The 144,179-nt window shown below is 47.4% G+C and overlaps 3 protein-coding genes across 3 annotated transcripts; 1 reads left to right on the top strand and 2 right to left on the bottom strand.

The window, feature by feature from the left end:
• Positions 1-5,700: 5,700 nt before the first annotated feature.
• On the bottom strand, positions 5,701-6,831 carry LOC119454486 (leukocyte elastase inhibitor B). The gene has a single exon (XM_037716402.1). It carries the CDS (start codon positions 6,829-6,831, stop codon positions 5,701-5,703), a length of 1,131 nt encoding a protein of 376 aa, XP_037572330.1.
• Positions 6,832-68,905: 62,074 nt separating this feature from the next.
• On the top strand, positions 68,906-70,432 carry LOC119454485 (tigger transposable element-derived protein 4). Its single transcript, XM_037716401.1, has one exon. It carries the CDS (start codon positions 68,906-68,908, stop codon positions 70,430-70,432), a length of 1,527 nt encoding a protein of 508 aa, XP_037572329.1.
• LOC119453798 (N-fatty-acyl-amino acid synthase/hydrolase PM20D1) lies at positions 70,244-132,744 on the bottom strand. Its single transcript, XM_037715847.2, has 11 exons — positions 132,358-132,744; positions 126,502-126,637; positions 123,966-124,198; positions 122,563-122,786; positions 117,459-117,578; positions 110,249-110,324; positions 98,481-98,542; positions 95,851-95,929; positions 93,590-93,661; positions 85,581-85,749; positions 70,244-76,084 (listed from the first exon to the last, which is right to left on the bottom strand). The coding sequence occupies exons 1-11, from the start codon at positions 132,544-132,546 to the stop codon at positions 75,858-75,860; spliced, it is 1,587 nt and encodes a 528-aa protein (XP_037571775.1). The 5' UTR covers positions 132,547-132,744; the 3' UTR covers positions 70,244-75,857.
• Between the last annotated feature and the right edge of the window lie 11,435 nt (positions 132,745-144,179).

The following is a 144,179-nucleotide window of genomic DNA, read 5'->3' as shown; positions in this document are numbered from 1 at the left end:
CAATATTGCAAGGGCTATCGGGTGTGCAGGCATACCTGGATGACGTTCCCGTATCAGAAAAGCAGGGGGAGCACAAAAACTTGAAAGCGGTTTTGCAACGCTTCCGCGAAAATGGTATAAAGCTTCGTTCAGACAAGTGCCGTTTTCAGGAGCCACCAGTAACTTATCTTGGACATCGCATCGATGGCAAGGGTTTACATCCGATCGAGAAAAACGTCGAGGCTATAAGATTAGCCCCGGAGCCGCGGAACGTCACTGAACTGCGTTCATTCCTCGGCATGATTACATTTTATAATAAGTTCCTGCCTAACTTATCAACGATGCTGGCACCGCTGTACAAACTGTTGGAAAAAGAAGCCAGATGGGCGTGGGGCACGAAAGAACAAACTGCTTTTAACTGTGCTAAAGACTCACTTTGTTCAGCACCTGTGCTAGCCCATTTCAATCCGGACCGTGAACTGTTGTTGGAATGCGACGCGTCGCCTTACGGCATTGGTGCCGTTCTTTTCCATCGCATTGACGGTGAGCAGCGACCTATCGGATTCAGATCTAGAACGTTGACAGTTGCCGAAAGAAACTATTCTCAAATTGAGCGAGAGGCACTCGCACTAGTATTCGGCGTCACAAGGTTTAGAGATTACCTACTTGGGCGAGAATTTACCCTGGTTACGGATCACCAGCCACTTCTGGGCTTGCTAAGACCAGACCGTCAAACACCTGTGATGGCCGCAGCAAGAATTCAAAGATGGGCGCTTCTGCTTGGTGCTTACAAGTATCGTCTACATTACAAGCCTGGTACACAGCTAGCAACCGCTGACGCACTGAGTCGTTTGCCTCAACCCTTGCAGGACAAAGTGGGCGCCGAGGAAGATTCGACGGAGTGCGTGCTCATGCTGCACCAGTGGGACGAGCCGGTTATTCCTGTCAAGGAACTACAAGCGTTAACATCGACTGACGTCACGCTTTCTGCGGTGTACAGGTATGTCGTCGATGGTTGGCCAAGAGAATCAAGCAGCTATGAACCAGACCTTGCCGAATACTACAAAAAGCGGCACGAGCTCTCGGTTCATCGGGGGTTGCTGTACAGGGGTCATCGGGTTGTCGTACCAGCAGTGGTCCGTACGAGGCTCTTGAAGTTGTTGCATGCTGCCCATCAGGGGGTTTCTACCATGAAGGTGGTTGCGAGGTCGAAGTTCTGGTGGCCTAAGTTAGATGAAGACATTCATCGCATCGTCTCGAGCTGTAGAAACTGCGTCCAAGCACTGCCAATGCCACCCGCGCTAGAGCCAGTAAGCTGGCCTGAAACGCATGAGAGGTGGTCTAGGCTACACATCGACTTCGCTGGACCAATTCAAAGCAAAATGTTCTTGATAGTCGTCGACTCTCACAGTAAATGGATAGAAGCCATTCCCTTGTCACAGGCAACATCCCGGAGTACAGTAGAAGCCCTGCGTGCTCTATTTAGCCGTTTCGGATTACCTCGGACTGTTGTCTCAGATAATGGTGCGCAATTCATCGGCTGGGAATTTGTTCAGTTTATGCAGAAAAATGGCATCGTTCATATTCGTACCCCGCCCTATCATCCTCAGAGTAACGGACTGGCAGAACGTGCTGTACGCACTGTAAAGGACGGCTTGAAGAAGGCGGGCGCAATGGACTTGCAGACAGCATTAGCGAGACTTCTATGCCATTATCGCAACGCACCACAAGAGTCCGGGTTTTCACCCTCTGAATTGCTTCTAGGTTACAAACTGCGGACAAGACTTGATATGTGTTTTCCCTCCAGGAACCCGTCAGCACCCCCGACGAAATTGATGGACAGTGCGCAGTGGACGTTCGCACCCGGCGATGCTGTGTATGTGCGCAATTACGGAACCGGAGACAAGTGGACCCCTGGCAAGGTCAAGTCAACGGCGGGTTCTAGAGTGGTGTCTGTAGAGACGGACAACGGTGTCGTTCACCGACACACAGACCAGGTTCGCAAACGAATGTCCGACGTAACATCCGCTGCAGTCCCAAGCAATGGCATGGAGGAGACCAGTACGCAGTCCAGTAACGGAAACGCACCCCCTCAGGAAGCGCCAGCGGACGTCACAGATGAACCCCAGCTGCGTCGTTCTACCCGTGAAAGAAAACCCGTGGAGCGTTACGGATTCTAAGGGAAGAGAAATGTGGCAATCTGCAAGGCAGCAGTTGCGGTTGCGCAGTGCAACACTGCGCATGCTTCGTCACTTTGTTCCTTCCTTCTCCCCCCACCCCGTTTTTCTATAAGTTAACGTGTTTGAAATAAACGCACGTCTTTTTGCTGGTCAACGCCTGGCCGTTCACTGCGGTGCGGCCTAGCCGCCCGCGTTTGTAACACGAACTATCAGCGTCGGAAAACTGATTTGTGGCGCACCGTCGACCGCCGACCCGTGTGCTACCATTGTGGCGAAGCTGCACACGTCTATCGAGTTTGCTGCAAATGAAACAACTATCGTGCCGCCCAATACCCAAGCTTTTCTGCCAACTACGCATATTCTCCGCATGACGGTCGACGCGCCTACAATGACACTCCTCTGAACATTCAGCCACGAAATACGACAACTCCCCGATCACGGTCTCCTTCTCCATGTCCTGCGCGCTACAATTCACCAACTCGTCGCAGTTTTGCGGACGTCACTCTGGGTAGGTCCCCTAGCCCCCGACGGGGAAACTAGACGCAGCGACCTCCGGGGGGTGAGGTGGCCAGTACCCGAAGTTCTCCATATCTCCCATTATCGACGTACGACGATGTAGACTCCGACGACAAAGAAGACGGCGAATGCAACGACGAATACGACGGAGGCAACCACCAAAGATGTAACTGACGTCGTCAGCGCCGACCTCAAAGTTCGCATTGATGACCGCCAAGTAGCCGCTCTTGCTGACACTGGCTCGTATTTTTCAATAAGCTTACAGCTCGCCGACAAACTAAGAAAGGCGAAGACGCCATGTCACGGGCCCAACATAAGAACCGCCGTAGGTCAGTTGACACCTTTCGGGAAATGCACGGCCCGACTCTTATTCGCCGGTTCAACCTTCGTCGCCCCCCTCGTCATTCTTTCTGAGTGTTGTAAGGAACGTATATTGGCGATGGATTTCGTGCGTGAGTACGGTGCCGTGATTAACAACCAGGACTGAAGCGCCACGTTTGCCACGAACTCGGATAATGTCACCCATGAGGAGCACCCATAGCCTCGCTTACGTATTGCTGCGGACGATGTCATACTTTTGCCACGGAGTTGCTCTCTCGTACCCGTGGTCTGTGACAGCCTGCAGCATGGAACTGGAGTCGCTGAACACATCAATACGCTAGCACTCAATTGCGGCGTCTCCATTGCCAGAACACTTATGGATGTAATCGACGGAAACGCGGAGCTCTTACTAGCAAATTTTACTAAAGAGCGTGGACACATAGAGGCACTGCTGCCGCTTAAGGACTGCCACTCAGCACAGGAGGCGGCCTCTACAATCCCGACAGCTGCGCCTGTTTTAGACGCTAGTCCGACGTTAACGGCCGTTGAGTGAGGCCGTTTTTTTTTTTTTTTTTGAGCTCATCAACAAGTACCAGGGCTGTTTCTCATCTGCGTTAAGATGTGGTCAAACGCCACTTACCAAACATCGCATCATTACTGACTACAGGTGTGCAATTTCTCGCAGAAATCTTCCGCTTGCTCGGCTATGGAGCCTCTGTGTTCGACACGGAGGGTCCAGCAATGTCATGAAAAGACTCGGGCAGCAAGACAGAGGGAAGCCAATTCGCGCCCTCCACCTTTCACTACGGCAGTACCAATGCAAATAGGGAACGAGTGAGTTTGCGAGATTACACCGTATGGACCCGTCACGTGCACACACGTGGCGTAGTTGTAGGAGTTACAAGGCTTACAAACGTGCAATATTTTTGCTGAAAATTCACACTTACTCGGCTACGGCGCCCCTGTGCTCGACAGGTAGAGTCCAGAAGTGGTTCGGAGAGACTTGGGCTCTTCGGGGTTGTGTATCCCTCTGTCTTGGATACCCAACCCCTTGGATCACGGCTGACCGGGTCCGTCCCCATCGGCAGGTAAGCAAGGAGCCCCAACTATTTGCGAGTGCGGCGGGCTCAAGCGGCCCAGGGCATTTTTGGCGCCCCCATTAGGTACGTCATTTCCGTATGCCAGTGTCCAAACACCCTCTGCAAATCAAGCTGGCCCACTTCAAATAGAGATCGAGCACGATTGCAAAATTGGACCGTACGAACCCCCCTACGTCTCATACAAGTTAAGCATGCAAGTTTTCGGATTAGTGAATAAATGTAAATGTATTTGGTCACGTCATTTCTGTACTCGTGTGTCTATCGAATTTCTGTAAAAATTCAACAGACCTTCCTAGGCTTCGTAGGCAGAAACGCGGATTGAGAACACCGGATTCATTAGGGTCAGGCGGCGATTCTGCATAAAAAATTGCGCCAAGACGTCGTGCGCCGTCAAGCATGTTGCTCCACTATTCACAGCGCCGTTAGTCTCTAAATGCCGATGGGGTCAAATGTCAAACCTCACGATATAGCTCACTATAAATCAGGATATTCCTGTCGATTTCAGTCAACGACATCGGTTCTATAAATACATATCTGTTGTGTGTGCGGTCAACAATGCACTAACTTTACGTAGCGCAAAATTAAAATATTGGTTACCCTTACAGATAAATACACTAGTGGACAGCGTATTCACTCGTCAAGGCGCTGTAGCATCATCAGCTTCCTTTTATTGCGATAACAGATATATGTAAACTCTAAGCAGATTTCCGCCGTCTTCGTCGGCGTCAGCGTCACCGTGATGTTCCCTGTTAAATCAAAGTGCGATAACGTCGCGGCCGCGTGCCGTACGCTGTGGATGCGAGTGAAAGCGCGCGAAGGTGAGCCTAGAAGGATGGTGGCTCGATTTCGTGCGCCCAAGGGGGGAATGCGAGGATAAAGAGCGCCGTCTTCAATCATGCACAAGTAACCGGAAACGGAGGGGCGCATTCTATTCCGGCGTCGTCTCTTGTGGTGCGGCTGAGTGTGGCGACGCGGGCCCTGCTTTGAAAGCTATATGCGGTGGGTACAAAGTTAAGGCGCACCGATCGCTGATGGCTTCGTGTTAACTGTGTTCTCGCCCCTTATTTCGCGCTGAAGACGCAGCACGAAGGGCAATTTACTCGCGGCTACTGCCACTCTTCCTGGCGTCAGCGTTTTGACAGATTGCGTCGCGTTCAGCGAGTGCGATGTGTTCATGTTTGCCTGTGCGCACCTGACAACATGCTTGCTATTTAATTAGTAAGTGAATGTTCACAAGTTTATACAGCCGATAAAACTACTATCCGTACTTCGTGTAGCTAATAATTTGCTATCGCAATCGATGCTTCGCCTTTCGGAAGAAACTGCGACGCCTTTTTTATTTTATTTTTTATTTCTACTGCTAATATAATCTGGCAGACGTTCGACTTTCGTCAGGTTAGTCAAAAAATTCGTGTATGCTTTTTTTCACATCTTATTTTTTTCTACATTAGCACGTCAATATGAATCTAAATACTCTTAAATGAGGTATGCACGTCCTTGCGTGCAACATAAAGCTTTCCTCGATGAGAAATAATACAACAAATTTCGCTTTCCGTATACGCTGTACGAAAATTTGGCACCGCGGACCCCCATGTTGCCTGTGCTCATGGCCTCCGCACAGAACCTAGACAAATTATCACATCCGGGTCGTTGCCCTTGATAAGGAACATGAACGGATGGTCGACGACAAATCGCGTGGTGTAAAGGGGTATCGTTGCACAACACGCCGGCCTCGTCAGGGCGCTCCAACACGCCGCGTCCATGCCTCCCTCGTCGACCTGCACGAACGTCTTGTGAACCACATTAGCGACCGCCGGCCGCTCAGTCTCAAATATACCCGACAGGTCAGCGCAGCCAGGAGCGAACACCTCCTTCGCGCCCAGGGCGCTGAGGCTGTCCTTCAGCAGTATGCTGCTATCGAGTTTGAACTTGGGAAGACTCAGTTCCACATTCATGACCATGTTGAGGCTGGACAGAAGCGCGCAGAGCCTGGTGAGAGTTAGTCTCTCCTGGAGAAGACCGAGTCCATCCGGGGCATCTGGAAGGACGACGACCATGGACACCTTCAGACCTCTGCATGGGATCTCCAGGGCCCTCGCCCTCAGAGCATCTGAGTGTCCCAGCCTGTAGGTACGCTCCTGGTAAAGCATGTCTACCACGACGCTGTTCCCGGAGTCCACGTGAAACTCTTGCGGTCTGGTATTTCTCCACTGGAAGGGAGACTGCCAGAATCCCTGGACGTAGACGGCATTCAACAGGATCGACGCTGTATCGGCGTCGACGATTCCCGGCGGGAGAAGTTCCCGAATCTTGGAGGTCGTCTCCTGCGATATCCACGCGTTCGCTTCCTGCCGCGCTGCTTCATGGCTTTTCCTGAAGTCGACACACTTGAGAGTCGTCCCGAAGAAATTTTGCAGAAGGGAGATGTAGCCGGCTTGCACCGGAAGCTGCTTCTCGCTGTATATCCGGCTTGCCACGCAGAAGGAGGCCTCGGGAGCGTATGTAGTCAGGTCGGCGAGAAGCGCAGAAAAATAGTCGCGCAATTTATCGACGCTCGCCTTTACATTGAGCAAGCCGTACAGTTCCTTGGCAGTTTTGCTGCGGGCGCCAGCGAGCAGCATGGAGATCGCGGAGGCGATAATTATGGGCGAACAGACGACGTTATCAATCTGGTTGTTTTGGCACAGGACTTGCTTGTACAGACGCAAGGAGAACTTCAGCAGGGAATCGTCCATGGTTTGAGACTTCATGCTTCCAGTGCTGAAGAGGAGGAAAGCAATGCAGCCAGAAGTTGAACTTGCGACGTTCTTCATAAAATGCGAAGTATACATAGTGAGATAGAGTATGAACGTTCAAGAAACCAGAAACAAAATAGAGGAATACTTTTCACTTCACATTATGTTGATTTGGGGCCCAAATTATTATTTTTTTCTTTCTGCCTCTCTTGTCGATGGATTCATTATTACTGGATGTTTCACGAGTTCAATGAGTACAGCAGCAATAGCAATGTCCATATACTGAGTGTCCAACTATCAAGCGCCAACATTTAAAAATATGCAAATGCCACGTAGCTGGACGGAACCAAGGTAATGTTTTTTGCAATTGCTTGGAAATACTGAGACTATTTTTTGCATCCAGCCTAATTTCCTTATTAGTCCTAATTAACTAATCAACTTCTCAAATATTATAATTAGATAAAAAGCGTCAATTAGAAAATTGTAGAGCAACATGAGAAGGTCCCTATTCAGCTTTCTGTTGGTAATACGGGCTACATAAAAAAAGTGTTTTTCCGAGCGTGAAAGAAGCCCGGGAACTCACGCAAGGTTATCGTGTGTGCGCATGTGTGTGTGTGTGTGTGTGTGTGTGTGTGTGTGTGTGTGTGTGTGTGTGCGCATGTGTGTGTGTGTGTGTGTGTGTGTGTGTGTGTGCTGTGTGTGTGTGTGTGCGTGTGTGTGTGTGTGCGCGCGCTCGGCCTAGTTCGATTTTCATCAGTAAAAATCGACATTGTATTTCATAGCAGCGAAAAACTGAACTCACGAAGGTTCACGTACTTTTACTGAACAAATGCAACAAAAACAAACAGAAATACTTTACAATCCTTGACGTCACACTGACGCACAAGCCTTGGGTTATAGCGTGAAATTCATAAATGATACTTCGAGCACCATTTTTTTTTTCATCTAATAGCTATTACCGTGAAATCAACGAAAGTATAATTCTTCAAGAATACTTTAATAATCTAAATTGAATCAGTGTCCTTTAAGAATGCGAAAGGAGAGATTACCTGATTTCCTCTATACTACTCTTAACATATAGCATTCTATGTCATTAAACTGTCACAGGCAGACGCTTTCAAAATACCTGACGTCACGGAGAGGCCCGCGAGCTAGTGCGTAAACTCCATGAGGTGTCGCCACTAGACTTTCGCTTTTGCATTATTTATGGCTTTCCGAACCTCGGTTCACGCAAAGGCTGAACTTTTTTGTTTATGTAAGAGAAGTTCAATTTATCAAGCAAATTTAACGTGCTATTGTTCTTTAGTTTCCGTCTTAATCTGCTGGCAATACCAATACCACCATCCTTCGGACATCTGATTTTGACGTCCCACCGCAGGACATCAAAATCGTTCATTTTGACGCTGTACAAGGGCTGCCGTAAAACAGAGGAAGGTAACCAAAAACACTAGTTTTCTAGTGAGAAACATGCAAATGACACCTAAACCGGGTCGACGATGAGAGAAGTACTTTGCGATGGACCTGTACGTATTGACTTGACGTGGCAGCGCTAAATGGCCGGAGCGAAGAGCAAGAGACAGACGTTATATTTCCTTTACAAACGAAACGGTTCTTCCAAGAACCCTAAAATACCCAGAGAAAACACTTGATCCGTAGAACAATCGAATCATGTCCCAATACCCATGCACCGTTTCGGAGAGAAATAAGACATGCGCCGGACGTAGTTTTTGATATCCTATTACGGATGTGGCAAGCATGTCGCACATGGACCTGTTTCAGATATCCTACCACCGACGTCCCAAATTTATGCCACATGGACTTTCTTCGGCATACGCGTGAATATTTATCGCCCATTTGAGGGCTTTGTGTTTGAGTTTCCACGAAAGAGAATTACGTTTTCTCGAAGTTATCATGTCTGGAGCTCTTGTGTACGTCGTACTTTACGAGTTTTCGGACGCAATTTACTTTGAAAACTTCAGTTAGTTCAATAAGCCACTTGCGCTTGAGGAAGACATAGAAGGACGAGGAGTACACTGCACTTGCGCACTCGTGCGGGCGCGCGTAATACGTGAACGCAATGCACCTATTTTTTTATACGTGGCCGCCCTCCCCTTTGCGTGTGCTGCGAACATAGCAGGCATTGCAACCACTGTGCAAAAGGCGCTGATATTATGTCCGTAAAATATACGCATCACGTCCTCATGATTTGCCTCGCGGACATGCAAGGGATTACCGCAGGGCCCGGAAAGTGTGGCCAAGCTATCCAATAAGGGAGGTCCGCAGGACGTATTCGACACGTCCATGAGATATCCATGTCCTGCCATTGAATGTCCAAAGGATGCTCATGGGAAGTCAATGCTGTCAGTGGGTTGGTTCACAAAGCGTATATGCGATTGGATTAAACTGCTAACCTTGAATTTGGCCGCCGCCGTCGTCTTGCCCTGATCAGCCCGCTGTAGTTTTTCTTATCCTTTCATGGCCTGACTCATACCCACTATATGGCAAACTGGCAAATAATCGGGCACATAAAGCAGAATAACCATATGCTTTAATGAAAATCCACTTGAAAGGTTTTATTATTGCTTAAAAATAAACGGCGCAATTGAGGCGACATTGGACGTTTCAGGTGCGACAATGTAAATCGTATATAGCACGAAACGAGAAGCATAAAACATGACGCAAATGAATTCTGCAGAAACAATCGACGATGACTGTCAATGTAAGAGAACCGCCGAACGATTCTGCAAAGCGGTTCGCTTTATTAAAGAAATGACGTGCTTCAAGGCGTGAATTTGTTGTAGTGAGGTATTTAGGGGGTAGCGTTTCTTCTTGTATTGCGTATTTCCGCAAACAGACAAAGCCTTTAACCTGTGCATTTGCAGCGGTAACATAGGTGGCTATACACATAAGCCGATTCTTCGCATCTGTTGTCTCCAGCGGGGCGAGCTTTGGCATGGAAAGCGACTGCCGTCCTCGTGTGCCGCTGACCGGAGCCCTCTCCTCCCTCAGCTGCCACAGGGGAAGAGGCGGTAGGAGAAGAGGAAGATGGCTGTCCTTCCCGAACGCTCCACCACAGCATCTACACCTTCACACGCCGTGCGTCTCAAAAAATGTTGCAGTTTCGCCCGAAAGGCAAAGCATCGATTGCGACAGCAAATTAGTGGAAAGCTACACGAAGCAATGATAGTAGTTTATCGGCCGTGTAAACTTGTAAACATTCTCTTACTTACTAAATTACCAAGCACGCGGTGGAACGCATGCACAGGTAAACATGAACACATCTCGCTCGATGACCGCGGAAACTTGCTTTCAAAACGCTGGAGTGAGGAGGCGCGGCGGCATCAGCGAACGAATCGACCTTCGTGCCGTCTCTCGCTTCAACACGAACTAAACGTTTAAAGCACAGCGCGTACGAAGCTACCGGCACTAGTAGCACTTTGGCCACATGGCAGATCGTGTTAAAGATGACACCTGCGCAGGCGCGCACTTTTTCCACGTTTCAGGTCCCTTTCAGGATACGGCGCCCGCGAGGCCGCGCCGTAAGCAGCAGATGCCGCGGCCTGGATTTGATCCCGCGCCCGCGGGCTTACCAGCGCAACACCAACGCCACTATTTATTTATTTATTTTATTTTATTTATTTTATTTATACATACTGCAGCCAAACTTTGGCTATAGCAGGCTATATATTCCACGATGGCGGGTTATGTCGGATAACGGTAGTTATATTCATGACGTAGTGAATTTTATTGCGATCGCAATTTGCCTGGCGCTCAAGGCGCGTTCGCGCCGTAGCCCTCACGCCGAATCCAACACTGTCATGCAATCCGTCTATCGATGGCGCCTGCGGCTCTCGCGACCAGAGTGTTAGAGAGTCTTCATAGCCGGGGATAAATATACGTACTAGGATTCATACCGAGGATTTTTACGTACTAAGATGCACGCGAACGACTATACACAGGTACAAGCGCATACGAATGTAGCCCTGCCCGAATGAACAGCCCGTACCAGGTCATAACGTCGTTGTCATCGTTGTCATCACCATAACGTCGTTGTCATCACCATATATATATATATATATATATATATATATATATATATATATATATATTGTGAGCGCTAACTGTGCAGTTCATCATCGTCTTCATGTGTATATACCCATCCTCATAATCATCATCATTTTGTCGGGTTGGTGTTCGTGGGCTATCTCGCGCTGTGTGATAATAGAAGAGCTCTGCCTTCGTTTGGGCGTCGTCTCACAAGTGGTGGAGCGTGCGTTGATCTCCCCGTCCTCTTGCTCTACCGGTCACCCCTGGAGCTCCGCTCTAGTCGACGTTTGTGCTCGCCAACACCAGTCATGGCACAAACCACCGCATCCACTGCTGCTACGACCTCAGCTCCGCCAGCTGGGCCTTTTTGGTCCGTCACCGCACCGCAACGTGACCCTCAGGTTTTTTCTGGCCTTCGCGGTGAACACGTGGAAGACTGGCTTGACCAGTACGACAGGGTGAGCGCTTGGAAGCATTGGGACGAGTCAAACAAGCTCCGCAACGTTGCCTTCTACCTCAGGCAGGTCGCCCAAACTTGGTTTTTCAACCATGAGCGCGACTTCCCTGATTGGCCAGCGTTTACTGCGCAGCTGCGACAGATATTTGGCACATCTGCTGGGCGCTCCGAAGTAGCGAAACAGAAGCTTGCTACCCGCATCCAGGAAGCCGAGGAATCCTATACCTCTTACATTGAAGACGTTCTGGCTCTCTGCCGTCGCGCTGAGAGTGACATGCCCGAAGGGGAACGTATCCGCCATATCCTGAAGGGCATCAACCCCATTGCCTTTAACGCTCTTGTAGTCCAGAGCCCCACTTCAGTTACTGACATCATCACGACATGCCAACGCCTTGCCACGATCTGCGCCTTTCGTCTTCCACGCGCCTCCTGCGACGCTCACCTTACCGACAACGACGAGTTGCGAGCGCTCATCCGCATCATTGTGCGAGAGGAGCTTCACGGCCATGGCACAGCCAACACCGCCATTGCGTCTCTGCGCGCTCCTCCGCCGAATTTGCGCCACATCATTAAAGAAGAACTGGCATCCATGCCAAGTGTCACACATGCCCGGTCCCCTGCGCCTGCTTGTGCTCCTTCTTACGCCGAGATTGCTTCGCGGCCTGTGGTCCCAGTTCCATCTGCACCTGCCACCGTTGTCTGCGACCACCTGGCCTCAATGGCAGCGAAGGCCCCCGTGCAACCATACGACTCTACCTGGCGCCCTTCCCGCCCAGTATGTTTCTACTGTGGCATACGTGGTCATATCTCTCGTTTCTGCCGCCGGCGCCAGCATGATGAACGACGTGGCTATTCCGCCTATGAGAGAGACTATGTGCCCAGATCGGACGCCTACATTCCAGGACCCTATATATCCTCGTCACGTCGCTAGCCCTCTCCTCCGTTGTCCCAAAACATGTCCCGGTCTTCTCACTCACCCCGTCGTCGTTCCCCGTCTCCGTTCCGCCGTACTTCATCGCCCCTGCGTCCGGCCTCCACTTCTTTCGACAACCATCCGGAAAACTAGACGCTGCAGTTTTTGGAGGAGAAACTGCTTGCTTGCGAACTGTCCCAATTCCTCCTGCTCCCCGACTAATTTACTCGCTGTTTCTGTGGAAGGTGTTTCTGTCGACGCTCTTATTGACACTGGCGCCGCCATTTCTGTTATTCATCGCGCACTATGCTTGCGTCTACGAAAAGTGCAAACTCCGTATGTTGGTCCGGTCTTATGTGGCGCCAATGACAGTCCGATTTACCCTACCGGACAGCGTACTGCTCGTGTCCTCATCGACGGAATTCGCCACCATATACAGTTTACTGTGCTTCCGTCGTGCGCTCATCCGATCATATTAGGCTGGGATTTCTTGTCAGCTGCATCTGCTGTCATTTAGTGCGGACAACCACTTATACATATTACGGACACCGAGCTCTGTGACGCTGCCGATTCCTCGCCGCCCCACCTTGTCACAGCGGCAGATTTTGTTCTTCCTCCCGGCCAAGCCCGCATTCTCACCATTAGATCTAGCGAAAATATCGACGGCGACGCAGTGGTTTCCCCTTCTCAGCGCTGCATTTTCCGGGGAATTGCCATCGCTTTCTGTCTAGTGCGTTTCTCACGCGGCTGCGCCAGTCTGACCGCCTACAACACGACGTCAGAGCCACTTCTGCTGCCGGAGGGGTCCACTGTTGTCATGGTTATCGACGCAGCACCAGTATGTGTCGTCACTGCTTCGCCTGTTCCCTCCTTCGCCGAGTGTACGCCCACGGACGGTTCACCCAGTGCTCTCAGGGCCACTGTGAGTTCAGATCTGAGCCCAATTCAGACTGATGCCTTGCTGTCCATCTTAAGAAAACACCAACCTTGCTTTGACATGTGTTCGGATGGCTTGGGTAAAACAACCGTGGCCGCTCATCACAGCGAAACCGACGGATCCCGCGTCATTCGTCACCGCCCTTACCGTGTATCGTCTGCTGAACGGAAAGTTATAGAAGACCAAGTCAACGACATGCTCGCACGGAACGTATAAGGCCTTCAGCAAGCCCTTGGTCGTCTCCTGTTGTCCTAGTTAAAAAAAAAAGGACGGTTCGGTACGTGTTTGCGTCGATTATAGGGCACTAAACAAAATTACCCGTAAGGACTTATATCCTATGCCCCGTATTGACGATGCTTTGGATACCTTACAAGGTGCCGAATACTTTTCGAGCCTCGACTTGCGTTCTGGATATTGGCAGATCCCGATGCATGAGCCCGACAAAGAGAAGACGGCGTTTGCAACACCTGATGGCCTTTTCGAATTCAACGTAATGCCTTTTGGTCTGTGCAATGCGCCAGCCACATTTGAGCGAATGATCGACACCGTACTACGCGGCCTCAAATGAAAAACCTGCCTAAATTACCTGGACGACATTGTCATCTTTTCGTCCAGCTTCTCCCAGCACCCAGAACATTAAGACGACGTTATCACGTGTCTAGCCAAGGCCGGTCTCCAGCTCAATACTAAGAAGTGTCGATTTGCGAGCCGCAGCATCAAAGTATTAGGTCACGTGGTCAGCAAGCACGGCATTGAGCCAGATCCCGACAAGGTCGCTGCTGTACAGCTTTTCCCAACAGCAACCACACCTAAAGACCTTCGCAGCTTTGTCGGATTAGCGTCGTACTTCCGCCGCTTTGTCCGTGGCTTCGCGACTATCGCAGCTCCTCTTCATAAACTCCTGGCCACGACCACACGCTTTACCTGGACGGATGAATGTGAAGCCGCCTTTCAGACCCTCAAGCAATGCCTCACATCAGGACCGGTGCTTCGTCACTTTGATCCCACGGCCTCTACTATCCACCACACTGACGCAAGTGGGCATGGAATAGGCGCTGTCTTGCTGCAGCGGAATCACGCGTCTGAAGAGCAAGTCGTGGCCTACGCGAGTCGTACTCTTTCTCCTGCTGAGCGAAACTATGCTATCACCGAACAAGAATGCCTTGCCATTGTGTGGTCCATACAAAAGTTTCGCCCATATTTATATGGCCGCCAATTCACAATTGTGACTGACCACCATGCTCTGTGTTGGTTGTCCTCTCTGAAGAATCTGTCCGGACGCCTCGGCCGTTGGGTTCTGCGTTTGCAGGAGTACGACTACACTGTAACGTATAGGTCTGGCAGGCAACATCAAGACGCTGACGCTTTATCTCGTTGCCCGCTGTGGCCAAATGCCAATGCCTCACCTTCCCTCCGTTCGGCACCACCCAACCAACCAACCACAACCATGGCCCCGGTACAGTTCGTGACCTCGGTCGACATTCTGTCCTCCGAAGACCTCGCCTCCCTCCAACGTGCAGATACGTACTGCCGCACATATATCGACCGGCTCACTGGCTTATCCCGTCCTCCCAACAGCCGCTTAAGAAGACAACCTGCACGGTTTAACCTTCATGGTGGCTCATTATTGGGGCAAGTTTACCACCCTACCGGTCACCGATGGGTCCCAGTCGTCCCTTGCTCACTTCGACTGCAAATTTTACAAGCTTTTCACGACGACGCAACGGCTGCCACTTAGGATTTCATAAAACCTACGACCGCATTAAGACTCGCTGTTTCTGGCCTGGCCTGTCTACTAGTTGCCAAGTACGTCAGTTCGTGTGCGTCATGCCAACATCGAAAACGCTCGACCTCTCTTCCCGCCGGCCCTTTACAACCATTGCCGTCCCCGTCCGTTCCCTCTGAATTCGTGTGCATCGACTTATACGGACCCCTTCCGCTAACACCCGCGGGTCACCGCTGGATTGTCACCGCCGTGGACCATCTCACTCGCTACGCTGAGACGGCAGCTCTTCCTTCTGGTGCGGCCTCTGAGGTCGCTGAGTTTGTCCTGCAAGCCATTATCTTGCGCCACGGTGCGCCTCGTGTTCTTCTAAGTGACCGTGGCAAGACATTTCTTTCCCATGTTCTTGCTGAAGTCCTGCAAGCCTCAAACACCATTCATAAGACCACCTCTGCATACCATCCCCAGACCAATGGTCTTACCGAGCGTTTCCATCGAACTCTGTCCGACATGATCTCCATGTATGTGAAACCCAACCACACAAACTGGGACACTATACTTCCTTTCGTCACGTTTGCATATAATACTGCCGTTCAACGCACAACAATCTACAGCCCCTTTTTCCTCCTGTACGGCTGTGCACCGTCTTTTGTTTTGGACACCACCTTTCTCTCTACGCCTTCTGTTCCATCCACATCCCTACCAGAGGAGTTCGCCGCCCGTGTCGCCCACTGCCGCGAAATTGCGCGCGCCCACACCGCGACCATTCAGGACAAGAGGAAAGTCCGTTGTGATGCGACCCGTCGTGTTATTTCGTTCCGACCAGGCGACGAAGTGCTCCTGTGGACACCTGTTCGAGTGCCAGGGCTCTCTGAAAAATTTCTTCACAGGTATCGCGGCCCATATACCGTGCTTGAAAGAACATCTGCCGTGAACTATCGCGTAGCTCCTGTTACCTCGGTTACTGACCGGCGTTGCCGCAGCACTGAAATTGTTTACTGCTCTCGCCTGAAGCCGTATCTTCAACGTTCCGACCGTTTCTGACTCGCTACCTTACCGGCCGCTTTCATGAGGGGGGAAAGTTAGTTTGAGCGCTAACTGTGCAGTTCATCATCGTCTTCATGTGTATATACCCATCCTCATAATCATCATCATTTTGTCGGGTTGGTGTTCGTGGGCTGTCTCGCGCTGTGTGATAACAGCAGAGCTCTGCCTTCGTCCCGGGCGTCGTCTCACAATATATATATATATATATATATATATACATTGTCACGAGCTTTTGCGATGATGATGAGTGGGCGAAGCTCCGGAGGGCATCATCGGATCTCCCGCTTAAGGGGACGCTAGCACAAACGCGTTAGAAACGTGCAGTACTCTCTAGTAAGGGGGAGCGGCCACAGCGTCTTACGCAGCCATTTACACATGCCGGAACGTGCACCGCGTTTGCCGACGCCATCACATGACTGCTGAGAGAGTATACCCCCCGTATTCATAAACGCTCCTCGACTTGAACTTGACTTGCCACCGCTTTCGGCAGCGCGTTCGAAACACGTTGAAGGTAAGGCGGAGAGGCCACAGCGTCTTACACCAACTTCTTACACGGGCCGTAACGCGATAGCACAAACGCGTTAGAAACGCGCTAGAAACGCGGCCGTTCGTTAATGTTGGGTATTTATTGCCATCGTGGTGCGTGTGTCCATGTCCGCTTCGTGGCGTAGTGGGCTAACGCCGCGCGCTCGGAAGCGAGGGGTCCCTCTTTCGATTCCGCGCTACGGACACAACTTCGGAATTTTTTTTCTCATTTTTCTCAGACTGGTTACACACTACTTGTTACACACTACTACTACGACGACGGGGACGAACGGGTGCCGCTTAAGGAGCTTCGCCCCTAAAACTCCTCGGTATTGGAATTTGCGCAGCACGACGGCCCGCCATCGATTCCGGCGTCCAGAACTCGTCACCGCATCAACACAGGAGCCGCCCAGCCAATCCGACAAAAGCCCTATCCGGTGACCCCGGCAGAACGCAAGATTAACAACGTTCAAGTTCAAGAAATGCTATGCAAATGCGTCATTCGAGAATCCTCGAGTCCTTGGGCAGCCCCCTTGATATTGGTGAAAATAATGACGGTACGTGGCGATTCTGCACTGATTATCGTCGCCTAAACGCCGTTACTAAGAAAGATGTATATCCGCTCCCATGAATTGACGACGCCATCGACTGCCCCATTGTGGCATCTTACTTTTCCTATGTTGATTTACGGTCAGGTTATTGGCAAATTCCCATACACAAGGATGACAGAGAAAAGACAGCATTTGTAACGCCCGACGGACTATTTGAGTTTAACGTGATGCCTTTCAGGATGTGTAACGTGCTCGCAACGTTCGAAAGGTTCATGGACACGATATTACGCGGCTTGAAATGGGAAGTTTGCATGTGCTACTTAGACAACGTTGTGATCTTCGGCCCAACAAACGTTTGGATTTGGTATTGAACTGCTTGGAGAAAGCGGGTCTTTTGCTAATTAAAAAAAATGCCGTTTCGGGGAACGACAAACTCTCGTGCTAGGACATCTGGTCGCTAAAGAAGGCATGCGACCAGATCCACAAAAGACTGCGGCCGTAGAAGCATTTAAAGCACCTGACTTTGTCAAGCAATTAAGAAGTTTCTTGTGCTTGTGCTCCTACTTTCGCCGATTCAATCCCAGGTTTGCTGACATGGCTCATCCCCTTACACGCCCTCTCCAAAAAGGCGTTCCCTTTGAGTGGACTGGATATTGCGACTCATCGTTTCGCCAGCTGAAGTTCCTGCTGACGTCCCATCCCATTCCTCGCCACTTCGATCCTTCATCATCAACTGAGATTCATGCCGATGCCAGTGGCGTAGGCATCGGTGCTGTGCTAGTTCAGCGCATTGGCGACAGCGAGCACGTGATCTCGTACGCTAGCCGGTCCTTGAGCCGCTCCGAGCGCAACTACACAGTGACCGAACAAGAGTGCCTGGCGGTCATCTTCGCAGTGCAACGGATTTGTTCGTATCTCTACTGGCACCCCTTCACTGTGATAATGGATCATCATTCCCTATGCTGGCTTGTAAATCTGCGGGATCCCTCAGGACGACTAGCGCGCTGGGCCCTCCGCCTACAGGAATACGATTTCGTTATTTGCTACAAAAGTGGCCGGCGACATGCTGACGCTGATTGTCTCTCTCGGATGCCACTTCCAACAACTGAATGCGATGCGGACAACTTTGACGAATACATCACTTTTGTGTCCCCGGAATTTCCGGATATGGGTACCGTCATATCCGAGCAGCACAAGGACGAGAGCTTACAACCGCTCTTCGCGGCAGCACAGGAGTCACCTGCAGGCAGTCGCTTTCGCCTACGCGATGGTGGCGCGCTGTATAAGAAGAGCTACTCGACCACCGGTGCACGCTACCTTTTAGTTGTCCCCAAGAACCTTCGCAGCCAAGTATTATACGTCATGCACGATGACCCAACTTCCGGCCATCTTGGTTCCACACGTACGCTCTACCGTGCTCAAGAAAATTTTTATTGGCCTAAGATGCGGAAGGATATCGAACGGTACGTCGCCAGCTGCTCTCAGTGCCAGCGCTACAAGCGTCCTCCACAAGCGCCACACGGCCTGCTTCAACCAGTCCCCCCTTCTAGCGTCCCCCTTGAGCAAGTTGGCATAGATCTCCTGGGCCCTTTATCGCTATCCTCTAAGGGCAATCGTTGGGTTATCGTTTGCGTAGATCACCTTACCCTCTATTGTGAGACCGCCGCGGTGCCATCGGCAACAGCTACAGAGGTTTCTATCTTCTTGCTGGCTCACGTTATACTCCGACATTGACCTCCTCGCATAGTAATCAGCGATCGTGGCCGATAGTTTACCGTGGACGTAGTTGAAGAAACCCTTCGTCTGTGTTCATGTAGCTTCCGCCATTCTACGCCCTACCATCCACAAACAAATGGTCTGGTCGAGCGCACAAACAGAACGCTTGCCAACATGCTGTCCATGCACGTCGATTAGCACCCAAGAATTAGGACCGTATCTTGCCTTTCATACCTATGCCTTCGACACTGCGAGACACGAGACTACTGGCTACTCGCCATTTTTTCTTCTTTATGCTCGTCCGCCGCGCTACACCCGCGACATCGTATTGCCCTACTTCGCTCATGACAACGAATCAAATGATGAGATCCTCTGTCGAGCAGAAGAAGCGCGACGCCTCCCTAGGCTACGCACTCTGGCGTCGCAGGACCGGTCCAAGATGCGCTGTGATGGGCGTCACCGCCACGTTTACTTCGATCCTGGTGACCTTGTGTCGCTTGGATGCCATTGCGGAAGCATGGCTTGTGCCAGAAGTTTCTCGCCCGCTACGTCGGTCCCTACGTTATTCTGGAGCGACTCAGCGGAGTAAGCTATCGCATTGCGCGTCTCACGAGCAGTGGACGACGCTCGGCCAAGGCTGAAGTGATACACGTCGCGCGTCTGAGGCGTTGCAATCCTCGAGATGACTGACTCGCCTGGCGGGCTTCGTCTGGCAGCAGGGAAATGTCTCGAGCTTTTGCGATGAACAACGGATGCCGCGCTGACAATCAAGTGGAAGAAAGGGTGGAAGAGAAAAACGACGTTAGCCAAGCTGCCTCGGGACCACTCTTGAAACGCTCTCATCAACCAGATTCACAGATTCAGTTTGATTCTGCGTTACACACATCGTGTGTAACAACATATATATATATATATATATATATATATATATATATATATATATATAGCTCTCTATATATAGTAGTAGTAGTAGTAGACCTTTATTCAGCCAAATATTACAGGCCGAGCATATCAATCGCCTGGGCGGCAAGTCTACGCTGTTCTTCTTCCCCTTCAGCGCCAAGCCAGTCGAGCCAGGTGGTGATGGAAAGGGAAGGGGGAGGATATGAATGCGATTGCTGAGCAGCGGGGCAGTGGAAAAGGCAATGAGCTAGGTCCGCATATGTAGAGGGGCAGTTGGGACAGCTGGGGTCGACTCGATAACGATAAAGAAACAGACGGGAGGGGGTGATCAATGCATTCATTTGGATATGCCGCAGAAGGCGAGCCTCCGGCACAGTGAGTGATGGATGAGGGGGAGGGTAGAGGCGCTTGTCGAGACGGAGCTGGAGGTAGACTTCCTTGATGGTGCGGCGCAGGGAGAGTCTCCCACCGTCCTCCGAGAGCTTGGGCCAGGGGATCAACGGTGTCCGGTTAGAAGCGTCACGGGCGAGCTGATGGGCCAGCTCATTGCCGTTAATCCCTGAATGCCCAGGGACCCAGCGAAGGAAAACGGTGGAAGGCTGCAGCGCAGAGACCGCTCGTTCGACCTCCTGTTGGAGTGAATGGGGTAGTGTGCGGTTCTGTATGTGGTGGATGGCGGCTTGGGAATCGGAGTATATTGTGTACTCTGGGAGAGAGGGAAGGGATGCAAATGATTGTAGGGCATGGGCAATGGCAAGGACCTCGAGAGAGAGTGCATCCGGAGGGTGTAGGAACAGCCCGCTGGTGTGGGTTTCAGGTGCTGGGAGGTGGGGATGGTAGATAGCGTAGCCGCAGGAACCTCGAGGCGCCACGAAAGAGGCATCCGTGTAGGCTACTCCTTGGGTAGTAAAGGGGGGGACATGGTGCTGCGCTGCCGCGTGACGACGACCGGCATGCAAGACGGGAGACATATTGGACGGGAGGGGGAGGATACGAAGGTTGGGAGCCGGGGTGGATATAGGAGAGGTAAATGTGGAAACGGGAATGGGGGATATACCTGCCTGGGTCAGTAACCACTGACCCTGACGGGTAAGGGAAAGCCGGGCAACCTGGGAGTCACGGTGGAGAGAAAGAAGAGAACGGAGAGGATGGAAGAGGCCTGTGGCATAGACCTTAGCAGTGGAGATAGTAATAGGGAGATTGAGAGCTGCCTTGTAGAGGCCTAAGAGGGCGGTTTCAAGGGTGTTAAGTTGAGTGTTCGTGAAGGAAACGTAAGGTACAAAGTACAGGATCTTGTTGAGGGCGAGCGCATGGGCGACGCGACACGCATGAGCCTCGTGGAGGCCTGAGCGCCGAGTGACCACACGCCGCAGGAGGTGAGTTACTGAGTGGCAGGTCGTTACAGCGTGGTGGAGGGCATGCGCATTCTTGGCTGCATGCAAAGGGAAGCCAAGAACTTTGCATTGGGAGACGATAGGAATGGGAGAGCCAGAAAGATGGAGGCAGATGAGGGCGTTGTGGGAGCGCTGATATGCGGAGTGGTTGAGAAGGAGAAGCTCGGATTTCTCCGGAGCAGGTGACAGGCCAGCTGTGGTGAGAAAGGAGCCGATGAGATCTAGCCCATGTTGCAGGGTGTCCTGTACGTGGCCGGGAGAGCCAGACGAACACCAGAGAGTGATGTCGTCGGCATAAAAGATGTGGTGGAGGTCAGGAATTTGGGCTAGCTGGGAGGCGAGAGGGGTCATAGCAATACTGAAAAGGGTAGGAGAGAGAACAGCACCTTGAGGAGTGCCACGGGTGAGGACGTGGGGGTCGGACAGGTGAGTGTCAACTCGAAAGCGAGCCACTCGGTTAGAGAGGAAGGAGCGGATATAAGAGTACAAGCGGTTGCCGCATCCCAGGGAGGAAAGTTGAGACAGGATGTGATCGTGGCACACACCGTCGAAGGCCTTGTGGACATCAACAGTCACAAGAGCGTGGATCTGGCTGGGAGTGGGCGAGAAGAAGGTATGCTGGAGGATCAGGAACATGTCCTGTGCACAGACGCGTCGTCGGAAGCCGATAAGAGAATGGGGGAAGAACTCTCTCACCTCAAGAAAATCAGAGAGGCGAGTCAGCCATTCGCTCAAGGGTCTTGCCAACGCACGACGTCAGGGAGATAGGGCGAAGGTTAGAGAGGGAGGGAGGTTTGCCCGGCTTTGGAATCATAGAAATGAGGGAGGATGTCCAGGAGCTCGGCAGGCAGCCGCTGTCCCAGGCCTTATTGAAAGTCTGGAGAATGAATTCCTTGGCGTGGTCAGGAAGGTTGCGGAGTGTGGTGTATGTTATGGCGTCCTCACCGGGAGCGGAGCGAGAAGCATTAGAAGCCAGGGCAGCCTCGAGCTCCCGGAGAGTGAAAGGGTGGTCCAGGTCTGGGTTAGGATCGCCCGAGTAGGCTGGGTAGGAAGGTGTAAGAGGGGGCGGGAGATACAGAGAGGCGAGCTTGTCAAAGACCTCGGAGGGAGTCCCCTGAGTGAGGGCTTTGGCTAAAGTGGGAGCAAGGGCAGGCTTAGTACCTAAGAGAGATTTAAAAAGAGACCATGTGGATCGCGAGTGCAATGCGGGGTCGAGGCCATCGCAGAGCGTACTCCAACGAGCATACTCGAGGGATGCTCCGTGGGCGACTATCTCGGCCCGCAGAGCAGCAATCCGGGAGGAAAGTTGGGCATTTTGGGGTTGGGAGCGGAAGGAGCGTTGGAGACGTTTACGGCGACGCCATAAACGGAGAAAGTGGGGATCCGGGTCTGGGATCGGGTGACGTGAGCGAACGCGACGGCTACTGGCCGACACCGCTGCGGAGATGCACGACGTCCAGTCATCGTAAGATTCAAAGGACACGGAAAGAAGATTAGTGCGAAATGCCTGCCAGTCAGTGTGAGTGACTTGGTGCCAGCGAGGGATGTGGGAAAGAGAGGTGGTAATATGAATGAGAAAGTGGTCGCTGAGAAGGGTTTCGGCTGTGACCTGCCAGTGAAAGGAAAGGGCGCCCCGAGAGAAGGTAAGGTCGGGTGTCGTGGAGCGCTGTGAGAAAGTGCCCGCTCGAGTAGGGGAGCCAGGATTATTAAGAAGAGTGAGGTGGCGTTCCTGGGCAAGACGATGGAGAAGGCGGCCGGGTTTGAGGGTCTGGGGGTAGCCCCAGAGTGTGTGAGGAGCGTTGAAGTCGCCCCCAAGGAGGAGATGGGTGGTGGATGGAAGAGAATGAAGGAACTTGCCCAGGGCCGTGAATAAAGAGCATGTGACAGGGGGATTGTAGAAAGATATAAGGGCGAGTGAGATGCGGGACGAAGGTTGGTAATAGACCACACCAACTAAATATTTAAGGAAGCTAGAGGGGATGTCAAGTGGCTCGACGAGAACGTCGTTGCGCACATAAACGGACGCAAACGGCGTCCCCGTCGTGGCGTGGTAGGCGCGGTAGCCTGGGACGGTGCGGGCCGTCCGAGTCTACTGGAGAAGGAGAAAATGGGGTAGGGAGGGGCGGGTGAGGAGATACTGATGGAGGGGGGTCTTATTATGGCGAAGGTTTCGGCAGTTCCACTGCACAATCTCGAAGTCCGTTCCACGCGCCATCTAAGATAGGGTAGTTGTTGAGGTGTTTGTGGGGGCGCGTCCCTTCTTTTTGGCTGGGGGGAGAGACTCCTGCAGGGAGTGCAGCATAAAGGTGAAGGATTCCAATTGCTTGGATTGCGCTTGGAGGGTGGTGAGAATCTGTATAATCGAAGTTTCTAGTTGAACCAAGCGACTGTGGTGTGCGGTGGTGGTGGTTTCGATCAAGTCAGCCAATGGGGCGACCTGGGCATTGGAGGACGGGGTTATGAGCGTAGAAATGTGCTCATTAAGCTTGGTCAGCTGGGATGTTAGAGAGGAAGTGGTTGTCTGGAGGGTTTGTGTCAATGTGTGGATTTGCTGTTGTAATTAATGGGGGATGCGCTGTTGCTCGCGCTGGTGGCGCTCCAGCATTGTGAGCCGGAGATCGAAGGAGCGGCTCTCGTCAACCAAGGACAGAGAGGGTATAGTTGCGGAAGAAAGGGATGCCGATGCCGAGGACCCTTTCACTGTAGCAGCGTAGGATCCTGGTGGTGATGGGGTCGGAGGTGCGGGGGATTCATGATGAGCGGAGGAGGAGGCGGAGGAAGGGGTGGCCTGCGTGGCCCGGCGCAGAGCTGTGCGACGGAGAAACGCGGCTTTATTCTCGGCCAGCTCCACCGCTGCTGAGATGGCGGGCCTCCACCTGGCCGCAGACCTGCTGGCAGCCGAGCCTCCTGGGGTACCGGTCGCAGTGGCCAGCGACTCGCGAGCTGCTCTCCAGGCTGTGTGCCTCCCGGAGAGGGCTGGCTTCAGTGCAGCCCTCCTGGTGACGAAGCTTCACGCCCTCCGTGCCAGTGGTACTGATGTCTCTTTGCACTGGGTACCTGCTCACGTGGGGATCCCGGGCAATGAAGAGGCAGATGCCTTGGCCAAGGAGGCACACGGCACGGACACGGCACCCAGCCAGGCGGTCGTGTCATCGGACTACTCCAGGAGCACCTTGCAACGACTGCTGCTGAGCTGCCACCCCGACGCACGCGTGGCAAAGCGGAGCCCTCCGACACGGCTGCCTGACAGGGGACTGACCAGAAGGGAGAGATCCCTCCTACTACGCCTTCGGATTGGCTGCTGTTGGACAGCCGCCCGAAGCTTCCGCCTGGGAAGAGCAGACTCCCCAGCCTGCTCTATGTGCGGGGCAGACGAAACACTGGAGCACCTCCTATGTTCCTGCCCCGCACTCGACCAACACCGCAACACCATGGTGGCTCAACTCCGCCGCATGGGCCTACCTTCTGGTACCAGCACGGACCTGCTGCATCCAGCCCGCAATCCCAGCCAAGTGTTCAAGGTGGTCCTCGGCTACCTTGCGGACACTATGCTGGCTGACCGGCTGTAGGGACACCCTGCCCGAGACGAGGACGACTGCCCTCTCCCTTCCACCCTTCTCCCACTATTTCCTTCTTTCTCCCCCCATTCCCCTCCCCTCAGATGCTGAGCCGTGCTCCCTATAAGGGCTGCAGAAATATGCATCTTTTCCCACCCCGAACCTCTACTACTATTCTACGCGGCTTTAGCACATTCGCGTTGCTTAGCAAGGAGGAAAGGGCAGGTGGGCTCGAGAGAGGAATGAGTGTTTACTTGGCAGTGAATGCACCAGGGTTGGGCGCATACTCTATATATATATATATATATATATATATATATATATATATATATATATATATATATATACTCTCTACTATATAAACTCATACTATATAAACTATATATATATATATATATATATACTACATAAACTCTCATCAACCAGATGAATCTGGTTAATGAGAGTTTCGAGCGCGGTCCCGAGGCATCTTGGCTCACGTCGTTCTCTTTCTTCCGTGCGGTTGTCTGCGCGGCAGCCGCGGTCCATGGCAAGAGCTCGTGACATTTCCCCGCTGGCAGACGAAGCCCGCCGGGCGAGTCAGTCATCTCGTGGATTGTAACGCCTGAGACGCGCCACGTGTGTCACTTCAGCCTCGGAATAATAATGCTCTGAATAAAAAAAATGGAAAAAAAATCACAGCATACCCACGGGGTGAATGATGATGAGTGGGCGAAGCTCCGGATGGAATCATCGGATCTCCCGCTTAATGGGACGCTAGCACAAACGCGTTAGAAACGTGCAGTACTCTCTAGTAAGGGGGAGCGGCCACAGCGTCTTACGCAGCCATTTACACATGCCGGAACGTGCACCGCGTTTGCCGACGCCATCACATGACTGCTGAGAGAGTATACCCCCCCGTATTCATAAACGCTCCTCGACTTGAACTTGACTTGCCACCGCTTTGGGCAGCGCGTTCGAAACACGTTGAAGGTAAGGCGGAGAGGCCACAGCGTCTTACACCAGCTTCTTACACGGGCCGTAACGCGCTAGCACAAACGCGTTAGAAACGCGCTAGAAACGCGACCTTTCGTTACTGTTGGGTATTTATTGCCATCGTGGTGCGTGTGTCCATGTCCGCTTCGTGGCGTAGTGGGCTAACGCCGCGCGCTCGGAAGCGACGGGTCCCTGGTTCGATTCCGCGCTACGGACACAACTTCGGAATATTTTTCTCATTTTTCCCATACTGGTTACACACTACTGGTTACACACTACTACTACGACGACGGGGACGAACGGGTGCCGCTATAAGGAGCTTCGCCCTTAAAAGATGGAGACTACATTGGCTTCACGCTACTCTGTGACAACACTGCAGGTACAGCTGTATTGACAGTCACACTGGTTAGTGCAGTGTCGAAACCATTCAGTAAAAGTAGAATGAAGGCCAACTGACGGTTGACCTACCTTACTGTAAAAACATTTAAATAAATAATGCGCAATCAAACAACACAATACACGCAAAAGTAATTTAAAGTTCACCATCATTTGCGAACAGGCCTTTTACGTTTTACACAAGAACATTGAAACGAATCACACAATACAAAATTTATTAACCTTGAAATTGAAAGTTTCGTTTGGCTAATGTGTAAAGGTGACAATTTCTTGCACGCAAAAATGCATGCGGTGCCTGTCAGAATTTTGAACCGCAATAAAAGTTCAATTTTCATGAAATGGTGCATATGTATGCTTACGAGCTACTGGTTATTTTGTTTCACTCCCTTGTGGCTTCTCTTGAAACAGCATTGTAAATAGCTTTTGCTCTTTACTGTCATCATTGTACAAAAGAGGCCTTAGCTGCAGGTGGCCATTACCTTCGGCAACCGCACTTGTTTGCTGTTTGCCGTTGGCATTATTTGCATTGCCTTCATGCCTAATGATGGACTGGACACAGTTGCATGAGCTAAATGCGGGACCATTAGCACTTCTTTACCGATTTGGAAGGTAAACGAACGGTGTTTAGGTGACTTTTATGCGATTTTTTGTAGTTTCGCTTATTTTTCGTCTGTGGTCGCAGCCTAGCTGCGAGTGTTATTTACGCGATTGTGTTTTAATACAGTGCATGATGAATATAGTATCGCAAACGCATATCGAGTCGGTAATGGAATTGTACAGCTTCCGTCACAGTATCAAAGCCAGTACCATATTCAAGTTGAAAAGAGGCAAAAGGAAAACAAATGCTGCTAACAAACCTAAAGAAACTTGCAATCTGAAACAGCTTCCGTCAAAAATTGCATGAACGCGGCAATCCGAAACGTTAACTGACGTCCGTGTCATTCAAAGTGTGCAACATGATGATCGCCAGCAAAGTAGAAACCCTTCAATCACCTACCGAACCGAAATAAAGCGGTGTCCCTGCTGCCGTTCTTGCAAATACGATCCCAAGTTTTCCGCCCGAAAACTCGTATCCAAGCGAACAGCACGTACCAACCACTGCCACCCCTGCCGAAAGTTTCAAAATCTGCAAAAAAAGCGTGAAGCGGCCCCGTTGCATGCGGCACCACCTGCGCTACCGGCGCTGCGCTTGAATAAAGCTGCCTAATCTTTTCTGATGCTTATATATTTTCAATTGAAAACAACTTTAATGCACACCTATGTTTTTTTAACAGCACACATTTTATTTTTTAGATGCTTTTTATGTACATTTTCAATACCGCGCCCCCATTGCAAGCTGCAAGTTGCAGCATGATATCAATACCAAGGAGGTTTAACAAATTTTCAGCCTCCTTCATCAACACACCATTTTAGCAGAGCGTTGCTTACGCTACGCTCCGCTAACATTTCACGCACACCGCTGGTTGCATGAACTGCGTTCATTTGGCTTGTTTGACAAGCGCGTCACCCTAAGACACCGGCCATGCGCGCTCAGCGTGGCTATAAAACGACAAAGCAATCAGTAGAAGCACCCTAACGCTCTGCTGAAATGGCTTCGTAGTGGAGCGTGGGCAGCGTTCTCCGTTTCGCTGCCGATATGACCGTTGTGCGCACGCGCATTAGCGCTCCCGCTAGCGTTCCGCAGAGCGGCTCTGCGCGAATCGTTAGGACACGACGGTCTGAGCGGAGCGGACCATGAACGCTCTTCTAAAACTCTCTAATGTAGCGCCAGATTTGAACCGGCGAACATGAGTGCTTCGATACGCGCGTAGGAAATCTGTGAAGAATCGGCTTCCATGCCGGCTTCCATGCATTTGTGGTGCTGATTATGCTACAAGGGGTTTCATGTGCTCTATCAACGCAATTATCTCCTCACATTTCCCGTAGCATGCCGGCAACTTCCACGTTAACAAAATTAACCGTGTTGCCCCCCCCCCCCCAGTTCACTCATGTATTGGCCACCCACGCCCCCCTCTCCTCCCTCCAATTCGTTGAGGCTGCCCTAGATCCTCGATGGGAATGCCTTCGAAATTTTCTCACTTTTCTTAATTATTTTCCCAATGGCTAGAAGCGTATGGCTTGGGCATCAAGTGCTAGCCATCTTGAAGATGCGAAACTACAGCTTGACACAGCGCTAGCTGCTTTTAGCTTGCTCAAGCTGTATCAAGCTAGCTAGTAGCCAACTTGTGCTTCCTGGGAGGAGGTGTCGGAAGCCAAACATTGTGTCAGGCATGAGTCCTGAGTCTTCGATGTATGTGGTGAGGCGATCGTGAACCATGTGTTCGAGGAGCTTTCCAGTGCATGAAGTAAGGGATACGGGACGTAGGTGGCTGATTTGTTGTGGCTTGTTGGGTTTTCGGATCATAATGACTTCTGCGTGCTTCCATTCTGCCGGGAGCTCGTCTTTTTCGCAGCAGTTATTCATGTAGTCGAGGAGGCCATTTAGGGCCTTGTCTGGAAGGTTTCGTAGGATCCTATTGGTCACCTTGCCATTTCCCGGGGAGAGAGAGGAAAAACTTTATTTTCATGTTGGATGGTGTGTGAAAAGGCCCTCAGTCCGGGGCCTCGCTTGCGGCATTCTTCAGTGCAGCACCGATAAACGCCGCAAGGTACCGTTGGTCGTCGGTGTTGGTGGCTTCTGTCAGTCACCCGGCATGGGGTTTAAGAGAAAGATTTGTAGGAGCAGGCAGGGGAAGTGGGAGTAGTGCACAAGACCGGAGGATATGGGATGTGTTCGGGTGTTCGCCACAGTGTCGGCACGGTGGGGGATCCTCAGGTAAGAGCCCGCGGAGGAGGTGCATTCGTGCTGGCGTAGGGAGTGTTTCACTCTGGGCCTGACGGATAAGTACACCCTGATCACGGGTGAGCTCTTTGCTAAGCTTAGGAAACTTTGGCCTTGCCTCTTCATAAGGCCGCAGAAGCAGAGGAGCCCACCTTGTCGCCTGGGCTGGTTGCGGAATGTCGGGCGCCTGGTTCAGAGTCTCGCAGGCGAGCCTGATTAGTTCTTTCATTTCCCGGCATCCCGTCGTGGCCAGGTATCCAGATTATTTCTAAAGACCCCTGTAGGTGCTCTTGCATAAGTGTGGAAATATGCGCCGGGACATCGTTGTGCAACAATTTTCTGCAAGCCGCCCTGGAGTCGGTAAATATGATTCGTGAGTAGGTTCAGTTGCTATAGGGGCATATGTTTGATCGCGATTGCGATGGCCGTCAGCTCCGCTAAGGTCGGATCTGTCTCTGGGAGTACCACCGTCTGTATAGTTTGGAGGTTCTTATTCACGACTGCTATAGCGGAGCCCTGTGCCCCAACGCTGGCATCAGCGTAGAAGTGGATGCCGTCAGTGTGTCTTGCCGTATACTTGTTGAAGTAGGCAACTCGCTGGCGTCGCCTCTCCTTGTCTCGTTCGGGATTCATGTGGCGTGGCAGTGGAGCTATGGTAAGGAGCTCACATTGTTTCGGTGGAGATGTGTTCGGGTCAATTTGGCAATGGCGGCGTGGAGTTATAAAGCGTGTCGAGGGTGAGGTTTGGTTCGCCTTTGTACGGTCGGGGATCGGTGACCATAGGGGCATTGTTTCCGACAAGTTTACACTCGATTTCTTCCAAAATTTTTTTCTCAGTTCCTCGATTGGAGTGAATAATTTTCTTGAAGTCATGTCTTTGCAGGATCTTGGTTTTGGTGGTAGCTAGAAGGGCTCGCAGTATATGCCAGGTCGTTGTGCTGAGTGTGCCTCGAAGTTGGTCGCACAGCTTATGCCAGTTCTGACTGCTGAGTTGATCTCCGTATTCTTCTGCTTGCTTTGTTATGTGAGTGATTTGTTTCTGCAGTTTGAGGTTATGTTTCATCTTTTTTATTGCGATAGCAATTACATGGACACTCCAAAGCAGACTTCTGCCGTCGGCGTCGCCGTCGCCATCGCCGTGAGGTTCCGTATGACGTCAATGGAGATGAAATCGTCGCCGCGTGCCGCCGAACGCTGTATGTGCGAGTGAAAGGGCGCGAGGGGCGCGCTTTCACGGGGAGTGAACCCACGGCGGAGAACAAACGCGCGTTCTGCGCCGTGCTGCAGAAGTAGGCGTCTCTTTCCTCCTTTACAATCACCAGATATGTAGAGAAAACGCGCCTTCTTCCGACGCGCGAAAGGCCGTGGGGGGGGGGGGGGGAGGGGGAGGGAAGGGAGGCGACGTTTAGCTGCGGCACCAAGTGCCTATTTATATCACAGGCTCCGGCAACAGTCACCAACGACGCATGCATTTTGTGCGAACGCGGTCAAAACGCCGAAAGCGTCGACAACAGTTCTGCGTGTTGCCGGTGCTGCTGCATGTCTAAGTTTATACAGCTGATAAAGCTACTATCATTAATCCGTATAGCTCTCTACAAATTTGCTATCGCAATTGATGCTTCGCCTTTCAGGTGAAACTGCGACAACTTTTTTCACCACCTCAGTAGTCTTCTTCTGGCATCCCAAAGATGTAGGAGGTGAGGGTCTACTGCCGGCGTGTCAATTGTGAGTGGGATGACTTTAGTGTGCTTCTCTGCCGTCTAGGCCACTTCAATGAGCCACTCTTGAATATTTTTGATGCTTTCTTGTACATCATGTTCTCGGAAGGCCTTCCACTCCGTCAGCCTTGCCACTGCGGTTCTTTCGGCTTCTTATTGTGCAGGATTTCAAGCTGAAGGATGTGGAGATCGCTACGGAGATTTTCTTCCAGTCGTGTCCATTCGGCCTTGGAGATTCCTGTTGTAAAGGTAAAGTCAGGATTTGTATCCCTGGATACACTGCTGCCTATTCGAGTCGTTAGTTTAGGATCAATCCAGAGGGTGAGGTGAGTCTGTTGCGCCGAATCGTGCACTCGCGCTCCTTTCTTGGTCGTGCCCCCCACACCCCATGCTGTGTGGGGGGCATTAAAATCCCCCATTATTACGGGTTTATGTCCTTTAGAGAGTCTTCTAGCTTCCGTGATGAAGTTTATTAAGTCGGATAACGGATCCCTGGGTTGACTATATAAGCATACGAAGTATTGACTTTGGTGTGTCTTCATATGAGGTTGCACTTATACTAGGGTGTGTTTTACCATTGTTCCCAGGATTGTGTGATCTTGCGTGGTGAGATTTTTCACAGCATAAGCAGTTATGGGCTCATTATAATAGCTCTTTCGGGTCGCGATGATGCCTCCGCCGGCGTCCGCCGTGTAACCACTATCGCCGGAAACGCGAAAAAAGTACCCGATTCCCACCGGGATCGAACCCGCGCCCGCTACGTAGAAGCCAGATACTCTACCACTGATCCACGCAAGCGCTTGCTGTTAGGCCTCTGAAAATACCCATATATACGGCAAGCACGCAGGGGGATACGACTCGAGCCTCCGCCAGTATGGTGGCGCCATCTAGGTAAGATCCCTGCAAACGCAGCGTTCGCAGGCGCAGACGACGATATGCGATTCAGACGAGGTGCGCAATCAACGGGCTCCCGAGCTGCCGAGCCTCCGCCAGTATGGTAACGCCATCTAGTTAAGGTGCCTGCAAAGGCGGCGCGCCCGACATGTAAGTCGCAGTTCTAAGGCTTGGTCGGGCTCAGCAGACTGCTGTCCAGAGAGCATAACAAGCCGCAGCTCGCCGTCGACGCCGGGCGGACAGTTCAGATCGTTCTCAACAAAACGAGGCGAACAGACTGCCGCGAAGACGCTGTTGTGCGTGGTGCCCAAATTGGAGCTACTTTTGAGCCGCTCCACCAGCTTACGCTGTGCTTGTACTGCGTGTGCCGCGCAGGCCTTTGACTTTTTTCTTAGTCAGGATAACTGTTCTCTGAGATCCGGTGTGTGTATCATATCCCTGTATGCGCAAATTGGTGTGATAAGTTTCTTCGATAGCGATGATATCTGGTTGTTCCTGTTTGGTCAGTTCCTGGAGGTTTGTTCTTTTGGTTCCGATAGAGCGGCAGTTTCATTGCCACAGTTTCATTGCGAGTTGTGGGGATCTCTTGGTATTACTCGCCATCTTGTTTGATATTCTTGTTTTCGCCCCGGGTCATGGATTTGGATCTGGCTGCGTTGCGGAGGCCCTGACGTGCTTTCTTGCGAGCCGTGTCGGTGTTGTTGAGTGGCTTTTCTACTGCGGCTTTCGTTACATGGTTCTGCTTGGCATAGGACATGAAGTTGCAGAGGTGTTGGAGGGCAGCATGGATAGGGGCCAGCTGAGCGGTGATGCGTTGCTGGAGCTATTGTGCTACCTCCTTTGCAAAAGTGATCATGGCCTCCTGCATCTGCTTTTACACCTCCATTGTTACAATTTCCTTGATTCCTTCTTCCGTAAGGGGCGATGGAATGATTGGCATTCATTGAGGTTTCGAGGCTTGATTGGCGGTGTCTTGTTCTTTGCACCTCTGTATGAGCTTGTCAATGAGGGCTTGCTGATTTTGGAGTTGTGCTCGCAGATCTCGTTCAGTTTCTGTGGGTTCTTGTGCTCGGGTTCTTGCTGCTCACACATTTCCTCCTGCAGCGTCTGCATAAGCGACTCGCTTTTGTGGGTTGCGGGTACGGGATCCAGACCGTGATCTTGACCGAGGTCTTTCGTTTGCTTGACCGCCTGTTGATTTGGAATCCCTTCTGGATCTTCGTATACTATGTAGTGAGGTACTGCTTCATTCACATAGTGCCGGGAAGTCGGAGTCTGAATTCGAGTTCCATCTGCGTTGCTGCTCTCGGATCTTGTTTTCCCATTGCAGTCTGATCTTGTACGGTGGTGAATGTGGTTTGAGTTTATGACGGCACTCTTTTCCTGCTGCCTAATGGGGTTGTGAACAGATTTTGCAACGTGTTAGTTAAATTAAATTAAATTATGGGGTTTAAGAGCCAAAATCACGATATGATTATGAGGCACGCCGTAGTGCAGGACTCCAGAATAATTTTGACCACCTGGGGTTCTTTAACGTGCACCTAAATCTAAGTACACGTAAATCTAAGTACACGGGCGTTTTCACATTTCGCCGCCATCGAAATGCGGCCGCCCTGGCCGGCATTTGATCCCGCGACCTCGTGCTTAGCAGCCCAACATCATAGTCACTATAAGCAACCACAGCAGTGTTAACACGTGTGATACAAGTGTTAAATCACGTGTTAAATCCACGCTAACGTAAAGCATAGTAATTCACACAAATGAAGCGCTAAAGTTGCCAAAGATTTCAAAAAACTTGTAATAAATCAAATCAATACCATATGAGCAAGATGTTTCTAATGCTCCTAGAGTTTTGCTTTGTGGCTGTCCATTATTATCACACATTGGTCACTTCGCGATTCAGGGAGCTGACACACAGTTCTGCAGGCTGATGCACCCGCAGAAAGTGCAGCTTGTTCCTAATGATGCTTGACCTCGGGTTTGGCCCCTGTAATTAGAAGACAAAAGATTAACAAATATGTTACAGTGAACCTTTCTTATAAAGATACGGGATATGACGATTTATTGTATATCACAAAATGACGTTCCCCTGAAATCCCCGAAGATATCCATGTTTTTATAATCTCGTTTTAACTAAGTACAATTATCTTACCAGTAGATACACCAAACTTGAATTGTCTCCGAAAGAAGAAATGCCCGACCCTTGCAGGCCCAATACATCGCTTTCCGCGGTGTACAGCACACATTCAGTCCCGATGTTTAAACTTTAGGGTATTTGCGTTGAATGCACCGCCGAACACTGGTGAATGTCACCACTACGCGTAGCTGCGTAAGAGCAGAGGCGCATTATAGACATCGCAATTTCTCTCACTGCGGCACCGCGCAGGCTAGTTAGTGCAGCTAAGCGTATCTTCTGAGATTACGCCGGTGCAATTTCAAAGGCCCCGCCTCCCTGTGTGTGTGCCATGTGTTGCCCGAACACGACGAACATTGTTGGCGTCGCAGCGTGAAACCTATTCAGCCACGTCGCCGTTTCGTCGATTTCGGATGCTAGAGACTAGCCAACTGAAAGCGGTAACGAAATATCCTCACATTGAAACAGAAGGCAGCTATCGTAAAGGCAATTATCGTGTCAGATACTAAGAAGTCGTCGGTTGAGGACGCCGAAGTTTCTTTTGTTGTTTTATTAAAACTTCAGCTAGCACGTTGCCATATAGCGGTTCCACTGGCCGAAAGGCCGTCTTCTATGCCAGTTCATATTTGTGCGCGATATTGCGCATATATTGCAGTGAAGGGAAGCAATGAATATAATAATGTAATTTAGGCTCCCCCTTCAACTTCGCTATAAAGAGATTTTATTCCATATCAGATAAGAGCTCCTACTGACTTGCACGGAAGCCTTGTTTGCAATCAGTAACTGTTAGAAATCCGACCTAGGCATCTAGCGTATGCACACAGAATAATGCCATCGCTGTGATTCGGCCTTTTCTGAAGTCTTAGTAGCAAGCACCCGAGATACTGCCGTGAAATACAGATTATTTCTTGGTGATAATGAAAGCCTTATCCAAGAAGGCCAGTGCCATGATTAGAGGCTCCCACGTCCTCCGCAAGTACGTCGCAAGCGACATTTTTCATTTTCACATAATACACATGCTGCTTCAAGGCCTTTTTCGAAATTGCATCTTTTGTTGATATAAAGGTAGTCACAGTTTGCGCAGGGCATACCTATACCACGCAGAAAAACCATTCTACAGCATGTCCTTCACATGTACCAGTTCATGCTGCAACCTGCAGGCAGGAATTACATACAGGGTGTTTCACATAACTTGAGCCAAACATTAAAAATATCAAATGCCACGTAGCTGGAGCGAACCAAGGTAATGTTGTTTGCCGTCGCTTGGAGATACTCTGATTAATTTTTGCATTCCGCCTAATTACATAATTAGTCTTAATTACCTAATCAGCCTCTCAATTATTATAGTTATATGAAAATGTTAATGAGAAAATTGTAGAGCAGCATGAAAGACTCCCAATACAGCTTTCTGTTGCTCAATACGTGCTACATCAATCAATCAATCAAATCAATTTTATTCTCCAGTTTGCATGCTGGATAGTCATTTTGGGCGAAAAGCTACATACGTGCGTATGTAGCCATGACGTGAACCAAAAGACCAGACAAGGCAGTCGGATAACAAAAAATGTATGCACATGTACGATAATTTACATATAATCCCATTGAATGCTGAAATTCCTAATGAGCGAAATAACATGAAAGGAAAGGTAAGCATAATTTCCATCACGGCGAGTTACCAAAATGAGAAAAAGTTTTAACAGAACGAATTTTATACATTACTATAACAATACTAGCTATACTGCGTGACTCGAGGCACTTTGCGTGTATTCGCGGGCTCCTTTCACGCTCGGAAAAACACCTTTATGTAGCACGTATTGAGCAACAGAAAGCTGAATCGGGAGTTTTCAAGCTGAATAATTAATTAAGACTATCTAATTAGGCGGAATGCAATAAATAATCTGATTATTTTCAGGCGACGGCAAACAGCATTACCTTGGTTCTGTCCAGTTGTAGTTGTAATATGTAGCATATGCATATTATTGCGATAGCAATTATATGGACACTTCAACCGGATTTCTGCCGTCGGCGTCGCCGTCGCCGTGAGGTTCTGTATAGATAAAATCTTCACCGCGCGCCGTATGCCCGAGCGGAAGCGTGCTGGGACGTGCGCTATCACGGAGAGCGAACGCGCTCAATCTCCCACGCGCAAGCAACGAAGCAGGAAGCCAGCGCCGGAGGGAGCGGGGGGGGGGGGGCACTTCTACTGTGCCAACAACCGCGCTCGTCGCTCGACCGCACGGTCTCTTATCTCTCCCACGCGCAAGCAAGGAAGCGGGAAGCCAGCGCCTGAGGGAGCGGGGAGGGGGGGGGGGGCGCCCTTTTCCTCTGCCAACAACCGCGCTCGTCGCTCGCCGCACCGTCTCTTATCTCCACACGGCTCTAACCTTTATGCACTATGCGTTCGCCGCTCAGTTTCTGTTGAAGCGATAGACCGCACGTACCTTCGCCCGCTGCTGCGGCGTATATACGCGCTTGCTGCCAGCGTTTTGACAGTCGTTGTCTGCAGTCATTCAGTGTGATCTATTCATGTTTGTTTGTGCGCGCTCACACCATACTTGTCCATTCAGTTAGTAATAGTCGGGCCACATTTTCCAACGCACGCTACACATGTAATGCTGCCCGGATCGGCAGTGCAGCGCTACAGGTGTGTCCCTTCGCACGCGCGCTGCCCACGGGAAGCGCTTCTCATCAACACCACCGTTTCACACGCGCCTTCTCGTGGTCATCGAGTCTCTCTTCATGTCGGTCTACTTACGCCGCAGCACACCTGCTTACTTAATCAGCTCATGTTTACTACAATTCATATTGCTACCAAAGCCGCTCACCTTACTTCGTATGACATTGCTGTGTTGCTATCGCATTCATTGCTTCGCCCTTAGGGCGAAATTGTGACATTTTTTTTTAAAGTTTACATTTAAAGTTAAGGAAAAAATCTACTTATTAATCACTCTTGAGGTATAAATTGGTAGGAATTGTCAGAAACGAAGTGCAGCAGCATAAAAAAATATTAGGCAAGTTCGCACTCGGTCGCCCAAAGCTTAGGCACAGCGAAGCTTACTGGCTGCTACTGTTAGGTATGAACGTGGTTACTGCTAGGTCTTAACCTGGTTTAACTTAACTACGCTTGTAGGAAGGTATTCTCGAGCGATCATTTTCGGAGGTACCTTCCCTTTAACGACATTTTGCGTCACTAGCGCTGGACGCGTGGGCGCCTACGAGCGACAGCTTTCCTAGCATGCCACAAACCTAGGCAGGCTAATCAAGTTTGGTACAGTGCCAAGAACGCCGTCGCTTGCCGACGCCGAACGCTTTGGCGACATTTCGCGTGACTAGCGCTGGATGCATCAGCGCCTAGGAGCGACAGCCTTCCAGGCATGCCACAAACACAGGCAGGCTAACCAAGGTTGACACAGTGCCAAGAACGCTGCTGCTTGCCGACGCCGAACGCGTTAGAGGCTCGCCGCTCGATATCAATCGGCCAGCTTCGCTGTGTCTTGAGCTTTGCGCGGCCTAGTGCAAGCTTACGCTTTCTTTTTCTCCTGGCTCAGCGTGCCGCGGAGAGAAGAGTCAGGGGTCGGGAAGGCAGGAAGCTGGCGAGGAGGAGACCGCGTGCGCATGCACTCGGTCTTCTCCTTTTCCTCCTCCGGGTTGCCGTGGCTACCACGGCTACGCACCACAAATTACGGCTGGCTTAAACAGCTTCGCTGTTAAAAATCGGTCTCATTCGGTCCAAACTTGCAGTTATTGAGGACAAAATACATATGCCGCACATACAGGACACACTTAGAAATTAGTTATTTAAAGGGGCAAACAACATAAGTACACACAATAGGACATTACATCCGTGTGTTGTTCTAAAGGCCAACTTGTTCTGTCATTACTGAAGCCGCAATGACATATTCACCTTCTCCTGTCATCCTCACCTCAGTGGTAAGCTCAACCAATAACTCAACCTACTTAGCGGTAGGTTCAGCCAGCCACGGCCGCTCGATGAAACCAAGGTTTGATAAAACGCACGAGGTGCGGCCTGCAACGTCGCCCCAGAACCGGTGTGAGGAACCTAGTTCTCCGCGCCACCGCAGTGGCGCTACTTCCTTTGGACAGGAACTTCCTTTGGAGTTGAAGCTAACTCGTTGACCAATACCATACGTGTGTACGTGTCGTGCTCCGTCGTGCTCCGCGTTTTCGAGCCATGAGTGATTGTGTGTGATGTGTCGGCGATGTGGTGAGGCCCTCATCGAGAACGTTGCGGTTCCTCGTTTCCGATAAGAGGTGGCGCTAGCTACTCGATCGAGGCGATCGATTCTTATTTGGTTGATAGAAGTGTTAGAGTACCCGAGCTATCTATATATATATATATTGTTTTTCATGCTTTTTTTAGTTTCTTGGTTACTTTGGTAGGACGTTAGTAGGCAGCGAATAGTTCAATATTTTTAAATTTTTTTTTTTGGAAGTGGGTTGTGGCGCACGTGTTGCATGGTGAAAGCAGTGTAAAGCGGCAGTTTTAAACCGCGTTAGGGAAGCTAGCGGAGGTAGCCGGATAGCGAGTTTGCCGTACGGCTTACCGTGGGGCTTTGTTCAGATATTTTGGTGGGCTTTCTCGTTAGGTGGACGGGTGGGCAATGGTGCGGCAGGCTAGGAAGGACAGGGGTGATGACGAGCTGGTGCAGTGCGAGGAGTGCAAACGTTGGTGTTATTTGGACGAGACGCACTTCGCCAGTTTAGCCGACGCTGAGGAGGCTAGCTTCGCGTGCAGGTCGTGTGAAGGATTTAAGGGAGCTGTGCGGCGGATGGAAGGGGAATGAATGGGCAGCCAGTGTGGAAGAGCTCAAAGGGGAGCTGAAGGTGGAGCGAGAGCGGCGAATTGAGCTCGAAACTCGGATCGGCGAGTTGCTTCACAGGGAGGGGGCCGAGGCCGTCCTGGTAAAGCGAATAGCTGGCGAGCTACAAGAAGAACGGGAAAAGCGGGCCGTGCTGGAAGTGCGGGTGGAGGCGCTAATGGTACAGGCGGCACGTAATCCCGGGTCAGCTCAGGCGGGCGGCGGGGACAGCGCGGAGACTCAGGCAGAGGCATGCCATGAGAGCAGGGAGGGACGCCTAGGGGCCGTTGAACAGCAGGCGAGAGCCGGCGGTAACACGGCGGTTCCACAACTCTACAGCGAGGTAGTGCGGCAGGCTTCGGGTGGGAAGGGACGAACGGCAGGGAGCACATCGTCACGTGTCAGTGGCGCACGGCGGGTGGAGAACCAGCTAGCGCGAACTGGAGGACGACAATCGCAGGCGTGAGGCAAACGTGTAGAGCGAAGGGTCCTAGTGGTGGGGGACTCCAACGTAGCTAGAGTTAAGGAGGGCGTCCTTACAACAGTGAAGGCAGACGGGCGGGTGAGGGTGGAGGCCCAGTCAGGGAAGTGCATGGTTGACGCAATGGCAAAAGCTCAGAAGGTGGTATCAGACAACCTCGAGCATGAACATCTGGTCGTTATCCATGCTGGTCTCAACGATGTGCTGAAGGGAAGGAGCCAGAACCTAAACGGACAGTTAGAGGTTGGGTTGCGTAAACTCAGAGACACCTCTGCGAATGTGCATGTGACCATATGCACAATCCCACATGTCCGGGGCCAGGCTATCGGGATGGAATGGAGGGTGCTTGAGGCTAACCGGGTCATTAGGGGTCTGAGCAGACCACTTGGGTACGGCACAATGGAGGTAAACCGGGAAGTGTACGAGTCTGGCTCCCACCCTTTTGCACAGGATGGCATTTACTACAGTGGTGCCACGGGCGGGAGCGTAGGTCGGGAGCCAGTACGGATAGGGCGCCAAGCTACGGCTTTTTTGGGGGGACCCAGAGCCCATAGACCACCAGTGTAGACGAAGACGGACCCAGAGAGGCTCCAAGATTCAAGAAACGTAGAATCGGTAGAAGAAATAGACGTAAGCACCAGGGGCAAGGTCATTCTGACATAGGGTACATTAACATGCAAGGTGGCAGGAATAGGCTGAAGTGGGAGGAGATAGACGAGCAACTAAGGCAAGAAAAGCTGATGGTATACGGGTTTGTGGAGACACATCTTAGGGACATGGAGCAACCTCCCTGTAATCCTGACTATGCATGGGAATATTGCAATAGAACAGAGGGCAGCAGAAAAGGGGGTGGAATTGGTGCATTCATTCATAAAAGTATGAACTGGGAAAGGGTCAAACAGGAATGCAAGGAGCATTTATGGCTAAAAGGGAAAGTTGCAGGAGAGCAGACACTCCTTGGCTTTGTATACCTGTGGACAGGAGCAAATGCCAAAGAGGAAAACAAAAAAATGCTGGAATGCATATCAAGTGACATTAATGAGCTAGGAGAAGGGTGCGAGATTATTATACTAGGAGATATGAACGCACACATAGAAGACATGGACGGGTACACAGACTCAACAGGCAACATGATGCTGGATATGTGTGAAATGCATGACTTAGTTGTATGCAACAGTACTGAGAAGTGTGAAGGGCACATAACATGGGAGGTAGGGAGCCTGCAGTCGACGATAGATTATGCACTAATGTCACATAGGATGCACGATAGGCTAAATGTAATGAGCATAGATGAATATGGCTCCAGAAGTCTAGGTAGTGATCACAAACGTATTAAGGTGAGTTTTAGAAGGGAAATGAAAGTAGGTAGGAGGCAAGATGAACAACCAGGTGGGATATTTTACTCGGAAAAGCAGCTTGAAATAGCAACCCAGCAAATTGAGGAAGTAATTTCAGAGGATACAAAAACAGAATGGACATATGCAAATTTAACAGGACTATTTGAGCTAGAGCTTACTAAGGTACGAGTCAGGACAAAAGGGAACAGAAGACGTAAACCCAAGAGCTGGTGGGATGACGAGGTTAAGAAGGCCATAGAGAAACGTCAGGAAGCATCCAGGGAACACAGATATTCAAAGCAGAGGGGTGAACCAGAAGCTGATGTAGGCAGAAAATGGAATAACTTCTTAAACTGTAGAAGGGAAGCATCCAATTTGATCAATGAGAAGATCAGAAGAAAGGGGAGCCAATGGTTGTCAGAAGTAAACAAAAAGGATAGAAAAGCAGCGAAGAAATTTTGGAAACATCTCAACTCCTTGAGTAATAAGACTAGCCTAGAGCAGAGGTTTATAGTTACAGCTCAAGGTGTTCGACTAGAGGGAGATGAGGCAATGGAACATATAAGAACAATGATGGCAGAAAAATTTCAAGAACGAAACATAGCATGTGCTCAATCAGGTGAGGATGGACTAGTCAGTGCAGTGGCTCCACTGGCACAAAGCGAGTGGGAAAGGGCAGAGAAGAGGGTTCCTAGTAGCACGTCGACAGGTCCTGATGGCATCCCATTTATGTTGATAAAGACATTGGGCCCAAAATCTAAGAAAGCATTAAGAGAGGCAGTGAGCAAAATGATAATGGACGGTAAAGCCCCCGACGGGTGGAGACTGAGCAGGATGAGCATGATATATAAAGGAAAGGGGGACAAAGCCGACATAAACAACTACCGTCCCATAACAGTGACGTCAGTGGTTTACAGGGTGGTGATGCAGATTATAAAGGACAGACTGCAGGCATGGGTGGAGAGCGAGGAGGTGCTGGGGGAACTACAAAATGGGTTCCGAAAACAAAGAAGGTTAGAAGATAATCTGTTCTCATTGACACAGTGTATTGAAATAGCAGAAAAGAAACACAGGCCCCTATGGCTTGCCTTTCTGGATATCAAGGGAGCCTATGACAGTGTAATCCAAAAGGATTTGTGGGACATACTGGGCACTCTAGAGGTGGAAGATGGAGTAAGAAATCTTTTAAAAGATATCTATAAAAGTAACAAGGTGCTTATAAAATGGGAAAACAAGGTATCTGGGCCTATAGAGATACAGCAGGGGCTTAGGCAGGGGTGCCCTCTGTCACCTCTGTTGTTCATGCTGTATTTACAAGGATTAGAGAAAAAATTAGAGAGGAGTGGACTTGGCTTCAACCTTTCCTACTTCAAGCAAGGAGAATGGATTAAACAGTCATTACCAGGACTGATGTATGCGGATGACATTGTACTTATGGCTGACAGCAAGGAAGACTTGCAGAGATTAATGGACATCTGTGGTAAAGAGGGAGATAGCTTAGGTTTGAAGTTTAGTAAAGAAAAATCGGCAGTCATGACTTTTAATGATAATCAGGGCAGCGAGCATAGGATACAGGAGGTTACGCTGGAGGTGGTGGATAGGTACAAATATCTTGGAGTGTGGATAAACAATGGGGCTGAGTACCTAACGGAACATGAAAAATATGTGACGGCTAAAGGTAGCAGAAATGCAGCTGTGATGAAAAATAGGGCACTGTGGAATTACAATAGGTACGAAGTGGTGAGAGGGATTTGGAAAGGGGTGATGGTCCCTAGTTTGACTTTCGGCAATGCGGTCCTGTGCATGAGATCAGAGGTTCGAGCAAGGTTGGAAGTTAAGCAGCGAGGGATAGGTAGACTGGCTCTGGGAGCACACGGAAATACACCAAATCAGGGGGTACAGGGTGACATGGGATGGACGTCATTCGAGGGCAGGGAAGCCAGCAGTAAGATAGAATTTGAGGAGCGATTGAGAGAAATGGCAGAAAAGCGGTGGGCAAGGAGAGTTTTCAGTTATTTGTACATGAGGAATGTTGATACAAAATGGAGGAAGCTGACCAGAAAACTGTCAATCAAATATTTGGACTGCAGTAGCGGTGCAAACCAGGAAACAGCGGTTAAGAAAAAGGTTAATGAAACAGAGAGGGGTCTGTGGAAAACAGGGATGCAGACGAAATCAGCACTGGGAACATACCGAACTTTCAAGCAAGAAATTGCCAAAGAAAATATCTACGATAATTCTAGGGGAAGCTCTTTGTTGTTTGAAGCCAGGACGGGAGTATTGCGGACTAAGATGTACCGAGTCAAGTACCAAGGTATAGACACGTTGTGCTGTGCGTGTGGAGAAGAGGAAACGGCTGAACACCTCATACTTTTCTGTAAAGGGCTTAACCCTACAGTGCAAGGCAACGGGGCTGATTTTTTCAAAGCATTGGGGTTTAGGGACAGTGAAGGCAAAATAGACTTTAAGCGGGTAGAAATAACCAAACAGAGGTTATCTGATTGGTGGATAAAATCAAGGCAGGGGTGAAATTTCACCCACCACAAAGTACAAAATATGTTAATAGTTATGGCTAGGTGGCGTATGCCACCGCCCGGTTTAAAGGGTTCAGCCTCATCCATCCATCCATCCAGGCGAGCCGTCGTGGACGTGACCATGGTGAAGCGGACAAAACGACAACAACAAGGTGAAGAACCGCTCGTACAGTGTGACAAATGCAGCAGGTGGCTATACCTCGACGAAGCCGGCTTCACGGGCATACAGCAGGCGGAAGAGGCAAGCCCCTTTATTTGTAAGCTATGCACAACAGTGGAGGACCTACACACCAGGCTACATGCAGCCGAATCCGAGGTGGCGATACTCCGCGGTCTTGTGGAGAAGCTGCAGGTACAACTCTCGGATATGTGCCACCGATCCCTGCCCTCAGACCAAACAGATAGAGATACCCAGTGCTCACCCAACCGCCCATTACCCCACAGCAATGCCCAACAACATGAACACACCACACATGGCGCTGAAACGGAACGCGAGTTATCGGGGGTCCACGAAGGTGCCGAGCGAGTCCACAACAAATGTGAGGAACAAGACCGAATGCCCAGCGGTATCCACAACGCTATACCTGATGCAAAGGAACCAGCAATAATCACGCCAGTCGAAGCGACGCAAGGTAACAGAAAAAAACAGGGATCAGGCGATGACAAACACTTTAGCCAGGCAAAATCCAACGATCTACACACTCCCCACAACAAACAAAGCCGGCCAAACAAACCCCCACATAACAATGCTCGGGAGGTCCTAGTCTGCGGCGACACTAATGCTTGGCAAGTAGCGAACGCCCTCAAGCACCTGTTAAGAGGTAAAGCTAGAGTAAGGGTTCGTGTTGCGAAGGCAGCAACAATCGCCGCTACGCAGCGCCTCCTCCAACGCTACTACGACCGAGCCGAAAACTGCAACCGACTAGTTGTCATTCAGGCTGGACTGAAAGATGCGATTAATGGAACTCAGACAGAGGCCGCTATCCAGGTGTTGCGTGACCTAGTCATCCCGTCCACAAGAGAACTGATCGTCTGCTCAGTGCCAGAAATTGTGTCGGCAGGAAAGGAAATACATGCGCGGACGGTGCTTCTGAATGCTCAGATGCAAGAGCTCTGCAGGGACTCAAGCGCGACCTTTGCCAACCTCTCCAAAACGTTCGAGAAAGCGGAGCGGCAACTTGCACACGACATGCGCTATTCCCCAGAGACTGGACATGAAATTGCGACAGTCGTAATGCAATGTGCCAGGTCTTTTTTAGGGGACCTGAAACCTCCGCAAGTGGCGGACAACAGCAAACGTGGAACAGACCGCCAGTCCAAAGGGGACCGGTCCCTAGCGGAAAGGCTGACATTGACCAGGGAAGCCGACCTCCGCCGGAGGGTGAGGAAGACATCACAACCGACAGAACACAGCACCAAGTCACCAAATGCAGTTACAAAGGCACCATTCACACAAACACGGTGTCCAGCCGAAAGTATACAGGTACAGCTTGGATCGCTGCATCCGTCGCAGGGGATACTGGAATCGGCACGCGCTGCAACCGCCCAGATACCGTTTCTCCCGAATCATGCAGCCACAACGGCCCAGGAGCCAAGGGTGATGAACCTGCCACCAGCTCCGATGAGGGAACAATTCCACAACCATACACCCCCACTCGCAACAGTCTTCCAATTGTGGCCCACAGCACAAGCGTGGAGCCATCGTATGGGTCCTCCAGACATATACAATGCGATCGGAGATATGGTCAGGCACCACCTCAGGCTTGCAAATCTCCAAAACTAAAGGCCTGCCGCTGCCGCCGCCGCCGCAGGAAAAACAGGGCAATCGCAAAGGTTGGCTTCCTCAATATGCACGGGGCAAGAAAGCGTAGCAAATGGGAGGAGCTATATCAGATGCTCGATGCCGAGGACATGTTGCTGTACGCTGTCGCAGAGACCCATCTACTTGGACTCGAGGAACCACCGGTAGACCTAAAATGGCAATGGGCCGGGTGCAATAGAGTTCAAGGGGCTCGTAAGGGAGGAGGAGTAGGTATCCTATGGCGCAGCGACGCGGGCAACATCTGGACGAAGCTAGAAGGCCCGTGCAATGAACACATGTGGTTGGCGGGCTCTATCTTGGGCATGCCCGTGATCGTGGCGGTGTTATACCTGAGCGTTGATCGAGGGCAAAATGTTGAAAATCAGGACATCATCCAGTGTGTCACTGAAGACGTTGGATGTTGGGGTTCCAATAGGGAGGTTCTGGTGATGGGGGACTTTAACGGGCATGTCCAACTTATTGATGGTTACCAAGACCGTAACGGTGGGCTGATGCTGCAGCTAGCCGAAAGGCTCTCCCTTGAAGTCGCCAACCTCCGCCCCGACTGCATAGGCGAAACTACATGGAGTGCTAGAAATAGCCGCTCCTGCATCGACTATGCCCTCACGACGCCAAACTTGACAGCCCATATGACAAGAGTACACGTGGACGAGAGCGGACAGTTTAGTTTGGGCAGCGACCACAACCGCATCGCCCTGACATTCTCTGCCTCCGCCCATCGAGTCCACCGGACAGATCGTCGCAAGTCAGTCAGACAGTATCTGCCGGCAACGTCCTTTGAGAGAGTGGCGGGTGATTTTGAGAAGAGTGGTATACACATGCGACAAACCACATACGCCGAGTTCATCGATGAGCTGCATCACACTATGCGTCGTTACGAGAAGCGAGTCCACTCCCGCGGTGGCACTAAACGCAAGGCCTGGTGGGACCAGCAGGTGAAAACGGCCCTCGAGGCGCGACGCGCGGCGAATCGCGCACATCGCAACGCGGTGAGGTCTCTCTCGACCGAAGAATGTCACAAGGCGTGGCAGGAATTCTTAAAACGCAAGAAAGACATGCAACAAATGGTACAGAGGAAGATCACCGAAAGTAACCAGAAGCAATTGCGGACTATTACGGAAGCTGGCCGCAACGGACCACAAAAATTCTGGGCGTACATCTATTCGCTTGACCGCGAGGCCCCTCGCCCTATTCTCCGCGATGCAGCAGGCGAAGAGGTTACAGACGCTGAGGAACATCTCACGGCCTACATGCAACAGCTATACAATAGTCCGATACCAGTACAACAGGTAAGATCGATTGTGCCTCGTGACAAAGAGCGGGAGAGGGACAGCACCCCAGCGGATTGTGAGTGGAGGGTGACACGCATTGCGATAGACCGGGCCATAGCTCACATTGGGTCCCACAGCGCCAAAGGGCTTGACGAGATTTCCCCTGGTCTCGTGAAACAACTTGGGCAGCGAGCACGAGAAACCATGGCCTCAATTTTCACCCGCATTGTTGCAGGCGACCCTGTTCCTGAAGACTGGCTCCGCGGTAGAGTATGCCTGATACCTAAGAAGGGAGGACGCAGTGCCCAACTACAAGACTATAGGCCACTCACGGTCACCAGTGTGCTCTACCGAATCTTCATGCAGGTCATCAAAAGCTGGATGAACGCGTGGGCGGAGAAGAGCGGGACACTCACGGAGCTGCAAAATGGCTTTCGGCAGAAACGGCGGGTCGAGGACAACTTATTTGTGCTCATGCAGTGCATTGAGATTGCGCGCAAGGAATCGCGAGGTTTACTCGCCTGTTTCCTGGACGTAGCCAAAGCCTACGACAGCGTGCCGCATAACCTCCTCCTATCTCGCATGGATGACGTCGGCATGCCGCCCGTGTGGATCGACCTACTTCGCCGACTCTACACTGGCAACACCATTGAAACCCGCTTTGGGGAGACGCGCGCCCGACCAGTGGAGGTAAAGAGAGGCCTGAAGCAGGGCTGTCCCCTCTCCCCATTGCTGTATATGCTATATACAGCGAGTCTTGAGCCCGCCCTCCTAAATTTGGACGTGGGGTTCACACTCAACTTCTCGTTTGACAGCACCCCAACAACTTGGACGATTCCTGGCCTTGTTTTTGCGGACGACCTTGTGCTACTGGCCGAAAATGAAGCCCAAATGCAGCAGCTGGTTGAAACATCAGTCAAACACCTTGGCACCTTGGGCCTAGCCTTCAATTCGAGGAAGTCGGTGGTAGTACAGTTCTCTGGGGACCGGGAAAATTTGACTATGGTGCTCCCAGATGGCGAGAGGCTCCCGGCAGCGGAAGAGTACCGCTATCTTGGTGTAGTGCTTAGTGCCTCAGATGGTGTCAACGCGGAACACGAGGCGCACCTGAGACAATCGGCACAGCGGGCCAGTCGCATACTGCGCCGACAATGCCTGTGGGGCTGTAGCCGATATCTCATGGTGCGCGAGCTGTGGAAGTCAGTGCATGTGCCTGGACTGACCTTCGCGAACTCAACCATATGCCTGACGGCACCAACCCGTGATTGGCTAAAACGTGGGCAGCGAGAGGTAGGCCGCCTGGCCCTGGGCTGCCATGGCCGAGTTGCCGTAGAGGCCATCCAGGGCGATGTCGGCTGGTCCTCCTCCGAGGCTCGAGAGGCCAAGAGCAAAATTGCGTTTGAGTGCCGTCTGCGCAAGATGGATGACGGTAGGTGGGCGCGCGCAGGGTGTTTCGGTACGTCTACCTTGAAGGCATCCAGACACAATGGAGGGCGCGTGTCCAGTTCCTGAGGCGAAAATATGGCCTCTTGAACTATTCGGAAACCGGAGGAGCCAGGTGTGAGACGGCTAAAGGAGTTCAAGACCATGTGCGTGAGACAGAGCGAGAGCTGTGGAAATCGGCTATGGCCTCGAAGACGACGCTCCGCCTGTACTGCGAGAACAAGGGTACCATCACACCGGAGCCGATCTACGACAACAGTGGTGGCAGCGCCCTCCTATTCGAGGCGCGTGCGGGCGCACTCCGAACTCTTGACTACCGCAGCCGGTTTGACTGCGCCCCTGAGGTGCAGGCCGCTGTGTGCAGGGTATGCGGTAGCGAGCGGGAGACGGCGGAGCATCTGGTCCTTAACTGTGCGAAGTTGTCTCGCACCCCAAAAGAGGGCACCACCATGCCGCAGGCCCTCGGATTTCTCGACGCTGAAGGTGGCCGCTGCTTCGAGGTCGTAGCCACAACTAAAGCTCGCCTAGAGCGTTGGTGGAGAGCGGTAAAACAATCACGAAGGGTGCCGGGTGTGATATAGCTCCTGACTATGTGGTATAGATTGTGTTTTTTTTTTCTTTTTTTTCTTTTGGCTAGGACACTAATATATTGAGTCCACCCGTTACAAAGGGTTCATTAGCTACAAATCATCATCATCATCAGGAGGTGGAGAAGCGGTGGACAGGCGGTGGGCAACGATCGAGAGTTTTCAGTTATTTGTACATGAGGAATGTTGACACAAATTGGAGGACGCTGACCAGAAAATTGTCAATCAAATGTTTGGACTGCAGGACGGGTGCAAACCAGAAAACAGGGGTTAAGAAAAAGGTTAAAGAAACAGAGAGGGGTCTATTGAAAACAGGGATGCAGACGAAATCAGTTCTGGGAACATACAGAACTTTCAAGCAAGCAACTGCGAAAGAAAATATCTATCATAATTCTAGGGTAAGCTCTTTGTTGTTTGAAGCCAGGATGGGAGTATTGCGGACTAAGATGTACCGAGTCAAGTCATGATCAACATCATCATCAGCCTATATTTCATGTCCACTGCAGGACGAAGGCCTCTCCCTGCGATCTCCAATTACCCCTGTCTTGCGCTAGCGTATTCCAATTTGCGCCTGCAAATTTCCGAACTTCATCATCCCATCTGGTTTTCTGCCGATCTCGACTGCGCTTCCCTTCTCTTGATATCCATTCTGTAACCCTAATGGTCCACCGGTTATCCATCCTACACATTACATGGCCTGCCCAGCTCCATGTCTTCTGCTTAATGTCGACTAGAATATCGGCTATTCCCGTTTATTCCCTGATCCACACCGTTCTCTCCCTATCTCTTAACGTTAGTCCTAAGATTTTTCGTTCCATCGCACTTTGTGCGGTCCTTGTTCTCGAGCTTCTTTGTTAACCTCCAAGTTTCTGCCCCATATGTTAGCACCGGTAGAATGCAATGATTGTACACTTTTCTTTTCAACGACAGTGGTAAGCTCCCAGTCAGGATTTGGCAATGCCTGCCATATGCATTTCAACCCAATTTTATTTTTCTGTAAATTTCTTTCTCGTGATCAGGGTCCGGGCTGTGAGTAATTGACCTGGACAAACGTACTCCTTTACAGACTCTAGAGGCTGACTGGCGATCCTGAATTCTTGTTCCCTTGCCAGGCTATTGAACATTATCTTTGTCTTCTGCATATTCATCTTCAAGCCAATTCTTACACTTTCGCGATTAAGGTCCTCAATCATTTGCTGTAATTCGTCTCCATTGTTGCTGAATAGGACAATGTCATCTGCAAACCGAAGGTTGCCGAGATATTCGCCGTTGATCCTCACTCCTAAGCCTTCCCAGTATAAGAGCTTGAATACTTCTTCTAAGCATGCAGTGAATAGCATTGGAGAGATTGTGTCTCCTTGCCTGACCCCTTTCTTGATAGGTAACTTTCTACTTTTCTTGTGGAGAACCAAGGTAGCTGTGGAATCCTTGTAGATGTTTGCTAAAATATTCACGTACGCCGCCTGTACTCCTTGATTACGCAATGCCTCTACGACTGCTGGTATCTCTACTGAATCAAATGCCTTTTCATAATCTATGAAAGCCATATAGAGAGGTTGATGGTACTCCGCAGATTTCTCGATTACCTGATTGATGACATGAAGACAAGGATCGTATAATATCCCTTCCTGAAGCCAGCCTGTTCTCTTGGTTGGCTGAAGTCAAGTGTTGCCCTGATTCTATTGGAAATTATATTGGCGAATATTTTATACAATACTGAAAGTAAGCTAATGGGTCTATAATTCTTCAATTCTTTAACATCTCCCTTCTTATGGATCAGTATAATGTTGGCGTCCTTCCATCTCTCTGGTACACTTGAAATTGTGACGCATTGCGTATAAAGGGCCGCAAGCTTTTCAAGCATGATATCTCCTCCATCTTTGATTAAATCTACTGTTATTCCATCTTCTCCAGCAGCTTTTCCCCTGGTCATGTCTTTCAAGGCCCTTCTAACTTCGTCGCCAGTTATAGGAGGAGCCTCTGTATCCGGTTCATCACTATTTCGAATGAATGTAGCTTGGCTGTTTTGGGCACTGTACAGGTCAGTATAGAATTCTTGCACTGCTTTTACCATCCAAATAGCTAATGATATTACCACGTTTATCTTTCAGTGCATACATCTTGCCTTGGCCTATGCCAAGCTTTCTTTTTATTGATTTATTGCTGCGTCCATATTTTACGGCTTCCCCAATCTTTCCCACGTTATAATTTCGAATATGCCTTACTTTCTTCTTGTTGATCAGTTTTGACAGTTCAGCGAATTCTATCTGATCTCTTGAGTTGGACATTTTCATGTTTTGTCATTTCTTTATTAGGTCCTTTGTTTCTCGGGAGAGCTTACCTACTGGTTGCCTTGGTGCCTTACCTCCTACTTCAATTGCTGCTTCTGAGACCAACCTAGTTACGGTTTCATTCATTACCTCTATGTTGTCTTTATCTTCCTTTTCTAAAGCTGCATATTTGCTTGCGAGCACCAGCTTGAATTGGTCTGCTTTTACCCTTACTGCCTCTAGGTTAGCCTGTTTCCTCTTGACTAATTTCACTCTTTCTCTCTTCAAATTGAGAGAAATCCTAGACCTGACTAACCTATGGTCACTGCACTTTACCTTACCTAGCACTTCTACATCCTGCACTATGCTTGGATCGGCAGAGAGTATGAAATCTATTTCATTCCGTTTCTCCATTAGGGCTTTTCCAGGTCCACTTCCTGTTGCTGCGCTTCCTGAAAAAGGTATTCATTATTCGGAGCCTATTCCTTTCCGCGAATTCTGCTAACATCTCTCCTCTTGCTTTCCTAGAATCGATGCCGTAGTTGCCAATTGCTTGCTCACCAACCTGCTTTTTGCCCACTTTTGCATTGAAGTCGCCCATGACTACAGTATACTGAGTTTGCACCTTTCTCATTGATAATTCAACATTTCATAAAACTATTCTATTTCTTCATCATCGTGACTAGAGGTTGGGGCGTAGGCTTGTACTACCTTCAATTTGTACCTGCTATTCAGCTTTATTACGACGACTGCTACACTCTCATTAATGCTGTAGAATTCATCAATGTTGCCTGCTATGTTGTTATGGACTAGAAATCCTACCCCGGATTCTCTCTTATCTGGAATACTTCTGTAGCAGAGGACGTGGCCGTTAGTCAGCACTGTGTAAGCCTCACCAGTCCTTCTAACCTCACTAAGGCCAATAATATCCCAGGCAATGCCTGATAATTCTTCAAATAGTCCCGAGTCAAGTACCAAGGTATAGATAGACACGTTGTGTGGGGCGTGTGGAGACGAAGAGGAAACGGCTGAACACATTACACTTTTCTGTAAAGGGCTTAACCCTACAGTGCAAAGCAACGGGGCTGATTTTTTCAAAGCATTGGCTTTTAGGGACAATGGAGGCAAAATAGACTTTAAGCGGGTAGAAATAACCAAACGGAGGTTATCTGATTGGTGGCTAAAATCAAGGCAGGGGCGAAATTTCACCCTCCACAAAGCACAAAATATGTTAATAGTCACGGCTAGGTGGCGTGTGCCACCGCCCGATTTAAAGGGTTCAGCCTCATCCATCCATCCATCCAGGCGCGCGGGTGGGAGCGTTTCTTTGGCGGCGTCTGCATGCTTTGCGTTTACATTTTATTGACGCGAGGGTTGTGCTTTCGGTTTTCAAAGTATAAAATAGAATCTTAACGCTGCCTGCAACAATATCAATATACCCTGGAGTCGGTAATTGGGCCGCTAACAGGCTCACAGGCCTGGACGGCGTACCTCTGCCGCTGGTTTCGAGCCTTATGACCATCGTTCAACAGAACTGGCGAGTTCTTTATCGAAAGGCAGTGCTGCTGGTACAGTGGGGGCTTTTGTTAAGTGTACTGATTTACTTGCCTTGCTTGTTTGCTGGTTAAAGAAAAAAAAAAAAGTTAAATGAAAGTTTTTACAAATGCGTGCAGAATGAAATAGTTTTTTATAAATATTTTCTGCTAGATTTCTTTAGTTTCACCTTTCTAGAAAAATGGGGCAGATAGCAGTTTAACGGATCATGCATTCAGCCACATTGCCGGCGTGTGGCACACTTATGTAAAGACAATGGAGTGAAAAAAAGTTGTTCAGCATGAATAGAGCACTTGCAATGGTAAGAAAAAAAAAAGAAAAAAGAACCCTGTAATATTAAACTTCTTACAAATGCGTGCATAATGACATAGGCTTGTATAACTATTTTTTGCTAGATTTCGTTAGTTTCACCTTTCTAGAAAAATGGGGTAGATGGCAGTTTACAACGTTCAGCCACATTGACGATGTGTAGCATATATTTATGTAAAGACGATGCAGTGAAAAAACGTTGTTCAACGTGAATAGAGCAATTGGCAATGGTGAAAAGAAGAAAAAAAGATTGAGGGAGGCTGTGTCAATTGTTATTTTATTTATTTACACGATGTGAAGCCTCAGAAAAGCACTTCGTTCAACAGCTTTGAAATCGTACTACCTTCCGTGACGGAGACTTGTATAGGCGAGTTTTAACCGCTCCGCACACAGTTGCATTCAGGTCCCCGGTCGAGTTCGCCAGTAGCGGCTGTAACAATTTGCTTAGAAACGCCTTACACAGTTCCTCATTGTGGCCCTTGGATGAAGTGAGGCGATTACACCAATTAAAAACGTGTCACTTGGCTCCCAAATGCTTCCTTTGCCACTTGTCCCTGTCAGCAAATGTTATTCAGCCATGTTTTACGGCGTTCTACGTCGCATGGAAACTCAAGGTACCGGATTAATGGTTGTTTTCTTGCGTTGGTAACACACAGTGGCACGCAACAGTTGCGCGGGATAGTGCCACATGCAACACGTCAAGGACCTCGACACATTTACAATACCACGTGTGCAGACGAAAGGCGTGCAACCAAGATGCGAAATCTCGCCCGCAGCGTCTTCCCGGAGGGAGAGCAGTCCCGCACCAGTAGCGCCACCTCTGAAAAAGCGGCGGCAAATGTCAACTTTCGCTTCACTGCTCCTCCTATACTTCACCGCGCATCGTGGCAGGCCACACTTCGTGCGTTTCATCAAGTGGCTGTGGTTCAGCTTATTGGTAACAGCACATTCAATTAAATTGTGACTAAAATTGGACAAGCGCAATGGGCCAGTCATATCACTACTTCAAACCGTTACATTATTAAGCTGCTTTCTATGTGACAGCCCTTTCAGCCACGAATTATGATTGACTGTCGATAAATGTATGAAATTTATAATTTCAGGCCAAGGTGCTGCAGACTCCAATAAGAGAAAGTCAAGGTGGTAGAACGACTCATTCAGCATTTTATGATGAGTCACCCTAATTACAGAGTAATTAAGTATCTAATTATTGTGCACTCAGTAATGATACACTTCTTCATAAAAAAGAATTGTATCACTAGTGCGAATTACTTGAGCAATTATTAGTTGCAAGCATTACTAGAAAGGCAAACATTCTTTTGCAAGTTCTACAGAAATGTCGCACGTCACATCTACCGTCAAACGCTGTAGTGCCCTCTCTGAAGCGATCTTCGGTAGCGCTAGATTTCCCTCAGAAGTGAAATGAGGGTACCCGAGGTAAACAGAATGTTCAATTTACCCTAAGCTTAATTTTTTTGGCTTATTCCTTGCCACAACTGCACGAAAATCGCAAAAATAAGTCACGTCCACAAATTGTATACCGTGATTGAAGAGGATAGAAAGCAGCTTAACTTAATGGTTTGAAGCAGTGATATGACTGGCCCATTGCGCTTGTCCATGTGCCACAGCCAATTTTTTTAAATGTGGTTCAGTTAAAAAAGAAAGACCTGTAGAATGAGAACATACGTTATTACAGTATGTTCTCATTCTACAGGCGTTTTTTTTTTTTTTTAACTGAACCAAAATTTAAAAAAATTGCCTGTGGCAGATAGCACAATTTTAACCCTTGTTCTAAATTGCTTGATGAGGTGGCCCATTACTTCTACGAAAAATCAAACTGCTTAAGTGAATATTTTACACATTTATGCTAATTCACTTTTTATTAATTGCTTTACTGCACATGACTTTATTTACAAATTTTAGCTGGCGAGTATGCAATTCTGAAGATGGCAACGGTTTCGAGATATGCGGTCAAACGTGCGGCAAAAATGCACTGTTGTTTAACTAAATTTTTAAGAAAACGCTGTTCCATGCATTGAAGCACAAACTAACTGGAATGCCAATGCATTTCCTTGGACACTTTGAAAATTATCTCGAAACTAGCGTAGTCCTGCAAACTTGTTCCAAGTCGATATGCTTTGTATACTCACTAGCTACAATTCGTAGATTAAATTATGTGCTGTAAAGTAGTTAAAAAGTATATTAGCTCTGTCTGTCATGCTCACGGTCAGAATGTTGTCTTGGCCGTGCGTGTTATTGTCATTCCAGCTTCTTTATGCGACATTGTCATGTTGCTGTCGTCACGCCTTCTCGATCGGAATTCCAGCTATGTCATCCGACTCTCGGATCACATGACACAGTCACACAGTCGTCACACATTCATTGTTATAACGTTACCTGGATGTGGTTGCCCAGACAACGCAAAGGCATCTTCAGTAAGTCTCTGGGATCTTGGCATCAGGACATGCGTACATCCTGAGGACATCCTGCACTAATCCTAAAAGGCTCCTGATCAAGTCCATTTTTCCCGTCTCAAGTAAATACTGAGAACATACCAGGTACATAATTGGAGCAGCATTTTAGGATGATGTCAGGATGTGCTTCAAGGCATTGTTTGACACCGTAACTAGAGGACAATTTTTTTTTTATTTAATATATGCATAGAACAGCTTAGATATGAGAACCCATATTGTATGGCTCTGTTTTGATCTACCAAGAGTCCTACCAAGAGTCTGAAATACTTGAGACGATAGTTGGTTGTTGTGAGAAGCAAGAACAGCAGCCTGCATCATTTATTCGCATACCTGTTGAGGACCAAACGTACAGCATACAAGCCACAGTTTCAGGAGCATGGCACAGCTACCCATGAGAGCTGCCCGCTCCAGAATACAGCACACCAAGAAAGCCCACACATATAAAAGCGTTTTATTTGCATGCCCCGAAATCGTGTTACAGATTGTCTTTTATTTTTAAAGGTCACACTAAGGCATTCTGCACCAAACACAAAATCAAATGAGGCATTTGAAGTCCAGAAGATATCAGATAAATGCCAGGCCTTCCATAGTTGCACATACCATTTGGTAAGCACTGAAATATAAATCAGTGCTGCTTTACAAAAATAACCTTTGTACATATGTCCCTAGAAAGTTCAAAAACAACATATAGCAAAGCATTTCATCAAATTTTTTTTTTTTTTTATCAATACTGCAATCCCCAGTGGGGATTTTAGCAGGGTGGGAAACAATACATATGTAAAGAACACTATAGCATAGGCAACGAACACAATACAAATCAGGTCAACAGAGCTTGAAACATAGCAGTAACACAGCAAGATAACAAATTTTTACTCAATACTTGAAACAAATGCCGAAAGTGATGATTTTAAAACTTGGTCATTGGTTAGGTGATTCCATTCAACGACTGTTCGTGGGAAGAAAGAATACTTAAAACAATTATTACGCGTAATAAATGGGGTTATTGTTCGGCTATGTCGTTGCCTAGTAGCATAACCCGATGAAAAAGTAATTATTCCCGTGAGATCTGTCTTATAATGACCATTGATGAGCTGAAAAAGGAATTTTAGTCGTGATAGACGGTTTCTTTGAATTAATGGTGGCAGGTTTGCTTTTGTTAAGAGGTCTGTTACTGAAGTGCGTCCGAAGCTGTTATAAATAAAACGAGCTGCTTTTCTTTGCACCATTTCTATCTTGTTAGTGCCAGTTTTAGTAAAAGGGTCCCAAATTACACATGCATAGTCTAGCATCGGCAGAATTATAGCTTTATATGCCAGTAGGCGTACAGTGGGAGTAGAAAGTTTCAAGGCCCTCCTTAAAAAAAAGAGCTTGCGGTTAGCATTAGCTATTACATATTCACGGTGCTTAGTCCAAGTGAGGTCATTTGTGATCCAGAGTCCAAGATACTTATAATGTGTTACTTCGGAAAGAATGATGTTATTAATACCGTACGGAAACGTTAGTTTATGCTTCTTATGTGAAATGGACATAAAAACAGTTTTATCGTAATTAATCGACATTTGCCAGGCATCGCACCAGTCGACAATTTGTCGAAAAGCATTGTTCAGCAACTCCTGGTCCGTAATATTGTCTATTTCTGAGTACAATACACAGTCATCAGCATAAAGCTTAACCATAACTGGAATACCATGCAGCATATCATTAATAAATAAAAGGAACAAGAGAGGTCCAAGGACCGAGCCCTGCGGAACACCAGAGTCTACCGGAAGTCGTTGAGAAGAATTATTATTAAAAACAACAAATTGTTCTCTGCCATCAAGGTATGCTGTGAGCCAATTAATTAGTCGGGAGTTTTTCAGTATCTTGCTCAATTTGTAAAGTAGTTTTTTGTGAGAGACCTTGTCGAAAGCCTTTGAAAAATCCATGAAAATAGCATCTATTTGTTTCCCATTGTTAATTGCTTTCGCAAAGTCGTGCACTGTTAAAACCAATTGGGTAATTGTAGAGTAGCCTTTTCTGAATCCGTGTTGATGCTTTGTTAGTATATTATTGTTATCCAAGAATTCTGAGATATGATTATGGATTATGTGTTCCAAAAGTTTACATACCGTAGATGTTAAAGAAATTGGACGGTAGTTTTGAATGCAGTGCTTTTTTCCTGTTTTATGTAGTGGCTTCACTCTGGCCGTCCTCCAGTCACTCGGTACTTGTCCCTCGCACAATGACCTTGTGAACAGAACGTGCAAGTACTTAGATGCCCATTCTGCATACCGTTTTAAAAATGCGTTTGGAATGTTGTCCGGGCCAGAAGATTTTTTAATGTTCAGTTGTAAGAGCATGTTTAGTATACCTGGTTCGCTTATTTGGACATCGGATATAGGCGGCACAGACATTTCGAAAGGCGGCATTACATCATTATCACTTGTATAGACGGACTTGAAGTGTTTATTAAACGCATTTGCTATTTCATTGCTTTCGTGAACTGCCTTACCATCAACATGAAATACAACACATTCCTTGGAGGTCGGAGAAATAGAACGCCAAAATTTCTCTGGAGCCGTGGTTATGAAAGTTGGCAGCGATTCACCATAGTAGCGTTGTTTATCGGCATGTACTTGACTTTTAAGCTGAGAGGAAATGGCGTCGATCTTTTGTTTTACCGACTGCTCGTTTTCAATTTTTAATTTTTTCTTTACACGTTTCAGTTTCCTTTGGAGCCGCAATGTCTCGCGGGAGATCCACGGATTATTGCGATTTTTCTTTTTAATCGACAACGGCACAAAGCGATCAATGCACTCTTTTACTATTTTTTTAAACCTGCACCACAGCGACACTACGTCTTCCGCGCTACTCGAAAAGTCGTCAAAATTAAGCGAAAGTATATCAATAATTGATACATCATCGGCTCGAGAGAAATTTCGGTAAGATGAACATTCAGATTTCTTTTCTAACACGGCGTCTGCAACGGTGAGTAGTACAGCCTCGTGATCCGATATGCCAGGTACTATCTCGCAATTAGTTTTGGCGCTAATTGATCCGCTGACAAAAAAAAGGTCGAGCACTGACTGAGAACTGCCTTGAATTCGTGTGCTTTGTTCCACAATTTGCAATAAGTCAAAGGAAAAAGCAATGTCCAGCATAGCTTCCCCTAGAGGGTCATGTTTTTTAAGTGAGAATGTTACCCAGTCTACATTAGGCAAATTAAAATCTCCTGATAATATAATGCGATTACCAGGTTTTACATTCGTACACAGATATTGCCTCAGCTCATCAAATACGGCAATGGTAGAATTAGGGGGTCGGTATATTGCCGCAATAACATACCTAATATTTGCATAGTAAGCTGTACAGAAAATACACTCTACATTGGGTATTTCAGGCATTAAAAAAATTCGCAAGGATGATTTAAAAAGTATGCTAACACCCCCACCTCTAGTATCACGGTCTTTTCGATACGAACTGTAGCCGGTGGGAACGAACTCACTGTCAAACACAGTGTCATTTAGCCAGGTCTCAGTCAAGACTGCTATATCCGGGTTGTGCAAGAGCAGAAGAGCCTCCAACTGAGTGGTCTTGTTGAGTATACTCCTACAATTGACATTTAATACTTTCAGGGTCCGGGATGTCTTAGTCGAAAGTCAGTTTGATTTTCTTTTAAGCCTGTAGCGAGAACCCTTTGATTCGTCCCAACCAAATAGGACGCTATCAATGCTTAGTTTGTCGAAAGTTAGTTTTACCTTGGCTCCATCTGCTCTCTCTTTCTCACAACTTTTCCAGAGTTGTTTGCGTATTTCCCGAACTCGCTTTGAATAGTCCTCGGCTATCGATATTCCTGAGCCTTTGAGCTTATGACATGATCGTAATATTGACATTTTTTCACGAAAGTCGAGGAGTTTCAAAATAACTGGTCGCACCCTGCCTGCTTGCTTTTTACCCAGTCTATGGCATCTTTCGACGCCACTCACCGTTAAACCAATTTTTTTCTGAAAAACTTCATCGGTTACTTTCATTTCCAGTTCCTGACCAGACTCCATGCTATCTTCCTCTATACCATAAATGATCAGGTTATTTCTCCTGCCTCTGTTTTCCAAGTCGTCCATCTGGTTCCTAACTGAAGTGAGCTGCCCCTGAAGTTCTGATATTGCGGCTTCCATATCTTGTACCTTCGTGGCTAAGACTTTCAGGCTGGATAACTGTCTCTCAATACCGTCAATCCGCTCAGTTAAAGAGGAAAGTTTGTCCTCTATCTTGTTCTGGGATACCTGCAGGCACTCCATTGTTGAATTCATCTTGCTCTGGCCAGATAGTAATTCCACTAGCATCTCTTTTTCTGTCGGACCAGGATTTGATTCAATATCGCCGCAACACAACAGATCTTTTGATAATGAAAAGACAGAAGACAGAAGGCTCTGAACACCTAGTGGGCAGGGCAGCAGCACTAAAAAACGGTCGTCACTTCGGTAACAATGTTCAGATTTAAAATCACTAACCTGCAGCGCAAAGCAAAAAGGATTGCTCAGCATGTTGCCGTGTCTGCTGCTACCATGCCCACTGGCGAAGAATGGCTCCGGCGGTAGTCTTATAGTCGTTGGAAGTGCCACGTGACATGACGTCGCCGATGTCGTCAAAGGTATAGTCGCTGATAGCCAAGGATGATCCTGTCCTGGGATGACACCGTCGTAGAGCAGTGTCACTGATACAGCATCAAATTCTTGAAAATGGTCGCCACGTGTCGTTTGATGAAGATCAGGCGGCGTCAGCAGAGCTCCGAGAAAGACCTGCAGCGCAAAGCAAAAAGGATTGCTCAGCATGTTGCCGTGTCTGCTGCTACCATGCCCACTGGCGAAGAATGGCTCCGGCGGTAGTCTTATAGTCGTTGGAAGTGCCACGTGACATGACGTCGCCGATGTCGTCAAAGGTATAGTCGCTGATAGCCAAGGATGATCCTGTCCTGGGATGACACCGTCGTAGAGCAGTGTCACTGATACAGCATCAAATTCTTGAAAATGGTCGCCACGTGTCGTTTGATGAAGATCAGGCGGCGTCAGCAGAGCTCCGAGAAAGACCTGCAGCGCAAAGCAAAAAGGATTGCTCAGCATGTTGCCGTGTCTGCTGCTACCATGCCCACTGGTCTTTCCATCAAATATTTGATGGAATGGTCTTTCAATGCCTGCAGACATGTGGACGCAATGATGACTGTCTCTAAATGTTAATTCAGGGGATTACAGATGGATAGTTATCTTTCATCATCATCATCAGCCGATATTTTATGTCCACTGCAGGACGAAGGCCTCTCCCTGCGATCTCCAATTACCCCCGTCTTGCGCTAGCGTATTCCAACTTGTGTATTCCAACTTGCACCTGCAAATTTCCTAACTAGTTATCTTTATGATGGCCTAAATTTACAGCAGAACCATCAATTGGCAACTGCACCAGTGGCTAAGTTAGTTTTAGCTAAAATTTAATGAATCTGCCTTTTTCATGTTCCTGTGCTGCCCTCTGCCGCACGCTGCTGGAAACGTTTTGGTAGGGTGCCGGGGATTTCGGCGGCTGATTTTTGCACCTGCGCCCATGTTGAGTGCATGTCGGTTGTGCGTTTCGTGGATCGCGAATAATTATTAATGGCTTCTCCGGGCTAGCATGTCATTCCTGGACGCAATGTAGCACTCACCGACTGCTGGGTGAGCAGGCCTGAGTGCACTGTTGTGCATGCAGTGCGGCCAATAGAGGCACATGTCGCTGATCTCTGCACTTGGAGCTCGCTTTTTGTATTCTTTTTACACATTCTTTGGAAATTTAGCATATTCAAGAAGTCTTTGAGCGAAGCCTTCCACGTTGGATTAATCAAAGCTGTGAAGCTTGTTTACATTGACATATACAGCCACAGATCGTTGTTAGCGTCAAATATTGGAGCGAAGGTACATCGCTGGTATGAAATAATGTTAAAATGTAGCAAAACATACATATCTTTGTCAGTATAACAACACGTACAAACCCACCCATCTACGTAGCGAAAGCGAGTGGCCGCCTACGTGGTACGGTGACGTAAAGGTGTTCGCACAGCTAGCGCTCTGTCGCCGCTTGCTGCTCACTGTGTACGCGCCGTGTGAAGTGAAGAGACGTTAATTTCAAATCAGTAAGGCCAGAAACGAACAATAAATTCAGTTTCCTTCAGCCTAACTGCTTACATTTCAGTTCAGGTGCGCCGGTAGCAGGTGCAAGAACTCAACGGCGCCTGGCCTAACCATCGCTGAACATGATCAACATTGGCTCACACTTCATGTTCTCGGCATGGGAGGGATGAAGCTTGTGCATTTCAACTCCGTATATATAAGGCATCTTTGACTAATTATATATACATATGTGTATGTTATACGATCATATATGCAATCGAAGACGCTGTGGATATATTGCGTTGTCGGTTCGACGGCCGGTCGCGCGGGGTTCGGTCGAACGATGGTCGGCACGCTGATTTTGTCGGTGCCGTCGACAAGAAAGCCCGTCACAGTACAACTCGTGCTCGTCGGCTGCGTCGTTGTCGGCCTGGTATGATAAGATGGTCTCAGCGACCCAGGCCACTCGTTGGCGTGAACGTCTTGACGGTCTCATATCGACCCAGTATTACCGCGCCTTAAACGAGTACGTGAACTCAGGCGCGCGCTGCCGCCACCAGCAAGGGAGGGCCCACTCTGCAAGAAGACTTCGCCAGCAACGTGATGATTTTAAGAGTCACCCAAGTGTAACGCAGGGGTTTTCCGTGAAATTTGCCAGCCATCAATGAAAGGCGGCAACTACGTGGCTCAGGGTGCATCCGGAGTGGTCCGGAGGACACACTGGTCGCTTTCTGTTTTAAATTGGAGTTGCAGTTACGCTGCGAACGTTTTCGGCACCGCGTCGACGTCGCGGTACCAGTGGAGTTTCAACGCGGTACACGGCACGAGTGTTTGCAGTAGCGCGCGTTCAAGCGGCTTTTTTTTTTCCCGGGGGATCTTTCCTTGAGACAGGGCCGCGCAGCCACGCGCGCGTCCCTTCCAAAACGTTTTGCGACTAATCCGCTAGGGCAGGGCGCATGCGCCGTCGCGCCGTGAAAAAGGCGGATTGCCTATTTCATTAATGACTAAAGTGCGCATAGCAACTGGAGATTATGAAGGCTGTCAGTGCTCATGGCATCTGCATTGTGTGCAACTATGAAGAGTAGCCCCAGTTTCAAGATGGCATTTCCAAACTTGTAGTGAAATGCTCTGGCATTTCACTGGTCATTTTCTCGCAAACCCTCCTTGGGCAGCGTTGACAAAATATCTCAAAAACCCAGCTATTGAGTCACTGATTTTGGGGACTAATTTTGCAACCTGCGCTAAATTCAGGACCCCTACTGAATGCATACATGCCTTAAGTGCAGAGTGAATTCACTCTTACGATCGCAATTTATGCACTCAAGTCAGTAATTAAAAATATCGGGACTCTTTATCAATTCAAGTGCAAACAAGCAATTATACAATTTCTGGTGTATGCCACTGCTACAAATATAGGCCACAAAAATGTTTTGTTCTCCTATTTTATTAAATGGAAACAGTCATTGCTGTAATGCCCTACGTAGGAACTGTACTTATTTATTTTTACATGCTCCAGCCTACATGGTCTATAGCCAGAGCGAGCAAAAGACAGACAGAGTGCAAATACCAAAGCCATGAGCATGAAAATTCAACATGATATGCAAATGGTAAATGTAGATACCAACTAAATAATGTAGAACACAAGATATTCAGTAATAAGAACTATACAAAGCTGGAAGGCACAGCAGAAAAGCATCGTGACAAAGTGCAACAGCGCACCCTCTGAGACAACCGAGACAAAAATAATGAAAAAATATTGCTGGGTATATAACATACAGTCAAACCTCGACACAATGAAGTTGCACTTTTAGCGAAAAACTTCATGATATTGAGGTTTCGTTAATCTAATGTAACTAAGATGAGGAAATAAAAGTAATTCATTAAACCGCGAACTTCGTTAAATGGAGGTTCGTTATACTGAGGTTTGACTGTATACCGAATGTTACTGGCTTGTATAACAATTTCATGGACACCAAAACGCAGCCCAGTGCAGTGTGATGTGAACGTAAGCCTAACAAACAGCGGGTACAGAATATATATTGTGACACAGAGCATTCGAAGTACCTAGCAGGCGGCAACAGAAAACCACAGCTGCACAGACTCTTGACTGCAACAGTACTCCTCAGCCAGAGGGACTGCGAGCCGGCAATTGCTACACAAAATGGGGTGTTGAACGCTCTCCTGCTTCCAATACCAAAGGGAACATTCTTCTTTCTGGGGTTTTACGTGCCAAAACCAGTTCCGATTATGAGGCACGCCGTAGTGGAGGGCTCCGGATTAATTTTGACCACCTGGGGTTCTTTAACGTGCACTACAACGCAAGCACACGGGCGTTTTTTTGCATTTCGCCTCCATCGAAATGCAGCCGCCGCGGCCGCGATTCGATCTCGTGCTCAGCAGCACAACGCCTTAGCTGACTGAGCCACCCCGGCGGGTTACCAATGGGAACATGTTTTGAACATTGCAATTAAGTCTGCGGGCTATTATATTTTTTTGTAGAATAAACAAGCATTGTTTATTCTTTATTATTAATGATTAAGTAGGATTAAAGTGTATCCGAAACAAGAAAAAAATTAATCGTGCGACTTTTGTACACTTTTCTTGCAGTAAAAGGTTCAGAACCTAAATAGATCGAACATGAATATGGGTTGATCACTCTCGTTTGAATTCGTACAATAGTAATTTGTTCCTTTTCCTTCATCCCTGTAAATTCCATGATGTGCCTGTTATGTTCCTAATTTATTTCATTCCTCGTTTACAAGCTTCTCAGTCTAGCTGACATCCAGCTGTTTATAGCATTGGATACATCTAATGATAAACAGGCCCTATCCTGCAACATAAACCCCACAAAACCTCCTATTTTATTTTTTCTTACAAATGCAGAATATCTGACATTCAATTCGGTATTCTAAAGACGTTCTCGAATACTTGCATTTGATACAATTACAGTTTTTTCTATTACAGTGTAGACCACTTATAACGTAAGTCGCCGGAGTCGCGAATATTCACACTATAAGCGGTACCGCACTATAACCAAAGCAACAATTTTCAAGGCCCGCACATATGCAAAACATGTGGACCGAGCCGCCATGCGTATGCAACTGTCGAGGAATGCGGCTAGAACGTTTGCATTCAATTTACAGTCGAATCTTGTTAATTCAGAACAATTCACGCAGCGGCGCCTCCGACCGGCATTGCTCCGGCACCGCCATAGAGTAAAAGCTTAGGAGTGACCCCTCAATGCTGCACGCGAACAAAAAAAAAAAAAAGGAAACGCAGCGGAAATTTCACCCTCTCTCAAATGGCAAGGTCGCTGATTCTGCGTTGCGCCGGAACATGCGTGTACGTGCAGATGTCTCAGCCACGCTACCATAGCCACGAGTAGAAAATGGCAGTGAACCCTTCTTTCTCCTTTTTGCTTCCTCTACTTTCTAGTCACGTGTTGACCTTACACGCTGAGGCTACGGCGCAGAGGGAAGCAGTGGCGTTGTCTCAGGCCGGCCAATGAAACTGCCCACGCCGGCAAACGCCCGCTTCCCGATGACGGCAGAAAATGAAACTTCGGGGAGCTGGCACCGAGCCGGCCTGCGGGCGCGCACGGTGACAGTCGAAAGTAAGGCAGCTACGAGGGAGGGCGAGGGGAGCCACCGAAGCGGCGGAGTTGCCGAGGCGAAATCCGCTTCCCTGCCGCCCTCCTCCCTCACATTCCACGGTCTCCGAGTGCGCCCTTTACCGTGCCGTGCGGGCGCCGCCCGCTCCCTGAAGTTTCGTTTACTGCCGTTATCGTGAAGCGAGTGTTGGGCGGCGTTGGCAGTTTCGTGACCCTCGCTCGTTATGCGTGCCATGATATTTCACGACTCGCACTCAAGATTAAACAGGTACTTTTAATTCTCATTCCGAGCTAAAAAATGCTGTTATTTTGCTCTCGCATTGCTTCTCAATGGCCTTGCCAACTACTTCATCTTCTACGGCGCTTAGGCATTTGAGTGCCTCTTCACTGAGGTTATTCACGGCGCAAAATACTTTCAGTTTGCTTAAGTAATCAAGTGCGTCCTTGCACGAAACGTCCGGGATGTCGATGTCATACTCATCGGGCACGGGCTTTAGTGCAGCCTCGTCCTGGTTCCCCCACACCGTTGCGACGATGTCTTCATCGGTCATCGCCTGCTCGCAGACATCCGCGTCATCATTGATGGCTCCCAAAAAATCTCCGAAAGTGTCGTTTTCAGAGAGCACGTTGTTCCGAACTAAGTCGGACCATACTTCGTCCACGCTCATTGTCGTCGTCAGCGGGTGCATCGGTGCCGCGATCACGGACGAAACAAGCCTTCTCAAAGCACTTCTTAATCGTCGATGGTTTAACTTGCCACCAAGATGCAGTGACCACGTCTATGGCAGCTCTCAAATTTATTTTGAGGGGTTCCTTTCGTTGCAAATGCCACAACTTTCTCGCATATGCCCGTCTTGTAAAGCGCCTTCACTGTAGCGATAACGCCTTGGTCCAACGGCTGGCTCTTCGCAGTAGAATTTGCCGGAAGCAACTTCAAGTTTATGGCGAGGAGCTTCGGCTGCACGTTGTCGGCTGTGCAGTTGTCCAAAATGAGGACGACACGCCGCTTCTGTGCAACCATTTCATCATCAAATTTCTGGAGCCATCCAATGAACAAGTCTTGGGTCATCCAAGCTTGCTGTTTGCTTTGTACATCACTGGAAGATAATCCATTTTCCGAAAGCAACGTGGCCATGCGTACTCCCCATGACGAACAAGCGGCGCTTGTCTGACCCGTCCATGTTTGCACAGAATAACACCGTGATGTGCTCTTTAGAGGCCTTGCGGCCAGAGCAGGGCTCGCCTTTCATAGCCAGTGTGCGATTCGGAAGCAGGTTATAAAATAGCCCAGCTTCGTCAGCGTTGTACATATCGCGGTCCGAATGTGCTGTGAACATTGTTTCCAGGTTGATGTTCAGCCAGGCTTGTACGGTGGTGTCGTCGACTTCTCCACTTTCGCCAAACACGACTCTGCATGTTATCCCGTGACGGTCCTTAAACCGCTGTATCCAACCGTTCAGTGAGCCCAAAAAGATTGGCGAAACACTTCCCCTTTGTTTGGAAAACAGGACCACTTATCGGCATGTTCTGTGCGCGTATTTCCTTGAACCATCGGAACAAGGCAGTCTTTGTATTTTGCAGCGCAAATTCTTTTTCTGGATGACGACGCAGCATTCGTGTCCAACTGCTGTCGCACCTTATCGCGATTCTTCTAGATCGCCAATACGGTGGTGTCCGCGATGCCATATTTTGCAGCCACAGCAGCTTTTTTCACACCATTTTCAATTTCCTTCACGATGTTCACCTTCGTTTCGAGTGAAACGGCTTGCCGTTTCCTGGCGCCTGGTAGAGCGTACGAAGACATCAAAAGCACGAGGTCGAGATCAAGCAGTGGCAAACTGCGGCGGCAACCGAACCACGTGCGGAGGAGACCAATGAGAGCGGCCCGTTCAGTGACGTCCGTGTGGGAAACTGGTGTTATGCGGACCCGCCTAACCGCTCCTTTCGTACTCCCGTCTGGTTTCAGCCTCAATGGCTGTTCGTTCGCACCACGTGCCCTTCTCCTCCACTTTGTCTCTCTTTCTTCCTCGGGGGCGCCCGTTCGAGGAGAGCGTTCGCCGTCTCCGCTGACTTCCGTACTCCCAGGCAGCCGCACTGTAACCGGTATTTCGTTTCCCGCAACTGCACTATAAGCGATACGTGTATACATGGAGTGCTATGGGAAAATTAACGGGAGTCTGAAAAGACCGCACTATATCCGGTCCCGCACTATAAGCGGTTACGTTATAAGTGGTCTATACTGTATAACACCCTCAGGTTTTTTTCCATTCTGCCCCCATCACAAAACGGCTGCTGCAGCCAGCCGTCGAACCCATGAACAACATCTTTAGAATATTGAATTGATGTTAAACATTATCCATTTGTAAGAAAATTTGGAAGACGCTTCAGTTTCGCCTTTAAGAGTGGAACACGATAGCATTCAAACATGCCCGACTGCTTCTCACGCTTTCCGGCAACAGTAGCTTATGTAACCGCAATGATTACCTGCAAACACTGGCGGCGAACGCTATGCACGAAGGCAAGCTTTCTGGTAGAAACGTGGCCTCTCGCATGGCCGATACCAGAGATTGTGCACAGCCGTGGCAAAAAAATTTCGTCATTTTCAGGTGTCTATTATTGTTTCACACTTTTAATATTTCAGTCTGACAAGATTTAACATAAAAGGCATGCGCTGTCGATGTTTTATTTCATGACATTTGTTTGTGGGCTGCCATTCTCAAAATTCCGAGGAATAACTTCATCAAGAATGTAAGACAAGGTATGAGCAACTTAGTGACAGAATGGTGTGGCAGTATAACTCGTATATACCGCATGTCATATAGCAAGGCATGGCATATATATATATACCTAAATGTATACGGCAATTATTGCTCACAGGATGCCGGTGCCGACGCAGACACAGAATTTACTGTGACACAGGTCCTTAACGCTAAAAAGTGAAATGAGAGGTTTTTTGGGGGTTTAGTTTACAGGAAGTGGCTTGTTGCTCATGCACAGCAGATTGCCAGAGCAGCTTAGTCGCCGCAGCGGTTCAAAATTACTATTTAATGGGAACTTTACATTCTTTTTATACAGGTCATTCTAACCACTATTTTTCTAAGGTCCGGCCAAAAAAGCTCTATGACCTGCCAAGGGGGATTACCATTGGAGGATCTCAAATCAATACTGATCTCTTGGATTTTCCGAGACTCCACATGAGAATATGGCTGCCCTGATGGTGGCAATTATTAATGGCATTTCTTTGAATCAGGATAGCTACAAATAGCCACCAAGCCTGTGACTATTTCAATGTGAACGTGATTTCAGATCACATGTGACAAATAGTCAACTAGCCTGCTTGGCCTAATCAGTATGCTATACATGCTTATCGTTCTAGCATTTTGCCTACATTTTAATGGTTTCTCTCTTCCTGAAATGTTCTATATATAACTTGTACAGTTACCTATGCCTGTAACGGAACCAGTCATACCAATTTCTTCCCTCGTTTTTTGCCATCAATACTCCAAACGTCTCTTGCTTACCTCTTTTCTTGCCACCATTGCTCTAAACACCCATCGGCTTTAATTCCCAGTGCATCTGGAAGGTGGACTTCACCGATGGGTCTCACTTCCACTAGGATGTGCCGGGTTGTCTCCGGATTCTTGCTGCAGCAGACGCATGCCTCATCCTGTTGTGAATATTTGCTCCGGTACGTTTTTATTCAAAGTCTTTATTCAAAACTAATTTTGCTCTGTGCTTCTCTTGCTTTGAAAGAGGTTCAAACTATGGTTTTACTCTGTGCCGACAATGCCAATCAGACCACCGACCTTTATTTAACTTCCAAAGCCACCAAAATGTCCGATTTGAAGCGCAGAATAGCGTTTGCGCCCCTGTGCCACCTGGTGCTCAATGGAAGAGTTAGCCGCTGAGTGATGAGGCAGCATGAGAGCACCCACAATTTCACATCAGCAATATGCCTATCCTATGTGATGCCCTACCATTCAATGTAAACCTTGCTTCACCTCTGGAACATCCATTAAGCAGTAGCCCTAATTTCTTTTCAATTTCCATATTCGTCTATATTAATCACTAAATTCACAAAAATAATTTGCCAGCTGAAGAAGACACAGAAGTAAGCTCGCACCAGAGCAAAAAGCACGAAAGTGTTGAAGCACAAAATTTTTCACTTGTGACTTTGAATTGTGACCAGGCCTGTGAGAATCAGGCATCCTATGAACTACAGTAGAATCTCGTTAATTCGGCCCCCGTTAATTCGGAAATTCGGCATGCCCATTCCCTCCCTTCAAAAATGTACATAGCCCTATGCAACAAAACTTTCGTTAATTCGGCGCAAAATTGCACGCGCACCGGTTTATTCGGACTGGAGGCAAGCCGAGGACGGCGCTGGTGTACAACTGAAAGGAGTTTCCGGAGCGCGCATCGCTACTGCCAACAAGGGTCAGGCCGCTGGAAACCCGTGGCCTCAGAGATGAGATCCGCAGCAACGGCGCTGCCGGAACTATTCGCGGAGGCCTTCAAGAACCGCTTTTTCTTTCAAAAGGGGGCGCCGCTGTACATTGGGTTTCGGAGCACGCATCGTTACTGTCATCTGCCTAGCTGGAAACGGTTGACGGGATCGGCGGACAATAAACGAGGCCTCGGATAGCGTGCGGACGGGCGTGGTTGTGCGTGTGTGTGTGTTTTTCAACGAGGTACGTTGTGTCGTGTCGGTGACTCGCTGCGCGAGGTGCTGTCTGCCACAATGGCGCAACCGGCTAAACGCGCGAAGTACGCGGCCAAGGACTTGGCGACGAAAGTAAAAATACTAAAAGCACTGAAGGACGGCGCTTCCAGAGAACAAGTGATGCGACAGTTCGACGTGAAAAGAAGCACCCTGTCGACGTACGTGAAGAACGAAGCCCAAATAATGGAAGCTTTTCAGGGCGAGAAGGTCCACGCCGGTCGGAAGCGTTTACGAACGGCAGCCCACCCACAATTGGAGGAAGCATTGTTGCAGTGGATAGCTGCCGCACGTGACTCGAAGCTGCCGTTGAGCGGGCCCCTTATCTGCGCGCAAGCAGAGAGGTATGCCCTCCGGATGAATATTATCGATTCGTTCAAGGTGTCAGAGGGCTGGCTTGCGCATTTTAAAGACCGGCATGGTCTTGTGTTTAAGACCGTATGCGGGGAGAGGGGCGAGGTGGACGAACAAGTCGTCAAAGATTGGCAAAACGTGCAACTTAAAGAGCACGTGGCAGCCTACGACCCGAACGACGTCTGCAACGCTGACGAGACGGCACTCTTTTTTAAAGCGCTGCCAGATAAGACAATTACGTTTAAAGGGGACCCTTGCACTGGCGGCAAAAGGAGCAAGGAGCGGGTGACGGTACTGCTGGCTGCAAACATGACGGGCACGGAGCGCCTTCCACTTCTCGTCATCGGGAAGGCGCTGAAACTGAGATGTTTTTACAACAACAAACACCTCCCTGTCGAATACCGGGCCAATCGGAAAGCGTGGATGACGTCGAAAATCTTTCGTACCTGGCTGCAAGATCTGGACCGACGCTTCAGCGCCAAGAAACGCAAGGTGCTGCTCGTAGTAGACAATTGCAGCGCACACTGCAACATTTCAAATCTGGAGGCAATAAGGCTTGTGTTCCTTCCTCCCAACACCACGGCAGCTCTGCAGCCGATGGATCAGGGAATCATCCAGTATGTTAAGAAACGGTATCGCACTCAAGTGTTGGAGCGCATGCTTCTCTGCATGGACCGGGAGCAGCAGTACAACATCACTCTTTTGAGTGCGATCCATATTTTGGCGCACGTGTGGACAAACACGCCGGCAGAAGTGGTGGCGAACTGTTTTAAACACAGTGGATTTGTGCGGCCCGAGACTTGTGAAAGCCCGCAGCCCGCAGTGCAAGAAGAAGAGGGGGACGATATCGCATTCGCTGGCCTGCTTCCCTCCAAAGTTCAGCTTGCGGATTACGTTGCGATTGATGACGGCGTTGCCCTCGCTGGCCAGTTAACAGACGATGACATCATCAGCGGAGCACTCGGTGCGGCGGATGAGGCGTCCGATGAGGACGACCCGTGCGGTGAGCTACGCCCTGTGCGTCGTACTGCGAAAGAAGCCGCGGACGCTCTCGCTGTTCTAGAGGAGTTCTGCTACGATGTTCCAGGCAATACCCTCGCGCTGGAGGGATTGTTGCATGCCCGCAAGCTAGTGCTTTCCGCCCAGCTGGCCGCGAAAAAACAAACGAGCATCACTGACTTCTTCACAAAGTAAAGGTGCACAATAAAAGAATTGAAAATGTGCCGTTTTTTGTTATTCATTCGATAATTCGACATTCGGATAATTCGGACATTTTTTTCACTCCCTTGAGATCCGAATTAACGAGGTTTTACTGTATCACAATGGCATCTGTGATTGGTACACAACTGGGCACAAAACGTTCTCCAGACCCAAAACTGAGCACCTGTGCGAATGAACTCCACCAGTGTGAAAAATGCATCTAGTTTTTCTTGCATTCGCATTTCGTTTCAGTGTGTTGGTGCAATCACAGCTACACCTGACCACCGGAACAGCAGTTGTACATCGAAGCACGCACCTTGACAGACAAAAACACGTCATTGCACTTGAGCTAGAAAAATCAGCGAAACCAGGGGGCTCGATTATTCCTTAGTCGCAACCAGATTAGGTGAGCAGCCCATAGCCTTAATCTGAACTTAGTCATCCCACAGATACATGTCCATTCGCAAGCCTCCTAAGAAGGAATCGCTGTACGCACAATATTAAGATGCTCAAGTGCTGCAAAGGCTTAGGGAAGACAGCTGCACAAATTTATCATGAAAACCATGATGGCCCAAGGTGTGACCCGCAGAGCTGCACAACACAGTGTCAACTTTGATATGCTCCTAGGAGCAGCAGTCTTTATAGGAGAGTAGCCTTGGGCTCCTTCAAAACCTGTGCCAGTTGGTTGCACCCGGCCAACTGTAGCCGATTTCTGCTACAATGAATTTCCCAGACCCTAGCAACAATGAAAAAAGCCGCAGTTTCGTCCGAAAGGCGAAGCATCGTTTGCAATAGCAAACTAGCGGGCAGCTATATGAAGTAAGGATAGTAGTTTTTATCGGCTGTATAAACTTGTAAACATAGGCATACTAACTAAATTAACAAGCATCTCACTCGATGATCATGGAAACTCACTGTCAAAACGCTGGCACGGCAGCAGCAGCAAGCAAATTGAGCTTCGGCCCACCGCTTGCATCAACGCGAACTAAGCTGCAAAAACACAGCGCAGGGAAGGACACTGCCCCTGCTGCAGATGGCTCTCAAGATACAGCCGCTCGTGTGGGAGTGCGCGGCGTAGTACGCGGCCTTCTCCCGCCCTCTCCCCGGAGCCTCACAGCCCGGCGCGCGCCTGCGGTCGCTCAGGCGGCACAGATTAAACCCCCCCCTCCCCCCCCAACCCTGCCTCCGGAACGTTGCATGCGACTGAAGACTGCGCGCTTCCCTCCTGCTTCGCTCTCTTGCATGTGTGAGATAGAGCCGTGATCGCCGACTCACCCTCACATGCTTTCACTCACACATACAGAATACGGCACACGGCGACGATTTTATCGCCCTTGGACTTTATACAGAACCTCACGGTGACAACGACGGCAGAAATGCGCTTGGAGTGTCCGTATAATTGCTGTCGCAATAAAACTGTTGTTCACAAACCACCTGCTGCCAAGAGCATGACAAAAGAGCCAGACAGATGCACTGTACAGCGATAGTAGATTAAGCATGATAGCGGGTGAATAAGCTTCGTTTTGATATTAACTGGCCTTGACTCCTTTCCTTCCCGCTTGCTTTTGACAGCATCAATTTGCACTCTGTGGCTTACTGCATTGCGACAGTGTTTTTGTGCCCAGAAAGATGCTATAGTATGATGAATGCATCAAAGATGAGAGGGGTAAACGAGCACACATCCTGCATATCTAGGCACGCCTTTCAAACCCGCAAAGCCAGCACACCCCCCCCCCCCCCCCCCCATTCCTCCTCATCAAAAATTTCAACAATTTGGTCACCTTCATTTGTGACCATTGGTATCATAAAAACAATAAAACATTATTGAGGTTATAAATTGCCTAGTATTGCAGTTATTTAATTAGCAATTGCTTTGCTGAGCTATCCGCAACTGAAACTTCACTCCAGCGTGTCAAAAATGCTACTACCGGTTTTGCGTTACCAGCATTTTGAGGCATCAAATCTTGCACATCGCTTTTGTTTAAAGACGCAGTCGCCATGGCACTAGGACGGACAGTTGGGCTCGTTATTTCATTGCCGGCAAATTAGTAGAGTGCTAGTAAGAGATGCAAAGGACATATGCAGGATTTTGTACGTGCCATTTCCTTCGTGCCTGGTCGGCCCAGCACTCTACCAAGTTTCACAGTGATGCCGCGGCACTTTTCATGGCATTATCAACTTTGATTTGTTGACTGATTTAGCTTGCATCCCAAACAAAAGGAAGGGCGCTGAGAAATGGTGTAGTGAAGGGCGTTGGTCTAATTCTGACCAACAGGGGTTCCGTAATGTGTACCTAAATCTGAGTGAGCCAGCATTTCTTTGCGTTCTGTTCCCATTACAGTCAGTCGGTGGTGTCTGGGAATTGAGCACTGTACTGTATTCAGAAGCACTGCACCTGGCAGGATTGTGTGAATGCATAGCCGAACTGAATCTTTGTCGCTGGGTAAAAAAATGCTTCAACTGTGTCATGCCCGGCACATGGACTGAACTCTCAGCCTCCAACTCTCCTAGTGAGGTGCGAATATTTCGGCTGTTGCACGTAGAGGCTTGACGTAAGTCTTCTCCATCTTTCAATGATTTTTAACTTGAATCTAGACACTTGAGATATCTTCGCACAAGAAACAATAAAAGATTTGTTTTAGCGGGCAGTTCCAGCACAGCTAACACCCACAAAAAAAAATTATTCTCTATATTGTACATTTTGGTGCAGTCCAAATCGTTGTAGTGGGATTAGACTATAATGAGACTTTCAGCAGCATTTTCACCTTCACGCGATTTCCGGAATGACATTATGTGACAAAGGTAGCCATTCACTAATCCTCCTTAATTCTTCCATTAGGACTAATGTTGTTGAACGTCTTCACATGAAATTTCACGTGCAAGATGTAAATATAGCATGGAAATATTGCTGGTGAGTGGTGCACCAATCTACGAGTCTCTCTCTCACAACATCCGCCTGAGTAACTTTGAACATCGAGTTCACCCTGAAAGTGGGTCCCCCGTAAATGACCACTGTAAATACAATTGCATCCTGAGTACCAATATTTTTCTCTTGTGACTCACTTGTTGGAGGGCAAGCATGAACAATGGACAACAGTACATAAAGGTGCATTAAAAAGGAATCTAGAATCAGGTCACACTAACACGGCTAGGTTACACGTTCAAAATGCCATACGCTTCAGTTTTCTTTATGCCAGGACATGCAAGAAAGCTGGACATTTACATAGAGGGTTGCAAGCATGTACAATGTCACATGCTGTTCTCAACAACTCATCAATGAATAAAAAACTAAGCTACACCACATAAAAAAACTAAAAGCAAGCCCAACCCCATGTGGGCTTATCCCGCAGTCAAAATAAGTAGGATCACACAGAAAGATGACAACTTCATAGGCACCCCAGGAAGAAACGAGAAATGGGCAATCTAATATTTCCACCTCTTTCTTGTACTGAATGAATGCTAAGGACATTCGAGAACGGCTGCTGGCCGTCAACCTAATGAATTAATTACCATCTGCTATTGGTGTGCATTCAAGTTGGTGCAGATAGCTCAATGTGACCATCAAACAGGGTTGAAACTAACAGCTACTTCAGGCCCTTATATTTCGTTAGATAGTTTTAGCCTACCACCTCCATTTCACCACTAACACTGACTGTGGTAATTTAAGCTTTACATGCATCTGATGCGGCTTAAATAGCAGGCGAAAAGCTGGCAGGCAGCTGTGCCTGAGGCAGCGTAACAATATATATAGTGTATGCAAGACGCTAAAACTATTTCTATACATGCGCAAATATATGACAATCCACTGTGACACATATCATATGCTATGTCCCTGAGATGCAGACCGAAGCAGCCCTCACTACTCAGAGACACCAAAGAAAAATGCCAAGTCAAGCTGTATCGGCAAGCTATGCCTCAGTAATGCCAAATCGGTCAGCCTAATTGTGTATGCAGGCTAAGTAATGCCGAAAGAAAGCAAATAAGGAAGGCAGGTGCCAATGCTGCTTTGAGATTACCTTGCGAGAATTGCATGACATTATGGTTTTTGCAAGTGCCTGCTCAGGGATAATCATTTGTCAATAAAGAGATGCTACAGTCGACTCCAGTCTAAGCCAACACTCGACTTGGCAACTTTTACAGCATAAAAATGGGTTTAGTTGCATGAAAATGCTATATGAAGTTTGCAACGTTACACTGATATCACTAGCGTTGCAGTTTAGGCGCAAAATGCAATAAAGCGAATATTGGCCTGCACTTTCTTCATTAAAAGCAAACTTTCTTTTTCCCCCAAACAAAGAAATCTGAATAAAGTCTGGAAAGAATACCCTTGCAGTCTAAAATGACTTAGCATTTCTTGCTAGTGTCCCTTTATTTGGGCTGTTTGGTGACTGACTATGCTGCACAATATTGTCTCACTCTTTTTCACACTTCATCTAACTTCATCACGCGGGAAAAAAAAACCCACCACATGCACAACCTTGCTCTCTGTAACTTACTGCATATCTCTGCGTTGTTTGAGGCTTGAAAAACTTTTAAAAAATTACAATAAGAAAACAATAGCTACAAGCACTGGAAAATTTGCCAGCATGACTTCCAGAGTATCAACGCATTAAATATTTGTGTAAAATTCCGAACACTTTGCACATGAGTGTGTACCATGTCTTATTGCACTTATACAGCGCGTGTAAATGTAATAATATTGCGTGACTGCGTATCAGTGATCCAGTCAGCACCGTATGATGCAAGCGCAATGGCCGAACGGGCAAAAATTAGCAATTGCACATATGGATGACCACGACCGCCCTCTGGTGGGCTGTCCCAAATACAGGCTTCACCTATGCCACATTTGTGGATGCTGTCGCTTCTTGCTTCCTTTCCCAGATCCGCTGACAAAGTGATTATGAAAAATCGAACGGGAATGCTGCAGCACAACATTTGTGACACGCGCACTCATACTATATAGCTAAAATATATCACGTTGTTTAGTGATTCGTACCATAATGAAGAATGCTTGTGCTAAAATATACCGACATGCATTGCAAGTGAACTTTCCGAGCTTGACTGCAATTTCCCGCCACAGTTTTCCACACAATGCTGACACTCGTGCAACGTTGTTCAATATTGCAGCGGTGTACAACCAAACACAAGTGAAATGCAATAATTCATGCACAGAACAAACTGGAACTTTCCATGTGCGCTATGTGCAGAGAGTTATTGCAATTGTGCAAAAGCAACGCATGCACTCTGAAACCATTCGCAGGAGAGTTTCACGACACAACAATGTATGTTGCATTGTGTTTCTGAATGCCGACTGCTAAAATCATTGCATTTCACTCATTCTGATCTTACACATAGGCCAACTTGCACGAGTCAATGCTGCACACTTTGCCCACACGAAGGCTAAAGCAGGCTCGGCAGCCTATAGCTCGTCACGTGACTGCGGTGAAATGCCAGCGTGATCAGCGTAACGCATAACGAGCCGATAAAAATTGACGAGGCGCTCATAGTTGGGGCGCGAGATACGCTCGTTGTCACCATGGAAACGGCGAAGGGCCTCTTGCGGTGTGAGGTGCGCTGGCGAGAACCGGTAGACGTTGCGGGTAAGGTTCAGGTAGTGCCGCGTGTCCGTGTTTCCCACTGACATGGCTGCATGGAAGACCAGGCGCACATGAAGTCACCAATTTCACAGGTGGCAGGTTTAAATCTAGCTGAAGTAATTGAGTGCACAAAATCAAGGAAATTTCAGTGGCAAACAAAATGTGTCCGTGTGCAACAAAAGAGTGCAGATGCAAGTCACTCACATTCCATATATGGTGGCCCACAAGAAGACCACTCACAAATCAATCTGTCTTGCCTGCTATCAGCAAAAGCCAGTGTTAATGAGCAGCACAGGACATAACGACCACAAGGACCAGTAGTAATGTGACAGCTATATCAGATGCATCAAAGTACAACACACAGAACATCAAAACACGCGGAAATTTAACGACCAAGGAAACAAAGGAGGTTTATATACAGACTGCAGCATCTATCAACCTTTGAAAAACAACTTGAGACAACAGTGATACTCAAATTGCCAAACGGGTGTCTTAGGAACACTTTTCGCTGGAGTGCAGTCACATCTTGTTATAACGAAATAGGCTATGTCAAACTATGGATATAATGAAGTAATTTTAATTCTCCCTGAAAGGCTCATATACACTCATGCATTTAAAATCTTGCTTTAAAAAAGCAAACAATAATTTTCAACTGTAAGCGCTGGGGACACCAAACTGATGCAGCATGGTGTACAGTGAAAGCGAGAACCTTTATGACGACGCATTGTGACTGCAATTGGTCCCACGTCAATCACTTTGCGCTCACCTGTAGCGACAAAAAAGGCAGCAGCCACACGCGCCAAGAAGCAGAACCCTGCTGATACATTTTTCACAGGACCGCAAAAAAAATGTAAGAGTTGGGAAACGCAAGAGCCGAGAAATCAGAAAAATTTAGAAGAGAGTAGTGGTGAACTGCACACAATTTTATTTGAATTCTTACATTTGAAAAAAAGTCGCAGTTCTGCTCGAAAGCCAAAGCATCGATTGCGATAGCAAATTTGTATACAATGAAATCTCGATGATACGAATCTCACGGGGTCACGGAAAATATTCGTATTAGCTGAAATTCGTATCATCGAAACACAATTAAAACTAGCTAAATTAAAGAGTCGGAGGTGAACTCACCCAGGCACGCGCACGTAAAAAGCATTTACAGTATACATCACTTATAACGTAACTGTTTATAGCGCAGAACTGGCTACAATGCGGCCTTTTCCGACTCCCGTTTACCCTCCCATAGAACTCCATGTATACGCATACCGCTTACAGTGCAGCCGCGTGAGACGAAATACCGGTTATAATGCGGCTTCCGCTGGAAAATCTCGCCGATAAGGGCGGTAGTGAGCACGCTTCTCAACGAGGTGCGCCCACCGATGGGAGAGGAGATCAACGAAGGCGATGCGGAGGAGGAGCATGAGTCCAAGGGCGATACATCACCGCGCGCCGTATGTGCGAGTGAAAGCGCGCTTTTCGCGCGGGGGACGCACGCCTTCACGCACGGAGAGCGAACGCACAGCGGAGAGCAAACGCGACTTCCTTCACGGCCGGGCGTGCCAGTCGAGCCCGGCCCTGCTTCCGTCGCGCGAAAGCCCGGGGGGTATGGGAGGGAGGGGGGGGGGGGGGGAAGGCGATGCTATGCTGTGGGGCACCAAATGCGTATCTTGCAACCGGGCGCGGGTAACTGGCGATGCAATCTCCCACCGAAAGGAGCAAAGCGGGAAGGCAATGCACGAGGGAGGGAAGGAGGGAGGGGGTTGCTTCTACTCTGCCAACAAATGCGTTCTTGTACTTTGCGCCTGTGCCGGCTGTCGGGGTTGTCACGCGCACCGTCTCTTGAAAGCGATCTCCACACGGCTCTGACCTTTGTACGCGCTGTGCTTACGCCGCTGTTTCCGTTGAAGCGATAGACCGCACGAACCTTCGCTCGCTGCGGCGTCCGCGCGCAAAAGCAAGAAAAGCGCCACCGCGTCAGCGTCAAACTCTTCGCAACCAGTCGCGGCCTCCACGCTGTCCGGCACCGCATCCGCGCCTCCACACCAAAAGAGAAAGAGAAAGCACGTGACTGCGCGCTGTTCTTTTTCGCGGCCGTCGGTGGGGCGGCGTTTATTCGTATCAACTGACACAGGTCGAAAATCGATTCGTAACAACCGTTCTCTAGCACGTTTCAAAGTAATGGGGCTCAGCCGGGACCACAGAAAAATTCGTATCATCCAGAAATTCGTATTAGCCATGATCGTATCATTGAGATTCCACTGTAGACATTGATACAAAGTAACGATAGTTTTATCAACCGTATAAACTTGTAAACATTCATTTACCAACTATATTAACGAGCATGGTGTCAGCGCGCACAGGCAAACGAACACATCACACTCGATGAGTGCGGACACTCTTTATCAAAATGCTGGCGTTAGGAAGTGCCGCAGCAGCAGCGAGCGATGTGACCTTCGTGCTGTCTATAGCTTCAACGCAAACTCAGCGCCGGGAACACACAGCACGCACAAAGCTATGAGCTGCCAACGCACCTACACTGCCTAGACTCTGCCCCTAATGCAGATCGCTTTAAAGATACGGCCCGCGTGGGCCCTACGGCTTCTTGGCCCACTGCTTGAATTGGCTCCGAGGCACGGCTCCAAGGCTCGTCTTCTGACACGGCTTCTTGACTTGCGCTTTCTTTCTGGCTTGGGCGTCTCGACTTGCGCTTTCTTTCTGACTTGGGCGTCTCGACTTGCGCTTTCTTTCTGACTTGGGCGTCTCGACTTGCGCTTTCTTTCTGACTTGGGCGTCTCGACTCGGGCGTCTCGACTCGGGCGTCTCGACTCGGGCGTCTCGACTCGGGCGTCTCGACTCGGGCGTCTCGACTCGGGCGTCTCGACTCGGGCGTCTCGACTCGGGCGTCTCGACTCGGGCGTCTCGACTCGGGCGTCTCGACTCGGGCGTCTCGACTCGGGCGTCTCGACTCGGGCGTCTCGACTCGGGCGTCTCGACTCGGGCGTCTCGACTCGGGCGTCTCGACTCGGACTTTTCGACTCGGGCTTTTCGACTCGGGCTTTTCGACTCGGGCTTTTCGACTCGGGCTTTTCGACTTGGGCTTTTCGACTTGGGCTTTTCGACTTGGGCTTTTCGACTTGGGCTTTGCGACTTGGGCTTTTCGACTTGGGCTTTTCGACTTGGGCTTTTCGACTTCGTGTCTATGACGTGTTGGGCTTGGGCTTTTCGACTTGGCTCCTGATACGGCTTCTGATACGGCTTCTTGACCCCTGTGGGGATGCGCGACTCTCACGCGTCTCCTGTGGTTCGACTTCACCGCGTGGCTAAGTGCTGGTGGTGGTCGTAGTGGTTGTGGCGCGTTGCAAGAGATGGCGCGAGTGTCGCGATGCTAACGCCACCAAACGGCGGGGTGACTTGGGAGAAAAAAGTCGAAGGCGCTCTCTCTTTGGCTTGGGATCGGCAAGCAACACGCACAAACGCTTCGCGCGTGCGCCGGCCCGCTTCGCGCGACCGTCGCGCGAGGCTAAGAGCAGGACACCGGCATGGACGAACACGGATCGTTCGAGCGCGCCACCGTTCGCGTGACTGTACACGTGAATGACTAGGCGATGGTGTCATAGCATGGGGCGAACATATTCGCTCGCTATCCGGTCGCGGTGAGTCGGACTTCCTTGATTTGTCGCGCGCCCGTGTGCATGTTCTACAGTGCAGTCCACTTATAACGATATTGAGAAAAACGAGAAATCCGATCGTTATAACCGATTATCGTATATCTGGACTGCGAAAAAAAAAAAAAATGCCGAATATACCTTTGCAGTCCCGAAACCGAAACTGACACTTGCGATAAAAAATCGACGTCGTAGAAAGTAGGCCGTGAAAAATGAAACTTTTATTTACACCTCTAAATAGCGTCTCAATCGTTAGGCACGCTGAAATAAAAATCTGCACTCGCGGAAGTTTCGGATTCACAACCGCCGTGTGCATCGCGTCCATCTGCTGCGTGAACACTGGCGGCTATAATTTAGTGTGCATGAATTCAATGAGCGACTCGATCGACAATGTTGCACTTTGGTTGAGCCTCGGGGTCGGTGTCAAAGGCGGGCCATTGTCAATCTCGTTGTCACTGCTGCTGCTGTCATCGCCTCCGTCGCACAACGCCGCCGTCTGTTGCGACAACGATCGCCCCGTCGGAGTTCTCTTCGCAGAACGAGGCAGCACTATTTTCACTCAGAAGCTCCTCCATCGAAGCACCACCTGTTTCATCGTCAGTAGCGACGTGCTCCCAGAGTTCGGACACCACCTTGTTGGTTTCGCCCATGGGGTTTTCGTCGTGGTGCACGAAGCCCGCCTTTTCCGTTGATCGGCATGGACACTGCTTCTAGCCTTCATGATCGTGGCGCTCCCGGTTTTCATAATCGTCAATATCATCCACTGCGTGAGCTCGTACTTCAAGTCTTGCAAATTTTGCAGCTTCGTCTCGAGAGACGCAGCTTTGCGCTTTGACGGCGCACCTCCCGCTGCTTCCGCAGTGCATAGGTCGCGCAGGCGTCGCTTGCTTATCGCTTTCTCCCCCCTCTTGCAAAATTAGTTTCGTCTCAAGGGGGGCACCTGCCGCTGCTTCCATTGAGAGAGAGCGCGGCAGGGAGCGCAGGCGCCCCTCGCCAGAGGAGGCGTTGCCTTCGCTTATCGCCTTTCTTCCGCCCTCTGCTCGCGCGACCGCCGGGGACGCGGGGGTGAAGCAGCTGGCGCCATCTTGTGCACGCTGCACCAACTTGCGATGCTCTCCGTGGCTTTCCCAATCGGCGCGCGGGCGGGATGCGTTGCGCGGTAATGGCGGCAGATACGAACTCGCGTAGGCAAACTTTTCGCCCCGTCTGGGTTAAGGGCAACGTAGGAACGCAATTTTCACGTTTATTCTGCATGAAAAGCACTGCCCAGAAGCAAAATTTCAATCGTTATATCCGATATGCGGTGAATAATATATCGTTATATATGGTTTTTTTTTCTCATAGCCCCAATGCATAAGTTGATACTCTTAGGTCGACTCATCGTTATAACCGATATATCGTTATATGTGGTATCGTTATATGTGGACTGCACAGTATTGGTTGTAATTCGGCTAGTATGTATTAGTGTAGAAAAGGTGCAATAAATGCCCTTTTGATTGGTTGCAAAACTGTGTTGTCGTTCCTTTGTCCCAAGAGCCCGTGTGAGACCCCACATCTGGCTGCCCAACGTGGACCTCTTGGGGCATCGGACGATAATTTTAACAGTTTTGCGCGGTTCGAGACAACCTTTGTTTCAATCGAAGCGTAGTCCTAGCGTGAATTTTGATCGCTAGCGTCGGCGGCGTGCTTTCTTGAGAGAGGCGACGGTTGCTGTAGCGTGTTTGAACTTTTCAACATGCTAAGCCTTTTCACGAGTGTTTTGTTGAAGTACTGTACACTCGTCGGTACGAGAGCCACGTGGTCTGCATCCTGGGAGAGTGAGGCCTAGCGCCCGTGGAGCATTGGTAAGCCTGAAGCGAGTGAGTACGGAAGCCTCGTGGGTGGTCCGAATTTCTTATGTAAATAGCTTCTATCTCTTTGACTTCGGAAGTCGCGGCTCAGGGAGCCGGGTGGCCGCGGGCCATGGGTGCCGCTACGGGCTGACTGGTATTGCGGCCTGGCACCGGGTGCTCCGACACCATCTGGGACGGTGGGCGCCGTCAACTCGAATGCTGTGTGCACCGAGCGGGGTAGGACCACCTCACAGAGCTAACGTCTCCTCGCGGCTGCCTGTTGTGCCCATTTTGGGTGATGTTTTTTTTTTTTGATGCCGGTTGTTGTCAGGATAGCGACGCATTAGGCCTAAGGCTTTACGAAGCCGCCTGTCGCACGTGGAGGGACACAACCTGGTGGACCGTTGTGTTGAGGTGTCGCACTTTGCTTCCCTCATTCTAGTTAGCCTCGCACGAATTGAAATTACTCGTTCGACTCAAGAAAGCAAGCTTTGTTCACGTGAACTTAGCATCTGAAATGCCACCCGAAATTTCTGCTAGCCGAATTGAACATTGTACCACGTGGGCGATGCGTGTGCCGAATTCCTCTCCCTTGCACTACTTTAGTGTTTGTCGAGTGCGTTGAGTGTACGCAGTGTGAGCGGAGTCACCCCTGGTTTGCTGTCACCTGCACATCGCCTGCGCTGCTGCCCCAGCCTACGAACGAGCCACCCCAGGCGATGCAGATGCCTGTGGCCAGTTCGGCGCAGCGATTTCGGCGGCCGCCTGTGTCCGGCTCGTTACCCTCGGCGGCTGGGAAAAGAGCCGGCAGTCACCAACGGCTACAGCGGCTCTCGCCGGCAGGGCACGTCAGCGCGAGCGACGCTTGCTCCGGGCCGGCTTCTGCGTCGCCGTTTCCGAAGTCCTGTGCTGGAGTCGTGCCATCGAATCTGCAGAGCTGGTGCTGTGACCAACGGACGCCAGCAGAGAACCCCAGAGACAATGTCGGCTCGCATGTTGTGGATAACGTGTGGACATTTCCTCGGCGGCGTCACTGTCGCATGTACTAACTTTTGTTCGCGACGCGTGCGTTGATAGACCTTGTGACATGTTTCGCCGGAGTATGTGTAGTGATTTAAGGTTGGGGGGATGTGGGGATGCGCGACTCTCACGCGTCTCCTGTGGTTTGGCTTCACCGCGTGGCTAAGTGCTGGCGGTGGTCGTAGTGGCTGTGGCGCGTTACAAGAGATGGCGCAAGTGTCGCGATGGTAACGCCACTGAACAGCGGGGTGACTTGGGAGAAAAAGGTCGAAGGCGATCTCTCTTTGGCTTGGGATCGGCGAGCAACACGCACGAACGCTTCGCACGTGCGCTGGCCCGCTTCGCGCGACCGTCGCGCGAGGCTAAGAGCAGGACACCGGTATGGACGAACACGGATCGTTCGAGCACGCCACCGTTCACGTGACTGTACACGTGAACTACTAGGCGATGGTGTCATAGCATGCTCGCTATCCGGTAGCGGTGAGTCGGACTTCCTTGATTTGTCGCGCGCCCATGTGAATGTTCTATTGGTTGTAATTCGGCTAGTGTGTATTAGTGTAGAAAAGGTGCAATAAATTCCCTTTTTATTGGTTGCAAAACTGTGTTGTCGTTCCTTTGTCCCAAGAGCCCGTGTGAGACCCCACACCCCGCACGACGGCACAGTACACAATTAATGCCAGAGTACAACACCGCGAGGGCGCGCACTTTTTCTACGTCGCAGATTGCTTTCAAGATATGGTGCCAGAGTAACCCCCCCCCTCCCTCTCCCCGTGCCTAGTGGGCGACAGAAGAAGCGCCCTTCCGCCCCACCTTTCTGCTTCGCACGTGCGAGATTGAGCCGCAATCGTTGGCTGACGCTCGCACGCCTTTACTCAGACATACAGCTTATGGCACGCGGGGTCGGCGTTATTGCCCTTGAACTTTATACGAAACAACTATGTGCCAAAACCAATTTTAAGGCCCAAACACGTCATAGACACCAATTTTAGATAGCAAATACGAATCTCAAAGGACATGCTTTTGCTAGTGGAAACCGAAAACACGTCATAGGTGTTGCCCCCGGCACTTTGGGTGGCCAATCCCATCGTCAAGCCACCGAGCCAAGTGACAAAAAATCAACATGGCCGCTCGGGCCGGCGGGAATGGTCCCACAGTGCGACGCAACAGCAGGGTTCCCAATGCATTGGGTCCTATGGGAACTATGCCGGGACTGGCCAAAAACGACGTACCACTCGGGAAAACGCAGCACCCAGGAACGTAACAGCGGGGTTCTACTGCACCGCACTTCAATCGCTGCGCACTGTATGTAATGTCAACCAAACAAGTTTATGGAGCACAGGATTTCAGAAAACGTCTAATTTTTGAGCAGCCTGCAATAGTAGTCAGTAAAACCGAACATCACAATGTTGTTCACATATACTGGCTGCGTTGTTAGGCTGCTCGGAAATTGGAAATTTTCTGAGATCCCGTGGTCCATAAACTTTTTTTGTTGACTTACATTTCCGACAATTCCTTGCTATATTCTAGTTGTTCTAACATTAATAAAAGAGCCGTTCATATGCAAGAGCTTCGTGTCCCATGTGCTTTGCTTGCCTTTGCTTCTGCAGGTGCAATGGCTCTGGAGCTTGGGCACCGAAGGCGAACACTTTAATTTGTAGTCAGCTTTCCATCTTATCAGCGTATCAGTCTTTCCTTTATAGGGTATATTTTCCTTCCTCGCGCTTTCCAACTCTGGTTATGTCCGGCACATGACTGTTTGCTGTGCATCGACGGTGAACGCAAACACAGTGGTGTGTTCTCGTCGCGCTAAGCTGTGTGAAATGAACCATGACTGAAGGTTGGGCTAATTTATAAGACATTAAGAATGGCGAAGCATTGCAAAGATTAAAAGAATTACAATGGACGAGAACGGGAACTTACTGACACATGTGTGATTGGTGAAGCAGCTCAAGAAACAGAAAAAGGTCCCTGTCCCTTATGTTTCCCCTGGGTGTGTGATGTTCTAAACAATGCTTGTGAAACCTTCCTTCTGACTGCTCTCTTTGACTCTCTGTTGTAAGAGCTGTGACAAATTATGTTCCTCAGAACACCCTTCTACGTGTGCTGCTAAGTCTGAGGTTGCGGGAACAAATCCCGGCCGTGGCAGCCACATTTCGATCAGGACGAAATGAAAAAATATCCATATACCATTCATTGGATGCACGTTAAAGAACCCCAGGCGGTTAAAATTAACCCAGCGTCCCCCATTACGGCATGCCTCATAATTATGTTTTTGGTACATAACATCCCAGAATTTTAACATTTTACTATGATGACGCTTTTAAGCCGCTGGTTTGTTTGCTTTTCCTGACAGCCTTGTACAAAAGGGGCTGGAAACTTTAGTCAAGCCGGGGGAGGGGGTATTCTGTAAGAGTCCACCTAGTGGACTGTCCACTTCAGCTGTTTCAATTGGCTCCAACAGCACTAGCGAGAAGGAGCCAGCCAGTCTCCTCGCTTGTGCTGCTGGAGCCAATCGCGAGAGCCGAAGTGGACAGTCCTCTAGGAGGACTCTTACAGAATACCCCCCTTCCCTCTGGTCTCTCAAAAGAAGCTCTTATCCACAGTCTCTTCCATCACACGGATGGAAAATAAAATATTGTTATTATGAGTATTCTGCCTGCAGTAACACTGTACACGTATAAATAGTCACGCTGTATGATTGGCTCACCATTATGCCCGCCTCCTCGATTTCTTTTTTCCTGTTTGTTTCTTTGCCTCACATCTGTTTTGCCTACCACATTTTCTTCTTCTCTACATTGTGTTTTGTGAATTAATTTTTAAGTGCACCAGTACAAAGGCTCCTTAGCTATTGCTGGGCGTTATAATAAACATTTGTTTGATTGATTGATTGTTATTGTTGTCTATGTTCCTATTCGCATCAAACTTTTTGTGTTATTCATGAAGTGTGTATTGGAGCAACACTTCTGGGTCCAATGTATAACTCTAGAAGGCTGGCAATGATAGCAATGACCTCAAAAAAATTAACAGCACCCACCAGGAACAGGAATTGCCTCGGGAAAGATCTTCCGCACGCTGCAGGCGATGGCACGGTAGCCCAGGTCTTGCTCGCTGTGCGGTGACACGGGGTGCGCCTCCATGGCATAGAGAACCTCCAGGGAGACATTGGGCAGTCCGCCCAGCAGCTGCCGGTCAAGCTCTACAACCTGCATTCATACACACTATCAGCATTGCCACGTTAGCAATTTCTTCACTTGACTTAACGAATTTCTTGTCTGTTTAGCAACAAATTTGTTTATTTAGTAATCCACAACTTTTTGTTGAGTTGACAGAACAATTGGAGACAGTTTAGCGACTTCTCTGTCAGTAATATTGAATCGTAATTGGATCTAGATTTAGCCTCTGGCTGAGCCTTCAGAGAGGCATAACTCGGCATTACGTTTGTTGTTCCTACCAGGAGGGGCGGCACTTGAGAAAGCTCACTCAACCGTAGCAGGTATACCGTAAGAACTCTCATATAATACCATGACATTTTCTGATTACTGGTGTCTTAAGTTTCCACTTGGTGCTATAGACTATTGTACAGAAGTGTTTAGGTTCCGCCATCTTGGGCTGTTAACGCTAGTGTTTGCTACCTCTAACAACGAAATGTACGTTACTACAGTCGCATTGCAAGCACGAATATATTTGTATAAATGTGTTCAGCCGTCACGTGTTATGTGACTTCACTTCTCATAAAACTTAGAAATTGTTTGTGTAACAGCCCAATATGGCGGTGCTCATGAATCTAATATAAAATCGTCTATATGTGGATCCAAACCGAAATTTCAGCCAGAAATCGGGCTCAAAGTTTTGGTTTCGTTACTGCTGCCTGGCTACCATCATCCTCTAGCGTACTAGAGGCACCATCTGGAGACTGCCTGGGTTTGGCGGCCATAACATGCTGACCTAGCAAGCGAGTGTGCACCTCGGCAGCACACGAGCTAGCGTGCTAACCCCGTGAAATGCAGGCTATCGGGAAATTGCATTTTTTATCCACAGTGAAGCAGAAGAATGCCAGGACCGTGAAAGCAGTACTTGGCTACCCTCACGAGGCAGGTGATTTAGATGCAGAGAAAATTCCCAGCTGCACTGCAGGTAGGCAGTGGGGCATCTCAAAACATGCTCGACAGTACAGAAGATGACTATCTCCAGGAAGAGTTTTCGGACAAGAGACAGGCCAAGGATGATGATGATTGAAGCGCGAAATTGATGTAATGAAGTGTTTTTGCCGAATTGGCCTCCCTCGTATTTCAAGGAGATGCAACTCACCCCCCTTTTTGCTATCCTTAAATTTTGCCTCGTATTACACGCAGGTACGTATTATATGCAGGTCTTTATGGTAGTCCATCAAGCTCAAACCTGTGCTCATTAGGAATCCTAAGGCTTACAAGTGTGCAATTTGTTGTAGAAATTTGACGCTTCCTTGGCTGTGGCACCCTCACGTTCGACACGCAATGACTTGGGCAGCAAGACAGCTAGAGGGATGCCAATCCGCACCCACCACCTTTGACCACGGCGGGTCCACTAGGAATAAGGAGCGAGCACAACTGCAAGAGTAGACCGTAGGACCCCCCCCCATAGCTGTATCAGAAGCTGAGCATGTAAGCTTTGTAATGAACGAACAAGTGTCACTTGTGTATTTGGTTACACCCTTTCTGTACCCTAGTGCCCATGCACCCTCCACAGCACGCGCAAGATGTTTCACGTAACCCACTACGCTTGCGACCGCGATACAGCCTACCTGATTTCTCTTCTTATACCACAACACACGTTGATAACTACGCTTCTATGTTTGGTGACGATGGAAGAATTCAGTATAAGCTTCATCCATGAAACTGCACTGTGCCTACACTCGGTGCCTCTGTGCTGAAAACATATTGTCATGTGGCAGTGACACTTGTAGTCAGTCACAGCAGTGGTGCAACATCTCAGTCCTTGCAAGAGACGAGGTGGTTCACACGGATGTGGGCAGAACACAGAAAGTGCAGACAAATATTTAAAACTGCATTGTGCCTACCATGCACCACTGGGATTCAAAAGAGTAACACATGCAGCAATGTGCATTCCGGAGCGGACACATTGCCCACTACGCTGTTGTGCGACTGCTATTTCATCTACGGTTTGTGCCCCTCGCGGACTCTATAAGAGTGGTGGCATCTGCACATGCATCTCCGAGGCCACGACTGGCAATACCATTGCAGACAAGCATGACGCGTACATTGCAAAGAGGTTGCTTCTTAAAAAAAAAAGAAATGGAGATGTTCTGGAATAAAATCCTTTGTTGTGATGGTCATGAAAACATCACAGTTAAACCTGGATATAACGAAACTGACAAATTCCAGAAAAAATTCGTTATAAAGAGGATTTCGTTATATGCAGGTTTGGCACGGAAATTAAAAAAAAGAACCGCTTACCGTATTTACTCGATTCTAATGCGCCCTCGATTGTAACGTGCATCCATTTTCCGTAAACAAAAGAGAGGAAAAAAAATCCTTTACAGTACCGCGCACCTCATGCTTTCATACAGAAATATAACTATCGCTCAAGATTTAGTCCAAATACACTAAAGTTGCGATGAACAAAACAGTCCCAGTTTTGCCCAAAAGGCGAAGCATCGATTGCGACAGCAAATTAGCAGACAGCTATACAAAGTAAGGATAGTAGTTTTATCGGCCATATAAACTTGTAAACATTCACTGTTTAACTAAATTGGTAGACTAATGCCTAAGCACACGTACTACAGCACATGGTCGAAGCTACGGGAGCTAGGCTCGAAGTGCGTAGGAAGCGACCATATTGAAATGCCGATGGCGATATGGTAGCGCAAATTTAGGGTCGTGCTCGATTCTAACGCGCAGGCAATTTTTGGACCCGTTTTATCGGAAAAAAAGTGAGAGGGAAAGGTCACGCCCGTGGCGGCAAGATCGCCGGCTCGAGGAATGCAGGCCCACTTCGTGAACACTCGCACGCACGCACACGTGCGCTCGCTCTCGCCTCGCAGTCGCCGTGAATTCGAGCGCGCCAAGCGCGCCACCGCCACTTCGCATTCTGTCGCGGAGGAGAAGGTGCTTCCGGATGCTGTTCGCACAAAAATGACAAAATTCAGGGCAAAATCTCTAGGTTGTCGGCGGGGAAAATTCGTTATTTCGAGGGGATCTCCCGCTGCCACTTCGATACATAGAGGTCTCAAATACAAGTGCTTCTATGGAGTAACAGCGGGAAATAGAAAAACTTTGTTATATCCAGGAATTCGTTATATGGAGGTTCGTTATAAACAGGTTTAACTGTATTAACAGTACAAATGAGGCGTTCATGTCAATGATGACGGTGAGTTTCAAACATAGGAGATACGCAGTATTGAGGATGCGCCAAGAATAAAATGCTCCAAGCATGGATGGTTTTCGCTGCCAGACAGACAGACAGGCATACTTACTTTCAATTAAAACGTTATTCTTCCAACTGAATGCCTCCCCGACAGTTGTAAACTACTCTATAACTGTTTGATTTTTGCCCATTCTTCTATAATGGTGAATGTTTTTGTTCCAGCACTTTTTTTATATGACAGTCTCCCCTTTGTTGACAGAATGCTATTATGCCAGAAAATAGGTTCAGAGGCAAAGGATCTTCCAACTGAATCCCTCCCCGACAGTTCTAAACTACTCTATAACTGTTTGATTTTTGCCCATTCTTCTATAATGGTGAATGTTTTTGTTCCAGCACTTTTTTTATATGACAGTCTCCCCTTTGTTGACAGAATGCTATTATGCCAGAAAATAGGTTCAGAGGCAAAGGATCTTCCAACTGAATCCCTCCCCGACAGTTCTAAACTACTCTATAACTGTTTGATTTTTGCCCATTCTTCTATAATGGTGAATGTTTTTGTTCCAGCACTTTTTTTATATGACAGTCTCCCCTTTGACAGAATGCTATTATGCCAGAAAATAGGTTCAGAGGCAAAGGATCTTCCAACTGAATCCCTCCCGACAGTTCTAAACTACTCTATAACTGTTTGATTTTTGCCCATTCTTCTATAATGGTGAATGTTTTTGTTCCAGCACTTTTTTTATATGACAGTCTCCCCTTTGTTGACAGAATGCTATTATGCCAGAAAATAGGTTCAGAGGCAAAGGATCTTCCAACTGAATCCCTCCCCGACAGTTCTAAACTACTCTATAACTGTTTGATTTTTGCCCATTCTTCTATAATGGTGAATGTTTTTGTTCCAGCACTTTTTTTATATGACAGTCTCCCCTTTGTTGACAGAATGCTATTATGCCAGAAAATAGGTTCAGAGGCAAAGGATCTTCCAACTGAATCCCTCCCCGACAGTTCTAAACTACTCTATAACTGTTTGATTTTTGCCCATTCTTCTATAATGGTGAATGTTTTTGTTCCAGCACTTTTTTTATATGACAGTCTCCCCTTTGACAGAATGCTATTATGCCAGTAAATAGGTTCAGAGGCAAAAGGAATTGCAGAAGTCTGCTGTTTCTTTCTGTGCAATAAAAATGTTAAACGTAGCATTGGAAATGTTCGCTATAAGAAATACATGATTTAACTGAGTTCAGACTGTACCGTCTTTCCTGGTTGACTTGCTTAATGACACTTTATTATGCTACATTAAAGCAAGGTTAATTGTACCCACAGACAGGGGCGGATCCAGGTTTTTTCTGAGGGGGGGGGGGGTCAGCTTTTGTCGATGATGATGATGATGATGATAGTAGCCTCTCTCATTTACTGAAATTCACCGTTTCTGCTCACGATAAACCCGCGTTTTATACGGCTAGAGCAACACCTGTAGCCCGCCGTGGTGGCTCAGTCAGCTCAGGCGTTGCGCTGCTGAGCACGAGATCGCGGGATCGAATCCCGGCCGCGGCGGCCGCATTTCGATGGAAGCGAAATGCAATAACGACCGTGTGCTTACGTTGTAGTGCACGTTATAGAACCCCAGGTGGTCAAAATTAATCCGGAGCCTTCCACTACGGCGTGCCTCATAATCAGAACTGGTTTTGGCACGTAAAACCCCAGAAAGATGAAGAAGCCCTATAGCGAAGCCAGGTATCGGTTTCTCCGAGCTTATAGGAAAATCACATTACCCAATACAGCCATGTGCTTGGCGGCTGTGCCTGATAATACAGGGTGTTCAAAACTAAGCTTGATGCTTTTCTTAAAATTAGGCACTGGGAGGCACGCAAAGACCACCTGTGCAATTAAGTTATGTGGCCAGGGGGGCACAAAGTGAGATGATAATTATCGCTGTGAGCAGCCCAATTAACTAAAATTGAACAATTATTTTTTGTCGACTGCAGTAAGTGGGTATCTTTGTATTGAAAACTTAGAGGCAGTCGTGTTTCTACACAGTATCAGTCGGAAGAATTATTCTAGCGTGTTCGTGCTTCGAGATATCAGACTCCAAATTTCAATTGTACTACGCAGAGTTATCGACTCGACGCGAGAGCGGTTTATGCTTTGCGTTGCTGTGGAAGGGAGGCATTTTGAACATTTTTAGGGCATTGACATCTTGATGGGTGAAGTGTTGTCATGAAATTTGTGCATGACAACACCAAATTTAAAGCGCCAGTATGAAATATTCGTTAGCATAGCTAAAAAGGTTTCTGCTGTTGATGGTACCGTTGTTGCTTTTGATTTCCATAAAACACAATACTTGGAAATCAGCAGTCACTTTATTTGCGTAGCCCAGGCAAGGACAATGCCCGGTCGTCTAGTCACCATTACGCATGCGCACTCCCCTACGGCTTCTCTGCGCGCGCCATTATCTCGGCATGGCAGCTGCCGCCATTTTTACAGGCTGCGCGGTCGCGTGTTACGACAGCGGTTACGGGTTCTTCGATTTTTTTTTTATTTCGCCAGCCGTGAGGGGAAGGAGGACAGTTATCTTTGCCAATGCCTCCGCCACGTTGTCAGACTAAGCGCCGTACCCAACAGCCGCGGCACATTAGGGAGGAGCTTTGCACCGATCCTCACTCTCTTGCATGCGTAATCATGCAAACGACAATTAAAATTTGTAGTTGGATATCTCGGAGCATAGACACGCTATACTCGCGGACAACTTTCTGTGGCAATGAAGGGAAAGCTACGAGCGCGTGGATGCTGCACATGTGTTACCGCACCAAGTAGTCCGGCAGCGTTTGACAGTGCTTTTGGTTGCTCGGAACAGACGCTGAATCGACGCAACTTCCACGTGCGACGATTTCGCGTTTGCCCAGACGCGGAAGGGAAAAGCCGCAAAATGAGTAAACTTTTACACTCAGTGGTGTGTTATGTCTTATTTAACTGTTGCTAATAAGCTGTTTATGCTTACTCTTCGCCAACATAAACCAACGTGGATTAAAACGCGGGACTCTTTTCAGAAGCACCCTCACTTCTGAGCGCTTTGCCTCCGTAGCTTTCCCTTCATTGCCAGAGAAAGTTGTCCGCGAGTAAAGAAGGATTCTTCGAAGTGAAACTGTGTAGAAACACGACTGCCTCTAACTTTTGAATACAAACATACACACTTACTGCAGTCAATAAAAAGTTAATTATTCAATTGTAGTCAATTCGGCTGCTGACTAGCGATAATTATCATCTCACTTTGTGTCCCCCTGGCCACATAACTTATTTGCGCAGGTGATTTTCACGTGCCTCCCAGTGCCTCATTTTAAGAAAACCATAAAGCTTAATTTTGAACACCCGGTATATCTAGCCTGTATTGTTTCTTAAAATAAAATTTGTGATGATCTGTCACAGGTTCATTATAAACGTGTAAGCAAGGGTCCATCTTTGGAGTTCTGTTGGGACACCTTGATTTCCTTAAGAAGATTCCTTGTGTCCGGATGAGACACATTCGTTTGCTTTGGAGCAACGCTCTGCTCCAACGCGGCAACCACTACGCTGGTTGTTTACGATATGCGAATCACCGCATATGAAGACTCACGACGCCACCTACAGGAAGAACGATGTGGCGTAGTAGCTGTGAGCGCGAGCCAGCTAGCGTCTTGATGTTTTGTTTCCCACGCGACGTCATCCTTTTACACAAGGCGCGCATCTGCTCCCGTTTCTCTAACCACGCGACGCCATCCTATGCCCGTGCAATTCCTTTCTCTATGCCCGCGCGCTGGCCGCTGACGTCACGCTCCCCCATTTCGCAGCCGCTGCTCGAGGTTTCGCCCCGCTCCGCGAGCACGGCCACTCAGAAAAAACGGATCCGGCGGGTTTGAGCCTCCTATGCTTAATGTATGACAACTGCGAAGTCACTATGAAAAACTTGTAGCGTACGAACGGTACTGTGCTTGTACTGGATATTGTCAACGTGTAACTGTGATCACAATTGGTGCTACAGTTAAAAAAAAAAGTTGCCTATGCGTAGTTCTTAGTTTAGCTGTTAGTTGTTATTATTTATATATGAACACTTCAGCGAGAGATCTCTTTCATTAAGCAGGTTGATCACAGAACCGATGACAGCCAATGATGCAACCGTTGACACCCCAATGGGGAACTAAGTTGATCAGGCGCGAAGGCGCTCGCGCGGACATCAGCATGCTTGGCAAAACGGATGTCCCCTCGTTCATTCGACACCACCGACGGTACGAGTAAGGCATGGCCTGCGCCAGGAGGTCCAAGGTGTGCCTGAGAAAAAATAACTACGGCAACCTCGCGACACCACACCCCTACGGAATACAACTAAGCTTGTGAGCGAGCTAGCTTTACTTCTACATGGCTATTACCATTGGTACTCGCGAAAAATGATTTTGAAGAATGCTGGTGGCCATAATTTTCGCGACAGGGCCATCCCCCTGTCAGCGAGGGGGCGGTGCAGAAATCTGAGGGGGGGGGGGGGGGGGTCAGGACCTCCGGACATCCCCCCTGGATCCGCGCCTGCCCACAGAACAGTGTTTATGTGCACTGTCAATGTCCAATTAGGCCTTCTTTTAATGTATTCTGATGATAGTATTTGTCTATTCATGAGCAGTTCTACCACATCGCTGGTGCACAGCCACCTCTCACCTCAGCCACCGACTGTGAAGGGTGCACCCGATGGTTGATGTAGGCGTGCGCCTCCGATGGAACCACGTTGTCCTGCGGCAACATACATGGCGGGGAAAAGAAATTTGAAAACATGCTTGTCACGCCTACCTCACGAATCATTTTCCAGCAACCGTTTGTGAAAAGTTCCTGAAAAACTTTTCCGACATGTAGAAGTGTTTTGCCCACCCCACGTAAATATGACTATGCGAAAATTCCTTCAATTACTGTTAAAAGTGTCCAGTGTTCTAAAACTAACTATTTCTCTGAATATTAATTGTTTTCCTGGGTATGGCTCAGGTATTACCACTAAATTTTCAAAAAGTACTATAGTTTTGTTAGTTCAATTATACTCTCAAAACATTTTCAGCAATCTCTAGATACTACCACACTGCCTCACAAATGGACAATCTGAACGTGGCAACCCATTAATTACCGTCCCATTTTCATGACTTGTACTTGTAAATTACTGGAGCATATAATTTTTTTTAGCCCTGCCAATTTTTTACGTGAAACACAACTAGTTTCTTTTCCCGATAGGTTACACGGAATGTCCACCGAATGTTGCACAGACTGTATTTTCATAGATTTCTCCAAGGTGTTTCGACAAGGTTTGCCACAAGGTTCTGTTGTTCAAACTAAGTAAACTAAATCTGGATCCTAACCTCCTCACCAGCATTGAGCATTTCCTAACAAATCGCACTCAGTTTGTTGTAAGCTAATGGATACAGTTCTTCTTTCAGTGACATTTATTCTGCCATATCCCAAGGTTCATTCCTGGGCCCTTTCTTATTTTGAATTTATATTAACGACCTTCTGGCTATGCTGTCCTCTAACATACATTCGTTTACTTACGACTGTGTTGTATTTCACAAAATAACCAATGAAGTCGACTACAACTTGTAACTCATTAGCTAAATGATACAACTCCTGGTTAATGGCGCTGAATATTAACGAGTGTAAAGTACTACAACTACCCCGGGTGGCTCACCACCAAAACGTTTACATCCTAAATAACATCCCTCTCAAAATAGTCGACTCGTACAAGTATCAGGGTGTTCGTACAACCGTAAGCCTGTCATGGTCAGTTCCCATCGAGTACATCAATAGCAACGCTAACCGCATGTTAGGGTATCTGCACCGTTAACATTTCTAGAATGCCATCTAATCTAAAATACCTACTGCATAAAACTTTATTACGGCCTAAATTAGAATATGCTACATCCATGCGGGATCCTGGAGATAACTGAAAATTACTTCCTTAGAACTTGTCGAAAATAACAGTGTTTTATCTTATCTAATTATAACAGAACCGCGAGCATTAGGACATGTTGGCCTTCATTTGCTGTCTTTTTTCCATAATACTGCACATCTAACACTTTTTCACAGTCCTTAACATCATCCAACATAACATGTACAGTTCTTTACAGCACCACATATGTATCGCATCGTACTGTTCAGTGCCATAAAGTTAGGAAGGATTTATGTCACCCAAAGCATTTTTATCGGTCTTTTCTGCCTCGCGTGTCTATGGATTGGAACCACCTTCCTGCTGATATTGTGGCTATTAATGATAACACAGTTCTTTGTGAAACTTTAGGCAATATTTTATAACTATGCACTTTTGAATTTTTGTTTTTATGACATCTAATATTGTATAGCATGAAACTTTTGTACTTCACATTGTTGTCTTTTCTCTGTTTTTTGTCACTGCATTTGTTGTTTAATATGTACCATATATTGTACCCTACATTTTCCACTCCTCTTTATAATGCCTCTGGCGATGAGGGAATGAAAAATAAATAAATTTCTGCATAATTTCCTGCAAGCTGAATGCATAATTTTTTTATTTGCCTATTTATCTGTGATAATGTTCCAACTAGGCATAACATAAGCAAACTAATACACTAGCTTGAATGACCACAAATAACCGACAAGTGTCTTGCTGTTTAGTTTGCTGTTCAGTGATGGTAGTAAACCTTATTACGATACCATAATCAATGATAATGCAAAACATCTTACTTTCCCAATGTTGATGTTTACACAGCATGAAACACAAATGCAGGAAACTTAGAAGAGACTGCGGATAGCTAGCTAGCCCCTGAAGTCAGTAGAGTATTTATGTGTTGTCAACAAAACAAAAATATCAATTCATTATTCCAAGGATGATCACTGTCCTCAGTATTGGTGATCTTGCATGTGACCCAACGTCATGTTGGAACTATTGCATGGAGTGTACATACCTTGACGCCACCAGCAATGCGAGTGACTGTGGTAGTGGTGCGGATCATCGGGTCCATCTGCTGGTTCCGCGACATGAACCTGCACATTTCCAGGTAATTTTTTTCATTGCATCATCATCACTATCCTCATCTTCTCACATGAAAACGCACATGCCAGCCAGAGTAAGTAATGCTGCTTTTATGAATGACAAAACCTGCTGGACACTGAGTGGAGTTGCCACCTGGCCGCTTTTTCATCGGCACAGCTCGTTCTTCCCTCGTGATGCCGGCTGCTGGTTCAACCCCTACACCAACAAGCCCAGCACAATTACGTGCGTACTATGCCCTACTTACCCAATTCTAAGCAATTAGATGCAGTCCCATGAAATCAAGTGCAAAAAGAGGCACAGTGCTCCAGTATGCTCTAATATAAAATCTATGCTGCTCCGGTGCGTTCCTGTATGCAGGTGTCTTATACTATTTTGGTACTAGTAGAGGTGCGCAAACAGGCATTCTTGAGAGAGAATCAAATACAAATCGAACAGTGCCAGCAGTGAATCAAATTAAATATTTTTCAAATAATTTGTGATAATGTACAGCATTATCATTCCCATCATTGCCAAACAATTTCAGCATTCTGATACAGTATCCTTTGTTAATTTGACTATGGTTAATTCAATTTTTCGGTTAATTCAATCCTGACCGAAGGTCCCGGCCAGCACCCATATATTTATATGGGCCCAAAATTCTGTTATTTCAATATGAAAACTGGGCTTCGCCAAATAATTCGAAGTTGTCTTATCAGCTTCGCCGCAACACAGCTTTGTTATGCAGTCAAGCATATCAAGAATGAAAAGGGGCCACTGTCACAGGACGTAGTACACGTTTCTTAATTAAACAGGCGTGCACAGGCCATCGCCAGTCACAGTATGAGCACCTAAATGCCTAATAAGCATACTGATGGCCATTCAGAGATGTTTCTGACTTTGCTGTGGCGATCTGAGCCCTCGTTTTGCCCACTGTGCGTGTCTTGCATAGGAGACCGTTAACGGGGCCTAGTACACATTCCTTAGTTGTACGTGCGCGTGCACCGTACCCCATAAAGCAGAGAAAAACCCTCAATGTATTAGGGAAGCTAGCGAAAAGGAAGGTAGTAAGATTAAAAGAAAGCTCAGAAAGTTCAGAACGTGTTTAAAGCTAACAAAAGAGCAGAGGTGTTTCTAAAGCTCTGAAGGCCTGCTGGTAAACTAAAGTGTCTCGGTGCTGGTACTGTGAGCGGAGACGGAGCATGTGCAAATTAAAGAACACGTGGTATGTCCTGCAGAAGTAGCCCGCTTTCCCTCGCTTGATATACTTCACCGCGTAATACGGCTCTATTGCAGCGAGGGTAAATTTAAAGGCAAATATTGCAAAGTGAATCGATGGTGTGTTTCGGCGTTCTTCCTGCTGTTCATTTAATGCGACCCGCCGGATAATTCAACGAGTTTCGTCGGTCTCGTCAGGTTCGAATTAACGGGAGTTGACCGTGTTCACAAAATTTGAGGCCTTCAGTAAGTACACTGCACAATATAAAGCATTTATTAAAAAAATTACACCATCTTCCCGTAGGGGAACCCTGAGTAGTACGCGAAGCAGCCATGGGGTCGACTCCAGGTAGTTTTATCAGCTGTATAAACTTGGACATGCAGCAGCAGCACCAGCAACGTGCAGAACTGTTGTCGACGCCATCGGTGTTTTGCCCGCGTTCGCACCGAACGTGCGCGGCGTTGGTGACTGTTGCCGGTGCCTCTGGGTTACCTACCGTCGCGCCTCTAACCTAAGCTGCTTCCCATTATCGTGCGTGGAGCCGCAGGTGTTGCCATTCGTTGTGCAATCCGGAGAGCAGAGGAGCATCAGAGAGGAGGAATGCCGAGAGGAGAGGAGATGAGACAAGGAGAGGAGAGGAGGGGGATGCGCATGCGCAGTAGGGGTGTGGATGCCACACGGCGGATGGATGGAGGGAGAGAGGGAGTGACATAGCCCCGACCATAAGCTGCTTCGCATCTAAAACCACGAAGTGAGTATTAGGAACAACTAAGCAGATTGTTTGCCAAACAGAACAGAGGTGCTCCACCTACTAGTACCAAACAATGCCCACTGCCGAACGTCCTGTCTAAGCAGCATTCTATAACGAGTGATATTGTTTAGCTGGAAAAGTCTGTGCGACAGTGTGCTTTAGTAGATTATGAGCAGTGCGAATGGTATGAAAAATATAGCATTTCTGCTTCAATTGCACGTTACGTTGTGTACGGTCGACCGTGTAAAGAAAAGTGTTGAAAGAACATTCATAGCTTCAAATAGTGACTATTAGGTTCAATGACTGAATCAAAGAGGACAGAATTCTATTTCTAATTTGGAAGTTTTGAGTATTCACCAACCCCTAGGTACTAGAAATTTTGCTGGTGGGAGGAGTGCGCCATGTGATGGCGTCTCATTCTACACAACCACATGGGCAATGAGTGTTCTCGTCTTATCCCGAAAGTGGAGGTACTGGCTATTCACGCCCAGCACAGAGCATCAAGAAACCGTACCATTAGCCCTTACCAGCCTATTGCCGTAAAATGCTAGTTCCCTGTGACAGGTGCCGAGGGTTGGGCCAATCAACTGCTCACCAAGTGATGGCAGGTCCAAGAAGCCAGATGTTGGCCAGTGCAAGTCGGAAGTGGAATGGCACCTGCAAGGAGGAATAATCTCATCAATACTTAAACGGACCGCTGCATGCCTGCACAGCACAGTGAGGTGCTGTGTTGCACAGGCCCCGAGGAAGAACCCTAAATCAATTTAGAATTGTGGGCAAATGACAGCGCATTAGGGACAAGGGACAACAGCGAGAACGAGACACGTAGAGTGCTGACTTCCACCCAATTTATTGCCATAGGACATACACTTACAAGCACATGTTGCACAAGATGAAAAAACAGAATAATACAGTACTCTTAACACTTGCGCAGAAAAGTAGGGATGGGCGAATATTCGGTATTGTCGAATATTTGATCGAATAATTCTACAGTTAAACCTGGATATAACGAAATTGACAAATTCCCGAAAAACTTCATTATAAAGAGGATTTTGTTATATGCAAGTTCGGCACGAAAATTCGAAAAATAAACGTTTACCGTATTTACTCGACTCAACGTGCCCTCAATTGTAACGCGCACCCGTTTTCCGTTTTCGTCGAAGCACTCATCCTCGGAATGTCACACCAGGTACCGGATGCGTGGACGCGTGTCGTTTCGCACAAGCGCGAGGCATCGGAAACGAAGAGCAAGCGTCACGATGGCGTTGTAGCGTCGTATAGTGTTACAGTAGAACCTCGCTGTTACGTTCCCAGGGGCTGCATTTTCCCGGCTGTTGCGTCGTTTTCGACTGGTTCCGGCACAGCTCCCTTAGAACTCAATGCATTGGTAACCCCGCTGTTGTGCCGTAACTGTGGGACCGTTGCCGCATCATACGTTGCGAACTGCCACCCCGCGCCGGCCCGAGCGGCCATTTTGACTTTTCATGTTGCTTGGCTTGGTGGCTTGACGATGGCATTGGCCGCCCAAAGTGCCGGGGGCGACAACTATGACGTATTTTCGGTTTCCGTCAGCAAAAGTATGGCCCTTGAGATCCGTATTTGCTATATAAAGATGGTGTCCATGACGCGTTGTGGCCCTAAAATTGGTTTTGGCTCATAGATATTCCGTATATAAGGGTACAGCCACGCTAGCGGCAAAAAACGCGCGCGTCATGCAGCTAGCGGCAAGTTGCCGCGCGTCAGCGCCTTGCCACGAGGCCACCGTGGCACGCGCGTCTCGCCGCGCGGCAGCGCGATAAGATCTCCCGCGCTCTCCGAACGGGGGAGCAACACCGCGAGCGCTCGTTGTTTCATGCTAGAGACGACCATCGTCGATTGAAAACCCGGCGCGGACCGGCGGCGTTCCGGTTGTGATGGCTCCGTGACGTCACCCTCGTCGCTCTTGATTGGTTCTTCCTCTCGCGGCACGCGGCATTTGACACAGAACCCATTTCGCGCGGCACGCCGCAAGACCCCCGATTCCTGCCGCTGTTGCCGCGCGCAGCATGACGCGTTGCCACGCGTTTCTGACGCGCATTTTTGCTGCGTGCTTTTGCCGCTAGCGTGGCCGTACCCTTAAGTCCAAGGGCGATAGCGCAGTCGCCGCGCGCCGTATGCTGTATGTGCGAGTGAAAACGTGCGAGGGGAGCCGACGACTGCGTCTAAATCTCGCGCGTGCAAGAAAAGCAGGGAGCAAGCGCGCTGCCTTCTTCCGTTGCGCTCGAGGCACCGGCGAGGGAGCGAGGGGGGAGGGTTAGCGGGGCGGCGCGTGGTCGCGCAGGCCGTATCTTCAAAGCGATCTGCGTTGAGGCAGAGTCTAGCAGTGTAGGTGCGTCGGCGGCTCGTAGCTTTCTGCGTGCTGTGTGTTCTCGGCGCTCAGTTTGAGCTGAAGCAATAGGCACCAGCACGAAGGTCACATCGCTCACCTCTCCAGCAGCGCTTCCACACGCCGCCAGCGTTTGACAGCGCGTGTCCGCGCTCATCGAGTCTGATGTGCCACAGCGTGTACCGGCGCGTCGGCAACATCAGCTGGAAAAGGAGAGAGTGCCGGCTTGGCGGGCTAGGCCAGCTGCAGCAAGCGGCAGGATCAGATTTGAATGAAGGGAGGGGGAAAGGTCATGCCCGCGGCGGCAAGATCGCCGGGTCGAGGGATTCAGGGCCGCCTCGCACACGTGCGCTCGCTTCGCATTCCATCGCGGCGGAGAAGGTGCTTCCGGTTGCTGCTCGCGCAAAAATGGCAAAATTTGGGGCGAAATCTCTAGGTGGTCGGAGGGGGAAATTCGTTATATCGAGGGGGTCTCCCGCTGCCACTTCGTTACGTAGAGGTCTCAAATACAAGTGCTTCTATGGAGTAACGGCGGGGAATTGAAAAACTTCGTTATATCCAGGAATTCGTTATATGGAGGTTCGTTATAAGCAGGTTTAACTGTATATTCGTGTCGATTCAAATTCCGGTATTTGATATTTTCGAATTATTCGGCGCTCCTGAATAGACAGCCAGAAACCACGGACGGCCGGTACCCATCTCGGAGGCTATGCTTCACGTCATGGCTGCCATACATCAACCATAAATCTCAAAGGTTATACGTTTTCGCATTAAAGAGCCGGAAATATGCGACGCAAAAGAGCAGAAACGGCGCTAGCGTACAACCGAAACGAAGCGGTGGAGTCCGCATCGCCATAGTCATTAGCGGAAATCGTACATGAATGACCGCAACGACGGAAAACTTCGTGCCTATTTGTGTCTTTATTGCATTTACCGCCGCGCATGATGAGTTGGCCATGGGATTTCATAGTCGCCATCCATGATCACGTCGATAGCTGCCACGGTTTCTTCCGGCGCGGTTACGGCAAAAAGTAGTTTCGTTTTGACTCAATACGCACGTTGGCCAGGTGCCTAAAGAGCAGCGTAGTGGCCATCCATGATCGCATAGATAGCGACCGCGATTTCGTCTGCAGTTGGTGCAGCGAACAGTAGTTTCGTTCTGACTCTGTGCGTGCGTCGGCCGTGTGCCTTAAGCACCGCAAAGTCGCCGTTCATAATTGCGTCGATAGCGGTCGTGGTTGCGACAAACAGTTGTTTCGATTTGACTCGGTGCAAAGCTGTCGAGAATGAAAAGCACCAGCTACATTGCGATGGACGTGCGATCTGTTGTCGGTCAGCTTACTGGTGAAAAAATAATCGGGATGTGCGCGCGGTAGTGCAAAACATGTTGCAAATGATGGCGTGCACCGCGGCCGTGCTGCGAAGGAAGTCGCGAGGCCTCGATCGGCACTGCGAGAGCCAATCAGTCACGAGATGACGAGAATTGCAGCTTCCGCACTCCTTTTGTGCAAAATAGCAAAATAGTTTGCTCATTCATTACACTAAAAAATCGTGGTGACGTAGTAAACATTTGCTTATTGTTTCCTGGATACCCTGATAATTCGGCATTCGGTTAATTCGGACATTTCTTTTTGGTCCCGTGAAATTCGAATGAACTAGGTTTTACTGTAATATGTGATATATACCATTCGAACTATTCGATTCGAAATTATTCGACCAAATCACTATTCGCTTCGAACCTCAAATTCACTATTCGCCCATCCCTACAGAAAAGCAATTTCTTTGTCAAGTAAGGAAACAGAGGTAGTGCTGACACATTGCTCTGCTACCCAGTCAATCATATTTGCTTCAATTATCGCTCCAATAAGTTATTCTTTTGCTCTACCTCTAATGCTGCATCTGTCGTACAACGGAACGCAACCACAACATGTACACCTGCCATACAAACTCTATTCATATTTGTTTCCCAGATAGGAGTTTGGTCATTGAAACGTAAACTGCATGCTCTGTTTCCCGATGGCCAAGCATGAGCATCTCATGCTCCAATTTACTGTTTGATAATCATCATCATTGATTTATGTTATGTCTATAACAGGACTAATGCCTCTCCCAATGATCTCTAACTGCAGTCGACCTGTGTCACCCAACTTTTCTTAATATTTATAAATGACCTTCCCAACACTATTGTTTCTTCCGTAAGATTGTTTGCTGATGATCTGATAATATACAGAGAAATTACAAGCATTGCCAATACTGTTATTTTGCAAAATGATTTAGTTAAAATACAAAACTGGTGCAGAGAGTCACATATGCAAAACACAGAGAAAACTGTCCACATGGGCTTTACTAAAAAGTGTATGCCAGAAGCAGTATATTAGCTAGGCGGTTCCCCATTGCAGATTGTTTCCGAGTACAAGTACTTGGGTGTATTTCTCACACCGTCCAAATGTTGGCACAGGCACGTTGATTTCATTACAGCAAAGGCATGCAAAGTGCTAGGATTTCTATGGTGCAATACAAAACTCTTTCCCCAGCAGGCTTGTGATCTTCTGTACAAAAGCTATACAGTCGCCGACCGTTTATTCGGACGCTGAAAATTCGGACATGCTCGTTTATTCGGACACCTTCGCGGCACCGCCACTCGTCCCATTGAAGTAATGTATAACCACGACCGATAGTTCGGACGCTCTACAGCGCGCCGTTCGATTTTTCGGACTCCGGCGGCCTGGTCAGATGCGACGTCGAACGCCACGATACGGTCACGACAAGCTGGCCGCGATGTTTACATTTTGCTAGGTTGCCAGCACTGAAAGGCCGCGCTTGCTATGGTTGGATTGCTGGTGTCTAAATCCACGCAGCACCTACAAGTGTCAGTTGCCGATCTCGAAGGCTATACTTTTGTTAGCTGCACCTATTGGTTGTCGTGTTTCGGATTTAGCCAGTCCAGTATCCATTGACTGTATACCGCGGCCAAACAGCAGGCCAGGCCAAGCCAAGCCAGTGTGCTTGGAAGTCGGTGCTCGGCCTTTGCGATGTCAGTTGTTACGTGACCTAGGCCTTGTTAACAGCTACCTTTCAAGTCTCGCTCTTTTGCTTAGTGCAGGGGTTCTCAAGTACGTTCATCCCAGGGAACCCTGCTAAGCTCCACGAAGCGCTTCGGCGTTGCTGTCAGTCACGTGCCGCGTACGATTGCCGCTGAGGACCACGGCGATGCGGACTGCGCCGCTTCGTTTCGGTTGGACGCTACGCCGTTCTTGCTCTTCTGCGGCGCGCATTTGCGGTGCTCAGCGTTTTTTTTTTTTTTCCTCCAACGTATAGGTCAGTGCGCACGCTATCGGCAGCTACCCTATCTACAAATAGGAGAAAGGCGTGTGGTGGTAAGCTACGGCCTCCGAGATTCAAGTGCGAAAGCTTAGGCGCGCTGCCCGTTCTGAGGTTGGGTGGCTACAAGCTGCTTGCGTATTTATTGCGCAGTTCGCGCGTTGCTGTTACGCACTGTGATGTGCTTTTTGACACTCGGGCATGGGTAATGGAGTTTCTTTGGATCAAGCGCACCTCGTGTTTGCCGTTTTAGACACTTGTCGAGAGCGGGACCAGGGAAAATTTATCAGTGGCTCGCGAAACCCCGAGCAGGGGCCTGCGGAACCCGTACCCGCAGAACCCACTTTGAGAACCCATGGCTTAGTGTGTTAGGCCTGATTTGCTTGTTCGATCTCGTCCAGTCGTCGCGTAGTGCGAAATGGCTCCGACGCCTCCCGTGCCATCTGCGCCAACGAGACGCGGCAATTACAAGACTCTAGCTATAGCGATAGCCATACACTGTCGGAAATAAGGCTGACCTGATCGCGTGTAAGCGTGCATCTGTACAGTCGCGCATTGACAATTTTTTCCGTCCACTGGGACCATAAAGGTACTTTTTTCTGGCGAATCCTTTTTTTCGGACTCGCGATTATTCGGATTTTTTCGCAGTTCCCGTCGAGTCCGAATAAACGGTCGGCGACTGTATTAGACCCGTTTTAGAATATGAATGCACCGTATGGGGCCCTCCTACGTGTACCGACCGAAATAAACTTAAGAGAGTTCAGAATATAGCAGCACGGTATGTAATCGGTAACTATGAGAGAAACTTTAGCAGTACTACTGGAAAACAAAAATTAAAATGGGACACTTTAGAAAAAAGAAGGCAGACATTACGCTTGAAACTCTTTCACAATATATTTTATGGCCAAATCGGAATACACCGCAATAAGTATATTCTTCAGCCACATTATATATCCAGACATACAGATCACGAGCTCAAGGTTAGGGAATACAGTTGTAGAACTAAGCTTTTCAAAAGCACTTTTTTACCCAAAACCATTTTAGAATGGAATCGACTGCCTGCTGCTGTGGTTGGTATACTTAATAATGAACTTTTTGCAAATTCTCTGTGAAATTTTGTTCTTTATTTTACAGTACATAGTTAATGTAGAGTTTGCTATCATTACATAGTGCTTTATTATTTAATTGTATGATGCAGTTTCTTGGCTTTTCTGTATTGTATAGCATACTGCTGTTTGTTGTATGCCATAAGCTGTTTACATTGTTTTATGTAACCCCCCCCCCCCCCCCCACTGTAATGCCTAAATGGCGCTGTGGGTATGAGAGTAAATAAATAAAAAAACTCCATCCTATGTCTGCAGATTTTACTAATCTCATCGCACCATGAAATCCCCTGCCCTCCTTCATGGTGTTTTCCTTGACATGGCAATCATTCTGTTATATTCTAGCAAGCCGACAATTATTTGTTACATCTGTCAGCTCCAGTTCTTACTATTTATCTCAAACTACAGTAAAATCTTGTTACTGTCAACACCACATTAAAGAACTTTTCAGATTAACGTTTTTTTTTCAATCCCCGCTAGAATGCTTATATTTTCAATGTAAAAAACTTTCAGTACTACAAATGTCAGATTACCGAATATTTCACAATAACGTACGTAATTTAATCCTGTCATCACCAAGATGCTTCGTTATTACGAAGTCCTGTTGAAGTTTCGGTACCAAATCCCTGAGACTTACACGTATCATCAACATCTGCAGCAGCAGTAGCCGTGCGCTGGGGAACCCGTTTCAACGGGTACAGCCCCAGCAGCATTGGCATCAGCATGAGCGTCGCATATGGTCATGTTCGGACTCCCCTACTAAGTTGTAGGCCTAGCGACACCCCGTTGACAGCGATCGGCAGGAACTGCGATGTTATCGGTGCTGTGATTGTATTGTGCGTTTGCTTTGCTGACAACGAGTTCTCCTGGCCCCTGCGTTAAAAAGAAGCGACGCCAGTTTTCGCTCAACGAAAAAGTGGACATTTTGACGCAGCTGAATGCTGGAAGAAAGCAAGTTGACCTGCGCAGGGAGTGTGATATTCCACCGTCAACAATGGCAACGATGCTCAAGGATCGGTAAAAGACCGTGAAATTGCATCGAGAGCCACAGCTGGCTCCCTCAAGAAAACGGTTGCGGCTTGGAAACTACCAGAACGTCGACGACGCCGTCCTCACGTGGTTTAAGGACGCCAGACAAAACGATGTGCCCTTGTCAGGCCCGATTATTCAAGAGAAGGCGCTACAGTTTGCGGCCGCTTTGGACATCTCCGGTTTTGATGCAAGTGCTGGATGGCTTTACCGCTTCCGGCAAAGGAATGGCATTTCGTGGCAAGTTGTTTGTAGCAAAGAAAAGGCAGCAAATGGCGAGATTGCGGTTCCCTGGCGGAACGGGTGCTTTCAAGAGATCATCGAGTCTTTCTCTCCGCTTTCAATGGCGATGAAACGGCGTTCTTTTATCAGTTGTGGACTGATAAAATAATGAACTTCAAAGGTGACAGGTGCAAGGGCGGAAACAAATCATGCCTCCGCGTGTCGGTTCTGTTCTGCTGCAACTCCGCGGGCACGTAAAAACTCAAGCCGCTAGTTGTTGGCAAGTCTGCTAAGCCGCGCTGCTTAAAAAACATTGTCTCGTTGCCTTGCGACTACCGAGCTAACAAAAAAAGCGTGGATGGCGCGAGAAATGTTCACTCAGTGGTGCAGCAGCTCGACGACACAGTGAAGAAGCTAGACAGAAAAATTCTTCTCATCGTTGACAATTGCTCGGCACATATTGTGAATGTGCGATTTAGCAATGTGCAACTTAAATTTATGCCCCCGAATTGTACTTCTTTGCTCCAACCTTTGAACCAGGGCATCATCTGATGTGTGAAGGCCGAATTTCGGAAGCATCTTGTGCAGCGCCTCCTGATCAACATTCGACTGAAGCTGCCCACACAGGTCAACATCCGTCAAGCTGCAGAAATTCCTACCGGGTCTTGGTGGAACGTCAAGGCAAGCGCAATCAGCAACTTCTGGCGAAAGGCAGACCTTTTAAAGGCTTCACCTACGCCACAAGACTGCGAGGACACAGAGGGGCTCAACCTAGAGCTTTGGAATGAGCTTACCGAGAAGCTCCCCATAGACACCGCAGTGACCTTCAATGATTACGTTGATAGCGACAGCGCGGCGGCTACATCCGCGGAGCTCACCACCGAAGACATTGTAAATAAAGTGTGTGAGCAAGAAGATTGTAGTAGTGACGAAGACGATGCCGACACTGGATCAACATATAAAGAGGAAGATTGCTTCCAGCTTGGACGTTTTAGTTTTTCTAGAAAAGACGTAATCATTCCTCGGGCGCTATAAAGATGTCCCCAAAGACGTTCAAAGGTAGGTGAAGGATGTTAAGGCGTTCGACCGGCAGCGCTTGCTGTCTACTCGCCAGAAGAAGATTAGAGACTTCTTCAAGCAATAAATTGTAGTTAAACTGTGCCCAGCTTTTTTGTTTATTATTTACGTACGAACACGTGCATCTGCTGCGAAGGTATGTAATTTTCGTTCTTGTGTTACATTACTGACATGAAAATATTGGTTTTTCAGTACTGCAAAAATTAAAATTAACGAAGTAAATTTGGTGGTCCCGTGAAGTTCGTTGTAATGAGATTCTACTGTATAACATCAGTGGCCTTCAATTGCTCTGTAATGCATTCTGCGATCGCCACATCTTGGAATGTTATTTATTTATTTATTTATTCAAAATACCCCTAAAGGCCCTCGCGCAGGAGGGTATTACATAGGGGGTGTTCAATACAACAAAAAAATGTTATAAAGTGGGATTAGTCAAACGTGAAAAGAACAACGCATGAGCGAACACAAATATCACAATAATATTAGCTCCAAATAACACAAAGATAGACATGGAAGAAGCAACAACAAACAAAGAGAGAACAATGTGTCGGAAGTTATACAATAAAAATAGCAATAGTTTTATTTTCACTTCACAACTTCCGTCATTATTAGTTCATGAAATTTAACAGAATCAATGACGGTGGCTATGTGTGATGGCAGTGCGTTCCAGTCAACGATTGTACGTGGAATGAATGATTGTGAATAGTTAAGGGAATGACACGCAAAACGCTTCACTTTGAAAGGATGGTCACGTCTGGGAAGGATGGCAACTGGTGAAGAAAAGAAGTCGTCATGAAGCAATGGGTGATGATAAAGTTTGTGAAACAGAGATAACCGTGAAACTGTGCGTCGTTGAGACAAGTCTGGCAGTTCTGCCCGAATTTTCAATGCTGAGACACTAGAATGACGGGAGTAGTCTGAAAAGATGAAGCGAACTGCGCGGTTTTGAAGTGATTCGATGTTGTTGATTAAGTAAGCTTGGTAAGGGTCCCAAATGGCACATGCATACTCGATTTTAGGCCGTATTAGGGTGATGTAAGCAAGTTTACGTAGGTGCGATGGAGCATGCTTCAAGTTATGTTTTAAGAGACCTAGTGACCGGTTAGCAGATGCGAGTATGACGTTGATGTGATAATTCCAGGATAAGTCTGAACTAAGGTAAACACCAAGGTATTTGTAAGTAGTAGTAAGTTCAACTGCAGTATTATTTAAAGAGTACGAGGTGGCAATGCGATTAGGGCTTTATATGTATTTATTTATCTATCTTTATATTTTTCCTTCCATCGTTTATTGCACGGCTGTTACCATCTCAATTTATTTGTTATCTTCCAAGTTTTGGGTTCATGGCTTAGTGCTTCCACATTTCATTGAATAAATATTTTTCTTTTTAACAACGATGTTGGCAAACTCCCATTCTAGGCTTAGTGATATCACAGAGCTCCCTCAATTTAAATATATTGTCATTTAGAAAGGCATATTTGGTATTCCTTCCCGTATCACTGAAGAAGTACTCAAGGCAGCATCCAGTAAAACATTCCTTTGCCATTGCTTTCTTTTTGTTCTAGCTTCATAGATGCCTGTATATGGACCACACCTTCCATTTCCTCTGTCTCTTTGATACTGAGTATACAAATAATACTTCCTTTTTCCTTGTTTTTTTTTCCCCCAGTAACTAAGCCACAGTTATCAAATTTAATAATCCAGTTTTCAAAGTCTGCTTTCGGAAAAGAGAGCCAGTTGGTGCATTCACTCTTTGCACAGATATTTTTATGGTTCTTCCGGACATTTTATTAATGTCCTCCACGGTATCACAGCTATGTTTATACAGTGATGTAAAGCGAACATATTTTGCCTGTAGACAAGACTCAAACTTTACAGCATTCTGTAGCTCTTTAATACATCCTGTTTCAGCTAACTTGCGCCAAACCTGAAAGAAAGAAGGTGCGCACTACGCAAATGCAACCATTGCAGTATTATTCACTGTCCTCTCGAGCAATTTTATGTGGTCTTTTATTACGAGCTCAAGTCATGAATTATAAAAGTGAAAAAACTTATGTTTAAACTATTGATCTAAATGCAAGATAATAAACATAGATGTTGTAGAACGTGCTTGCAAATATCCTAAATTAATGCTTTTCACGAAGATGACTGTTGTGGTCTTATTTGCTTTAAGATTCCAAAGAAAGCTTACAAAATCTGAAAAGCGCCATGCAACTAGACACTTGCCTGGTGCATTAGTGCGCGCAAACATGCTTCGAATGAATGATCAAAGCTGCATGCAGACCAGGTGTATGAACAGGCCAGAAGCAAATGAGATGGTTCAGAGATAATGGTCCTGGCTTCTACGTTTGCCAAAACAGTTTGTCTGCTGAAGAGATAGAGCAAGTGTAGCCACGGGATACAGTGATAAATACTGCATAGAAATACCTGAATCCATGTCAGCTATTGGCAGACTGCATGGTTGAGGAGTTTATGGTGGCGGATGGTGATGCCTACGAGACGACTGTTGTGACCACCACCTTGCAAATATAATTTTTGCTTGCCGCCTATTCACTATGCTCAATCTGTGTACAGCATTGATAATTAATTTGGAGCATGTTTGAGGGCACGAAGTCGCTGCATGCAAGTGCCTCATCCCATGTAAAACTTTAGATTTCACACGGTTATTTTTTTGAGCCCCTAAAGAAATAGAAGTGCAACAACTATAGTCATCTAAATATTTTAATGAGAGATTTCTAAATATGATCTTTAACGTTTGTAATGAATGTTTGCATTTAAATGTGCACTTAAATGCAAACATTCATTACAAACACATTGCATTACATTGCACAGAGTCCAGAAGCAGTTCGCTTTTTTTTTTCATTTTTATAAATGCGACATTGCTTCATTATCATTTTCATAACTTTATTGCTTATCGAAGGCCTGCTTTGGTTTTTATTTATCAGGAACGCACATTGAAAGGATATGCTTTTTAATGTGTGCTAGTAAACTCTCAAAGGCCTTCCAAGCTCTTTGAGGTATACTGCACAAAGTATGCATATTTTGATAGTTTTTTTTTTAAATCTTTCAATGCATACACGTATTCATAGCTTCAAAACAAAAACAAAAAAAAAAAAACGCTTGGAAGACAGCGACATGTTATGTTTCATTCTTCATTTCTGCTGTTCGTGCTGCTTTGGCATCAATTGCTGGTGAATGATTTCTCCTTCGAGTTCTCCGAAGTGTTAAATCTTGACAGGAACCTACCTCTGGAGCCAGAGCTGTCAGCATCTCGGCCACCACCGAGCGGCTCAGCTGGGCAGGCTGGCACTGGCCATGGAAACTGCACGGGTCAAGACGTTCCACTTAAATGAACAAAATGAATGCAAGCAGGACTAGCTGGCAATCATCCTCATCTCCAACTTGCTGGACAAATGCCTTTTCTGAGAGTCTGGCAATCAAAATGCTATTGAATGGGCAGCAAGCACAGGATTTTGATGTTACGCTGACTGGTACATTTTGTAAAAAGCTGCGATCTACCGCTAGAGCAAGGACCATTTTATGGTACGTGACTGAGCTTTGCTTAATGGGCGCGACATTAAAGGGACACCATATGGCAATATCATAGCCACCAATATGGCAGCATTAAAATTCATAAAAAATTCCATGGTTACAACACCGGAAACGGGAATGGGAGGAATAGCACAAATTTTACTATAATTTTGCCTGAGCACTCACATTTTTGTGGGATACATACACATGCTATTAATGATGACTTAATGTTAGACACAACACACCAGCAGCAGCAAGCTTAGAACAGCGCAAACTGACAGGAAACATACTGTTTTTAGATCCAAGTGATTTTATCAACGAATTTCTTGTTGAAAATTTTTCCTGCTTCAAGAACGTATCTGAATCAGCTTGCTCCAAGCAGGTGCCTCTCAAGCGTCCTTTTAGAACCGGAAGGCTACTAAGTGTATGCCGGGGGCCAATGAGTGAAACGTCTTCTTGAGCAGACTTTAACTGTTGTAAAACTTGACAAAACATATGTAAAACCACAGATGGTGCCCAAATGAATAAATTACAGAAAAAAAATTGGGAGAGCTGACAGCTGCATTATAAGCGACACTTCTGTAATGGCAAAACAACCAATTTAGTGATAAAAGGAGCCCTGCTATGTCAGAAAAGATGCAAAAACAAAAGGCAGGTGGCAACACTGTCCTAGAGTTCCACCAACGGCTCTCTGTGATGCCTTAGATTTTGACAGCCCCTACTCGTGTCTATTAAAATCTGCATAAGTAAGCAAGATGCTCCACACTGCACTCCAAGAGAAAGCAAGGACCAGACACTGAAAGTTTCAAGAACCTGTAGTGTGAAAAAATAACCCAAATACGACAACATGCTCTAAAATCTGTAACGTCATAGTGGTGTACTGGCACAGACATTTCGGTGACGAATTCAAAGAAAGTCTGCTTTTCATTTCCGTCAGTAATACTTAACACTTTTTGACAAATGACCGAAAATAGAGTTTTGATTAATCATCCATACATGATTTCGTGGAGCTCATCAGGGTCTCTTGAGATACAGGAAGATGGGAATATTTATGGGAAAACAAATGCTGGTAGCCGACATTCTAGTTGACGTCAGGATTATTAAATGGAGTTGTGCAGGCCCTGTAACGTGTAGAGCACGTAACTGGTGCTCTGTTAGAGTCACAGAATCGGTGACAAGAGAAGGAAAATGCTGTTAAGGACAGCAGACGATTGGCTGGTGCAAATGAGTTTCCCACTAGAGGTAACAACAAGCTTGAGAGATAGAGGTAGCAAGAGCTATAAGTACTAGAAGTAACTCTGTTGCTGCGATTGCTAAGCTGCCATGGATATGATGGCTAGTATGAACATGAATTTGTCTGATTTGGTGCTTGTGGCGTTATTTACTACGCTTCATCACCATTTATTGGCGTAAATTTCGAAGCAATCTTACATTTCTAAATGCAGATGGCAATAGGACTTTGCAAAGTGCATTATTACGATGTGTTGCGTTTATAAGGCAATATGTCAGTGAAAAATTATAAGTTTTCGCAGTCACAAAGTCGTTTGAAGACAGAAGGATGAAGTTTATGCAAACCTTGTACAGTCGACTTCCGTTAATTCAACCCTGCCGGGACCAATGGAATTGATCAAATTATCCTGCGAGTCGAATTTATAAAAGATGCAAAAAGAACTCAAACACACGGCCGATTCATTTGGTAGTATTTGCCTAATTCTATCACGCCCCTGAATTAAACATGTGCCCACCTTTTATGTGTCCAAAGTAGAAAACTAACATAGAAATGCCATTAAAGCTGCTACACAAGGTATAAATGTACCATGCACCCAATCTACTAGCAAAAAAAAATGAGTAAGGGTCTAATACGTTGCACAATTGCAGCCAGTTTCGTAAAGTCACCTTCGCCGCATGGTTTCTTACAAATAAATTCTGGAGTATTACACGCCAAACCACAAGAGCCTTACAAGGCACACCAAAGTGGGGGACTTGGAATTATTTTGACTAAATGGGGTTCTTTAACATGCATCCAATGCACAGTACATGGGCATTTTTGGCATGTCACTGCCATCGAAATGCAGCCGCCGTGGCCAGGATGTGATTCCCTGCTCTTAGACTTACCAACACAACACTAAAATCACAATGGTATGTGCTACACAGTCTTTCAAAGTCAGCTTCACTGCAACAGATCTGTGTGAGCCGCTAAAGCATACAACTGCCGCGAAGTCGGTTTTGGTATCCTGACCAAATGCCCCGCGCAGGCAATTTTCAGCCCAATTTTCTTCAAAAATCAAACAGCGCATGTTACAAGCGAGTAAATACCATAATCAGACATTGTGAGGTACAATTATTGCTTAAAAATCTTTCTAGGGTGGGTCGAAAATAGGCGTTTGCGACGGGAGATCATATGTGTTTGGCACATTCATTGTCCCCTAAGCTACCCTGAGACAGATGATGCCACTAAAGGAATCACTATTGTGGTCAGCATACAGGAGAGGCATGTGATTGCTGACTGGTCAAGTTCAAATTATTCGACGAAGGCCAATTTTAGGAATGAGATAACGAAAAGTCGCAGTTTCGCCGGAAAGACGAAGCATCGATTGCAATAGCAAATTAGTCGACAGCTATACAAAGTAGGTATAGTAGCTTTACCGACCGTTAAGACAAGCAAACATTCATTTATAACTAAATTTATAAGCATGGTGTCACGCACGGGCAAACATAAATGCCTCTCACTCGATCAGCGCCGACACTCCCTGTTAAAATGGTGGCGTGAGGAAGACTGGCAGCAGCAGCAGCGAGCGAACTGACCTTTCGTGCTGCCTCTCGCTTCAATGCAAACTAAGCGACGAAAACACTGCACACACGAAGCTCTCAGTCCTCGGCGAACCTATACAAGCTGTACTCATTGCAGATCACGTTCAAGATAGGGCCCGCGCCATACGCAGATGCTGCTGGAGTAGAATGCCCTCACGCCACCACCCCAGTGCTTCGCATGCGGTACAAGATGGCGTGCTTCCTCCCCGCCTTTCTTCCATGCGCACACGAGATTAAGCTACCATGCTCGGCTGACTGTCGCACACGCTATCACTTGCGCCTACACCCTATGGCGAGCGGCCACGCTGTTGCCGCACTTGAATTTTACATGGAACATCACGCCGCCGCCGGAAATGCGCCTGGTGTGCCGATATAACTGCGATCGCAATAAATGTTTGGGCCCATGGGCACCAGCCAGGACCTTTGCCCGGGATTGAATTACCAGAAATATCTAATTAACCGGAGTTCAATTGACGGAAGTCTACAGTATTAAGCACTATTTGCCGTGTTGACTGAACCACCATGCTTGCATCTCCCGTAGACACAGGAGCCAGAGATCCCATTAGTGAGTTGCGTAGAAAACTCTACGGGCGGGGTGATGAAATTCTGCCTCCATCACAAATGTGACTACCACAATCAGCACTTGAACCCTTAATGTCATGCCCAGCCTCAGAACACATGGCACTCAGCGTGTCCGCATTCATCATTATACCAGTGAGGGATGAAGCAGCTTTCTTGCAGAAGTGAAATCAACCTTTTTTTGTGTCTGTCAGCCCCAGATGCAACATTTTCTTCCAATTATTTGTTGTATGTTTCATACCAGGTAGGCAAGTAGTGCACCCGAAAAGGATATTACTACATGGACACTCAAATTGCGCTTCTCCACAAAACATTAATGCAAATGAACCATTCAGTGATAAGTGTGATGCATGTGCCCATCAAAACAGCATTTTCTGGATTAAGAAAGCTACATGCAGACTAGCACAAAAAACGGTAGCAAGCAGATGATTCTCATAAGTGACTTGACGACATCAAAAAGCTCAAGTTGACTTGAAGTACGGATGTACATATTGTGACATTTTTAACTTAATTGAATACAAGAATTCCAGAAAAACTAAATCTGAATACTCAATTGAATATTAAGAGTAATTTTTAGGCAAATTGAAACCCAGTAAAGTTTATGCGAAGTTCATTTCGAAAAAATGTCACAGTTTCGCCCTAAGGGCGAAGCGATGAATGCGATAGCAACACAGCAATGTCATACGAAGTAAGGTGAGCGGCTTTGGTAGCAATATGAATTGTAGTAAACATGAGCTGATTAAGTAAGCAGGTGTGCTGCAGCGTAAGTAGACCGACATGAAGAGAGACTCGATGACCACGAGAAGGCGCGTATGAAAGGGTGGTGTAGATGAGAAACGCTTCCCGTGGGCAGCGCGTGCGAAGGGACACACCTGTAGTGTTGCACTGTCGATCCGGGTAGCATTGCATGTGTAGCGTGCGTTGGAAAATGTGGCCCGACTATTACTAACTGAATGAACAAGCGTGGTGTGAGCGCGCACAAACAAACATGAATAGATCACACTGAATGACTGGAGACAACGACCGTCAAAACGCTGGCAGCGAGCGGATATATACACCGCAGGAGCGGGCGAAGGTACGTGCGGTCTATCGCTGCAACGGAAACTGAGCGGCGAATGCGCATAAAGGTCAGAGCCGTGTGGAGATAAGAGACGGTGTGGTCGAACGAACGACGAGCGTGGTTGTTGGCAGCGTAGAAGTGCGCCCCCCCCCCCCCCCCCGCTCCTTCCGGCGCTGGCTTCCCGCTTCCTTGCTTGCGCGTGGGAGAGATAAGAGGAGACTGTGCGGACGAGCGACGAGCGCGGTTGTTGGCAGAGAAGTGCCGGCGCTGGCTTTCCGCTTCCTTGCTTGCGCGTGGGAGATTGAGTGCGTTCGCTCTCCGTGATAGCGCGCGTCCCCGCATGCTGCCTCTGGGGCATACGGCGCGCGGCGAAGATTTTATCTATACGGAACCTCACGGCGACGCCGACGGCGACGGCAGAAATCCGGTTGAAGGGTCCATATAATTGCTATCACAATAAAAAATAAAATAAAGCTTATACACATTATTGTTACGTGTGTTTTACAATAATGTCTTGTAGTGGGTCATGTGGTTCTGTGACATGGTGGAACACTGTACTGTGAAGCAATGCTAGAGACAGAACACGACAAGCTAGGACACTAGGATGCACATTCTGCTCTTCATGCGTGTCTAGAGTACTAATTCTTCCCATCCGTGTCCATAGTATTGCTTCACAGCGCAGTGTTCAAAGTATGTACATAATACAATTTGAAATTGGACCTCTAGAGAACTGACAAGCTTGTATACTTGAGAAACAACTGCTTTCAATTAGCATCAGGGGCATCATGACAATGACAGTAACTCAATGTGACAGCACATCACCAGATAAACGTATGATGTTGTGTTTGTTGAAGCGAAGAAGTCTGATGCTACAGCATCGCACATAGTTATGTGATCCAAACATGGTGGAACTGGCAAAGTAATAATTTTAGGATGCTTAAAAGCAAACTGTTCTCATTTATTGAAAGGAAATTATGAAACACAAGTTATCTGCCCAGTGTGCTTAGTCAAAAACAGCACACCACCAGATACGCCTGTGGGTAGCAATCCCAGCTCTCATGCAACAGAAAATTATTCAAAACAGCCCTCACTTGCACTGTTTTTCTCTTCCACAAAACTAAAATAATCATAAATTTTAATGGAAAATGCTCACTACAAAGCTTGAGGTAGACCAATGATGGTAAACAATTACATTTCCCAAGGCCTCCATCCTAACTGAAATCATTCCCGAAATAGTACTACACTCAAACCTCGTTATAACGTAACGGGATATAACGAAATAATGGATATAACGAAGTAAATGAAATTCCCCTTGAAATCTCCATAGGGAACCGTGCATTTGAACCCTCCTTGTAACGAAGTAAAATTGACCTGTCAATGGATGTAACGAACTATATTAGTCTACAAAAAAAACAAAAAAAAAACACAACCACGGTGCATGAAGTATTCCGCAGAGTTCGATACTCGTTCGGCGCGGCTGTTTTAAAACTCCAGCGTCGACCTCATGGCCATACACAGCTACGCCATGCGCGGCTGAGTGAGCCATTCTCCTCACTCAACCAGCGGGGCAAGATGAGCGGGCGAGCCACAGGACAGCAGTGAGAAGTGGCCAAGCGGCACAAGGCTGCGCACCGTGCTTTCTCAGCCTTTATCTGCGAATTCACGGTCGCTGTCGAATCCAAATCAAGTAGTAACCGCGCAGAAGCATGTGTGCGCGAATGAAAGCTTGCGAGAGAGAAAGGGGTGGAAGCGCGCTTCAGCCGCACGCGAGAAAGGGAGGAGTTTACTTCGGTGGCGGCCACCGTATCTTGAAAGCGATCTGCAGACAAAGTACAACTAGTGCTGGTAGCTTCGTATGCGCTGTGCTTTCGACGTCTAGTTCGCATTGAAGCGAGAGACGGCACCACTTGCCGCTGCCGCCGCACCTGCTCACTCCAGCGTTTTGAGAGTGAATTTCCACGGTCATCGAGCGAGACGTGTTCATGTTTACCTGTGCGCGCGTTACCGTGCTTGCTAATTTAGTCAGTAAATGAGGCCTCATGGGCAAACTGGCTCGCGGCCTTATCGAGTTCGAAGATGCAATCGTCGCAGCAAGGCCGCCACGGCGGCAAGTGAAGATTACCGATTTTTTGCTACCTACCCGCAAATAAAGCCTGCCTGAGTGCCTGTGTTTGAGAGCATCGTGACGTAGTTATTTTCTAGCCGGTAAGTAGCCGCTAAACTGGCATTGGCGGTTAATTCGTACATTGTTTAGTGCGTACCTAAACATCATTCCCAGTCGACTACGTATTAACGGGGCTTGACTGCAGTTGTGCACCCAACTGAGCATACATTGCCGTAAACTGTTATAATTGATATAACAAAGTAATTATGGCTCCCCTTCAACTTCGTTATAACGAGGTTTCAGTGCAGTTTGGTGTTCCCTTAATCATCGATATAAGGGCAAGGCCAAACAGCCCAGCCTGCCGTCCTCACCCAGAGATTGCCTTAGACAGGGTAACGATCGCATTGTTCACAGGTGGTGCCGCTGAGTGGCCGCTGATCCCACGTGTCGACACCCGAGCCATGATGGAGCCTTTCTCCGTCACTGCCACCCTGTGATGAGAGAAGCACAGGGCTGCGTGTTAGAGGAATATTTATTGATATTGTTTACATTGTTTGGGATGAAGGGGCTAAAGGCAGATGCATCTGCCTGACAAAGGCCCCCTTACCTGTACGTTGCCAAGAGGCGCAAAGCAACGAGCACGCAACGAAACAACACAGAAACATCAAGAAAATTAATAAATCAATGCAAATGGCAAATAAATAACATACGAGACACTAAAATTGTTTAGCTATATATACTTCACGAGGCGAGAAGCAGCAAGTACCGTATTTATTGGAATATAAGGCGAGGTTTTTTTTTCCAGACTCCTTAGCCTCAAAGTCACCCCAAACCTTATATGCAAATTTTGCCTTTAAATGCGGCTTCACGGCAGTACGTGCTAAGATGCAGTGAAGCCACACTATACGACGGAATGCGCGCTGCCGTGAAGCCCCACCTTAACGCGAAATTTGCATAAAACCCACACACCATGTGTTGAAGCAGCCTTTCTTCCTATTTCATGGTCACCATTTTGTGTTTTGGCCGAGTTAGTAATTGAGTATTTCAGGCAGTGCCCGCTGCGCCTGAATGACAGTTTCGCTACTTGTATCGCCTTATATTAGTGTGTGTACTTTAGTTCGCTAAATGTGTCCCCCAACTGCACCCTCACCTTATAATCCTGACAGCGTTATAATTCAATAAATACCATACATAATACCGCTTTCCCAAAATCTTCTACCACATCCATCAGAACAGACATGGCAGAGGACTCAATAACAAACAGCAGTATGCGAATAGTAAAGTAAAAACTTGTTGACTCGAAGTTGTAAAATAAAAAGCTGTAAAAATTTTTAGGTAAGCAGAGTTTTGAGACAAGTCGCGCGAACTTGTTGGGGCCTCCCAATTTGAGAAATCTTTATTGTCGGTGCCATTCGCAGTCGACGTGTGCGGTGCCAATGACCGCGCAATGCGGTTCTGAGAGACGTAATGCGCAGTCTCTGCTTTTGTGAGCACTCAGATTGGCCTTAACAAGCTCACGATAACCCACAGAAACCACCAGCCGTAAGGATGAAAAAACTCCCAGTTTTCAGGAAAAATTCTGGAAAGCAATATTTTCTAAGCAATAGAAGACTGCCATTAAGCACAGTATGGCCCACTATTAAAGTGGAACTCCTATGAGTACCTAAACCAACTTCGCTATTTCTTCAGCTTCATAGGAAAAAAAGCACTTAATTCTATTTGACAGACATTTTATCGATAAAAAATATTTTATAAACCTTCGTATACGAACCGAGTTGTTATCAGTGCTGGCATACTAATTTGGTGTTCCCTCTAATAAGAGTAGAGCCTACTACGCATCTCGATTCGTAGGTACCCAAGTTACTGATAGCTAGAATGATTTTTTGTTAATCCCCTTGAGTATGCGAAGCACTGTGTTCTTTGCACAAAATTTGGAAGCACAAAAGTTGGTGTTAAATTTTCGGGATATTCAATTCGATATTTGTCTTTTCTTTTTTGGTTCTATTCGAAATCCACTATTCAGTATTTGCACACCCCTAGACAATACTATGCCCGCGGGGATGAAATTTGTTATACATTTGCTGCAATTTTATGTTTAGTTGTGCATTCTTGATCGTGTAAAATATTGGAAAAAGGGTAACGACATAGCACTCTAAAAAAGTTAAATGTAAATTTCAGTGCACCACAGAAGCCCAAGCATGAGGAAATACTTCGAAACCCATGCCGTCACACTGACATAGCAGCGCTGGGGTATCGACGGAAAATGTAAAAAAATTTCAGTTTCACCCTCAGTTTTTCTGTTACATTAATAAGCCTCTCAATGTGAAACTAAAGAAAATAGAGCTTTGAAAGAATAGCTTATGAGTGTAAACTGATAAATGGCACAAGGGTACAATAACCACGAGGGCATAATCATGTAATACGCGATTACACGAGGGCATAATAACCACAATAATTACACAATGTGCACTGGTAAGTACCTCTTGATTAAAAAGCCTTTTTCAAACATCATAAACCTTATCACAAACAGGATAACCCTAGGAGAAGACAGGACAAGGCGCTTGTCTCGTCTCTTTCTCGTGTCATCCTGTTTGTGCTGCTAAGGTTTATTACGAATGCCCGTCAACTAGCCTATCAATCCAATTGATGGCACTCATTCCCCCGGAATTAACTTTGTGGGGCTTCTTTTGGTGTCCAACATTAAATTGACATGCTTGAATCCTCCCCTAATGATAGGAGAGATGTGACAGCAGCGCGTTTCAAATGAGGCTCGCCAAGAAGTGGTCTTCTTCGATTTTCGGAGTCCTGGAAGCCCGCGCGCAGCCAGACGGCAGCCTGCTAGTTCCGGTTATGATAGGAAGTCACGTGGGCTGGGTTCCCAAGACAACCCGGAGCTGCCCGAAGTTTGCAAAACCGAATGCCGGGACAGCGCTGGCCGCGGATAAATGTAAACATGCTACCAGCTTGGCAGCGACTGGGGTGGGCGGCGCGCGCGCGGTGTAGTCGTCCCATTTCTGCATTGACACCTTGGAAATATATATATATATATGTATATATATATAGTATTCAGGCATACAAACACTTTTGCGAGATATCGCGCGACTAGGCACAGGACGCGCACTGTGCAGCTCACTTTGCACAGCACCACAAACGGCGTGCGACGCATCCGATTCCAAGACGCGAAATCGTAAACTAAGGGATCGCTAAAACGATCACTCGAGGATGCCTGTTTGTATAGCGATCACGTCGGCCACCAGCGCCATTTGACATCATTTGACAAGACACAAAAAAGCAGGATATAGAGTACGTCTTATACGCATAAAATTTCGTACGTGCTTGAATTCGATTTCAGAAAGTTTGTTTCAGCTGATGGTGCTCCTCTTAATTCTGCTTCTGCACTGAAGGAGCTGGGGCTGCGGCTGGCACATGAAAATGCATTCCGCCTGTAACGCACGAAAAGCTTCACACGAAAAATAGTATTGGTCGATCATGAGAGCAATAATAAGGCTAATGTATGTGTGGTCATTACTCATCTCAACCAGTATATTTTAGTAACATCAATGGCCTATATATAGTTTTCGATATATTTTATATATCGATTTCGAATTGCCATCCAAGATACGACGGAGAGACGGAGCGAACACGCGTTAGCTGCCATGCCTACACTAACTGCAGAAAAAAGACATCACCGCATATACACGAGAAATGTGAAAACGAATACCACCAGAAAAAGACATGAACCGAAAAGGCACCGCAACGTGCGGGAATGAGCGACTACAACTTGCGCGGAACACAATGAAGATACCATGCAAGCATGATCGAGAGTGCAGCGCGCTGTTCATGGCCGAGAAGAAGCATTCACAGGACACAAACAAAAGAACGCTTCAAATGGTTTGCCGCCACTCGTATGGCACCGCCTCGCAAGGAGGAACAGTGCATTAGAATCGCAGTAAGGTAATGCTAGAAGTGATGCAATCAGCGATCCATCCACACACCGCGCCGACATCGGGAATCGCTCCAACAAGTACGGGAGCGCCTTCTGAGACAAAGTCCAAAAGCACGCCAGCCGGGGCGGCGCGCGCTAGCGTTCAACGCAAGCCAGTTGGCTGAGTGAGGTAAAAGTCCCCAAGCTCCCGCGTTGCAATCCATCAAGTCCCCACAAAGATGGCGGCAAGCACTCATCGCCTCTATTTGTCATCTGCTAGCCAGAGAACTTCCAGAGAGCTGCCAGACCAAATCGTCCTGGCCGATTCTGGCAGCCCACGGGTAGCCAGAAGCTTCCAGCCCGAGTAAAATGAACGTTCGGCGGAAGTGCATCACGTGGTGAGCGGAACAACCCATGAATAACAAAGGCGCTCTGCGGGCTGGCTCTGAACAACCCATGAATAACGAAAGAGCGGGCTGGCTCTGGCAGCCCGCGGGTAGCCAGAAGTGAAAAATCGAAGAAGCCCAGTGTTCATGACAAAACCATTCAGCAAGAACATGAACAAAATTTTGTACCTCGTATTATATTATTTTCTTAGACAACAATCCAAATACACAGCAGCAAATCCACCGTTTTCTAACTCAAGGAGAATTGTATATTATAGACCAGCAAATTATTATTGTGCATTTTTGTGGCATAATGGCAAAGGCTGACTTTAATGTGGTATCTTGTTCATGTAAAGTTGGACAGCATGGCTTCTGGGAGGCTACTAGACCCTGGAATGCATGGACTCATTGAAACAGCAATCACGAGCCGGCCACGCTGTTTATTCGCACTCTTATCGATTATCTGGCTAGTTTCCATGCCTCATACATCGTGTTACCATGCACAAGGACCAATAGCCATGTTCATCCCAAGATGTACAAGGCCCAACAACAAGCACTGAGCTTGCCCAACACATACGTGCAGCCCTCACTGATAATGCCAGTGGTTATCAGCTGACAGCATGAACTGCACTGTCAGCCATGCACTAATGTATCACTGTTAACAGATCTCATTCTGTACTCTATATTTGCTCAACGGGTCTTCTTTCGACATCAACCCGATAATTAGAATATTTTTTACAGTGATGCGAGATGTTTTCACAAGTATTTCTGTATGCTGGTTTGTGCATCTGCGTTCCAAGCAGCATGCATGTACATGCAGTTATGCAGGTAAGAAAGGAGGATTCTAAAGGAGGAAAGAAAGGAGTCTAGGATTCTGCGCAACAACCAGTCATGCATGAAGAGTGGTATATGTAGCTTGAACTGTAATATACTACCTCATAATGTCATGCCAGGGAAGCTTAAATCACCTCTCTAAATGTGCATACTTGTGAGAGCTAAGCCTGTACTGTCTACCTACACAGCTGCATTTACAGAGACTAGCTAACCCCTGCCATGTTGACCCACTTGCGTGCACATCCACCCTGATAATACTGCTCATATTTCTGGTCTTAAATCTCGTAGGCATCAATGGCGAGGCCATCATGGCCACGAGCATAGACTTACAATGCAACTGGCCTCTGAAGTCCAGGCAGCATTCCCTCCAGGATCATCATACCCTCGTCCAGAATAAATTCCACCTGCTTAACGCCTTTGGCCCGCAGCGCACGGCCAATGGCAGCAGCACCGTCCCGACCTTCAACCTCTTCATCATGTCCAAAAGCCAAGAACAGGCCCCGACGGGGCAGGTCTCCCTGCTCCAGACGGAACTCAAGTGCCTCCATGATGCCCTGCGTATAACGGAGCCACAGTTTTGGCCAAAGCAAGAGCACCACAGTAAATTAATTTTAAGCTAGCCTCGATTAGTATGTGCTTGCACCTAAGATACAGAAGTGAGATAAAAGGAAGTAGACCAGCACACAGTCAGAAAGATGAGAACTAATGAGCCAAAGACGAAGTGCTGTCCTTCTAACATGCCAATGAGGACTAACAAAGTGCTTCATCCATCTCGTTTCGATTGTGCATTGGTCTACTGGAAGTATGAATTATTAACAAGCATAATCCTTTATTCCGTCAAGAACCTCCATTTGTAAACTTACCAGATAGGAAAAAGAAAGCACAAACACTTCAAATTATAAAAAGCACCTCTAAAGAACTCCTAATTAAATGAAACTGCATTTCTTGGACAGAGCACCATGTCACACAACTTCATAATAAAAATGTAGATGCTCCTTTGGATTGTAGGTGCAGCTACTGATTCAGAGCTGCAGTCTGCATACAGAGCATATGTTTTTCTTTTAACGTTCCCAACTTGCTTAAAGTTTCTGTTTCCCCTTTCAACGCGGAGAAAATATAGAAAATGGGGGCCCAAAATTGGGGCCCACTTTTGTTAACAACTCACTAGTGCCCGTAAGACATCAAGCATATTAAGCCAACCTGTGAACTTTAAAATCCTGCTGACACAACACCAAAAAGGGGGAAGGAGATAGCAAACGCTTTTTTAAAGGTTTGCCTTGAACAGATGCCTTTTCATGCGGGTACATACACACTTTATTGAATATTATTTAACTTTAGATACAGCAGAAAAGTAGCAACAAACTTTGCACAGCCAAGAGAGAGAGAATAAACTTTAATCAAAAGAGCACGCGAACGTAGGTAGCTCCTCCGCTCTGCACAGCCAACAGTGACAAACCAACAGTGTTTTTATATCACAGCAACTGCTTCAGGCCTGTACAAACTTTCTTGCACCAAGTACCCTTCTTGCATCCTTTCACCATCAGAAAACTTACAAAAGAGGGTTTGGGAACTGACAAGCGAAACCTTTTTGCAAGTGGAAAGTATCTTTTGTAAAAACTTAAAGCAACACCGATAAAATTGTAAAATGAGCCCAAATTTGTAAACATCACGGAAAATCGATTCATCTGGGCGCAAGTATCGATTGTAAATGGTAGCCAGGGTGGGTCGCTCACCATGAGAATGTCCTTGGCATCGATGGCACCCCTGCCCCAGATTTCCCCGTCCAGCACCTGTCCCGCAAACGGTGGGTGGTGCCATTTAGCCAGATCAGCAGGAACCACGTCCATGTGAGCACACAGCATGTAGGGCACAAGCTCAGGGTCCGAACCTTGGACCTCATAAAGCAGGCTATAGTTGGCCACCACCTGGCGTTTGACCAGCTGGGATGAATGGATCTGCGGGAAGGCTGTGAGAAACCAGGTGACAGCATGTATGCAATCGTGCTGGCAGCTCATTTTGTTCCAAGCAATTAGTGGCCATTCCGCGAGCACTGCTTAACAGAAATTGGTCTCTTAAAAAACATCAGCAGAAGCAGTGTGTCTATTACACTGGCATTATTAAATTTCCTCATTTTTGCAGGTTTTCCCTTAAGCTTTTATACAAATTCCCTGATAGTCAATGACAGTGGCCGTTCAGGCACAAGGAAAAAAAAAAAAACATGGTTTATAGTAGCTCAGGAAACTATGCCAGCCCACAATTTTCAACTATTGCTATCAGTAAACTGTAAATCAGGTGCAATGCACTATAAGATTTAACTGAATCACTTGTTTCATGATATTCCAATCAGCCGGCCAGGCTCATGCTCGAAAAACCAGCAAGAGCCACTGTTATCTGCAGATTGCATATAAGTTCAGATGAAAACTTTGTTTCTTTCTGGCATGCCACTAGCTTCACCATGACCAGTGCAGGTACGAATTTCTTCGACTCATAGCAACTGTAGTTATAATTCCCTGCTATTCCCCTGAATTTTCCAGGAGTGACAAATCACCTGAGTATTCTTTCCAGCTTTTCGCGGATGTTAGACAACCTGGGAAGGCAAAACACTTCTGCTCAGTCTCCGCCCCCATTTTTCATGCCTCTTAATGACGTTAATGATAAGCGACTTGCTTCTGCCACATGTAACGGTGTGGCATATTGTTTATCCCACGCAATTTCAACTGAGTCGCTTGGGAGAAGGAATTGGTGAAATTGCTTTAGAAGAATAGATCCGCCTGCAAATATCGTCCTCATTTTATTAAACACTGAACCTTGTCTGATAAGGAGGACTATGAAAAGACCTAATAAAGAATGTCAGTGTTAACAATGGCAGCTGCTATAATGTGGACTGGGAAGCAGGGAAAATAGAAAGCAAAAGTGAACGGCCAATCACTAAACTCAATTAATTTTACTGAAAAGAGCCTGTGATTACACTGCGTCCACCCATCTCAAAATATGTCGATGCCTTCAATTCTGGAGGCCTCGACTGATCCGTACACTGCTAATGTATCAATACTTTACAGCATAAACAAAACCGCTCTCTACTAGGCCTACTGATTTTTGCCACGATCTTTTTTAGCACAACTTTGTCTCTACTGGCTACTTTTCTAATCAAATTAAAATTAATTATGGGGTTTTACATGCCAAAACCACCATCTGATTATGAGGCACGCCGTAGTGGGGGACACCGGAAAATTTCGACCACCTGGAGTTCTTTAACATGCACCTAAATCTATGTACACGGGTGTTTTCGCATTTCGCCCCCTTCGAAATGCCGCCGCCATGGCCGGGATTCGATTCCGCGACCTCCTGCTTAGCAGCCCAGCACCATAGCCACTAAGCAACCCCGGTGCGTTACTTTTTTCATCTAGTGCACACAATCCAACTGTCCTCTGCTTGCACGGTCTGTTGTGATCGGGATTTACCCCATGAAACCAATCGTTCACGGTGAATGCGACAATGATGAACGAGCCAACACCCTCATCAGAGCCCGTCCCAACTGCGGGCTCTGCGGCAATTCCTAGCAACCAGTCAGACACCGCCAAACGGGTTTGGGTGATGTGCAAAGAGACATTCTTCAAACGACCCCACGCTGCCTTTCTCTTCCCTCGAGGACCTGTGCTTCCTTCATCCCCTGTTTGTGCTCATTGACGTGCATGTATTTTGGACCGAGCTCTCCTAGGAGGAAAAGGGATACAAACCTGTGGACTGGCAGAGGATGATGTCACCCACCTCCTGGCACCGGATTGGTGGAAGGTCACGTGACCAGGGCAACAGAGGAGTTAAAGGACGAGACGGACGCTTGGTGACTGAGGATCAGCAGCTACAGCTTGAACATCTTTTCTGCATCATTCCTCATTCTTGTACAAAATGTAAATACAAACGTGAATTCAAAAACGCCCTGAATCGCCCAGATCATAGGCTTTTAGCTCCGCCTCGGTGCCTGACGTACCGACATCCTCAGACACCTGGTCGCAACATTACCAAGACTCGTTGTGTTGAACGTGAAACTAAGAAACTATTATTATGATATGCAAGTTGGTCTTCTTCAAATCATGAATGAGTGAAAGTACAGACGCATGCTTTAACCATATGCACAGGTGCCAAGCTGCTATCAACCATACTATGACTGTTTTTCGCTTATCTGCTTCAGCAGCGCTGTCAAGAAATGAAGCCCGGCTTATTTGTTCAGCTGGGCATGCAAAGAAAACAAGCTGATGTAGGCTCACGCACCTTTTTCGAGGAACTGGGCAAGGTCCACCAGGGCCTGCCGATTGTACTCGTGTGGTCCTGTGCTGACAGTGGGGAACCGCAGGGCTGCTGCCAGCCTCTCGGACAGACGACGCTCATTATCCGTAATGGCCAGCTCCTAGAATGGATAAGAACAATTACTACTCCCTTCATCTACTTTCTTTTTTCCCATAAGGCAGTGAAAATACACACACAAGAAGGATAGGAGAGATGCACAAATGTCAAGCATGCATGCGTGGGTGAAGCAAGCTACCATCCGCTTCAACACAGACATCTAAATCCCCTTCAAACCACAGGAACCAAGTCTCATTGCAGCTGTGGTCTTTCAAGGGGGACAGGTGTCGACTGTGCGCACATTCCCCCCCCCCCCTAAGCAAACGCGCATACTTTCAAGGCTACCGTGAGATACACAAGTGCTCATACGGAAAGCTCACACCGCAGTGACATATAAAAAGGACATCGCAAAATGGAGAAGGAACATCCAAGAGTGATGCTCGTCTGGCCACAATAGCACCAATGACGAATATCAGATTTTTGACACCCGTCACCAACATGGTGAAGCAGCAGTGCTGGTGCCAGCCCAATGATTCACTGCCCATTGATGGGGTGCGTCCGCCTACATTATTGCAACGTCGTAACACAAAGCAAGATTTGCTGACATCGTGCAGAAACGAGGCTAGGTGTGGTGATCTTGCGAATCAAAAAATTAACAAGAGTGCTGCGCACATTTCTTCTGGCAATGCTTACACATGGCAGTTGCAGGGATTGCAGTATTGTAGTGAGCCAGTGTTACATGACATCATCATGCATCCATGCCCTCCGTACTAAAGCTGGTTTGTAGAAAAAAAATTATGTGGTATATTATCTTGGGTACTGTGATGATTGCCAGTATAGAATTCTTCTAGGATTTAGAAAGCTTGGACCTGCATTTACCGGCAATGTCAGAAACTTCATATCAACACTTCTTTAAAGCTTACTTTTTCACAGTAAGTGGGTAAATAGTCAAGATGATTTTACTGCAAAATCGATAAAAATACACGTTGAATAGGAACGGTATATTTTGTGGGCTTTATTGCAAAATCCATTCTTCATAAAACATGACAGCTATGACCATTCTACAATTAATTTGGCAAGCCTAAGACAAAGAAAAGATGTGCCTTTCATTTCCAAAAACTTATTTTTTGCAGGTCCGACGAAGAGAAACCATGACAGTGCAAGAGAAGGAAAATGGTAATACCAAGGTGCCTCGATTTATTCTGTTGGCTGGCACAGATAAAGGCACCAGAATACATGGGCAATGAGAGCCATCGCAGTAAGGGACCACTGATATATTTTAACCACCAGGGTTTCTTTAAGATGCACACACAGCACATGAATGGTGTTGCATTATGTCTTACCAGAACGTAACCCCTTGTGCTGGAAATCAAACATGTGACCTCATGCTCTGCACCTCAGGTCACCTTTATCTCGCACAACACTCCCCTCCCACCCTTTTTTTTTCCTTTTGTTTGCAGAATATCACTAGAGGTATGCAAAAATTCGAATATGAATTGAGTAGCCTTTGCTATTTCATCTGTATTTGGTTCGAAATTGTTGCTCATTCGTTTCTTATTGGAGTCTTCAGGAAGAGAGACTGAAGCAAGTGAGGGCAGTTCTAAACGACTCTTCAGCAAGACAGCAATGGTGGTTGCGCAGAGGCACCAGTTCCTGACCGAATGCAGGCAGCAGGTCTCTTCTGGTCAAATATTTTCAGTCAATAATATTGTCACCCCTAATCCCCTAATTTTTAGGAAACCTGTATATCAGTTCGCGTTGCCAATGTTGACAAAACAATTCATTATCTTACCACTCTCTTCATGATTGCATCCCTTTAAAACTATGTGCGGTGCAGAAGCATCATTGATTCTCTCCCGTCAACACACTTATCTGGTGACGTGCGATTCCCCTGTTTCATTATTACCACTGTTATGGTACAACCGATAAATGAAAGCAGTTTGTCATTCAGAAAGCCCTGCAGTTGAAGTGCACACATTTACACGTGCTACTTGTTTTTGCCGCTTGCGTCCGGTGGCGAAAACGAAAAATCACAGGCCTGCGCGACACACGCAGCACTGCCACAGCGCAAGCTGGGGGAGCGGCTCCATAGGAGCTCCATTTCTGGCAGCACGCACTAGAGGGTACTCGTGGCGAAGTTTCTGTACGTCGTTTTCACGAGAACGATCTGAAATGTCCGCCCTACGGTGACGGCGAGCTACGGCTTGTGCTGGTCTCTGCACAGCGGTCTGCTGAGCCTGACGTTGCAGCCGAATGTAGATCTACTATTCGCTTCTTCAACAGCGGTTCGTACCTTGCAAAGAGGTGTGATAATGTGTACCAAAGAGCAAACAAAGGTATCGAGAGTATGCGGTACACATGTTACATCCCTTGGCATGTAGCACGATACGATGCAACTGCTACATGTCATGACACCTGGTGAAATACAACGTAACTGCAATGCAAAGTGTGCAAGTATAGACGCTACTGTATCACATGAAAAGTGGCATGATACGATGCTGCTGATGAGGATTATGATTTATTGACGTCCCCTTCTAAACGGAGCAGTGCCAAACACAGTGAAAACTTGTTAATTCCACCCCCATTATTGCGGAAAATCGGTTAATTCGACCTGCATGCGTGGAACTCTCGTTAATTTGTCAAAATTTAGCACACATCAGGTTATTCGACCTAGTGTCGCAACCTACGAGCTCGCCCAGTCGATGCGAAAAAGAAAAAAAAAACTGCCAAGAGCAACGCTACTGTACAGCTGAAAAAAAAAGAAATGCCGCATAGGCCAACCACATCGTCATCGGCATCATCCGAAACGGGTAGATGTATAGGCTAGGAGGCGCAAGCTGCCGCGCCTGTACAAAGCGTTAAGCCACTAACCATCCATCCATCTGGAAAGCAAGGTTGGTGGCAGCTGCAGCAGTCGATTCCTGTGTGCTTTGTTGCTTTGTGCAGTCGTGTCGCAGATATCCCTATCTTCAGCAAGTCTCGTTTTGGCATGTATCGTCGTTTTTGCGCGTTCCTTGCATGCCTACTGCGCAGCTTTCGAGTGCTTAACACGCAGTGCTTGCATGCCTCGCTATCGCGTGCTGCTGCGATGGCGACACCAGCAAAGCGGCCGAAGTACCAGGCAAAGGACTAAGCCACGAAATGGAAATACTGAAAGCACTCAAGAACGGTGTTTCACGCCAAATTCGCCCGAAAAAACAGACGAAGATTAGAAACTGCTTTGGCAACTAAAAGTACATCATGCTGGGGAAAATTTTGCGTTTTTGTTGGTCATTCGATATTTCGACCAATCCGATAATTCACAAATTTTCCGCGATCCCACCAGTGTCAAATTAACGAACTTTTACTGTAGTCACCTAGCCTGCTTTATTTAATCAAGTATGCTACACATGTTTTTCATTCTAGAATTTTTGTATACATCTCCTTAATCTTCTTTTTCTTGCTCAAAACTTATCTACCTTGTACCACACCGCTACCTATGCAAATGCAATGCAAAGTGTGACATATCGACATTGCGTGCTACGACTTCTTGCACGCTAAGACGCATGTACAGGGCATGTTGCCACTGCAACTAGCAAGCGCTGGCGTGGCGCAGTGGTAGAGTAGCTGACTCCCGCGGAGAGTGCCCGGGTTCAATCCCGGCGGTAATTGGGTACCTTTCTTTTTTTTTCATTTCTGGCGATAGCTGCAACGGACAACATCTCCAACCGAAAAGGCTGTCGGAATGAGCCCATAACAGCTTAGGCTGTAAAAAGACCACAGACATTGAGGGTCAGATAACTTGAACACTCTGCTTATCTAAAGTGGCTTCATTCCACTTCGGAGTGAGGTGTATGGTCACAGCCGACCACTCTGCTGAAGACACTACCACACCTGGCAGAATGTTCGATGTGCGGAGTTCCATCAGCAATACCAAAAGGGTAGTTTTTCCTGTTTCGTAATGCTTGTAGCCAATGATTAACCAGACCCAGGCATTCCATAGTTTTTACCAAAAAAAGTGGGGCATGAGTGACTGCACTATAATTACATATTTAATTATCCTGATTACGATGATTCACTAGAAAATTTACAAAGCACCACGCAATGTACACATCTCCTCATCATTCTCACCTCGACAAACATCGCCTTTGCCCTCACGACATCAACTCGTGACATCACTGTGTCGATGCCTCACAGTAGGAATTCGCAAGAACTGCTGCTTGCATTTCGGCACAGTTTGCGAACGGTGTAGTCCATAAACAAGAACACCGCACGAGATTAAAATTGTAACATGTGTAGCACACAAACGAACGTTTGATGAGGTTACATGTTACACAGGATGGCAATAAAGACAGTTTTCTATGCATCGCATTTAGCTCTATACCATTTATAACTACCCGCTGCACCAAAGCTTCACTTTGCAAATTTGAACATACGCTTTGGATGTGCATGCGTTCTTCTCCGGGCCTTTGTTTTGGCCAGTTCATTTACTAGTGTCCTTGTTCTGCTTCATAGGTGGCCAGCAGTTTTTGTCGTGTGGCTAGCTTTGTTCCAGTTAAGAAGTTTACTACGGCTGTTTTTCTCTTACACATGAGAATTCTTGTACACTCCAACTACCGCTGTTAGACCCCTTGTGGGCATCAGAATGTATGAAAAAAAGGTAGATAACCACATGCCTTCCATACCCCTCAAGAACTCTGCGGCACAAGCATATTGCCTCTTTTTTTGTTGTTGCTGCAGTCATGTTAGCAGCGCTTGTCCTGTGGATACATGTTATTTCTATTTTTTGTGTCCTCGTTTCAATCACATTGTTACAGCTTGTACTAAACATTGACTCCGTATGATGCAGCGATAAAAAAGCAGCAGTCTTCAGGGTCTGATGCTGATCAACTCATCCACAGTGTGTTTGTTGCTATATATAATAAAAAAAAGGAGATGTTCAATGGTTTGACTGAATGTGTACTCGCTCCACGAAAAACTCCAGTTTGTTAGAAATGCCCACATTGCATAAAATTTAACAGCTTATAAGCAGCTAAATGTGCCCTGCATTCTGGTTAGCTTTCAATGCTGAATGAAACAAACAATTATGTTCAACGATGAATGTACAAAGGGTGCAGCGTATAAAAAGCACCCATTTGCATGTAACACACCAACAAAATTGTTTCTGTGTAGATACATTCAAGTGATCCATAGTCGATTGGTGAAAGCGAGGATTCAGCCTAGCTCTAGCTGATTGCTCTAAAGAAAAGTAAGACGAAATAACAAGAACGGTCACACAAATTGTGCATGATTTATTTATTTTAATCAAATATTTGCATCACTTCAGCAAACCAAAATTTAGCTCACGCAATAAGAACACGCTATTTTTATTCTAAGTTCTTAATTGATCCGCGCATAATAAATGTTGCTTAATAAACACTTGCTTAGAAATCAAACTATCAGCTAATCTTGCACCGATAAACGTTTTTGAGATAAAGATGCACAGCGATGTGCATGCAGGGGGGCTAGGCAAAAAACGGTGACCTGCACGATCGTTGCTTCGTTGCAAAGCACGAACCAGCAGGGTGCGCGAACATTCATAGACCCGCCATCCTGAAAGCGCTTCAAACATGGAGTGCAAGACGCTTATCGCAGCGTTATCATGGCGAACCTTGAATATATCGGGGACATTCAGACAAAGACGGCTACAAATCGAGGACGTACGCAAAAAATCACACGCCTAGCATTTTTTCGCGCTGCAAATGACCCATCTCTATTATCTCACGTACGTGAAAGAAAAGTGATATGGAGAAGAATTATTCATACCTGTTCGCCGCCCGGCCAAGAGCAGGGCATGTCTGGCGCCTTGACAAGTATCGCACGTACCACGACAGCAATTAAGAGGCTCAGTATTGTCGCCCCGACCAGTATCAACAAAGCGAAAAGCACACGCTTGTCGCAAAATGTCCTCATGCGCGCTGCAGCAGGGCCGAACGTTGTTTTGGTACCAGCCATGGCGTTGCGACGAAATACTTCCTCAAGTTGCCGGAAAGTGTCTGACAGTTCAAGTAACTCGTACGGCTTGGTCGGTGCTTCCGATGCACGGCCGAGAGAGACACTGACAAGGCGCGTTAACCGCGACCGATAGCAGACGAACAAGTGAAACTCTTCAAACAGCTGACCGCGGCGCAAGGCCGGTGCCCGAGCAAGCGCCGAGAGGTCACGCGGCCACGCTCTTATCGCGAGGCCTCCAAGATATCAGTATCGCAGACCAACACGGCCTCTTAGATTGCAGAAGCAAGCAAAACAACTCACCTGTTAAGCGCCAGACGACGCCACTTTCATCATCGTTCACAAGGCTAGGCTGAAGTCGACTAGCCTAGACTTGCACATCATAACTGGAATTCTCCGCTCTTTCTGCGCATTCGCGAGGAGTAGTGGGTGCGAGAGAGAAATGTGGGGACTTTCGGTCCCTGAAATTTCTCTTCGTCTAGGTACTACGGGGACGAAAGTTGTTAGCGCCGTTCGTCCCTAGCCGAGCTGGCAGCACAGAATCGACAGAATGCGTGCCGGCAAGGCGAAGAAGCCGTGTCCGAGGTGAGTTTGTTGCGACGGTAGTATATTCAATTTTTATAGTCGCAGGGGGATAGGTTTGGAAGTGAGGTGTCTTCTCGGATGACTTTAGTGGCAAAGCATTTTACATTGTTCATTAGTGTCGTTGAGCAAGGTCAACATGCCGCACACTTCAGGAGATTCGCGGGAACGGAAACTGTTTATGAATTCAACGGTTTGTATGTGAAAATAAGAAAACTCAACGTCGCTATGCACTTTAATTGTCATAGACCATTGTGACGTACAGAGCTGTACAGCAACACTGACAAAGCATTATGCTGCGCCGATGTTTACGAAAAGGCTTCGATGAATTGAAACACACATCGTATAAAGTAAGAAAAGTGAACGTCGTCATGCAATATTTGATAGCCGTACATAGACCATTGTGAACTCTGTACAGAAACACTCGTCAACCACGTGGTACAGATTCGTAGTTGTTCTGACGATCTTGTATATAATTAAGGAACGCGTATTGTACCCAATTCCCGGGCCGTTACGATCATTAATGTATCCGGCCCGGCGTGCTAGGTGGGCGAAACAAGTGCTCAAATCACCACAACCACGTCCGAAATATCTCTGAAGGCCTGCCAGCCCAATCATTAGGCGTCTCTGTGTTTGTACTGTGACAAGAGAGGTGACGGCGAGCGCCGCGAGTATCGCACTATATCCCGTGACAATGGCCCCTTTACACTCGGCATGCTTCACCGCAGTACATTGCGTATGCTTGACCGCCTAGCATCCATGCATTGCGGCGAAGCTGATAGTAGGGAACCGGGCATTATGCAGCGCTCGAGCCTAGCTTCTTGTCAGTGACTGCGGATGGAAAACACATACACGTTCAAGAGCTTTTCGTCGATCTTTACACCTCTTTATTGAACGTAAAGGATAGCGTACGCCTGTATCCGTGAGTTAAAAGATCGATAAAGACTCTGGGCACTTACTTGCAGTGTGTGAAAAATAGAGAACTTTATTTATGCAGGTGTCCATGCTCCTGCAGTCCTGTGGTGACCCTGTGGAGCTGGATCCGGTCTCGTGGAAACACAGCCGGCTCATCAGTCACAAAGTAGGAGCTGAAGAGAACAGTCTAATGCTGATATTACACCTGACTGTATAGTGCTTAACTTGTGGTTAGCAGTGACAAAGGCATTGCACTAAAGATTGAGAGTATGTCTTAATACGCAGCGCTTATCTGGCGAATAGGAGAGCAGAAGGTGAGAACAATGTTTTGAGATGAGGTATGCTTCATCTGTGTAGTGAAATCGTGTTTATTATTTGTGTAACGTCAGTGCACTCACTTGCTTAAGTATAACGTTTACTGCAGCTTACAGCTTCTGTCGATGCAGGTGCTTCTCTACTGGAAACAACCTTTCATTTACCAAATAAAGTTGTCATTTTGTAGTTTTACAAGTTTCCTCTTGTGTTTTAGTCTCTTCTGAATCTGGAAGATCTGACTGAATGCATGGGTATCAGAGTTTGTACTCCATCACATTTAATGGTACATTTCACCTCGCGATAGCCGACACACTGCAAATTCAACTGTTTTTATGAAACACCTTGCTCTTGCTGCTCACAAGGCTAGAACAACTGCCAAGTGATTGAGTCGTCCACTTGTGGAGCACATTTTGACACACAGTGTCAAGGCCTGTGCAAACAGTTGCAGAAATCTCTTGTCTGGCATGCATGATGCGTGATGGTGTCTCCATCATTTTTTTCTCAGTGTTTTTTTCTTTTTCATCCTTTGTCACAACACCAATCTTTTTTTTCTTTTGTTTAGCTTTTTTGTTCATGTGAGAGCCTGCCATTGCTATTTTCGGTGCTTCCGCCTTTGCTGTGCCAGTCACTGGCATTAAGTCTCTCTTGCCTAGGTGTACATCCCGATGACTTTGTAGGTGTGCCATAAACAATTTAATCGCAGGGTATTAAATCTCGAGCATATCATATAAGGGAATTAGCTTTTAGTTTTTCTTTTTTTTTTGTGTGGGAAGGCCTCTAACCCTTTGTGATGAAATTTCATTTTGGTGACATACAACTGATCATACTTCACGAGTTGTTTCCAATGGCTACATTTTTTGTGCGTCGAAAGTTCACACAGTTGCCAAGTTCCATAGTGCACACATGCCTCAAGGACTTCACAGCTTGATAGGTCTTGTCTCATACTATTGCCACTTAGTTCGGCATTTTATGTCAACTGTTGATCTTGTTGACTGGGTTGCTTCTTGGCAATACCGAATTTATGACATAGTACTCAGCATGAAAGAATGCTTTAAAACCATTGTGCTGTCCACTTGCCTCATCATGCCACTGTGTTATGTTGATCTCACTTCGCTATCGGAAGTCAGATAAGTACATAACATGCATGCCATGTAAAGTTGAAAGCTCAGTTAAATACTTGATCAAAAGAACTGCTTCCGCCTCCAACTTTTTTCCACACTTCTTAGTCTGTTTTAAGGCCTCACCAAATACTGTGGTTGCTAACATGTCCTATGGTGGAAAATGTTCGCTGTCAGATGACCTGAATTGTTATGTCAGACAGCGTAAGTGAAAGACGCTGGAACTGTGCTACAATGGTGTTGTCCTGACCTCTTGAGTTGCCAGGATGGCTTATTTTCCTGAAAACCATAGTAGTAGTCAGAAGAATGGCAGAGTCAGAATGGCATTTATGAAAGCTCCATTCAGATTCTGCAAGACATTTTCCTGAAGCCAGGCCTGGCAGTGTTGGTTAATTTTGGAAGCTCTGAGTTAGTTTGATGCGATCTTTTCGTGGAGTTTTCTTCATTGCTGTTTCTTGATTATGTAGATAGTGGCACAGGCTTTCTTAGGAGCCATTGCTTCAATAGGCATTTCCTAGAAAGAAATGTTGGTTGTCTCTATATCTGGATCGTACTCGGAAAAATCCTTTTTTGATGTTTTTCGAGCTGGCCTACATGACACATGATTCAGATGCTTATAACTGAAAGGCCGTGTTCTTGGTACTTAGTGCAGAAATTTTGAAGTCATTTCTTCTATTAAAATTAGCTGAATATCACTGTTCCTGGATTCCTGTCATTTGACAGGCGCTCCTGAGACATTTGACAGGCACTCCTGTTGTGTACTTGTGCTTGTATCTGCTATGGCATCAGACTAATCAGTTAGTTTGCTTTGCACAGCCAAACATCACCCCACAAAGCTTCGCTTGAGTACTTAGCTCTCACTGCGACTGCGCAAATGCAGAGGTATGTACCGATGACATATAATGCTTGTTGATTAGGATGACAGTGCAGTAAGAGGCACATCTGTGGCAAACAGAGCATACACATTATGAATGTTAGCATTTATGCTGTTGGACACATCAAGAATCTCATGAGTATTATAAGCTTTTTGGAGTCGGCTCTCCTAGGCAACTTGATCTGTGCATTCGTGTCATGTCTAAAGGCTCTCAACTCTGCCAAGCGAGATATTCAGGTGCTCTGTTCCGAGGTATGGAGGGTCTAGCTGTTGACTCGTCCATTATTATAAACCAGCCCTGGCTCCTGGTCCTTAGCAGGACACAAGCACTGTGTTGTCCACTTTCTGTAGCCAACGTAGCTGCCATCTAATATTATGCAGTGCAGTTTGACGTGATGGGGATGCCATATTAGGTGCGAGTCATGCGTGTCAAAGTGGTGCCTGCATTGTGGTTCTCAATATTTTGCTGAGTGCTTGAAGTCTGAATGCTTCGCCGAATCCGAAGTCCTCCACTACTGCATCTTTCATAACCTGTGCAGTTTCAGAATGTTAAACCTCATAATTTAATTTTTGAAATAATTCAGGCAGCCATAGGAGTGCGATATGGCATATTGTGTGAAAGACCGAATTGACACTGGCGATTGACAGAGGTCACATGATCGAATGCGACTGGTGGCTAAAGATTCACTCGTAGTGACCAGTGGTCACAGTGGCTAGTGCGACCTGTCCCTCACCGCACCAAAATATCACACAGGGTGCGTACAGGTCTTTGAAATCTTTGAAAACCCTTGAAATTGAAAAGTGTGTTTTCAAGGCCCTTCAAAGTCCTGGAATTTTTTCCTTCCTTGAAAATCCTTGAATTTCATGAGCAATGCACTCTGATATCAACATTGGGACCTCCTTTCTGTGGTAGATCGGCATCGATCTGACCAACTCCCCATTTCAGAAACAATACACCGGCGCAAGCACACATGGTTACGTTTTGCAGAACTGCACGAGAAAAAATGAAAGGCTTCGTCGCGTCAAACCGCGAACGGAGTGAGAGACCCGTGCCGCGCAACGCTGCTGGCTCAGCTGGCAGTGTTTACACTGCTTTCCTCACCCTATCGTTCGTTTCACTCTTCGCCCGTCGGCTTGCCTTTCCGCTTTCACTCTTGCGTGCGAAGTGAAGCTAAAGAGAGCAATAGTGCAGCAACTTTACAACTGATGCTCAGTGCCTTTGCAATAACATAACCGTATTTTCCGGTCAATAAGTCGCACCTTTGTGTAAGACGCACTCCCTCACAACGGCAGTTTTTCCAAAAAAAAAAAAAAGTATACAAGTCGCATCGATGTATAAGACGCACGTGTTCTTTCAGTAAGCGATTTAAACAAGTTAGTGACGTTTCGCTCCGGGAATGTGGGTCACGCGCAAGCGTATGGGTGCCATGTATTTCCACTCCAGGCGCATTTCTGCTGTTGTGGTTGCCGCGATGTTTCGTGTAAAGTCCAAGGGCGATAACATCGTCCTCGCGTGCCATATGCTGTATGTGCGAGTGAAAGCATGCAACGGTGAGCCAACTCGCGCACAAGGGAGGAAAGCAGGAAGGCAGCCCGGGAGGGACGGGGGGGGGCTGCCTGTACTCTCGTAGCAACTGCGTAGTTTGCGCAGCGGCGTGCGCCGTAGCTTGACAGCTATGTGCAGATGCGTCGACTTCGGGGTCGATCGACTCACGGTCGGCCTACCGCCGCTTGTGTTGCTGCTCCATCCTTCTCGCACGGTGTTTTGGAACTTGATCACGAGAACCTCGATAGTGCGCACAGAACCCGTAGCAATTAAGTCAACCGGCCCACTTCGCGTGGCCATAATTGTCATCAAATTCGATTATGACGGCAGTTTAAAAAAAAAAACGTACATAGGTCGCACCATTCTATAAGACGCACCGACGGAAAATGAAGAAAAAGAAAAACGCGTCTTATACACCGAAAAATACGGTATGCTGAATGTTTTGGAAATGTTTGATGAACCAACCCAGCTAATACTGCAGAAGCCTGAGCAGCTGTTGTGAGTGTTCGTTGTGTTAACTTTTAATATTGCGAACTTGAGAAATAATCAAGACAAGGCATGTTTTGCAAAATTGCAATATAGTACATATATTTGTTATAATATAATGGATGTGTAGCAAGACTACACCGAATGGTTTGGAAATGTTCAGTAAACTTGCCCAGGTAATACTGGAGAAGTCAGAATAGCTGTTGGGTGCATTTTTGTGAACTTTTTTTTTTTGGTATTGTGAACTTGCAAAGTGATCAAGGCTAGACGTTAAGATCATTGGGATATACATTTTATTTCTCTTTGGTTTGAATATTTTTGGAGAACTTTACCCACCCTATACTGGAGAAATCTCAGCCGCTGTTGTAAGCGTTCATTTTGTGTTGTGATCTTGAGAAGTTATCAAGGCTAGACATTTTTATTATAATTGTGATGTACATTTATTTATTGTAAGTGCAATAAAACTAGTCATTTTTGGAAATGTTAGAGTAAAGAAATCCTACTTTGGATGCTGCTTTGAGTCCTTGAAAAACCTGTGACAGGTCCTGGAAAGTCCTGGAATATCCTTGAATTTTTTACTTGTAAACCTGTACGAACCCTGATTCACAATTCATGCCATTCACGTCTGCCCGCACATAAATTATGTGTTTACATGACAAATCGTGTTTGTTTTTATCCCTTTATGGTCCACGATGTGTGATGGTTATGTCATTAGCTGCAACGTTAGTACCTGTGGACATGGCAATGATTGCAACAGTCACCCTCAAGTTCTCCATGTGAGTCAGTGCAAACTTTGGAACCACACTGTTAATGGTTCTGCTGTATTGCTTTAGCTACATAACCTCCTTCCTAGCTTTTCTTTCAAATCTTTCTGCAATTCCTCATTCTCTCTACGACACTGTGCAATTTCAACTTTAGCAGCAGCCATTTCCTAAAAAAAGAAAAGCTTCAACATCTGCCTTGAATAGCGCAAAATGCTCATTCATGAAGCCAATAGCTTCCTAAATGCTACTGAGTTTATCATGTATTTCAGTACTTGAACCGACCTTTGCCTTAGCGTTCCACTACATAAACTACTGGACGATTGTATTCTCAGGAAGGCACAGGCATGAATTAGCAAGCTACATGTTTTCCTGCTCAAGCCTGAGGCCCCTGCAATGGCTGAATGGCTACGAAGTGTAGAATTGGTTAACCTGCACGAGCTTGTGGTTGGGCATTTGGAGATGCTTAGGTTTAGGTTGGTTTCAGCACTGACTAACCATACTATGCACATTGCTCAGTGCTTGAATATATTTGGGAGCATTATCCAGATGCTGTAGTGACTTTCTGAATGTTTTTTCATGCAATACCCTGCCAGCCACAAATATGAGGCTGTGTGCGGTAACTGTTTCCGGTCTGAACTTATTTTAATGAAGTAAAAACTATATTACATGCATCTGAACGACACGAGCCAAGGAAAAATTGTAAGAATTTCCACTCTATAATCTTTGCAATGAATCGAACGGTTTTCTCATAAACTGCCGAAAACTGAAATGTGTTGTAAGCGGCATGTGGTTCTTGAGACATTTTAATTCAAACTCATAATGGTATGAAATATGGCCACAGGCTATACGAAATCTGCCGTGGTTGCTCAGTGGTTATGGTGTTGAGCTGCTAAGCACGAGGTAGCGGGATCAAATCCCGACCATGTTGGCTGCATTTCAATGGGGGCAAAATGCAGAAAACACCTGTGTACTTAGATTTAGGTGCACATTAAAGAACCCCCTGTGGTCCAAATTTATTTTCAATACTGCCAGTCTCTTCCGAGACCATAGCAGGTGGGCGTACAGATTGTACATGCAGGTAGAATAATACATCAGCACCACACGGCAAAACAAACAGAAATCCAATGCAGTGACAGTCATCACAAAAGTATAAGATTAAAAGGTATCCAAATAAGTTTGAATAATGATAATTAGGAATGAATACCGAGCTGAACTTCTATGGACAACACACTTGTACCACATATAACTTATACACACTTATAATAGAAATAATATATAAAGCACACATTTTTATCCTCAGGAATAAGGATTATAAACAGGGATAAGGTGCCTCAGAAAGGCTGGCCAACGTTTCGATAGGAGGACCTATCTTCGTCAAAGGCGGCCTCGTCATCCTCGGCGGGTTAGTTTTAAAGGGTTAGTGGAGTGACGTCACGTCGATGTCCGCTGTGGCTGTCTGTAAAGGGGGAGACTGAAAAGAAAATGAGCGCCGGCGCTTGACTGGCTAGGCGCGGTTTCTAAGACGAGGGGACAAGAGCGGGAGAGCGAGAAAGTGACAAAAAAAATTATATAAAAAAAAAGGAAAACCACCGTCAGAGGGGGTTGGGGGAGCGAGAGGCGAGTGAGCGTTCGGAGGAGTCGTGGTCGGAGTGCGTTTGGGGTCCCTGAAGAGCCGGTCAGTGTGCAGGTCACAATACGAGTTGAAAGCATGACTTGAGTAGCGTAGCATCAAGGCATCGGGTAATTTTGTGGTTGACAGGGAGCAGCTTGGTCCGTCAAGGGACGTTAGCCTCACTAGTTCGCTCTAGGCGTCGTCGCGGCGGTATACAGAATTGGCGAGACCTTGAGTGGTCAAGGCGCCGAAAAAGATATCCTGGCGTCTGGGATTTTGGACTGTCTCGGTGTGGATCTCGTGTGGAGAGAAGAAAAAAAAAAAAAAGGGGGGAAGCGCGCGTTTGAGGGAGAAAAAAAAAAAAAAAAAACGGCGCAGGAGGGTGACAGTGTAGAAAAAATATAATTAGAAATTTAAACCTGGGGGGGAGACACGTGTACTTGGAAAAGCGCTCGTATGGTTGATCAATGCGTAAAAGCATGGAGGACGATAATCAATTGAGTGGTAGGGGAGATGCAGGGAAGAACTGGAAATGGAAGAATAGGTGAGGTTGAGGGGAAAAAAAAAAGGAGAAAAAAAAAACCGCACAGGTGAGTGACAGCGGAAGAAATATAATTTGAAACATGAACACTGAGGGGACAGGTGTACCTGGAAAAGCGTTCGTATGGTTTACCAATGAGTAAAAGCATGGAGGAGGATAATAAATTGAGTGGTAGGGGAGATGCAGTGAAGAACTGGAAATGGAAGAATAGGTGAGGTTGAGCATCGAGATTAGCTGGAGGTTTAACTTGTTTTGCGCCTTTGTTAATGGTATAAAAATTGAAGGTTTATGTTACTGCTTTTAGCGATTCTAAGTTGCCACGCGATAAATTCATCCCCGTGGGGTGCAGGCATTTAAACTTGTGTATGAGGTATGATTCTGTATATTTTCTCTCGCGAGGTGAACGAAAATTTGTTTGTAGTATATAGAGTCTTGCTTCATCAAATATATGGCCGTGCTCATTGAAGTGGCTGGCTACTGCTTTAGATAAATTGTGTTTTGTATCTGCGCGATGGCCGTTGAGTCGCGTGTGCATTTCTTGTCCAGTCTCACCTATGTATTGCTTGTTACAAGTGGCACATTCTAGACAGTAGACTACTTTGTCCTTAGTTTGTACACGCCAAACTAAGGACAAAGACGAAGCCAACATCCGGTCCCTGTGGCCGCTCCAGGTGTTCCACATGCAAACATATCCAATCTACTACTACAGTAAAAAGTACAGCGTCAGATTACATTCACAAGGTAACTGCGAATTTCACCTGCACGTCAAGCAACGTAGTCTACTGTCTAGAATGTGCCACTTGTAACAAGCAATACATAGGTGAGACTGGACAAGAAATGCACACGCGACTCAACGGCCATCGCGCAGATACAAAACACAATTTACCTAAAGCAGTAGCCAGCCACTTCAATGAGCACGGCCATATATTTGATGAAGCAAGACTCTATATACTACAAACAAATTTTTGTTCACCTCGCGAGAGAAAATATACAGAATCATACCTCATACACAAGTTTAAATGCCTGCACCCCACGGGGATGAATTTATCGCGTGGCAACTTAGAATCGCTAAAAGCAGTAACATAAACCTTCAATTTTTATACCATTAACAAAGGCGCAAAACAAGTTAAACCTCCAGCTAATCTCGATGCTCAACCTCACCTATTCTTCCATTTCCAGTTCTTCACTGCATCTCCCCTACCACTCAATTTATTATCCTCCTCCATGCTTTTACTCATTGGTAAACCATACAAACGCTTTTCCAGGTACACCTGTCCCCTCAGTGTTCATGTTTCAAATTATATTTCTTCCGCTGTCACTCACCTGTGCGGTTTTTTTTTTCTCCTTTTTTTTTTCCCCTCAACCTCACCTATTCTTCCATTTCCAGTTCTTCCCTGCATCTCCCCTACCACTCAATTGATTATCGTCCTCCATGCTTTTACGCATTGATCAACCATACGAGCGCTTTTCCAAGTACACGTGTCTCCCCCCCAGGTTTAAATTTCTAATTATATTTTTTCTACACTGTCACCCTCCTGCGCCGTTTTTTTTTTTTTTTTTTCTCCCTCAAACGCGCGTTTCCCCTTTTTTTTTTTTTTTCTTCTCTCCACACGAGATCCACACCGAGACAGTCCAAAATCCCAGACGCCAGGATATCTTTTTCGGCGCCTTGACCACTCAAGGTCTCGCCAATTCCGTATACCGCCGCGACGACGCCTAGGGCGAACTAGTGAGGCTAACGTCCCTTGACGGACCAAGCTGCTCCCTGTCAACCACAAAATTACCCGATGCCTTGATGCTACGCTACTCAAGTCATGCTTTCAACTCGTATTGTGACCTGCACACTGACCGGCTCTTCAGGGACCCCAAACGCACTCCGACCACGACTCCTCCGAACGCTCACTCGCCTCTCGCTCCCCCAACCCCCTCTGACGGTGGTTTTCCTTTTTTTTTTATATAATTTTTTTTGTCACTTTCTCGCTCTCCCGCTCTTGTCCCCTCATCTTAGAAACCGCGCCTAGCCAGTCAAGCGCCGGCGCTCATTTTCTTTTCAGTCTCCCCCTTTACAGACAGCCACAGCGGACATCGACGTGACGTCACTCCACTAACCCTTTAAAACTAACCCGCCGAGGATGACGAGGCCGCCTTTGACGAAGATAGGTCCTCCTATCGAAACGTTGGCCAGCCTTTCTGAGGCACCTTATCCCTGTTTATAATCCTTATTCCTCGTGTGCTACTCCATTAGTCAGCCATCTTTTTTTTATTTTTATCCTCAGATAACACAAAGTAACCAACAGCAACAGATAACAGAAATTATACATGAAATGGAATGGTACACAGGCAAATAACAGCAAACCTGAAAACGCTCTGTAGTGAGCACTTGGCCACTAATATTCTTCCAATGATGGTGAAATGCCTCTGGGGCGGAGAGCGCTACTGCATTAACAGATGATACTTGCTATTTTTGAGGCAAAGTCCGATAATGAGTTCGCATTAGTAACCGAGGGATCTAAACAATTCCATTCCCTGATAGCAAGTGGAAAAAAAGAGTGCTTGAAAGTGTCATTGTAGTAAGAGTACTGTCAGTGTGTGTGAATGTTTGTGCCGGGTTACGCAGGATTCTGATGGACGAATGTATAATGATGTGTCAATTTTGTAATAGTTGTGAAGTAGCTGAAAAATAAATTTCAGGCACCCTTGTTTTGCTCTAATCGCCAGTGTTTGGAGGCCAGAGCGTGTTGACATATTTCTGGGAGAATCAGTGCGCTTATATTTGTTGCAGATGAAGCTTGCAGCCTTCCTCTGTACATTTTCTAGTTTTTTGATGCTAGTGACTGTATAAGGAAACCATACTGTGTTAGCGTATTCTAATACCGGTCTAAC

The sequence above is a fragment of the Dermacentor silvarum genome, chromosome 5 (genome assembly GCF_013339745.2).
Source record: "Dermacentor silvarum isolate Dsil-2018 chromosome 5, BIME_Dsil_1.4, whole genome shotgun sequence".
NCBI classification, from domain to species: Eukaryota; Metazoa; Arthropoda; class Arachnida; order Ixodida; family Ixodidae; genus Dermacentor; species Dermacentor silvarum.
Note: the sequence above shows the minus strand (reverse complement) of the source record. Positions and strands in the feature narration are given on the sequence as shown.

What these genes read in the sequence shown, in the direction of transcription:
- LOC119453798 (XM_037715847.2), bottom strand. Translation starts at nt 132,546, where the DNA reads ATGGCTGGTACCAAAACAACGTTCGGCCCTGCTGCAGCGCGCATGAGG. An exon ending in TGACAGCTCTGGCTCCAGAG is followed by an intron (nt 98,543 to 110,248) that starts GTAGGTTCCTGT and finishes TCCTCCTTGCAG; the next exon opens with GTGCCATTCCACTTCCGACT. An exon ending in CTTGGACCTGCCATCACTTG is followed by an intron (nt 95,930 to 98,480) that starts GTGAGCAGTTGA and finishes GGAAATGTGCAG; the next exon opens with GTTCATGTCGCGGAACCAGC.
- LOC119454486 (XM_037716402.1), bottom strand. Translation starts at nt 6,831, where the DNA reads ATGGACGATTCCCTGCTGAAGTTCTCCTTGCGTCTGTACAAGCAAGTC.
- LOC119454485 (XM_037716401.1), top strand. Translation starts at nt 68,906, where the DNA reads ATGGCGCAACCGGCTAAACGCGCGAAGTACGCGGCCAAGGACTTGGCG.